The sequence below is a fragment of the Chenopodium quinoa genome, unplaced genomic scaffold, assembly GCF_001683475.1.
Source record: "Chenopodium quinoa cultivar QQ74 unplaced genomic scaffold, ASM168347v1, whole genome shotgun sequence".
Classification (NCBI taxonomy): Eukaryota; Viridiplantae; Streptophyta; class Magnoliopsida; order Caryophyllales; family Amaranthaceae; genus Chenopodium; species Chenopodium quinoa.
Window position 1 is genome coordinate 3,602,478 of NW_018745684.1, and position 138,429 is coordinate 3,740,906.

Below are 138,429 nucleotides of genomic sequence, written 5' to 3' on the forward strand. Positions count from 1 at the left end.
AGCTCAAATTGAGTAAAACTTATTTTAGCAATCATAATTTTAGATGGCCAGTTACTTGGCTGCTAAATTGCCGGAAAGATAAATCTGTAATATAATTTGAAGCATTCGTTCCATGGGACTTGTTGGATCTAAGAACGCGACTTGGACATGCTTTTAGAACAAAAAGTAAAGGTTATATTAGTTCAATTATAAAGCTAAGGGGAATATGTATAAAGAGTAGGAACACAATTTAAAAGCAGCAACAACTGTTATTAAAAAGTGTCATACCTTGATACTTACACAATTTTTAAAGTCTTACAAACTATACTAATTACTATGATTCATTATTTCACTATACATGCGTAAAATCTTTAATTCAACACATTACATTATTTGTCATCCACAGCAGGATCGAACACAGCAACACCTATATAAAAGATGAAACCACATGAATAAGAAATTCAATAACAATTTATGAAATATTGAAACAACAATTAAAAAATCTTACGTTCTTAGATGGAGGTATAAATGTATAACGGAAGATTTTGTAAAGACCAGAACGTTTATTTATGAAACAAATTAAATAGTCTTGGAAATTTAAAAGGCAATGTAGGAGTAGCTATTAAAAATGGTACTTTTAAGTGAGGCAAAACAGAGGAGAGAAAACAAAAATAATACGGAGTATGTATAGAAAGACATACAAACTTGAATATGTTAAGTGATAATTTAAATCATACTTACCCTTGATTGACTTCTACTTGATTTCTATGGGTCTAGTGTCTCTGCCTTTGTTGGTTCCTCCTTCTCCTCCTCCTTGCCCTTGTAATATTATCTTCCTTTCGTAGGATTTTCATGATCAGTATGTGAAGATGTTTGCAATACCATTCCCTATACCTTTTGATGTAAAGGATAGGCCCTACAAAGACGGTAATCCCAACCGGAAACCCAACTTCAGCACCCCTTAACATCCACTCTTGTTCGCTCTTTGAACTCCAATTTGATCCCTCTGAAGAAGTAGGTGGAGTCACTGTTGGATCTTTTGCTGTCAATGGTGGACCGTAGAGTCCTTGGTTGCCTTCATATGAAGATGCTTTGAATGTTTGAAGTTGAGGGCCTGTTGGGATCTTTCCCGACAACTTGTTGAAGGATAGGTCCAAGTACTCTAGGAAATTCAAGTTCGCAAGTTGCGCAGGTATCTTCCCACTCAAGTTATTCCAAGAGAGATCCAATGACTCAATCTGGCTCAAATTCCCAAGTGATGATGGAATATGGCCGGAGAAAGAGTTGTAAGAGAGGTTGAGAACTACAAGAGCATTCAAATTTCCCAACTCTTCTGGCAGCTCACCATGAAAAGCATTGTTGGAGAAATCAATGCTAGTGAAGATTGTTAGGATATATTGCAACTGATAGGAATTACCTTTAAAGTTGAGTGAAATTGAATTTTGATAGTATTTAGCACCACCTGAAAAAGAGGTTTGTATAAAGCTTGGTTCTGATTGCTCTTTAGTTACTCCAGCCATCATCAATGGCCAATTAAAAAGACTTTGGGCTTTCAGTTCACCGATAAAGTGATTGGAAGATACGTCCATTATTTGAAGTAATGGCCATATTGAGTGACTCTGTGGACAAACAATAGTTCCATGGAGCTTGTTGGAATGAAGGATGAGAACTTGCAAGTTAGATAAGCCGTTCAAATGACAAGGAAATGTGTCATTCAATTGATTATTTCCAAGATCCAATACTTTTAATGCTTTGCAGTGGGCAAGTGATCGAGGTATCCTTCCTTCAAGAAAATTCTCATTCAATTCGAGAGTTTCCAAGCTGCAACCTTCTCTGAATTTAGCAGGAATTTCACCATGTAATTGGTTCCCTCTCAAATTCAACGTGCTTAGTTGAGTCAGGGCGGTAAAGCAATCAGGGATTATGCCACCAAAGTTATTGTATTCGAGATTAAGAACCTCTAGATTCGTGGCATTGCATAGTGACGTAGGGATAATCCCATGAAAGTTATTTCTCGAAAATGACAGGTAGTAAGCTTTTGTTGATGATAAATGGTTGCCAATGTTAGGGTCAATGGAACTAAAATTGTTGTTGGAAAAATCCAAATATTTATCTATAAAGTAGTGTAATAACTGTTCATCGCAGTCATAGTTAGACAATGTCGAAGGTATTTCTAGTTCCTCTAAGTGGTTGAAAGAAAGGTTGAGTTGAGGAACTTGCCACATCCACCCAGGCATTGTGCCTGTGATGTGATTCATTGAAAGGTCAAGATTTTGTAATGATGTTTGATTTTTTAAAAATTTTGGGATGGTAAACAAGTTGCAAGAAGCTAGATTTAAAATGCATAGCTGAGGAAAAGAGGAGTTTTCTCCGCCACCATTGGTAGTAATTGACAATCGGTTTTTTGAAAGATCAAGATACCTGAGATTCTTGAAGCTATGTAGAATATCATTACCCAGGTCTAGTGTGCCATTGAGCCTATTTGAAGATAGATCCAGCTCGGAAAGGTTTTTTAATTCGAAAATTGAATTTGGGATTGGCCCTTCCAAATTATTGTTGCTCAAGACAAGAGAATATAGCTGGGAAGAAGCTATACTTGCAAATTCATTCAGTTGGCCACTAAATTTGTTTCCACTCAGATCGATGTATTTTAGTAATGGCAAACTGAATAAAGAGGTAGGAATACTTCCATCCAGTGAATTATATGACAAATCAAGCCATTCTAAACTGAGTAATTTATCCCACTCTGTGGCATTGATAGAACCATTTAAATTGTTGTGACTAAGATCTAAATATTCTAGATTTTTCATTGACGAAAATGATGGGATGGGACCAGAAAAGGTGTTGTTAGAGAGATCAATTATACGAAGCTTCTTGAGGTTGCTGATGGAACTTGGTATGACTCCAGAAAAGTTCGCAGATCCGAGATATAATTCCTCAAGAGACTGTAGATTGCCAATTGCTGACGGAATTTCACCTTGCAAATTATTATTGTTCAATAGCAAATTCAGACTTTTGAGGAACTGAAGATGAAACATACTACATAAGTAAGATTGACTCCCAGAGATGTCCTTGTTCGTCAGAGAAAGGCCAATGACTCGACCAGTGGAGTTGTCGCAGGTGACGCCGGTCCACTGGCAACAATCTGTGCTTTGATTCCACCCCATTGACTCCTCTAAAGTGATGGAACCAAAAGTAAGATTGTTCTTGAACTCAAGGAGTAAAGATCTTTGGTCGTCGAGACATTGACTGGAAACATACGGTGTACAACACCAAGTGCATAGCCATACAATTAAGAGAAAGAGAAAAGGCCAAGATGAAGAAATGGGTGGAATTGTTTTCATTTTGGAGAAAAACAGTGCGTGAGGTAATGGGAGTAATATTTGTGAATGAATGAAATAGTTGTTCATATATTCAACTATTTATTCAACTCGAGGTTTGCTCAATCTACCTTTCGATATATTTGCAATGTAACATAATTTAAGACCACAATTATTAAAGCCAAGACCCCGATTGACCTGCAAGCTACTACACGAACCAAGCAAGTAGCTTCCTGTGGGGTGTACCCAATTCTGTCTTTATATGTGGCTGTCACTTAGAATTAGAGATTAGAGATGAAACTTCTGCCATAATATATGCCAGTATAACTCTTTTAATGACCGAATTATTTAGGCTTGTTCAGTATAACCCATTCAGTACGCAATCCTATGCTAAGCACATTTTGAACAAGACTGAATATTTAGACTTGCTCAAAATGTGCTTTAGCATAGGATTGCGTACTGAATGGGTTGGATTAACTATACTAATGAACTTGATTTTGTCCCGTTTTAAGTTCTTATTATCCCCTTTGTTTCGTAATAATCGCAATATTTTTTTTTTCTATTGTCCGTTTTATAATACTGCAATACTTCTTTATTTATTAAGGATCAACTATTTTTTTATTGTTTTTCTATCCTACCAATCCCACTTATTATTATTATTATTATTACTATTATTATTATTATTATTATTATTATTATTATTATTATTTCTACCTACTTATAACAATAAGATACTCCGTATATACCCACTAACAATACTTTATTTATAATTCTCCCTTTAATCAACACCCTATAATTCTTCCATAAGTTTGTGCAACGGTAACCCCTAGTGTTGCAATTATTACAAAACAGAGGAAGTACTTTGGTTTCATGTTATATGAGTGAAAAAACAAGTCTTAGACTCCGTTTGTTTTGAAATAAATCAATTGCTAGCTAGTAACTTATTTACAACCATACATTCATGTACTACGCCATTGGAAAGTCCAGACCCCGATTGACCTGCAAGACACTACTCGCACCAAGTCTTCTTCTTTATGTAGCTTGTAGGATGTACCAATAATACTGTCTTTAATTTGCGGACTTTTCAACTGTACTATGATACTGTCTGTCACTCAGAATGATGAAACTTCTCGCATTGTGGCATGCAGTACAACTCTTTTAATGATTGAACATTCAAGGTTGTTCAAAATGTACGTGCTTAATTAAGCATTGAATTACGTATTGAAAGGGTCAGATTAATTAGACTAATGAATCCGAGTTTTGTTGAATACAAATTAGTGTATTAGTATTCTCTTAATTTGATGTTCCTGTTGATCTCTAAACTTTACATACACATATACTTCTAAGTGTTTATCACTTTGGTTTCATGTTATGAATGGGGAAAAAAGGTTTTGCTTAATGTCGTTAACAGCAGTTTTTCCCTATATATATTAATGTCCTGAGGGCTCCTGACATTCTAAGATAAGGCCATTAAAAATTTTACAGTATAGAACGGGACATGGTTTTGAAAACTAGTTGTGGACCCAAGTTATCGGTATTGTTTAGAAGATGATAGGTTGCGGGTGTTTGTTTTTGTTGGGGCAGTGCAGAGACTATGTGTACTACGGTTTTTACTTGTGGTGTGTATCATATACATAGGAGGTAACAAACAAAGTGGTAAAGAAAGTTCACATTAAGAAAGTGGTTTAAGATAATTATTTGATATAGAATTTAAATCTGTATAGGGACAGTGGAAATAAGGAACAGGAATATATAAGAAATATTGTATATCACAAGACAGTTCCACATGCAACTTATAGTAGTTATATTTAGAACTAATTTCACATTAAACATTAGAGGATATATAAGTAGTTAGGGTCCATTACATACTTTTGGCTTCGGGATCACCTTTGGCCAATTTCTTGTGTGAGTACGTGTTGCGTGTACTTTTCCCAAAAAAGTTACCAATATTAATTTTTGCCTTGAGGAACAAGCAAAATCAATGTATTTATATAGTCTAAGTTACTTAGTTTTGTTATATGGATATTTAAATATCTTCTGAAAATGATGAGAAATAATAATATATCATCTTCTTATTCATTTGTTCCTAAGATCTGGATTCCTGATCCGGAGCAGAGTAAATTGCAAAGGGTGTTTAGTTTCATTAGTTATATGGGTGAGGTTTCTCAACAAATGTTTACATATCTGCAGGTGCTGAAGAAAGATGTTAATCAAGAAACTGAGCTGAAATTGGAAGGATAGTGTAGTGGTATAAAAAGTAGGGATGGAACAATGAATCTTCGAGAAAATGATATTATTATTATTGACTTGGATGCAGAGGATTCTGATCAAACTTATATTGGTGGAAGTGCTGAATTTGATGATAGTAATTTAGTTGAAGTTGTTCCAAGGATAATATGGTCAACAAAATTTGTACCAGTTCGAGATGGACATGAAGCCAACACATAATTTGATGCTGTTGTTAATGGCACTTATTATAATCTCAATAATGTTAATCTATATGGATAGAGTCACATAGTAGTGGTGTATTGGGAATAGATATGTGTGTACTAAAGCTTGTTGAACTTTAGTGATGAAGCTAGGCTGTAGTTATAGTTTTCTAGATTTGTACCTTTCATCTATATATATATTTTTTGCTATTATAAAGTTAAGTGATATTAAAAATAAGGTATTTCTATGTTGAGTCTAAAGGAATTGTATGCAATTTAGATAGGTTATAGGTAGGGGATAGTTACAAGATAATGTAAACTGATTTAATAGTTGAGTTTTATGTAAAACTTATTCTATAGAATTGGATCAGTTTACATTGTATAAGATGTAAGGATGTAAACTGTTATAAGTAGCAGTTTATGCAGCGTGGTACAATAAGAGTAGCATTTATATGCATAGAATAGATTGCGAAGCTTGCGAAACCAAAAATAGATTAAAGTTCTTTAATATAATTTTTACTTACTTAACTTAGATCTGTTGCACTCAACAGTTTACAAAATATATAGGACATGTTTTCCATAAGAACATGTATTATATATATTACATGTACATTGATAACCATCAAAAGGTTTACATAACCTTTAGCTAAGCTAATTATATATCCGTCCTCGTTTGAATTATGTTAACATAAAGTGTTATATAGGGAACATTGGTTGGGGTTTATGTTCCTTTACAACACTTCAAAAGATTTACATCCTACTAAGATATATAAATGTTAATATGCTTTTAGAACTTTAGTGCAGCAGAATGTCCAAAATGCAGCAACTGCATACACCATTTTTAGTAGATGTTGGAAATTATAGTGCTACAGGTAAGCAAAATGCAACAAATATATATAATATTATAGGTTCTATATATTTTCTGGCAAAAGGATTTTGTGATCTAAGTTTGTTTTAATTTTGCTTCAGGTTTTGTGATTTTAAATATCTGATGTACGTTTCTTAGTTGATGTCGGGTTATCAGCTGTGGCTATTTCTGCAAGTAACAAAAGGTTCGCAGCAGATGTATCCCTGTTGTCACTATACTCTTGCCCTTGTGTTGTAGCTTCAGTTGTTGAGCTAGAGTATCCATCAGTTGCGGAATTCTTGCTGCTTAGCTTTGTGGGAATTTCACTGACTTGTGACTTGTGAAAAGCCTCTTGAGCTCTAGTGGGTATTCATTGGAAGTAATTTCTATCTGTCCATTACCACAACAAAAATGTAAGCTTTCAAAGGCAAATTTCTTTGCATTGCATTTACCATAAATTGAGAGGACCAGTGGGCAAATGTAAAGCAATAGTTGCTGCTGGTCTATCTGCAATATACATTGTAGTATATTAGTTTCTTTTATTGCTGGAAATGAAATGCAGCTGTATCAAATTTGTCACTATTTAATAAAAAGGTATAACTGTAATACCAATGGTCTTAATAGAATGTCGAGTACGTGGCTGCCTAGGGACTTTGGTCCTATTTCAACATTAAATAAAGAGTAAATTTATATATTAGAAACTTGCATTATATTTCTTGATGCATATAACTTGATCTTTGTATTACTTTTCACTGTGAATACCTTATAGGCTGGCTTTGAGACATCATATTAATTGCTCTTCTGCGCTTGCTAGTTTGGGTCACAGCTGGTCGAATTTCAACAGGGTTAGCAGGAAAGTGTAGTCCAGTAGATGATCCTGTTTGATCTACATAATTCAAACCTTGTTATAACATAGCTAGTTTTCTTGTGGCCAAACCTATTGGTAAATAGAAATTGTTGAATCTGAACGTGATAACTACCCAAAGTATCCTTTGCTTGAGACTGTGTCTGACTGCGAGTTCTATATCTTCGACTGCAATTCAAAGTGCAATACAAACTCTATATGATTTCATAAGGTAATTTATAGTATATGGCTAGATTTGTAAACAATTAGTCTTAACCTTGAATTTTGATTCTGTCCAATTATTATATATACATTGAGTTAATATTTCAATTATTATATATTGAAGCAAAGGACATTAGCTTTAGCAATAGTATCCATATAATAAACACCTAATATTAGAATGCGACATCCCTTCTATTGCACGTTTACGTCGACTGGTATATGGCACATTCCTTGACATTGAATTAGTTTTCCACCCTAGTAATCACATTAGAAACCATCAGTTATAACAACAATGGTGGAACTAAGGGCAGTTTTGTTATCTGAGTAATGTTGTATGAATGAGCATTAATAGTAACATTTGATTGTTAGAATAGACATAGGCATAAAGCATTGATAGTAAATATGAAATGGACAATACATTAGTAGTGGAATTTGTAGAACAAAAGTACACCAAAGCATTATCTAGAATACATCCTTGTAAACGGTGTATACTGAATAATTATCAGCTAACCATTACTAAATGTAAATCAGAATTACACATTGCAATTAAACAGTAGAAACTACAATACACACAGATAGCAGAAATTGGCTGGTCAGTACAATGCTGGTAGAATTATGAAAATCTAACTCTTTTTCGGACTACAGATGGGGTATTACTTCCAATGTCAGGTGTAGATGGTGATCCCAATGGTCTCTTAGTCGCTAAATTAGCAGGAGTAACTGGAGCATCAATAGGCACAGGAGTCTGTAAATTAGCTTTAGGTGGAGTTGATGGAGCTTCTTCAATTAAGAAAGGCATCAGTCGTCCATGATGTCTCTGCCCTTTCTTTCTCTCTTCTAAGCATAAGCAGCTTTCCCTTTCAAGAGAACACAGTACACCTTTCAAATTTGCAGAGCCGTAATTTGCATCCACTATATCTAAGTTATACTGATACATGATATAGTATATTGCTTTCTTTGTAACCATTTCTTGAGACTTATTGCTATCTGAGCATAGCTCACTGAAGAAGCACTCCATTCCACTCTTGGTATGGTGACATGTGACAACAACCCAAGATATATAACCTTGACCTTCTGAGTGCATTGTTTCTACACCAGTTACAAGCACACCAGTTTTCCTAACAACTTTAACCATGAATCCCACATAATCAATAGATAAATGTATCACATCACCTACAATTTTCTTACTGCAACTTTGTTTATGATTACCAGATTCTAAAGCATTGCGTTTTAGCCTATACAATTTCCCGCAAAGTTCATACATTCTCATTCTATCCGTAGTGAAATTGCCAACACAAATATTATATTTGTTGATTAAAAAGTGCACTGCTCTTTGAGCTGCATTTTCTTGAGACTCATCAATACTGGCTGCTTTACCACCAATAAACCAGAAAATACCACGTTCACCCTCAGTCCTTACATAAACAGATGAACTACAAGTAACATGATCAACCACAAAATAAGTAGGCTTCGGGAAATCAAGACAGTCTGTGATCTGAACCAACATGGGTTGAAAAGGGATACAAATTCTTTCACAAAATGGAAATGAAGAATCCATAACCTGAAACGGTGACAGTATTATGATTTAGGAAATCAATTGTAATACTACAATCAAACCTTAGTATGTGAATACATTCAAAGACAATATTTAAATCAATCTCTAACTTAGCTAATACCACAAAATAATTCTATGGTAAACATACAAGGTTGGTTTGTTTTTTTCACATGAGCAAGCACAAATATTTGTAACAAACTAATTCTATTCTGTACATGAGGAAGTGAGGAACCACAAAAATTTGTAACTAATATTTCTACATATAAGCAGCAAGAAAGGGAAAGGTAAACGTATATCCTTTTTCGATCAAATGTTTGACATCATTAAGCACAAGCAATTGTAAGTATAGGTATATATTTTAATAGCAGATAAACTTATATTAATGTTCTGACTTTATTCTAAGATAAGGCCTTTATAAGTTTACAGTATAGAATGGGACATTATGTGTGGAAAATTCACTGGCTTTTTGACTTGGAAGTCACTTAATTAGGATGTTTCATTGAAATTTTTGGCATGGAAATTTGGGAGTACATCAATTTGAAACGATACTTACTAAAATCCATACAATAGAGAATTTTTTTTTTGTTGGTGTGCCAATACAATCAGTGAAGTAGTATCAGAAGGATTAAACTGAATTCCTTTGATTTTGATAAATGATAATGACAAATTTCTAATCTTAACAAGGTTCAGTATGGCCTGATATTGTTTCCTCAATATCTCGTATAAGGGCTGATGTAACTGGCAAACACTAGTCGTCATAGTCTCGTAAAATCGTATTTGTCCATTATTTTCAAGCTATTGTTATTTGACAAAGAAAAATGTCATAACTAATCTTTGTTAGTTTAGCAGTCACGTCTCATATAGTTGCATGTGTTCTTTATTTTCAAGCTTTAGTTTTGTGATGAAGAAAAAAAATGTCGTTAATTTTAGCATTCAAGTCATTAACTTAGTCCTTAGCTAAGTAAACATTCTTCTAGTCTGTATAAAACTAAACTCAACCAACCATATAGCTGTTACTTGGTGTAAATCTGGAGGCCTGTTAAGACTTCTCTCAGAGTAATGACTGAATCTTCGACACTTTAAGACTAAGCTATGCAACAAGCATGAAGGCTTCACAGCAGAAATGATTTTGAATTTATTAATCATAAATTAAAATAAGGGAAGTGTTTAATTCCTTCATTGATAATGATCTATTTTTTGCTCTCACAATGTTACGTATTAGGCTTTTCTGCTTTTGGCATAGTTAAACGCCTAAACGGATGGTATTATGTCTTAGCTTCAGTAAAATGCATGAGTATTTGGGTAGTCTGCAATACATGAATTGATGTCATGATATTCTGAGATATAACTTGCATGATGAGAGTTAGCTACTAGTAATTTTTTTTATTCTTCTTAAAGTTCTTCATACAAGAGATCTAAAGCTTTATTAAATTTTGTATTAATACGTACTAATATATAATTGGGTATGTTCCAATTTCCTGTTTACAAAACCTTCATTTCTTTCTTAATAAAAAATCCTTTTTTTTTTTTTACAACAATATATAATATGAGGAGGCCCCCATTCCTCATAGTGAGATACATAATTGTATCTCATAATGGCAAATTGGTAAATAAAATCAACTTTTTTAATATTTTATCATTTTTTTGTACTTTCTGACTTTTCAATAAAACCACCACCATCATCATCGTCCGGCGGCTTCTTCACCCTCCTTCACCTTTCCAGTGGCTTCTTCGTCATCCTTTCGCCTGTAAACCACCACCATTCGTCCCCTATCTTCTTCATCCCCTTTCACCTTTCCGGCGGCTTCGCCGCCTAATCAAACGAAAAACCCTAACAAAAATGGAGAAATTTGGACATGGTTAACCCTTAAGGGCAAGGTTTACCTTCCTCGAAGGTTTCTGATTGCCATTTATGGAGGTGAGAGGATGGAGGAAGAAGAAGAACGGGATGGAGGAGGAGAAGCCCAGAATCAGTTCAATTACAATATTAACCCCACTTACAAACTCAAAATGACACAAATACCCCTATGAGATACTTGTTATGTTTCTCACTATGAGAAACATGGATTTACCCTTATCCTTTCAAGTTTTGTTCACTTATCACTCATAACTTTACTTTGTATTAGTATGATTCAAAAAGCTCTCACAAAATATGATCGATTGAGACAATTCAGGGGGACAAAGAAGTATTTAACTACTCCATCTATTTAAATCATCTTTCAATCTTTATCTTCTTTATCCATCCAACCACATTAGGTAAATAGTCATTTTCTCAATTCTCATCACGTCTTCAAACTTAAGAGAAAACGTTATCTCTACTCAACTCCAATTCATTTTTGATAAAGGTAAGGACTAAGGAGAAGAGGGTCTTATCAAGCCGGAACCTTTCACAAGTCAATCTATTTCGGGTTAGAGGAATAGGCCCTTTGAGAGTGGAGGGGTAAGGGAATCTGCACCCCAAATTGTCTATCCCTCTAACCTGAATACTCCCTTCGTCCAATAAATATTTGCATGCCTTGTTAATAGAAATATACTCCTTCTGTTTGACTATCCCTTAACCTTTGACCCATTTGACCAAAACATAGACCGAAAATAATCATTTCATTTGCATTAAAATACGGATTACCTTCTCCTTGACCTTGTACTATTATCTTCCCTTCGTAGGATTTTCATGACCAATCTATGAAGATGCTTGCAGTACCATTCCCTATACCTTTTGATGTAAAAGATAGGCCCTACAAAGACAGTGATCCCAACCGAACACCCAACTTCAACACCCATTAACATCCACTCTTGTTCGCTCTTTGAACTCCAATTTGATCCCTTTAAAGTAGGTGTAGTCATTGTTGGATCTCTTGTTGTCAATGGTGGACCGTAGAGTCCTTGGTTGCCTTCATATGAAGATGCGTTGAATGATTGAAGTTGAGTGCCTGTTGGGATCTTTCCTAACAACTTGTTGAAGGAAAGGTTCAAGTAGCCGAGGAAATTCAAGTTTGCAAGTTGTGCAGGTATCTTCCCACTCAAGTTATTACAAGAGAGATCCAATGACTCAATCTGGCTCAAATTCCCAAATGATGATGGAATATGGCCCGAGGAGTTGTAAGCGAGGTTGAGAACTACAAGAGCATTCAAATTTCCCAACTCTTCCGGTAGCTCACCATGAAAAGCATTGTTGGAGAAATCAATGCTAGTGAAGATTGTTAGGATGTATTGCAACTCATAGGTAGTAAAACATTCGGGAATTGTGCCACCCAAATGATTATGTTCTAGATTAAGAAGCTCCAGATTTTTGGCACTGCATAGTGACGCAGGGATGATCCCGTGTAAGTTATTTCTTGAAAATGACATGTAGCTAGCATCTGATAGATAGTTTCCTATGTTTGGATTGAAGGAAGTGAAATTATTGTTGGAACAATCCAAATAGTAATAACTGGATTTGACAAATGGGAATTTTCCCTGAAGATTATTGGAAGAGAGGTCTATAATACCTAAATTATTTGAGAATGTCAAAGGTGGTTCTAGTTCTACTAAGTGATTGAAAGAAAGGTTGAACCTAGTAATTTTCCACATCCACTCGGGTATTGTGCCTGTGATTTGGTTCATTGAAAGGTCAAGATTTTGTAAAGATGTTTGGTTATTTAAAAATTTAGGGATGGTACGCAAGTTGCAAGAAGCCAAAAATAGGATTTGTAGCTGGGGAAAAGTGGAGTTTTCCCCGGAATCGTTTGTACCAATGGACAAGCGATTGAATGAGAGATCAAGTTCTGTCACTACTAGAAAAGAGGCCATTTTCGACGGCAAAATTCCGTCGGAAACACCCGAAATTCCGTCGCAAAACCTTGTTCCGACGGAATTTCAGTCGGAATGGGTTGTCGAAACACCCTTTGTAGGTAAAACGGCCTATTCCGTCGGAATTTCCGTCGGAACAGTTTTTTCCGTCGGAGTTTCCGACGGAAATAATTCGCCGGAAGATGTTATCCGGTACCGGAAAGTCCGTCGGATTTCAAATCCGACGGAAATTCCATCGGAAACTCCAAAAAAAAAATAAAAAAAAAACCACACACCACCCCTACCAGCCCCAACCACCCTCATCCACCCACCGCCACACCTACCCCTTACTCATCCACCCACTGCCACACCTACCCCTTACCCTTACTCGCCCACCACTACCCTTAGCCACCACCACCGAACCCTAACCCTCCTCCTTAACCCTTACCCACCACCCACACCACTGAAGCCTAACCCAGATTCACCTACCACCACTGAACCCAAACCCAGATCCTCCCTACACTTAGCCCAGATCCTCCTAACCCAGACCCACCCACGCCTCCCCACACCACCAGCTACCACCACTACTAGAAATAGGCTATTTTCCGAGGGACTATCTCCGACGGAAATTTGTGTTGTTGGAAATATCCCTCGGAAAATGGACCTTCCGACGGAAAAATCCGTAGGAATTATACCGAGGATTTTATTTCCCTCGTAATATAAAAGTTCCGAGGGAATATTGCGTCAGAAAATCGGTTCCAACGGAATATTCCGTCGGAACATTTAAATTCCGAGAGAATAATTTCCGTCGGAAGATTTACCGAATTTAAATTAAAAAAAAACATGGATTTATAATTAAATAAAAAAAGAAAAAGAAACAAAACAAAACCTAAATCTAAATACACGGACCTTTCATTTCCCAGCCCCTCTTCTTCTTCTTTCTCCTCTCTCCTCTCTCCTCTCTTCTTCTCTAGCTTTCTCTCTCCTCTCTTCTTCTGCTACCACCACCATCTACAACCCACCACCGAAACCACCATTCCCCACCCTCCCCAACCAACACCGAAACCCACCACCCACACACACCACCGAAACCCACCTAAATTCACCACCCATACCCAGCACCGAAACCCACCCATTAAACATCAAAAAAATTCGAAAAAAAACAACCCAAAAAACATCAAGTATCTAACAACAAATTAATGAAAAAAAAACTGAAAAAAACAACAAAAAAAAACCGAAAATACAACAAATTAATTAAAAAAAAAAAAACAAAAGATACATACCTTAATTCGACCACACAAAACCTTGTAATTGGGTTTACGAGGCCAAATTTGACCATGAAAACTCTAGATCTAGAGTTTTCATGGTTGAATTTGACTTGAAAACCTTGATCGCACTTCAACCCTCCGAATTCGCCCATACACAAACTAAAAAGAAAAAAAAAACGAAACAGAAACGAATAAGAAAAAAAATGAAACAGATTGAAAGGGAAAAGGACGAAGGAGGAAGAAGAAATAAAGAAGAAGAGGAAAAAAAAGAAAAAAGAGAATGAGGAGCAGGAGTAAGAAAAAGAAAAAAAAAAGAACATGAAATGAAGGGGGAGAGGAAAGAAGAGGCGACCAGGAGGAGAGAGAAAGAGAAGAGAGGAAAGATGGAGAAAGAAAGAAGAAGAAAAGGGGCGGACTACTAGTAAACGGGGGTAACTCGTTTCAGGGTTAGGTTTTTTGTTTTTTGTTTTTTTATTTTTTTATTTAATTCCGTCGGAAATGGTTCAAAATCCGTCGGAAATTTCCTACGGATTTAAATTCCGTCGGAAAGTATTTATTTTCCAACGGATTTTCCCTCGGAATCTAAATATTATCCGAGGGAATTAAATTCCGTCGGAATTTTCCGACGGAAATCCATATCCGTCGGAAAGTTCCGACGGAATGTAAATCCATCGAAAATTTCGTTCTTTCCGACGGATTTTGGTGTCTGTCGGAACACATCCGTCGGAAATGGACCTTTTTCTAGTAGTGTGTGAGGCTTTTAAATCTTTGTAGAAAATCAGCTACGTCTAGCGTGCCATTGAGCCTGTTTAAAGACATACACAAACATTGGAGCTCTCTTAATTGGAAAAATGACTTTGGGATTGGCCCTTTCAAGTCAATATAACTAATTTGGGAAGAGGCTATGCTTGCAAATTCATTCAGTTGCCCACTGAATTTGTTTTTATACAAATCGATCAACTGAAGTGATGGCAAACTGAATAATGAGGTAGAAATACTTCCATCAAGTGAATATATCACAAGTTAAGCTCTTCTAAACTTAGTAACTTATCCCAATCTGTGGCATTGATTGAACCATTCAAATTGTTGAACCTAAGATTATGGATCTTAGATACTTGATGGATGAAAATGATGGAATGGGACCAGAAAATTGGTTATAGGAGAGATCAATTCTAAGGAGCCTCTTGAGGTTGTTCAAGGAGCTTGGTACAATTCCGGAAAATTGGTTTCGAGAGAGATCAATTGCACGAAGCCTTTTAAGGTTGCTGATGGAACTTGGCAGGGTTCCAGAAAAGTTTGTAGAAGAAAGGCGTAACTCCTCAAGAGACCTATTCTTGTAAAAGACTGGCAAATTCCCTTGCAACTTTTCATTACCTGATAAGTCAAGGGTTCTTAGTGTGGGTACTTGAAAAATTTTACTAGGGATTATCCCATATAGGCCACATACACTTAGCCATAAATCCTGGTACTCATCCACCCATATTGTCATTATCATCGAGCATAATTATAGAAAGATGGTGGAGATTTGAAAGGGACTTATGGATTTCACTGCTCAACTCACATCCGGACATGCTCAAGATTTGAAGGCGAGGGAGCGATGACGATAATGCCTTGCACCATTTATCCCCTATGGCTGAATTAATGACATAATCAAGATAGAGTTCCTTAATATTAGTCAGGTTTCGAATGATTGTTGCAAAATTTGGCTTCTGCATGTATAAAGGTGCATTTTCTCCCCCTGAATTTGAAATATCAAGGAAAACTAATTTAACAAGGTTTGATATTGCAATAGGTACCTGTCCGCTGAAGCCTACCCATGACAAGTTAAGGTAAGTGAGGCTAGACAGTGTGCCAATTCTTGATGGAATTTCACCTTGCAAATCATTGTTGCTTGCTAAATTCAAGCTTTGGAGGAACTGAAGATGAAACAAACTACTTGAATCGTCAATGCCGCCAATGATATCTTTGCTACTCAAATCAAGCCCAATAACTCGACCACTGGAGTTGTTGCATGTGACACCGCTCCAGTGGCAGCAATCGGTGCTTTGATTCTACCCCTCAAGCTTGTCACAAGCATTGGGAGCAAATGCAAGATTATTCTTTAACTCGAGCAATAAAGACTTTTGATTGTGGAGACATTGGCTAGAGACAAAAGGCATACAACTCCAAGTGCGTAGCCATACAATCAAGATCAAGAGAAAAGGGCCAAGAAGAAGAAATGAGTGGGATTGTTTTCATTTTGGAGATAAGCTAGAGTGAAGCAGTACGTGAGGTTCTAGGAGTAATGTTTATGAATGAATGTAACCGTTGTTGATATTCAACTATTTATACAACTCAAGGTTTTCTCAATCACCAAGTATAAGCTAGTACCTATGTTAGCAAATAAGCAATTAAACGAAAGATACTTATATGTTGATGCGTGAACCAAAGATGACAATAGTCATGTCGTGGCGAACCACTGACCTAAATGACAATTTCGCGCTACCTCCCGGTGCAGTAGACAAGAAGCGGTGGCCCTCCAGGATAAGCACGGCGCCGGAGTTTATGTACACTCACAAACCCAACTGGAATTCAGAATACTTGCCTAGAAAATAGAAAATTAAGAATACGTGTTTATGATTATTTTAGAGAGAAGAGATGACTCTATTTCTGCATTTTTATTCGAAAAAACAGGAGGAGGTTTATATAGAGCAACAGAGAGCAACTGCCAACAAGAAAAGAGGAAGAAACGGCCACATAATTAAGGCTAAAGCTGGGCACGGGCCGGGCTGGCACGCAGGCCGCCCGGCACGCCACGCTTCTCGGCACGGCACGTCACAGCCCGGGGTGGTGGCCCAGCACGGCACGGTGGCCCGTTGGCGTGCCATGGGTCGTGCCACGGACAAGGGCTGAACTTTTCGGCATGGCACAGCACGAGCCCGCCCCTTGGCCCGCCGTGCCAGCCCGCCGGCACGCTAATTATATATATATTTATAATATATAAATATAAATATATATATTTATATATAAATATATAAATTATATATTAATATATTTATATATATTTAATAAATATAATATAAGTTATAAGTTATAAAGATAATAATTTTATAAATTATAAATTATAAAATTATAACTTATAAGTTATAATTATAATTTTATAAATTATATACATTATAATATAAGTTATAATTTTATAACTTATTAACCATTAACAAAAAATAAATAAAATAATAAAAAAAATAAAAAATTGAAAATTGCCAAGCCCGCCAGGCCAGCACGAAGGCCGGCACGGCACGAGCCCGCAGGCACGAGGGCCGTGCCAGGCCGTGGGCTGGCCTGTGAAATTGGCCGGCACGGCACGGCACAATAATCTGGGCACGCCGGTGACCGTGGCCCGCCAGGCACGGCCCGCGGCGGCCCAGCACGGCACAATGTCCAGGTTTAATTAAGGCCGAAACAGTCAGCCGAAATCAAGGAAACGGTTAGCTGGAATTAATGACAAAACAGTTGCCCATTATACTCCGTAATCAAAGGACGGATGGATTAATTAAGAATCCCAACAGTAAAAAACGGCTAGAATAATTAAGGAATATTCTAATAACCAAATAAGGGAAATAAAATTTCTCCAAAAAAACAAAAGCGGCCACACTTCCACACCTAAGTAGGTGAATCCCATCAAGAAATTTAGATTATTTTAAACCAGACATAGCAATACAAGGTTGCTTTGCACAATTTACAAAACACAACTCCACCCCTTAGTGGCGCAGACATAACTGTTTGAAGTTTAACTCATTGTCAAACTCCAATAACTCATAGAAACTTGCAATAGTGCAAACTCTAATCTTTTGTACTTTTCAAGTACCTATGCAAACTCCTCAAACCGATCTAATGATCATTGCTCGAGTGAAGAGTAAACCTATTTAATCTATTTACATAATAGGCAATGTTAGATTAAGCATAGTTCCTAAGAAACATATCATTACCAAATGGACACAAATGCTCACATATGATCAAGACCATTCAAAAACTTTATTTGGTAGCTAAGACTCATCCAAATCACAAGTTTTAGCCTTAAAGGCTTCGTTCCAACAAAAATCCTTAGAAGAAATATCAAACATTACAATCCCTAGGAAAGGATTGTAAGTTTCTACACATAGTTAGACATAAACTATGACTCATCCACAATGAATTCTCCCAAGGTAAACAAAGACGTATGCATGACAATTCACCGATTTAAAGCTTTTACTCTATAGACATAGAGACACCAAAACAACCTTTTAAGGCAAACTCAAAAAACGTCTTTAGCCCAATTAGCCACTCTCATGCTTCAACATTAAACAATAGAAAAAACTAACAATAAAAAAATCTACCATTAACCAAATAAGAAAGAAAGATCGGGCACCCCCACATTTCCAATGTGCATATCTAATCACTTGAAACATAGTGGTAACACATATGCTCAAAGATAATTTATTCAATAAAGGATCAATAACATCAATTAGGATATGCTCAAGATAAATTGCTCCAAGATTTCGCATATAATGTCATGAACTAAATGTAAATACTAAGCAAAAACTGAGCCAAGACTTTTAGTCCAAAACTAATTCTTTATAACTTCCCCCACATTGGACAACAAAGTCCGATTTAAAACCTTTAGCAATACACCTAAAACCAACATTTTCAATGAATGAAATGTTTGGACATAACAACTCCCTCCAAAATTCATATGGGGTTTTAATAACATAAATTTCTTATAAAGAAAACACATAAGTTTACAAAACCTGAACCCCCACATGAAAGCATAAGGTTCAAATACCAAAACACAGTCTAATACTTGGTTAGAAAAAGTAAGTATCCTTTACTAAGTCAAACAACTTAGGTGTAGTATATAAGATTAATTAAACACTTGAGTCAAATTTGAATCATTGAATTAAATACAAAAGATAATAATTCCATAACACTTCAAAATATTAATTCCCATGCCACCATATGAAATTCAGGCATTTAAAAATTACTCATGCTTTATTCGTTAAGAAATATAACACAATAAAAAGTCATAGGTGGTAACAACAAACCATCATAGAATAATGGAAAAAATTGTAGTCTAATTCCCAAAATACTTTACTCGAAAATTCTCCAAAGATAAAGTCATAACTCTCCTTAAGAAAAAGTATCACACAATTTCCTTTCAAAAGTTCAACAAATTGAGAATTGTAAATTCTACACAAAATACCGAAAAAGATGTGAAGAAATCAATTGAGTTTATAAACAAAACTTCTCAATACAAGACTTGTATTTCAACATTTAAGTAATTGATATAATATATCTCAACTTCACAACCAACACATACATAGATCATGATAAAAGAAATACTTGCTCAATAACATGTTAAAAAACATTGTTCAAAGCGTACTCCCACCAAAAAGATATATAAAAGTTATCTTCAAGGCCAATCTCAATTCTCAAAATGTAGAACCAAAAATTAGAGGTAACTAAACAATGTCATACTCACAAAATATCGACTGTATAACTCTTACTTTCTAATAATCATTCAACAAATATCTAATTGACAAATACAACATCCAACATTCCTTTGTCAAATTCACAAAAACGTATATTTGTTAAGACTAATAGGATTAAGCCACAAGCAAACCAAAATTAATAAAAGGCTTGATTTAGAATGAACCTCCCTTGAATTGAATCAAGTAATGTGAGTGCTCTATTGAAATGCCCAATTGTCCTCATTATACACTCAATAGGCATCATATAAACCATTTCGGACTTAAAAATCAAGAGAGAGCATGCCCAAATAAAATCATATTTACAGCAGTCCCTACACTAATATACAGCAGTACCAATCATACCAAATCACCCAAAAGCTACCTTAAACATGACACTAAGCTGAGCCCATCAGAGTATACACTCTAAAAAATAGGTCAAGATAGGCACAAGATTAGGCATAAAAATTAGGCAACACATCACTTAAGTTCACTCATTCAGCATTACATATGGTGTGTTTTGAGCCTCAAAACCATGTATAAACTCATTAAAACTAGCATACAAATATCACACAACATGAAGCGTTTGATAAAAACCAAATTTGGGCAGAAAACATGGATTAAAATAACAAATTCATGTACTACATCACACAAATTTATAACAATTAAATTAATGAAATTATCATCATTAGTCTAACTACATACGCAACAACATGAAATTGTTCCAAATAAAAGAACGCATCTTCATTAATATGTCCATTTTTTAATGAAGAAAATCCAATTCGACATATGAAGATCAAACATTTGGAACCAAGAATCGTATTTTAGGTTGTTAGCAAATAAGCAATTAAACAAAAGATACTTATTTGTTGATGCGTGAACCAAAGATGACAATAGCCGTGTCGTGGCGAACCACTGACCTAAAAGACGATTAATCTCAACAGTCTAAAACGGCTAACTAGAATAATTAAGGAATATTCTAATAAACAAAGAAGGGAAATAAAATTTCTCCAAAAAGACAAAAACTAGCATACAAATATCACACAACATGAAACGTTTGATAACAATAAAATTTGGGCAGAAAACATGGATTAAAATCACAAATTCATGTACTACATCCTAGGTTGCACCGATACGGAAACGGACACGGAAAAACGGCAATCCCAAAATAGGGTACACGGGTACGGAAAATAACAAGACAAATAATACATCAAAAAAACGAGATTTTGACAACCTATTCAACAAAACACTAAATAATTAACCTTAAAACAAGTCATTTACCGTAGCTAAATAATATTCTCCTAATTCACATACAATAATGTGCTACGAAATGTGTTTTGAAGGCGCTCGTATTATAACTCTTACCTTTTTCTCTCATACTTTACCTTAACTTTCTAATTAAAAAAGTTAAAAAAGATGAGGTGGCATATCAAAATGCAAACCGGATCGTATCATAGTAGGATACGATTCGTCTCAAAGTGTCTAAATATATTAAAAAAATCGGATGCAGTTTTTATGTGTGTCCGCCATGTGTTGAACGAGTGTCAGTGTCCGACACGGTATCAAACACGGATACGGCTGTTGGACGAAGTGTCCGTGCATCCTAGACTACATCACACAAATTTATAACAATTAAATTAATGAAATTATCATCATTAGTCTAACTACATACGCAACAACATGAAATTGTTGTTGGGAATTTAGAGTGTGGTAGAAGAGAGCCCTCTCCTTGGAATGGAGAGGCCGTGGCTGGAAGCCACGATAAGCCGCGCCCGCGGACTTATGAGCCGCGCCCGCGGCATGGGCGCGGCCAGGCATCTCCAGTAAGTTTGGCGAAATCTGTGATTTCCTTGTCCGCGCCTACGGGCTGAAATGCCGCGCCCACGGGGCCATGAGGAGCGCCTGCTCCTAAAAGTAGGAGCTCCCGCTCCTCTGGTGGAGCGCCCGCTCATCCTGATGGAGCGCCCGCTCCTACTGGCAGTTGCGGTTTCGTTTAATCTTTTAATTGCGAAATTAAAAGAAGAACGGATGATGCTTTTGCTCTCTCTGTAATTCCTCTCCAAGTTTTTCACTTTTCTTCACAATTTCACCAAGAAACTTGCAATCTCTTCTTGAAATACTCTATCAATTAAGTTTATTTTGAGAATTTGATCATCTTGCTACAAATCTTAGTGCAAAGATTGTAGTGTTGTCTATTGTATCTCAACGTGACTTTCCGGTTCAACCCAAGCACCGTGGTGGGGGAAATAATCACTTTAGGAAAGTGTTTACATGCCTTAGACAAGTATCCGGTATTGAAGACTCACGTGGTCCATAGTATTCTCATGTTCTTGGTGATTTCATTGGCTTGGAGTAGAGGCAAGTTTTAATATCTTTCACATTAGAGTTTTCCTTGTAATTTTCTGATTACTTTGATATTTTGGTGCTTGGATTGTAATACTTTAACTAATATTGATTATTGTATAATTTATTGAATTATACTTTACTTAGGTTTTGTTCCACCAATTTTAAGTAATTCTTGTTTTGTTGAATTGCTAAAAACCTAACAATTGTTCCAAATAAAAGAACGCATCTTCATTAATATGTCCATTTTTTAATGAAGAAAATCCAATTCGACATATGAAGGTCAAACATTTGGAACCAAGTTTCGTCTTTTAGGTTGTTAGCAAATAAGCAATTAAACGAAAGATACTTATCTGTTGATGTGTGAACCAAAGATGACAATAGTTGTGTCGTGGCGAACCACTGACCTAAAAGACGATTAATCCCAACAGTAAAAAACGGCTAGAATAATTAAGGAATATTCTAATAAATAAACAAATAAGGGAAATAAAATATCTCCAAAAAGACAAAATGGACCCATGCCCACGCATCGCATTCCCCAAGACCCAAGAGGCCTAACCCAACCCTGCCCAGCTTGACGCGCACGTGTGTGTGTGGTACAACACCCAACTCCAAGACACTCAACTAAATAGTACTAACATACTACAATATATAAACAAGGAAAAAACCTCTCCCTCCACTAATATGGGATTTTTCCCTTTCATCTCTCTCTCTTGTTTTCTTCCAACACTCTTGTTTTATCAAGAAATTCCAACAACCTTCATATAACGACTACCTTTCAATAAATAATGCAACGTAACCAAGACGATTGAATTTGGTTGCATGGAGTTATGCACATGGTAATTTCTGCTAACTACTCCGTAGTATTGACTGGCACATTGAGACAAAGCTAGTATTTCTTCCATTCATAAGCTAAGACCCCAGTTAGATTATTTGAATTGATAGTGACAAAATCGGTAAGATATTGTCAAATTGAAGAATTTCATCATGAGGTCGGCCATTATAAGGTTAAAGTGGAAAATGTGCACTTATTTTTCTGGAAAAATGACTAACTTTTTGACTTGGAACTTTAAATTGAAAGTCATTAGTTTTAAATTGATGTTTCATTGCAATTATAGGAATGGAATTTCGTAATTATAGTAAGTATTAAGTGTTTACACGTGGTAATTGATCAGTGTTCTTATAGATATATATCCATTATAATGTCCTAGTGCGGTAGTGCTACACTTATTTATAGCTATGATGTCATGTTATGTTTTCATTTATGATGTCATGTTATGATTTTTTTTTTTTGGTGCAATCCACATTGCATTTTTGTATGTAATCACAACTGACTTTAGTTACGTAGTTCATCAAGGAACTGTATTTAGCTAGATTCAAACATCTATAGCAGGTTTTTTCTTTGCTTACATTATAATATGTGGTACTTCTTGTAGCCTTCCACTACTGATGACCCTGACGAGCTTTTTCTTTGCTTACATTGCTTCTTACATTGCTGTAGCTTTCTACTATCCATCTTAACACTGCCTCTACTGATCGTGCTATGTGATAAAATCCACATGCTCATTGTAACTTTCTCTAATATTTAATGCCTAAATGTATTGATTTATTATAATCATGCAGGAAAATAACAGGAGTGAGCTTGCTAGACTCACTACTAGACATAGGCCGAATTCCGACGGACCATTTCCGACGGACATGTTTTTCCGTCAGAGTATAAATCCGACGGATTATTTCGTTGTAAATTACAATTTCCGACGAAATATAAATCCGTCGGAAAATAGTTTTTTTTTAAAAATACCCAATTACACAAACCCTAGGTTGCTAAATATCTCCTCTTTCTCTCTCATCTTCTCATTCTCTTCTTCCGCCTCTTTCTTCTTCTGTTTCTCTCTCCTCTACTCCTTTCTCTAATCCTCTCTTCTCTCTCTTGTTCTCTTTCCTCTTCTCCTCGCCTCTTTCTTCTTCTGTTTCTCTCTCCTCTACTCCTCTTCTCTGATCCACTATTCTCTCTTCAGTTTCTCTTTCCTCTTCTCCTTTTCTCTTCTCTCTCCTGTTCTCTTTCCTCTTCTCTCTTTCTTCTTCTTCTCGGATTCTCTCTCCTCTACTCCTCTTCTCCGGTTCCACCGTCGCGAGCCAACAACCACTGTCGCGAGCCAACTATGGCGCAACAACAACAAAGCCAACAACCACTGTCGCGAGCCAACAACCACCGTCAAGAGTGTAGATCTAGTTAATTTTTATTTGTATGTAATTGTTATGTTAAGTTTATAAATTTTATTGTATATTTATAAATTTCTTTTAATTTTCGTTGGTTAATTATCGTTTTTTTAAAAAACATTTAATGAAATTCTGATTAAGATGTAGATCTACTGGTTTTGATTGTTTTGTGTGGTATTTTTTTTATTATGTTTTGTTAATTTTTGTATTTTTGGGGTTTATTTCCGATTTTTTGGGCTTTTCGTTTTTTGGGTTAATTTTCCTTTTTTTTGGGTTAATTTCGGTTTGTAGGGTTTATTTTTGGAATGGTGGTGGTGTGTAGTGGTGTCGGTGGTGGTGGGGTGGGGGTTGGTGTGAGTTTGGTGCTGGGTATGTTAATGATTGGGGTGGTTTCGGTTTGGTATGGGTGGGGTTTTGGTTAGGTTGTTGGGTCTGTTAGTGGTGGGTGAATTTCGATGTTGGTGGTGTTTTGGTGATAAGGGTTGGGATTTGGTTTAGGTGGGGGTTTTGGTGGGTGGTAAGGTGGGGTCTGGTGGGTTAGGGTTAGGTGGGTTAAGGTGGTGGGGCTGGTGGGTTACGGTGGTGGGCTTGGTGGGTTAAGGTAGTGGGTTAGGGTGTTTTTTTTTTCAGCGGTTTCCAACGGATTGAGTCCGCCGGAAATTTCCGACGGACTTTTTCGGTGCCGGAAAACCTCTTCCGACGACTGAATTCCGTTGGAAAAGTGTTTCCGACGGAAAAGATCATTTTTCCTACAAAACGTTTTCCGACAACCAGTTCCGACGGAAATTCCGTCAGAAACACCTTTTCCGACGGAAAATAGGGTGTTTTCGACGGATTTTTCCGTCGAAAATGAACTGTTTTCTAGTAGTGACTGGATAAGGAAAGGCATGCAGACTATTTGAGCATGTTGAAGGGCTTTGATGTAAATCAGGTGCATTCTCTAGTCCCTTTAGTAAACTGTTATGTTGTATATAGTCCTTTTAATAACTTAATCGTTGCTAGTTAGTTGATGCTTTTGGGATTTGCATCTTGATGTTTATAGGCCAGCCTTAAGGTGGATTGGAGAAACCCTTTCTCATCTTATAGGATCTGATGTAGTGGTTTAAGTAATGTTTTAAGCAATCGTTTTGTGAAGTGATGAAGTTCCTCCTGTCCTACGTAATTAATTTGTTGCATAATAAGATCGACATTGTATGTTTAATGCCGGTGAAATATATTGCTTTTGTAGGCTGGGTTTGCATAAAAGATGGCTAGTGTATGGGAGAAGGTTGCGGATGAAACTAAAAGCTATGGAAATGGTGTTAGTTGACTTGTAAATGTTGTAAAAGTTTTGCTTTGTTGTTTTGTAGTCTAATTAATGTACAATTGGGAATAATATGTTCCATTCAGATCTTTGTTGTTGAAGGTTTGTGCATAGCTAACACCATTTGGAAAGAGGTCTTTGATATCTAATTCATAAAATTCAGCTTACATCGAATTTTGCCTGTGTTTCTTAGGCTGTATCTGTTTCAACAACCCTAGACAAAAGAATAGCAGATCCTACTAACACTCTCCTATACACTTTGATATACAACATATGAATTATATCCTACTAACACTCTCCTATAATATCCACTTTGATATACAACATATGAATTATATCCTACCCCTAAACTATGTCCTTCAAAATATATCTCAAATATGGTTGCAAAAACGATTTTTTCACCGTGTACCATCGAGATTTCACAACATTCACCACGAATTTTTTTTTAAAACAAATATATGAACGAGATGCCCTTATTTTTTTATAAGTTGTAAATATAATTTAATTTTTTTATCCAATCAATTTTGGATATTACATACAAAGTAGATGATATATTATCAGCTTATTCTCTCAATCTAATATTTTAGACGTCATAATTATTTTAATAATTAAAAAAAAAATCTTTTTTCATCCAATTAAATATTTTTAATAATGACTAATTATTATCTATATACCTAATCTAGTATTTTTCATCCTACATACCACGCTAATTGTACCATGCCAGGTAAGACTTGAAGCTAATTATTCACTTTCTAGCTAAGCTAGTAAGTTAGTTTGTACCCCAATGACCAGGTACTAGCTTAGCTTCCTATGTTAGATGAGCACCACTTTCTCAATTAGCTAGTAAGCGAATTTGAAAATTGCAACAAGTTTCTACCTACAACTATTAGAGATGCTTTAAGACATATTAGTTCAATATGCAAGACAACAAATAACAAGATGTTTCATAAGCCACTACAACACTAACAAATTAAAAAGGAAAAAAAAACCTGTAATGAACAATTACATATCAAAATTAGCTACATACTTAAAGTATATAAATAGCTATTATTGGCCTTGATACTAAATGTGTGGAATAATGGTCGGCCAAAGCTCCATGACAAAAGAGTCGGCTGTAAAAGATTGACCATGACAAAAGAGTGGGCCTTGGTTAGGTTCAACGTGAATTTTACTTTGGGAGGGAATTTGTAGTGATCCAAGCTAGCTCAAATTGAGTAAAACTTATTTTAGCAATCATAATTTTAGATGGCCAGTTACTTGGCTGCTAAATTGCCGGAAAGATAAATCCGTAATATTATTTGAAGCATTCGTTCCATGGGACTTGTTGGATCTAAGAACGCGACTTGGACATGCTTTTAGAAAGCTAAGGGGAATATATATAAAGCAGTAAGAACACAATTCTACTGATTATAAAGTGTCATACCTTGATACTTATACAATTCTTAAAGTCTTACAAACTATACTAATTACTATGATTCTTTATTTCACCATACATGCGTAAAATCTTTAGTTCAATACATTACATATCTGGTATCCACAGCAGTATCCGACACAGCAACACCTATATAAAAGATGAAACCACATGAATACGAAATTCAATAACAATTTATGAAATATTGAAATAATAATTAAAAAATCTTACGCTCTTTGATGGAGGTATAAATCTATAATGGAAGATTTTTTAAAGACCAGAACGTTTATTTATGAAACAAATTAAATTAAATGGAGTCTTGGAAATTTAAAAGGCAATGTAGGAGTAGCTATTAAAAATGGTACTTTTAAGTGAGGCAAAACAGAGGAGAGAAAACAAAAATAATACGGAGTATGTATAGAAAGACATACAAACTTGAATATGTTAAGTGATAATTTAAATCATACTTACCCTTGATTGACTTCTACTTGATTTCTATGGGTCTAGTGTCTCTGCCTTTGTTGGTTCCTCCTTCTCCTCCTCCTTGCCCTTGTAATATTATCTTCCTTTCGTAGGATTTTCATGATCAGTATGTGAAGATGTTTGCAATACCATTCCCTATACCTTTTGATGTAAAGGATAGGCCCTACAAAGACGGTAATCCCAACCGGAAACCCAACTTCAGCACCCCTTAACATCCACTCTTGTTCGCTCTTTGAACTCCAATTTGATCCCTCTGAAGAAGTAGGTGGAGTCACTGTTGGATCTTTTGCTGTCAATGGTGGACCGTAGAGTCCTTGGTTGCCTTCATATGAAGATGCTTTGAATGTTTGAAGTTGAGGGCCTGTTGGGATCTTTCCCGACAACTTGTTGAAGGATAGGTCCAAGTACTCTAGGAAATTCAAGTTCGCAAGTTGCGCAGGTATCTTCCCACTCAAGTTATTCCAAGAGAGATCCAATGACTCAATCTGGCTCAAATTCCCAAGTGATGATGGAATATGGCCGGAGAAAGAGTTGTAAGAGAGGTTGAGAACTACAAGAGCATTCAAATTTCCCAACTCTTCTGGCAGCTCACCATGAAAAGCATTGTTGGAGAAATCAATGCTAGTGAAGATTGTTAGGATATATTGCAACTGATAGGAATTACCTTTAAAGTTGAGTGAAATTGAATTTTGATAGTATTTAGCACCACCTGAAAAAGAGGTTTGTATAAAGCTTGGTTCTGATTGCTCTTTAGTTACTCCAGCCATCATCAATGGCCAATTAAAAAGACTTTGGGCTTTCAGTTCACCGATAAAGTGATTGGAAGATACGTCCATTATTTGAAGTAATGGCCATATTGAGTGACTCTGTGGACAAACAATAGTTCCATGGAGCTTGTTGGAATGAAGGATGAGAACTTGCAAGTTAGATAAGCCGTTCAAATGACAAGGAAATGTGTCATTCAATTGATTATTTCCAAGATCCAATACTTTTAATGCTTTGCAGTGGGCAAGTGATCGAGGTATCCTTCCTTCAAGAAAATTCTCATTCAATTCGAGAGTTTCCAAGCTGCAACCTTCTCTGAATTTAGCAGGAATTTCACCATGTAATTGGTTCCCTCTCAAATTCAACGTGCTTAGTTGAGTCAGGGCGGTAAAGCAATCAGGGATTATGCCACCAAAGTTATTGTATTCGAGATTAAGAACCTCTAGATTCGTGGCATTGCATAGTGACGTAGGGATAATCCCATGAAAGTTATTTCTCGAAAATGACAGGTAGTAAGCTTTTGTTGATGATAAATGGTTGCCAATGTTAGGGTCAATGGAACTAAAATTGTTGTTGGAAAAATCAAGTTATTGTATCTAAGATCAAGATACCTGAGATTCTTGAAGCTATGTAGAATATCGTTACCCAGATCTAGCGTGCCATTGAGCCTATTTGAAGATAGTTCCAGCACGGAAAGGTTTTTTAATTGGAAAATTGAATTTGGGATTGGCCCTTCCAAATTATTGTTGCTCAAGTCAAGAACATCTACCTGGGAAGAAGCTATGTTTGCAAATTCATTCAGTTGGCCACTAAATTTGTTTCCACTCAGATCGATGTATGATATTAATGGCAAACTGAATAAAGAGGTAGGAATACTTCCATCCAGTAAATTATATGACAAATCAAGCTCTTTTAAACTGAGTAATTTATCCCACTCTGTGGCATTGGTAGAACCATTTAAATTGTTGTGAGTAAGACTTAACTGTTCTAGATTTTTCATTGACGAAAATGATGGGATGGGACCAGAAAAGTGGTTCTTAGAGAGGTAAATTGAACGAAGCTTCTTGAGGTTGCTGATGGAACTTGGTATGACTCCAGAAAAGTGGTTCTTAGAGAGGTAAATTGAACGAAGCTTCTTGAGGTTGCTGATGGAACTTGGTATGACTCCAGAAAAGTGGTTCTTAGTGAGGTAAATTGAACGAAGCTTCTTGAGGTTGCTGATGGAACTTGGTATGACTCCAGAAAAGTTCGCATATTGGAGATTTAATTCCTCAAGAGACTGTAGATTGCCAATTGCTGACAAAATTTCACCTTGCAAATTATGGTTATATTGCAAATTCAGACTTTTGAGGAACTGAAGATGAAACAAACTACACGAGTTGTTGATGCTGCCAGTGATTTTCGTGTTCATCACAGCAAGGCCAATGACTCGGCCAGTGGAGTGGTCGCAGGTGATGCCGCTCCACTGGCAACAATCTGTGCTTTGATTCCACCCCATTGACTCCTCTAAAGTGATGGAACCAAAAGTAAGATTGTTCTTGAACTGAAGGAGTAAAGATCTTTGGTCGTCGAGACATTGACTGGAAACATACGGTGTACAGCACCAAGTGCATAGCCATACAATTACGAGAAAGAGAAAAGGCCAAGATGAAGAAATGGGTGGAATAGTTTTCATTTTGGAGAAAAACAGCGCGTGAGGTAATGGGAGTTATATTTGTGAATGAATGAATGAATGAAATAATTGTTCATATATTCAACTATTTATTCAACTCAAGGTTTGCTCAATCTACCTTTCGATATAATTGCAACGTAACATAATTTAAGACCACACATTATTAAAGCCAAGACCCCGATTGACCTGCAAGCTACTACACGAACCAAGCAAGTCAGCTTCCTGTGGGGTTGTCTTTATATGTGGCTGTCACTTAGAATTAGAGATTAGAGATGACTGAATATTCTTTATTGTAGCTTGTAGGATGTACCAATAATACTGTCTTTAATTTGTGGACTTTTCAACTGTACTATGATACTGTCTGTCACTCAGAATGATGAAACTTCTGGCATTGTGGCATGCAGTACTACTCTTTTAGTGACTGAATATTCAAGATTGTTCAAAATGTACGTACTTAATTAAGCATTGAATTACGTATTGAAAGGGTCAGATTAATTACTAGACTAATGAATCCGAGTTTGTTAAATACAAATTAGTGTATTAGTATTCTCTTAATTTGATGTTCCTGATGATCTCTCGAAACTTTACATACATATATACTTCTAAGTGTTTATCACTTTGGTTTCATGTTATGAATGGAAAAAAAAAGGTTTTGCTTACTGTCGTTAACAGCAGTTTTTCCTTATATTAATGTCCTGAGTCTCCTGACATTCTAAGATAAGGCCATTAAAAATTTTACAGTATAGAACGGGACATGTTTTTGAAAACTAGTTGTGGACTCGCGAGCGTTGTGCGCGGTTCCCAAGTCATCGGTATTGCTTAGAAGATGTTGGGGCAGTGCAGAGACGATGTGTACTATGGTTTTTACTTGTGGTGTGTATCATATACATAGGAGGTAACAAACAAAGTGGTAAAGAAAGTTCAAACAGATGAGGTAATTAAGATAATTATTTGAAAGGTTCTTGGAGAGAATTATATAGCAATCTTGAAAATGCAGGTGACTGGAAATTGGATGAGACTTATGCAGAAGATAGTTTGCTTGGTGCTTTCAAATTTTAGCTAAAGTAAATGGTTGGAATTTATGGAAATCTTAGACTACTTATAATGGAGTAGAGATATGTACAGGTTGAGCTTTGAAGCTTAATGATTTTGTAAACAGATTCCTTGTTTGTCAAAACTCTTATAAACTTTACAGAGAAAGCTATTGTATAAAGGTCTTATTAATGTAGAAAACATGTTGGATTGAGGTTGAACTTGATTTTAAAAAATGTTGTGAAGTCTGAGTACTGAATATAATATGCAAGCATCAATATAAGATGGCAGAGCTGAAATGAGGATGCCATGATTGCATTATGAAGTTTCTATATATTCAGAAAATCTAGCATGATAAGCTTTTGAAACTTAAAGCAATAACTTCCTAGAGCACTTCCCGGGTATATGAGGGATGGTACATCAGTACATGTTTATTGGAAGGGTGAAAGACAGACTGAGAAAGTGTAAGGTGGAAACTGATGCAGAATTTGGTTATCCTGATCACAATGAGGATTTCAGTCATCACAAATTGGAAAAGGTAGCAGCAAAAATTGTTAGACATAAGTTAATAATGCTTGGCTAGCTGAGTTGATTTCAGTCATCACAAATTGGTAGTTAGGGTCCATTACATACTTTTGGCTTCGGGATCACCTTTGGCCAATTTCTTGTGTGAGTACGTGTTGCGTGTACTTTTCCCAAAAAAGTTACCAATATTAATTTTTGCCTTGAGGAACAAGCAAAATCAATGTATTTATATAGTCTAAGTTACTTAGTTTTGTTATATGGATATTTAAATATCTTCTTGAAAATGATGAGAAATAATAATATATCATCTTCTTATTCATTTGTTCCTAAGATCTGGATTCCTGATCCGGAGCAGAGTAAATTGAAAAGGGTGTTTAGTTCATTAGTTATATGGGTGAGCTTTCTCAACAAATGTTTACATATCTGCAGGCGTTGAAGAAAGATGTTAATCAAGAAACTGAGCTGAAATTGGAAGGATAGTGTAGTGGTATAAAAAATAGGGATGGAACAATGAACCTTCGAGAAAATGATATTATTATTATTGACTTGGATGCAGAGGATTCCGATCAAACTTATATTGGTGGAAGTGCTGAACTTGATGATAGTAATTTAGTTGAAGTTGTTCCAAGGATAATATGGTCAACAAAATTTGTACCAGAATAATTTGATGCCAACACATAATTTGATGCGCTGAATGTCGAAAATGCAGCAAACACCATTTTTAGTAGATTTTGGAAATTATAGTGCTACAGGTAAGCAAAATGCAACAACTATATATCATATTATAGGTTCTATATATTTTCTGGCAAAAGGATTTTGTGATCTAAGTTTGTTTTAATTTTGCTTCAGGTTCTGTGATTTTAAATTTATGATGTACCTTTCTTAGTTGATGTCGGGTTATCAGCTGTGGCTAATTCTGCAAGTAACAAAAGGTTCGCAGCAGATGTATCCCTGTTGTCACTATACTCTTGCCCTTGTAGCTTCAGTTGTTGAGCTAGTGTATCCATCAGTTGCGGAATTCTTGCTGCTTAGCTTTGTGGGAATTTCACTGAGTATTTGTACCTGTGGTTTCGTGAGGGCTGTGCGCTTTCGCTTATGCATTGACCAATGAGGAAATGGTGCTTTGACAGAGCACATGTCAGTATCTTCAGTTGTTGGTGCTACAATATTGACATTTGGTGTATCTTTAGTGCTATTTTCCCTTTGTTCCTTTTGCAATTGGCCAGTTATAGTTTCAGAAACACACTTGCTTTCAATCATTAAAGAGTCAGATTGAAGAGCACTTATGGATGCTGTAAGGATTAAAGTGTTCAACTAACTTGCAATCAACCCACAATAGCAATGAACAAACAAGCATAACAATCAAGAACAACTTTGAAGGAATTAAAGCAAGTAAAAGGAAGACAATGTTACCGTGGGAAAACCCGAGAACCGGGAGAAAAAACCCACCCTTGCACTATGGAGTAATATTGATGATGAATGAACTCAAGAATTACAAGCATGAATTGTATAGAATTCAAATGCTCCTCACAAACCCTCTCAAAACATCTCTATGTGTTTAAATGTTTGTGAAATCTCAACAAAGAGGCTTAGAAAAGGTATATATAGTCTAGGTAGAAAATACAATCCAACGGCTAAGATTAAAGCAAATCGCACAAGCCGAAAACGAAGCGACGAAATAGGGAGCAGGGAGGTTCGGCCGAACCTACCCAGAGTTCGGTCGAACCTGGGGTGGTTCGGTCGAACCTCCTTGGGTTTGGTCACTCCTCCTCTAGAAATGTAAACTGGTGCACCTACTGACTTAAAACCGGGTTCGACCGAACTTTTCACAAGTTTGGTCGAACCTTAACAATAAGGCAGCTTCTATGCAATCTCCTTATGTCTCCATGTATTTATCTATCTCCACACTAATCCTAACAATCTCCCACTTGGAGATAGGATCAAACATGCACCATAGACTACCACATACACACTCCTTCCTCAAGAACACTTAATACATTCATCAAAACAATTTCACCATAGCACAACACTCCTTCAAATTAATGATGGAGTCCAATTGATGTCCTACACAACCTCAATTTGTCACTAGAAACAGCTTTAGTGAGCATATCCGCCGGATTCTTTGAACCAGCAATCTTCCTCAAACACATCGTGCCATCCTTCACCAAACTCCTAGTATAGTGATAACGCCTCTTGATGTGTTTAGTGCGATAATGAAACATAGGATTCTTAGCCAATTGAACCGCACTTTGGCTATCACTATACAACGCACAAACATCTTGTTTCATGCCCATTTCTTCAAGGAAACCCTTCAACCATTCCATCTCCTTTCCCGCTTCCGACATAGCCACATACTCGGCTTCCGTCGTAGACATAGAGACACACTTTTGGAGCTTGCTCATCCAACTAATGGCCGTACCACCAATAGTATACACATACCCCGAAGTGCTTTTGCTTGAATCATAACATCCTCCAAAATCGGCATCAACAAAACCTTCCAAAACAACTCCATTTCTCCTAAAGAAAAGAGCCATACTTGAAGTACCCAACAAATACCTCAATAGCCACTTCACGGCTTCCCAATGTCTCTCACCCGGATTTGACATGAACCTACTCACAACTCCCACTGCGTGAGCAATGTCGGGCCTCGTGCAAATCATAGCATACATCATGCTACCAACGGCCGAAGCATAAGGAACAATGGCCATTTTGTCCTTCTCTTCCCTTGTCTTTGGGCAATCCTCCTTAGTCAACTTGAGCTCACTTGAAAGAGGTGAGCTTCGAGACTTTGCATCAATCATGTTAAATCTTTTAAGCACCTTCTTGACATACTCCTCTTGAGATAACTTCAACACACCCGTTGAGCTATCCCTAGAAATTCTCATGCCAAGTATTTGCTTGGCCTCACCCAAGTTTTTCATCTCAAATCTTCTTGACAACTTCTTTTTCAAGTCATTGACAATTTCCATACTAGTTCCCGCAATCAACATATCATCAACATACAAAACAAGTAGATATAGCCATTGTCATACCTTTGAAAGTAGCAACAATGGTCACCTTCCGCTCTCACGAAACCATTGCCTAGCATGAAATTGTCAAACTTCTTGTACCATTGTCTAGGAGCTTGTTTCAACCCATATAGACTCCGTTTAAGCTTGCACACCAAGTTCTCTTGACCCGGAACTTGAAACCCTTCCGGTTTCTTCATGTAGATTTCCTCCTCCAAATCACCGTGTAAAAACGCGGTTTTTACATCCATTTGCTCAAGAAATAAGTCCTCCGAAACCACTATAGCCAACAAGATCCTTATAGTGGTTAGCTTCACAACCGGAGCAAAGATCTCATGATAATCAATGCCCTCCTTTTGTGAAAAACCTTTCACCACAAGTCTTGCCTTGTACCGAATTGTACCATCCGGTTCTTCTTTCTTTCGAAAGATCCACTTGCACAAAAGTGCTCTCTTGCCCTTAGGCAACTCAACCAGCACCCAAGTGTTGTTTTTCTCCAATGAAGACATCTCATCTTCCATTGCTTGCTCCCACTTCAACGAGTCACCCATGCCCATTGCCTCTTTATAACATTCCGGCTCACCGGAATCCGTCAACAACAAATAATGCAAGGATGGAGAATATCGGTGTGGTGGCTTGATTGGTCTTGATGATCTCCTCACCGTTGGTGGTGTAGATGGCTCTCCATGAACCACAACGGGCTCACCCATAACTACTCGCTCATCCGTTTCCAAGTGATCATCATCATCCGAATCACTTGAATCCGAATCCACCGGAACATGAGCACCATGTTGAGGAGATGCTTGTTGAATTTGCACCTCAACTTCTACCTGTTCAACTTCCTTATCACTTCTAACCTTACCATCTAGCTCAACAAATTCCCGCTCATCTTCAATTGATTCTTTCTCAACGGATTTCCCACCAAAGTTGTCTTTGTACAAAGAGCTCTCATCAAAAGTGATGTCACAATGCCTAACAATCTTTCGATTCTTAGGATCCCACAATCTATAACCATATTTCTCACATCCATACCCGATGAAGTAACATTTGATGGCTTTTGGGTCTAGCTTGTCTCTCTTTTCGGATTGCAAATAGGCCACACAACCAAAGGTCTTCAAGTGAGTGTAGGACACCTCCTTACCACTCCACTCCTCCTCCGGTATCTTGAATTCCAAAGGTACCGAAGGTCCACGGTTTATCAAGTAAGCCGCGGTACTAACGGCATCCGCCCAAAAACACTTTGGGAGGCCCGCAAACAACCTCATACACCTTGCCCTCTCCAGTAAAGTCCTATTCATCCGCTCCTCTACCCCGTTTTGGCGAGGTTTACCGGGAATGGTCCTCTCCAAAACAATGCCATGCTCCTTACAAATGTTTTTGTAAGCTTCCAACTCATACTCTCCTCCATTGTCGGACTTGATTGCCTTAATCTTCTTTCCCGAAACATTTTCAACCTCCGCCTTCCAAGTCTTGAACTTCTCATTCACTTCCGACTTGTGCTTCATGAAATATACCCATACTTTCCGGGTTGAATCATCAATGAAAGTGACAAAATAGTGAGAACCACCAAGGGACTTGATGGGGTATGGGCCCCAAACATCCGTGTGCACAAGTTCTAGCTTCTCCTTCTTCAAGGACCGTTTGGTTTTTGTGAAAGACACCTTCTTTTGTTTCCCAAAGACACATGTCTCACAAAATTTCATGTCGATTGATTTCAACCCCGACAACTTACCCTTTGAAGCTAGCAATTTCATCCCTTTCTCACTCATGTGACCAAGCCGAGTATGCCAAAGCTTAGTCTCATCATTTGCGGTTGTAGCAATCATGCTTTTACACCCTAAGGTAGTGTAAAATGTGCCGGTCTTCGTGCCCCGAGCCACCACCATATCTCCCTTTGACACCTTCCAAGTACCTTCACCAAACATGGTTCTATAACCGCTTGAGTCTAGTTGACCCACCGAAATCAAATTTTTCCTTAGCTTAGGTATGTACCTAACATCTTCAAGTTTCCATGAGCTCCCACTTGAGGTCTTGATCATGACATCTCCCTTCCCCAAAATTTCCAACGGTTCATCATCCGCAAGGTACACCTTTCCAAACTTGCCACTCTTGAAGTTTTGGAAAATCTCCTTACATGGAGAAGAATGAAATGAAGCTCCCGAATCAAGGATCCAAGACTCAATGGGACTATCAACACTCAAGATCAATGCATCACCGATTTCATCGCTTGATGCCAAGCTAACCGATGAACTAGCATCATCGTGGTTCTTGTGGTTTGAACCACCCTTCTTCTTGGGATTAGGACATTCCCTCTTAGTATGCCCTTTCACACCACAACCCCAACACACAATGTTCACCTTCCCTTTCGACTTACTCCTCCCTCTAGACTTCGATCTTCCTCTTTGAGCACCTCTTTGTTGTCTTCCACGTCCCCTACCTTCACTAGAATAAGCACCACCCGATGACTCACCCGAGTTCTTCCTTCTCAAGCTCTCACTCAAGATTAAGTCCCTCACATCATCACACTTCAACTTCGACTTTCCGGAAGAGTTGCTAATGGCGGCTACAACGGTATCCCAACTTCTAGGCAACGATGACAACAAGATCAAGGCCCTCACTTCATCATCAAACTTAATCTCAACCGAAGCTAGTTGAGAGATTATTGAATTGAATTCATTTATATGTTCGGGGGCGGAACCACTATCATTCATCTCAATTTCAAACAAACGACGCATCAAGAACACCTTGCTCATAGCCGATGGCTTCTCATACATATTGGACAATGCTTTGATCACACCAACCGTCGTTGTCACATCTTTGACATTGTAAGCAACACTCTTAGCCAATGTCAATCTAATCACTCCAAGGGCTTGTCTATCCAATACTTTCCACTCCTCTTCCTTCATACCCGATGGTTTACTAGTAAGGGGCAAATATAGGTTCTTTTGATACAAATAGTCCTCTATTTGCATCTTCCAAAACCCAAAATCCTTCCCATCAAACTTCTCAATTCTCAACTTGCCTTCTTCCATTGCAAATCAAACACACAAAGTTCACAATAGGTTTTCAACAACAAAGAATGCAACTTGACACCCAAGACTCAAACTTTGAACACCTAAAGTTCCAAACTTTGAAACTCAATCACAATTGCAAGTTTAACACAAACCCTAAATCATCAAAACACCAAAGATTCAACCTTGGCTCTGATACCAATTGTAAGGATTAAAGTGTTCAACTAACTTGCAATCAACCCACAATAGCAATGAACAAACAAGCATAACAATCAAGAACAACTTTGAAGGAATTAAAGCAAGTAAAAGGAAGACAATGTTACCGTGGGAAAACCCGAGAACCGGGAGAAAAAACCCACCCTTGCACTATGGAGTAATATTGATGATGAATGAACTCAAGAATTACAAGCATGAATTGTATAGAATTCAAATGCTCCTCACAAACCCTCTCAAAACATCTCTATGTGTTTAAATGTTTGTGAAATCTCAACAAAGAGGCTTAGAAAAGGTATATATAGTCTAGGTAGAAAATACAATCCAACGGCTAAGATTAAAGCAAATCGCACAAGCCGAAAACGAAGCGACGAAATAGGGAGCAGGGAGGTTCGGCCGAACCTACCCAGAGTTCGGTCGAACCTGGGGTGGTTCGGTCGAACCTCCTTGGGTTTGGTCACTCCTCCTCTAGAAATGTAAACTGGTGCACCTACTGACTTAAAACCGGGTTCGACCGAACTTTTCACAAGTTTGGTCGAACCTTAACAATAAGGCAGCTTCTATGCAATCTCCTTATGTCTCCATGTATTTATCTATCTCCACACTAATCCTAACAGATGCGGCTGAAATTATTTCATAGGTTACATTCTTTGGCACCTTCACTTTATGCACTGGATTTGGCTCACTGTTGATGGCAACTTCTTGTAAAGACCATTGCAATATGTTGCTGGCAGTCAGAATTGGTGCAGGTGTAACTTTGAATGAAATCATCTTTAAACTAAGCTGCTGCTCGACAGTTTTGAAACTTTGTAACAGCCCCTGTAATATTTTATGTATATAAGTAAATTAGTGTATATACATAATATAGTAGGTCGAAAAATTGTTATCGAAGGCAGATGTGCAAATTTATTTAGAATAACAAATGTAAAGTGATTTTATAAAATAGAAGACTTACATATTTTTTCATAGTATGTATTTCATCAGCATTCATTTGCAATATTTTTTTAGCTTCATTATTCAGGGCTGTTAGTGATATACTACCAGTAATGTCCACAACAACAAAAACAAAAGCAGCTCTGCATCAATTGTTGTAATAGGCAGTCAAAATAAGAATTATGCTCAGCTGTATTGAAGTGCTAAGATCAGGAGCTTTTTCCCCTTCAAATATTCAATTGTGACAGGTGTCGAACTTGAAGGGTTATGTCCTGTCTGTCTAAAAGCATCTGGGTGTAAAGCTTTGCCCTGGATCATTGAATTTGCATAAGTATATGTGCTATAATTGAAATTCTTTCTAGCAGGCTGTAGGAAAAGAAAGTATTTGTACCATTCACGCAAAACATTTGCTCTATCACCATCTGGATTGTAAATTATCTTTGAAAATATTCCAGTCGATAATGAGAATCCTATTATAAACAAAATAGAGTGATTAAATATATGATAATTTACATTGTAGATTGATATTATGGACATATGAAGCATTTTCTTCATAGAATAGATGTTTTGGTTTATATAATTCTGACCTTTAAGATTTGTTGGCTTACTGATGTGAATCCAACAACAATGAATTTCTCAGCCCACACACTCAACTCATGACATGCACTTCCAGCAAGATGATTCCACACATTCACAATTACAGGCTGTGTTTTACTGGAAACATAGTATATATTCAAATTAGTAAATGTGTTAAATTATTGAATTCTACATTGATTTCAATAATGATCATTATGAGATAGTGCTTACGTTTAATCTGTTATAATGACTTCCCTAACATAGTCTTGCTGACCATAAAATGAGTCCACCAGTCGAGGCTCTTCATCTACAAACAGGACAATTCCTAACACATCTAGAAACAGTAGTCAAATGTTAGTCCTAATTTATTTGGAATTAGTGCTGAATTGATACCTGTATTTATGTAATATACCATGTGTGGAGTCTTCACGGACATTTTGTGTGAATCCGTTTATTGGTTGCAGTTCTGTATAAAATCATATGAGAATGATAGGCAGATTATATTATAATGCTAGTGAAATAGTACTGTAGCATACCACATATTTCATACCACATAAAATCATATGAGAATGATGGTAACTTCAAAATGCCTAGGCAGGGGTTTGATAGGAGCATTCCATATTTCATAGTGCTCACCACATCCGAACTGCGGTCCAATAATTTGTACTTCATCTTCAAATAAACGACCATGTATTATAGATCCCTATTTGACAAAAATAAGATTATATTGCTCAGAAAATTTATATGTTACTTTGATTTAAGATGTTCATAGTACACAACTATTCTAAACATAATGGAGTATGTATATAAACTAAAATTTAAACTTTGGTTTTTTGTTTGCTATATAAAATAATATTTTTCTTTAAAGTAGATAGTGTTTGATAGGCCAAGAGAATATAAATTGTTTTTTACCTAAGTTCAAATTGTAAAGTACGGATTTTTTCTTAACCTGTGTTTACTATAGATAACAAGATTGTGTGTCAAGTCATTAGCAAAAGTAAAGTGTTCATGTTTTCATAGTCAAATAGGAGTATTCATATTATATTATGAATATGATATGAGTTTGATGACTTTGATAATTTTATATTTGTACTTTTATATAATCAAATATTGCTGACTTTAGAAGTATATATTGACCCAAAAATGGCAAAAAAATATACAACATTCATACAGCAAGTGAATGTATCTATATTTATAGGACAAGATTATCTATAGAATTTTAAATATGATTATATTATAATATGTTAAATAAAGATATGGTGTAGCTTCTTTCAATGTTTCTTGTTTCAGTGGTCAACCAAGATGATTTTGATGGTAGATGTGCATATATTAAAAGTAAAGTTTTACAGTTTGATTTGACTTTTGATGCAAGTATAATAGTACGAAAGACCATACTTTCACTGTCTAAGTATGTGAGTTAGTGGGAAGGTGATCCAAAAATATAGATTATGCTTAGGTGGATTTACCTTATTTAGCCGTCCTAAGTCATTTACCTTATGCTTTTTTTGATTTGTTCTTTTTAAAAATTAAAGTGGTGTTATATTTTTTTTTTTTTTTCTAGAAGATATACATAGTGATTTTCTGTTGATATAGTAGGAATTCGATATGATTTTGTTGTAATGTTAAATTATGTGGTAGATAAATTTTTGTAATTTTAAAAATTTAGGTTCATAAGGTGGAAAACAAAAGAAAACCCAATATAATTATATTTGGGTATGTATGTCATATAAGCTAAAGTAATAATTGAAATAGATATATTGTTAACATTTTTTGACATTTAACAACAATTCATTGATTGATAAATTTCTTTTCACAAAAAAAGAATCATAAGGGCAAATGATGTAAATCAATTTGTAGATTTTAGATTATCGGAAGTAAGTGATGACCGTGTAAATTTTGATGGTCTTTATATCTTAAGTGCCTAAAATGATATTTGACTATTGATAAAAACAAAGATATTAAGTTAGAATTTTGTATACGGTTTGATGATGGAGACGAAGCTCAGAAGGCGCTTTAATATATAAATAAGAGTATATTTGTATATATACACATAAAGTACGTTCTAAATAGATAAGTTCTCCCTAGGTACAATTTAGGTAATTCTATATCCTCTGCTATTTTAATCTGTGCGTACTCTATCCTTGTGCAATTTAGTGAATAAAAGTACAATTTCTATAAATTATGGCTATGAATTGAATTTTAAGAATTGAAAAGACATAATGTATTAAGAGTAGTTAATAGACATCTTTTTAAAACACTTTACCCATAATTCATATCAAAAATCAAAATTATTTCAAAACTTGATAATTTAATTTTGAGAAACTTAAACTATATAATAATGAGTTATACTAAGTGGCAAGCTATGTACAAGTTTGTTAAGTATTGACAGGGATACATCCATGTATTTTGAATATATTATCATTGAAAATTTCCAAAGCAACAACAAATTAGCATATTCACATGTAATGCTACATTATTTTAATATAGATAAAGTGCCCTTTTTTTTTGGGGGGGGCTAGATATAGATTTAGATAAAAACTTTCATTCAATATTACATAAGTTGATTGTCACTCCTTAAATAACTATGGCTACTGTTATCTATACATAATAATTTAGCTTATATATTCTAGTAACTTGAAGCAAAAGATTTATGATTGTACGTAAGTTCTAAACACAGCAGCCTTGAACATGATTAAAATGGCAATACATATATATGCTAATACACCATTTATGTAGGTTCCTTCTTGAAGCTAAGGCTCCACCTTGATGATATTTTTATTTAAGTTTATGATGGAAGTCAAAACATATGTAATACGGTATTATATTGTATTGGACTGTACAAATTGGTATATTTTATTAAGCCCACAATACATAATTAATATCTTGAAGTCCATTATTAATTTGGCAGGATTTTTTAAGCCTACTTTGATGGCTTGTTTATCTTGGTATATTCTGTTGGTATTTAAATCATTATCTTTAACAAATCTGTGTTGCAGAAGTTTGAATATTTATCTATAACAGATTTATCTTTGATAATGATAAGATAAATATCTCTAACAAATTTGTTTTGCAGACTCCTTAAAATAAGGGATAATGATGATTTTATTATTTGAATATTTGAATATGTTTTTATCTTAACAACTTCTGTTTTTCAGATTCAAATATATTTGTTTTTATTCCTTGAAGATAGGATGGAATTCTTGCTGCTTTGAACGTTGGTTTTTGAAGCTTCAAAAATAGCACAAGTGGAATTGTTCAAATAATGTTGAAGAGTAACAACGACTAGCTTCAAAATTCAAATTCAAGTTCCAGCTCTACAACTCTATAAATGTTCAAGTGTGCTGAAGAAAGAACAACGACAAGAACAACAACTCACAAGTATTCTCAACCTTCGTACGCTACAGCAAGAGTTGTCAAATATTTTCTCTCTAAGTTCTTTAATACCTTATTGTGTGATTAGATTGAGAGAAAAGAAAAGGGAATCTAAGAGTGGAAAAAAAATATATCAAAAGAGTGATATACTTAGAGTAAATTTATAATACTCAAAGTATAGTAAAAGTGAGATGGTTAACTTTTATTTCTAGGATTTGAGTGTCTAAGGTGTAGCTGGGGTGCTACGGAGAAAAGATAGTGAGATCTTCTAGTAAGCTTTAGAACTCTAAAGGAGGAAATAAAAGTGGTTAAAATCCTACGGGTTGAACAACCCTAGGCGGAGACGTAGGCCTCTGTGCTGAACTTCGTAACAATTCTCTGTGTCTTTACTATTCATTCTTGCATTTACCTTTACGTTGCTCAAACTTATCACTAGCTGATCCAACAGAACGTTTCTAACATTTTGATTAGCAATTGGTTTTATTCTATAAACTGTTTTCAAAGTCTTGAATTTAAAACTGAGATTAGTTTATTCCGCCTTGAAACTAATCTTAAAACCTTGAAATATTTGTTTTGCGAAAATTGCCCATACTCTATTCAACCCCCCTTCTAGAGTATTATTATGTTCATTCCATTACCATTGTGATCCTTTCACTTCTTTATAAAGAAAACCATACATACCAAAATGGGTAGCCAAAGTTTCTAGAATTATATTGATTGGTTTTTCATGCAAAAGTGTGAGATAGTCTGTTTCCAAAATGAACTAATTGAATTCTTGCACTATCTTCTAGTCTTCAAACACTAGTGCTCTTACTCAATCAATGTTGTAGGAGAGGCTTGCTTGACAATATTTTCTTTAATTACAGAGATGCTAGCAGTTGTTACAATGATCTTGGTATTCAATCTGGGAGTTATCTTTTTTTTTTTTTCCTGGATCCGTTACTTCCTCTCCTGCAACCAAAGCATTTAGTGATCATTTTTTGCGTAGTGTTTTTGTTGCACTGCCCTCTATAGGCTTCATTAACTGTGCTTCTTGTTTAACAGAAACAGCTTGTATCTTAACAGTGTCAGAAGCTGGTGTGCCTTGATAAGAAGTTGAATCAATATGACGTACACCTTGTGTTTCAACAAAGTTATGAGGAACACTTGGAATAGTTTTCTTTGTAACACTGTGTTTTTGCCATTTGTTCTTCAATACAGCTTCTCTTTTGTGGTGCTCAAGATAAGTCTGTGTTGAAATCAGTTTGAGAAATATTGTCCTCTAAATTCTGTAGCTCTTCATTTGTAACACTTGAATCTGAAATTTAGTTGTGTTTTAGATTGGGTAGTTCAATTTATTAATAATAAGCAAGATTTTTTGGCAAAGATATAAATTACCTGGCGTAATGATATCATCAGTATCATCTTGTAAAACTGAGTCTGAATTGGCAAGCTGTTTATTTTCATATACTTAATCAAAAGATGAAGGGAAATCAGTTTTGTGTTCATAAGTTTGCTTGGTGATGACACCTTGTTTCTTTTTGTCTACTTCTATGCCTTTTAAACACCATTGAAGAATATTGTTTCTTGAAAGAGCTGTTGTTGGGCCAACTTGGACAAGAACATGATTGTTACAAATGTTCTCCTGGATCGATTCAAAAAGCTGGATATCTTCCTGTGCAAGGAGTGAAAGTAAGAATCATATGAGTTAACAATGATTCAAAAGACTTTGAGTAATATATAATGTGTTGGCAAAATAATAATTAATATAAATAAAAGGCTTACAGAGTGTTTCATTAAGTAAATTTCTTGTGCTGATTTGCCAAAAAGTTTTTCTGTATCAGCAGTAAAGGTAGTGAAAGCCATTGTGCCTGAATCATCCATGGCTTCTGATAGGACGTCGTCAACCTATCAAGAAATAAGACCTAACTCGATCCTACTCAACTAGTAGCAAGGGCAAGAAAGGGTCGAACCCATGAGAGGCGTTGAATCAACCACCAAATGTTATTGTTTAAACAAGCTAGATTAAGTCGGGGGTTTTAAGTTGGTATTACGTCACACTATTCTAATTCAAATCAACTAATTCTAAGAGGTGATTAACAATATTAAGAAGGCCTAGGGCATGGGTTACACCACTCAACTTCATCACGGACCACAAGTAGCATGCATAGAAATGGTGATTTAGGGGATAAATTAGGGGAAGTTATCAAATGCACCCAACTACTCTCTCAAGCTAGAGGGATTACTTGACATCAAAACCATAACCTACTCTCGTGATTATGGGCAAGAAACAAGTGTTAAAACATCCTCACGATAACATGCAAATTCCCTTGACTAGAAATTCCTATTCTCATGGCAAATCAAGTCAATCAAGCATAAGGGAGCTTCCTCAAGTTCATCTCTCGATCCTTCGTTGAGGAAGCTAGATAAATAATTCAAGCAATGGCGAATTACAAGAATTAACAATGAAACCTCTTAAGCTCAACTAATTAACACCCCACAATTAACAAATTAGTACATGCAACAAGTGTTGGTGATTACATTGAGGGTTCACCCAAACCCTAGAAATTAGACTACTCACAATCCATGGAAGTTAAAGCAATTAAAGATTTCAAGGAATTCATGAACAAATTAAAACTAAGAATTAAGTAAAATCTAACAATTAAACATGCAAAGAACAACCAAACAATTAATAAAAAGCAAGAACTAAAGATAGAAGAGAGAAAGAAAGAGTAAGAAAAATTACTAGAAGCTTCAATAATTGACTAACAATGGTGGAACTTGTCTTCTACAATGATTGGATTGGAAAACCTTCAAAACAAGAACTAAAATCTATGCTAATTTGAGGATTTTTGTGTTTCAAACTAAGAGGAGTATGAAAATCTGGAAAAATTGGGAACCCCCCTAAAATGGTCCAAAGGGGCTATTTATATTACCCCCTAAAATAAGAGGACGGTGAAAACAAGAAACGGGTAAACTGTAGGTCTGCACGGACGTGCTGAAGTTGGCACGTCCGTGCAGACCAAGGCAGAAACTCAGTTTAAGACGACCTGCTGCAGCACGGGCGTGCACCTTTGGCACGTCCGTGCTGCATCATCTGCACGGACGTGCAATATTTGGCACGTCCGTGCAGGCCTTGGCAGAAAGATGGCTTCAGGTCTGCACTCCTGCACGGACGTGCAACATCTTGCACGGCCGTGCTGCCTCATAATCACGGAAGCACGTCCGTGCTGCATCATCTGCACGGACGTGCAATATTTGGCACGTCCGTGCAGGCCTTGGCAGAAAGATGGCTTCAGGTCTGCACTCCTGCACGGACGTGCAACATCTTGCACGGCCGTGCAGGGTCTTCTGGGCCCTTTTCTTCGTGTTTTCTTCTACGATGCTCTTGTACTTGGATTCTTTCCATCATTTCCTTGCTTCTAACCTCGGTTTGGTAACCATGGGCTTCATTTGGTCGTCTTTGGACCTAAAATCTCAACAAAAATACTAACAACCCGTGAAGCATAAGATACACAAAAATTGCATAATAATAGGGTAAAAGTGAACCAAAACACAAATTTGTTCAGGTAAACTAGGTTCAAATACGCCCTAAAACCGCATAAAATAGCAAGTTATCAGCTTCAAATTTGAAAGTAACTCTGGAACCACAACATAAAGAAATACTATTACTGCTATATGATTGAGCCTTTTTATTAACGAAATTTGCATTCATTATATGATTTACCAGTATGCGGAAACATTATCCTTTTTTTTTTTTTTTGCAGTGAGCACAGTTGAATTGCGTCAATACAGGAATATCTATGCGTTTCCCACAATTTAAACATCCTATGTAACCAATAACATCTTTCAAATCAGAATGAGGTATAGTTACTTGTAACCAATGGCATTCTTCCTGTAATACATTAGATGCCTGAAGTATAAATTGATTAAATGTTAATGATCTTGTGGGAATAGATAGTGATAACAGAATTTTAGAGCATGTAACAGAATGTTTTATTTTTTTGGTTCTCAGATTTTGAATGTTGATATGTGTTTCATGAGTGTGTGGATATCACACTTGCAACACTTTTGCTTGTCTATCTACCAATTGTTGATTATGAAACTTTGCCCTATGCACAAAGCATTATTAGTACTTGGTATAGCTGAGATATAGAAAGTAATAGGTGTTATATTACAGTAGTATAGTTACCATTCATGAAGAATATCAGCTTTCTCTCCTTTTGGATGATGAATAATTTCAGTTGACATACCAGTAGCTAAAGAGAAACCTTTAAATAACCTTGTTAATTAGTTCTTACATACATTTTAAAGTAATATGTTCTTTAATGTATTTGTGTATTATGATTTTGCTATATAAATTTTAAATACCTTTATGGAAATATGGCCTTAATGCAGTAAAACCTGTGACATCAAAAGTTCTAGCACAGGTGCTTAGAGCAGTACAGTCTATATCAGCCAAATAACTTAATCGTTGCTAGTTAGTTTATGCTTTTGGGATTTGCATCTTGATGTTTATAGGCCAGCCTTAAGGTGGATAAAAGAAACCATGTCTCATCTTATAGGATCTGATGTAGTGGTTTAAGTAATGTTTTAAGCAATCGTTTTGTGATGTGATGAAGTTCCTCTTGTCCTACGTAATTACTTTGTTGCATAATAAGATCGACATTGTATGTTTAATGCCGGTGAAATATATTGCTTTTGTAGGCTGGGTTTGCATAAAAGATGGCTAGTGTATGGGAAAAGGTTGCGGATGAAACTAAAAGCTATGGAAATGGTGTTAGTTGAATTGTAAATGTTGTAAAAGTTTTGCTTTGTTGTTTTGTAGTCTAATTAATGTGCAATTGGGAATAATATGTTCCATTCAGATCTTTGTTGTTGAAGGTTTGTGCATAGCTAACACCATTTGGAAAGAGGTCTTTGATATCTAATTCATTAAATTCAGCTTACATCGAATTTGCCTGTGTTTCTTAGGTTGTATCTGTTTCAACAACCCTACACAAAAGAATAGCAAATCCTACTAACACTCTCCTTTACACTTTGATATACAACATATGAATTATATCCTACTAACACTCTCCTATAATATCCACTTTGATATCGGAGTACAACATATGAATTATATCCTACCCCTAAACTATATCCTTCAAAATATCTCTCAAATATGGTTGCAAAAACGATTTTTTCACTGTGTACCATCGAGATTTCACAACATTCACCACGATTTTTTTTTTTAGAAAAATGTATGAACGAGATGCCCTTATTTTTTTATAAGTTGTAAATCTAATTTAATATATTTAATCCAATCAATTTTGGATATTACATACGGAGTAGATGATATATTATCAGCTTATTCTCTCAATCTAATATTTTAGACGTCACAATTATTTTAATAATTAGGGTATTTTCATTTTTACCACCTTCAAATAATGACTTTGTCGAATTTACCACCTCCAAAAAAAAAAACATTTACTTTACCACCTCATAAAAAAATTAAACATCAGTTTTACCACCTCATCTGAGCTCAGGTGACGGAAAACGCTTGTGGGGCCCAGCATAACGGCTAGTTTTTGATTTTTTCCCAAATTTCTCTCGATTTCCCTTTTATTTAAACCTAGTTCTTCATTAGTACACCAAATTCTTGCAGATTGGAGATTAATTTTTGCGATTTTCTTCACAAATCAGTATTTTTGGGCAACCTTAACAATCCCAAACCCTCTAATTATCAAACAATCAATTGAACTCCTCGACAACAAGCATCAAAAAGGTAAGCCATTGTCGTTAATTCTCTAGCAATTTTCGTGATTTCTGTTGTAATTTTTTGGCAATTCGTTGCGTGATTATGTTGCATTTGCTAAGAGTAATTGAAATTGGGCGTTTTGTGAGGTCAATTAAACCCCAATTTCAATTAAAATACTTAGGGTTCATGTAAGATTAAATTAGATTGGGGTTTTTGTTATGTGAATTGGCTACTGAAATTAGGGTTATATTATGGTGATTGTGTTCAAATACAATTAATTTCATTCTTGTTCTTACTGAATTTCAGAAGGGAATGTCTTCAGTTAGCATGTCACCCTCAAAGGAGAAAAAATGCCAATGTGGAGTTCCAATGTCTAGGCTGACTGCTTGGACTAGGGAGAACCCAGGACGCAAGTTTAGGACCTGCAAATTCTATGATCCTGTGACTGAGTCAAGGGGGTTTAAAGCTTTTGAGTGGGTGGATCAACCAGATGGAACACCTTGGCAAACAGAGGTGATTAACAACTTGCTGCTGGACAAGAAACTAATGAAGGGAGAGCTGAATGACATGAAGAGGGAAGTTGATGATGTTAGTGGACAAAGGAGGTGCTTGCTCAATGAGATTGACAGCTTGAAGATGAAATGCAAAGCTCTTAGCTCAGACAGGAAGAAGATGATCAAGGAAGTGCATGGCAGCAATGCAACAACAAAGAAAATGCTCACAGTACATGCTATTGTTGTGTTTTGTTGTTTTGGTTTGGTACTGGCTATGTATTTTAGATCTTAGGTTCATTTAGGAATTCTTATAAACAAAAAAAATCCCCAACTTATGTTTTGTTTTGTTGAATTATTATGTGTGGATGTTGGGATGACATTTCTTGTACTACTTTTAACAAAATCAATGAGAAATGGAACTTTTTGGTAGAAACATATCACATTTCGTATTAGTACTTGCAACACAATGTTTTTAATTGTTTTACATTGGCTGAGACAAAAGTTAAGGCACCTTTGTGCAAAATCATTGTTCAACTACCAAATAAACTTGGTTGTCTATTACAAAATACTAATGAGTAGACCTAGGGTCACATTTTATTGAGATCCTTGTCCTTCTTGCTTGTCATTACATGAAGCTTGGACCTGGTCTGTATTTTGACTTTGGGAGGAGTAGTTGTTGGCACTCTTGTGGGCTGACTCAGGCTCCTGTTGCTCCTGGTAACAGGCTGAGTTGGAAAAGGCTCTGTTCTTGTTGCAGGCTGGCTTGACACAGCAGTTGCAGGTGCAGCATTACTTGACCCAGCCTGTGCTGTTATTGGAGGCTGATATTGTGGCAACTTCAGTGCAGCCTGCAATCACAGTATGACAAGACTCAGAAACAAAGCCACTAAATACACTCAAGTCACAAAATACACAAAATACTTGTCTTGCTGCTTTCTCTTCACTTTTCTTTCTCTGTTCCTTAAGCCAAGGAGTCTGCATCTGTGGCCTCCCACCCTTTGGATTTGTTGCAGGTGGGTTAGGCTGTTCTGGTGCTGCTTCAGCCTTGCATGTTTTGGCAAAGTGGCCAAACCCACCACAGTTCTTGCATTGTTTCTTCACCTTTGGCTTCTTGCCCTCAGGTGCTGCAGAAGTGCCCTCCCCTGGTTCAAGCTTTCTCTTTTTTGCCTTAGGTCTTCCTGGATGCACTTTCAGCATAGGTGGCAAAGGCTGTCTGAGCTTGACCTTTTCCCAATTCTTAGGGCCAGGCATTGGCTGTATTGGGTTCTCATATGCAGCCAAGTATGTCACCCTATAGTAATGTGGGTGCACATACAACTCAGGATCATCCCTTTTGTCCATTATGCAAGCAAATGCATGGACACAAGGTATTCCTGTCTCTGGCATCTCTAATCACTGCATTAAATGTCTCACACATGTTGTTTAACAACATGTTAGACTTGCAGTTTGTAGAGAAAGCATGCCTTGACCAGTGCTGGGGGTCAATGTTTGACAACCACTGGTATGCTTCTTCATCCAAAAAATTGATACTTTCCATAGCAACTTCAAACTCAAACTGATACAACCACACACATGACAACCATTCAACACAACATAGACACATGGCATACAGTTTTCACAAAATAGAAAGACATGCAAATATGTGCAAAACTAAATGTTCCTAACATACATTATAGTTCACCATAAAACTGACATAAAAGAACCTAAATAGAAGCTTACCAGAGTGCTTGCCGTAGCAGCAGCCCAGAACAATTCCTTGAAAGTTGCACCATGAAATTTCAGTTTGAAATTTGACCAAATATGCCTCACACAAAATCTGAGCTCAGCTTTGGGGGCCACATCTGCAAATGCTTCTATGAGACCCTACACACAAGGCAAAACTAACAAGTTAGTGTACAGAAAATTCAAATAAAGCAAAGTAATTTAAACACAAACACAACCCACTTACTTTATGTCTGTCAGACATAAAAGTCAAGCCATCTCCTTGGTCATACACACAAAGTGCCTTGAGCAAGCTCTCCAGAAACCAGCACCAGCTGTCCTAAGTGCAGCTAAGCACACAAACATCCTCATAAAAATTGGTCTTTCAATTTGATTAATATCATCCACCACCACATTACACTCACTCCCTGGGTTCCATTTCAGCAGTGCCTTCCCATAGTCCCAAACCTTTGAGTATTGCTCCGATGAAGAGCCATATATTATAAGCTTTGCCCTGCTTCTAGCCAACCAAGCCTTGGAGTATGTAATTTTGATCCCCAAGTCATTCAAGGCCCTGTCCTGAATCTGTTTAATCTTCCATCTGGGGTTGCCCCTGAACTCCTCCAAGTACCTGTCAGCAAGGAACTCTGCTGTCACCTTGTTGTTCATTTTACTCCTAACACACCTATGCTTCAGCCTTAGTGTCTTAATTTGCCAAGCCTCTGATTTCACAAGCCTTGTTGCATAAAACTTGAACCTACACCTAACACCCTTACTACATGTACACTTCACTATCCTACAACTGTTCTTGTTATACACACACTTGCATTTCCTTTTGCAATATGTTGTTAGCCTCTTTGAATCATTGTGAAGAAGGTAATACTCATACCTATTTTCAATTGCATGTTGTCTCAAAGCTTTTCTCATTGTTTGCACATCACTGAACCTTTGACCAACTACAATTTTGATAGCCCTTTCAAAGTCTGTCTCAGGGTTAAACCAAGTAACACTACCCTGATCATCATCTGAATCACCTTCCACACTCTTTAGCTCATCAGAATCACAATTTGCCTCCTCTTCAATCCTCACTTCAATTTTCTGTAGATTTCTTTCTATGTCAAACCCTGTGTCCTCATCATCACTTTGATCCCCTCCTTCAGTAACTCCCCTCAAACTGCCTTTCACCTCACTGTTAATATGGTCTAATTTTTTCTTCAACCACTGTTCATCATCATCAGAGTATAAGTCCTCCTCTCCCTCATCAACTTCTAACTCAAAATCACTCAACTCAGAATCAGAAGACTCTGTATCACCATCCTCATCACTAAACACATCACTTTCATCCCTTAAGCTCCTCACTCTTTCTTTTATTTTTCTCACTAAATTAGCAAAATTTCCAGTCCCATCCCCAACCTTAGCCTTACCCTTATCTGCAGCAGTGAGTTTACCCTTCCCTTTATGTGTATTAGCATTCACTTTCTCTGCCCTAGGAAGCCTCTCCTCAGCCTCTCTGTCATGTATAACAATGTCTTTTAACCTAGGGCTTCTCCTAAATGGCTCTTCTTCAGTGGGCTTACTAAGTTCTGGGCTGGGTTTATATACTTTAGGCCCACCAAACCTCTTTTTCAGTTCCTTCCTTTGTGCAGGGGTTAGCTCATTCCCAGCTATACATTTGAAGGGTGTTTTGTTAGTTCCTTCAATTGGCTCATGACTGGTAACATACATCTCACATGCCCCCTCTTTGTTCACAGACTCTAGGAAACCATTCACCTCACCATCAACAAGCTCCCTTTTACCATTCACCCAAGACTTGCCCTTTTGTTTATACCAGCAACTAAACCCCCTAGGAACCTTCACATTCACATACACAAACCCATGTATAGCTGCTTGCCTCAAAAAGTGTACATCTATCTTATTTTTTTCCACTTTTCTCATCCAATAAACCCACCCACCATCCCAAGTTAACACCCTTCTATTTTTACCAGCTAAAGAAGGTATAAAGGCACCCCCTACTATAATTTTTAAGTCCACTGTGTCCATTCTGTAACAACACCAACAAAAGCACACACAACAATAACCAATTTCAGTAATTACAGTAAACAACAACAACCAATTCACCAATTACAGCAAGTAAAAGCAATTCACATTGACTATGCACTAAATTAACAGTAAACAAGTAAATCTAATTAACTAATTATTTAACAAATGCACACTCTAATTCAGTCAAAGATTCGCATAATTAGGGTTTATAATACTTTAATTCACAGATTCCCAAAAAAGGCATACTTTACCCCAATTGACAACCATAAATCCAACGAAATGTACTAATAAAGGGTTTAAAGTACCTCTTGTAGTCAGGAATCTCGATTTCTGTCAGCAAATTACCAAGCTTTTGGTCCCCTCATACTGTGGAAGATGACAAGAGAAGCTGATGTGTTGCAATTTTGTGGTTCCAGCTCGATTTCAACCACCCAAATTGATCTAGGGTTTCAGTTTTTACAGAGAGAAAGAGAAAAATCAAAGGAGAGAGAAGCAGTTACAGTGAGAATCAAGAAAAATCAAAGGAGAGAGAGACGAAAATTGATGAGGAAGTGAGAAATTTGGTGAGACATTGATTATGGAAGGTGGAAGGTGAGAAAAGGAGGAGACAGAGGGAAATCGATTTTAAAAGAATTAAATTGGAGGGAAGTGACAGTTAACTGGGCCCCACAAGCGTTTTCTGTCACCTGAGCTCAGATGAGGTGGTAAAACTGATGTTTAATTTTTTTATGAGGTGGTAAAGTAAATGTTTTTTTTTGGAGGTGGTAAATTCGACAAAGTCATTATTTGAAGGTGGTAAAAATGAAAATACCCTAATAATTAAAAAAAATCTTTTTCATCCAATTAAATATTTTTAATAATGACTAATTATTATCTATATACCTAATCTAGTTTTGAAGCCAACTCCTACATAGCACGCTAATTGTGCCATGCCATGTAAGGCTTCAAGCCAATTATTCACTTTCTAGCTAAGCTAGTAAGTTAGTTTGTACCCCAATGATCAGGTACTAGCTTAGCTTCCTATGTTAGATGAGCACCACTTTCTCAATAAGCTTTTATTCCAATGGTCAAGCAATTTGAAAATTGCAACAAGTTCCTACCTACAACTATTAGAGATGCTTTAAGACATATTAGTTCAATATCCTAGACAATGCAACAAATAACAAGATGGTTCCCCTTGGGTCAAACCAGGATCCTTGAATAAATAGTCGGGGTTTAAAACGCCATAAAATGATTATGAGAGAACAAGAATGACTAGTGTATTCGTACTTTGCAAATACTGTATAAAGGGAACTCGATCAACAAACGATTATTGGGGTAGAAAAGCTCGTCTTTTTTGTGCCTTTTAAGTTTTAAGCTCAATCTCCAACACAATGAACTCAACCTTATGAGGAAAATTGGGGTCCAAGGAATAGCACATGAACCCGACATAGCCAACTTTGAAACTCATACGATAAGTCAACGGAGGAATTTTACACCATTGCCTTGTAAGGGGATTACATGCGTAATAATCACTAAGGGGACGACGTAATAAGCCATGAGAATTCCTCACAATTCCTTGAGTTTAAACGGAAGGAAATTAAATGAAAAATCCAAGAATTTACCGCTTGGATCAGAAATCGGAAATTGATCAACATTATAAGTGTTTTGATCAGATGAATAAAATACATGTGGCATTGGTAGAGAACCGTATAATCCTGACGCCGAAGCCGTATCAAAATATAATGTACAAGTTGAATAATATTAGGATTTGAAGCCGTATCCAAAACATGAATTTTACTTTGGGATGCAATTTAAAGACCTTTCGCCAAAAATTGTGGATTCAATGGCCACTTGTAAAAAATGGGGTCACCCAAATAAGGAAAGCTAGATATTATATATAGAGCATCCAAAGTGAGTAAGACTTATTTTAGCAATCATAACTTTAGATGGCCAGTTACTTGGCTGCTAAATTGCCGGAAAGATAAATCCGTAATATAATTTGAAGCATTTGTTCCATGGGACTTGTTGGATCTAAGAACGCGACTTGGACATGCTTTTAGAACAATAAGTAAAGGTTATATTAGTTCAATTATAAAGCTAAGGGGAATATGACTTGGACTTGGATAATGTTTTTTTTTATGTAATACGACGTTCTTTTTCAAATTTGTATTATGTTCTTTTATTTAAAGTTAATGTTTCTGATAATGTTCTTTTTGATGTAATACGATGTTCTTCTATTGGATTATTGCTACTGGTTTATCTACTTGGAAATTTAGCTTACTATTGAATTGTGATATTGACAATTTCAGCGTGTCCGTTAATTGTTATCATGTATATCATAGAGGCTTGGTTTTTAAAGGGGGAGGGGAGAAGGTGGGGGTGGTAAAAAGAACACCCTTTTTTTTTTTTTTTTTTTTTTTTTTACAAGAGCAAATGTATTCTTCAAATCACACACGTTAAAGTCTTAAAGAACATAATTAAAAAAAAAAAACTCATTACCTTAAAGAACATACGAGCATCTTTCAAAAAAAAAAAGAGCCATATTCAAAGAACATACGAGTCAAATTAAAAGAACATATTTTTAGAACATATTTTGTACTATTGAAACCCAAAAAACATGTTTAATTCACATGTTAAAGAGCATAAGTATAGAAGAACATATTATTAAAAATATATAGGTATGTTCTTTGTCAAACACTAACATGTTCTTTTTCAAACACTAGCATGTTCTTTTTCAAAAACTAGTATGTTCATTTTTTTTCCATGTTCTTTAAAATATGCCTAATGTTCTTTCCGGGTGCACTATACTATTTTTAGTATAAAGGCCTTTACATATTATCCAAAAATAAAACAGGAACAATATTTTAAATTTCCAAAATAGGAAAACAGGAACTATATTATGAGACGGAGGGAGTACAATATAACTCTCACAAATAAAGAACTCACTAGGGAGTATTAAAAAGGAATAATGGAATTATACAAGGAGGAAATATGAAGAAGGAAGTTGGTTTAGTAGGAAGGGTTTTATGTAGTATAGTAATATATTTGGAATGATCAAGGTTTTTTTGTGGATGTATCAAAAATAATCAAACTCCAACTATTTATAGTTGTTGGAGTAGGTGGTATTATGGCTGTGGAGTGATGATATTTTAGGAGAGTTTTCTAGATTTTGCTTGAATGTTGCAAGTTGACTATATTCTAGAAGAATGAAGAGTATTGTTTGAGTGTGTCAGAACTACTCGATGTCAAAACTGCCTTTTTATATGGAGATCTTGAAGAAGAAATTTATATGAAGCAACCCGAAAGATTTGTTCACTTTCTAGCTAAGCTAGTAAGTTAGTTTGTATCCCCAATGATTAGGTACTAGCTTAGCTTCCTATGTTAGATGATGAGCACCACTTTCTCAATTAGCTTTTAGTCCAATGGTCAAGCGAATTTGAAGATTGCAGCAAGTTCCTACCTACAATTATTAGAGATTCTTTAAGACATATTATTTCAATATCCAAGACAACAAATAACAAGATGTTTCATAAGCCACTACAACACTAACAAATTAAAAACAAAAAAAAACCTGTTATGAACAATTACATATCAAAATTAGCTACATACTTAAAGTATATAAATAGCTACATTGTTGGCCTTGATACTAAATGTGTGGAATAATGGTCGGCCAAAGCTCCATGACAAAAGAGTCGGCTGTAAAAGATTGACCATGACAAAAGAGTGGGCCTTAGTTAGGTTCAACGTGAATTTTACTTTGGGATGCAATTTAAAGACCTTTCGCCAAAAATTGTGGATTCAATGGCCACTTGTAAAAAATGGGGTCACCCAAATAAGGAAAGATAGATATTATATATTGCGCATCCAGTACGTAAGGAGCAAGGAGGAATGGTCTTGCCGTATGAATTTGTTGTTGTATATTCGGATCTTCATATATGTCATGTGTAAGTTCAAGCAGGGGAGGGAATTTGTAGTGATCCAAGCTAGCTCAAATTGAGTAAAACTTATTTTAGCAATCATAATTTTAGATGGCCAGTTACTTGGCTGCTAAATTGCCGGAAAGATAAATCTGTAATATAATTTGAAGCATTCGTTCCATGGGACTTGTTGGATCTAAGAACGCGACTTGGACATGCTTTTAGAACAAAAAGTAAAGGTTATATTAGTTCAATTATAAAGCTAAGGGGAATATGTATAAAGAGTAGGAACACAATTCTACTGATTATAAAAAGTGTCATACCTTGATACTTATACAATTCTTAAAGTCTTACAAACTATACTAATTACTATGATTCATTATTTCACCATACATGCGTAAAATCTTTAGTTCAACACATTACATATTTGTCATCCACAGCAGGATCAGACACAGCAACACCTATATAATAGATGAAACCACATGAATAAGAAATTCAATAACAATTTATGAAATATTGAAACAATAATTAAAAAATCTTACGTTATTTGATGGAGGTATAAATGTATAACGGAAGATTTTGTAAAGACCAGAACGTTTATTTATGAAACAAATTAAATAGTCTTGGAAATTTAAAAGGCAATGTAGGAGTAGCTATTAAAATTGGTACTTTTAAGTGAGGCAAAACAGAGGAGAGAAAACAAAAATAGTACGGAGTATGTATAGAAAGACATACAAACTTGAATAATACTTACCTTGATGGACTTCTACTTGATTTCTATGGGTCTAGTGTCTCTGCCTTTGTTGGTTCCTCCTTCTCCTCCTCCTTGCCCTTGTAATATTATCTTCCTTTCGTAGGATTTTCATGATCAGTATGTGAAGATGTTTGCAGTACCATTCCCTATACCTTTTTATGTAAAGGATAGGCCCTACAAAGACGTTGATCCCAACCGGAAACCCAACTTCAGCACCCCTTAACATCCACTCTTGTTCGCTCTTTGAACTCCAATTTGATCCCTTTGAAGAAGTAGGTGGAGTCACTATTGGATCTTTTGCTGTCAATGGTGGACCGTAGAGTCCTTGGTTGCCTTCATATGAAGATGCTTTGAATGTTTGAAGTTGAGGGCCTGTTGGGATCTTTCCCGACAACTTGTTGAAGGATAGGTCCAAGTACTCTAGGAAATTCAAGTTCGCAAGTTGCGCAGGTATCTTCCCACTCAAGTTATTCCAAGAGAGATCCAATGACTCAATCTGGCTCCAATTCCCAAATGATGATGGAATATGGCCGGAGAAAGAGTTGTAAGAGAGGTTGAGAACTACAAGAGCATTCAAATTTCCCATCTCTTCTGGCAGCTCTCCATGAAAAGCATTGTTGGATAAATCCATGCTAGTGAAGATTGTTAGGATATATTGCAACTGATAGAAATTACCTTTAAAGACGAGTGAAATTGAATTTTGATAGTACTCATAAGAGGTTTGTAAAAAGCCTGGTTTTGATTTCTCTTTAGTTACTCCAGCCATCATCAATGTCCAATTAAAAAGACTTTGGGCTTTCAGTTCACCGATAAAGTGATTGGAAGATACGTCCATTATTTGAAGTAATGGCCATATTGAGTGACTTTGTGGACAAACAATAGTTCCATGGAGCTTGTTGGAATGAAGGATGAGAACTTGCAAGTTAGATGAGTTGTTCAAATGACAAGGAAATGTGTCATTCAATTGATTATTTCCAAGATCCAATACTTTTAATGCTTTGCAGTGGGCAAGTGATCGAGGTATCCTTCCTTCAAGAAAATTCTCATTCAATTCGAGAGATTCCAAGCTGCAACCTTCTTTGAATTTAGCAGGGATTTCACCATGTAATTGGTTCCCTCTCAAATTCAACACGCTGAGTTGAGTCAGGGCGGTAAAGCAATCAGGGATTATGCCACCAAAGTGATTGTATTCGAGATTAAGAATATCTAGATTCGTGGCATTGCATAGTGATGTAGGGATACTCCCATGTAAGTTATTTCTCGAAAATGACAGGTATAAAGCTTCTGTTGATGATAAAAGGTTGCCAATGTTAGGGTCAATGGAACTAAAATTGTTGTTGGAAAAATCCAAATATTTATCTATAAAGAGGTAGGAATACTTCCATCCAGTGAATTATCTGACAAAACAAGCTGTTCTAAACTGAGTAATTTATCCCACTCTGTGGCATTGATAGAACCATTTAAATTGTTGTGACTAAGATCTAAATATTCTAGATTTTTCATTGACGAAAATGATGGGATGGGACCAGAAAAGGTGTTGTTAGAGAGATCAATTATACGAAGCTTCTTGAGGTTGCTGATGGAACTTGGTATGACTCCAGAAAAGTTCGCAGATTATTATTGTTCAATAGCAAATTCAGACTTTTGAGGAACTGAAGATGAAACATACTACATAAGTAAGATTGACTCCCAGAGATGTCCTTGTTCGTCAGAGAAAGGCCAATGACTCGACCAGTGGAGTTGTCGCAGGTGACGCCGGTCCACTGGCAACAATCTGTGCTTTGATTCCACCCCATTGACTCCTCTAAAGTCATGGAACCAAAAGTAAGATTGTTCTTGAACTCAAGGAGTAAAGATCTTTGGTCGTCGATACATTGACTGGAAACATACGGTGTACAACACCAAGTGCATAGCCATACAATTAAAAGAAAGAGAAAAGGCCAAGATGAAGAAATGAGTGGAATTGTTTTCATTTTGGAGAAAAACAGTGCGTGAGGTAATGGGAGTAATATTTGTGAATGAATGAAATAGTTGTTCATATATTCAACTATTTATTCAACTCGAGGTTTGCTCAATCTACCTTTCGATATATTTGCAATGTAACATAATTTAAGACCACAATTATTAAAGCCAAGACCCCGATTGACCTGCAAGCTACTACACGAACCAAGCAAGTAGCTTCCTGTGGGGTGTACCCAATTCTGTCTTTATATGTGGCTGTCACTTAGAATTAGAGATTAGACTTGTTCAGTATAACCCATTCAGTACGCAATCCTATGCTAAGCACATTTTGAACAAGACTGAATATTTAGACTTGTTCAAAATGTGCTTTAGCATAGGATTGCGTACTGAATGGGTTGGATTAACTATACTAATGAACTTGATTTTGTCCCGTTTTAAGTTCTTATTATCCCCTTTGTTTCATAATAATCGCAATATTTTTTTTTCTATTGTCCGTTTTATAATACTGCAATACTTCTTTATTTATTAAGGATCAACTATTTTTTTATTGTTTTTCTATCCTACCAATCCCACTTATTATTATTATTATTATTATTATTATTATTATTATTATTATTACTATTATTATTATTATTATTTCTACCTACTTATAACAATAAGATACTCCGTATATACCCACTAACAATACTTTATTTATAATTCTCCCTTTAATCAACACCCTATAAGTCTTCCATAAGTTTGTGCAACGGTAACCCCTAGTGTTGCAATTATTACAAAACAGAGGAAGTACTTTGGTTTCATGTTATATGAGTGAAAAAACAAGTTTTAGATAGACTCCGTTTGTTTTGAAATAAATCAATTGCTTGCTAGTAACTTATTTACGACCATACATTCATGCACTACGCCATTGGAAAGTCCAGACCCCGATTGACCTGCAAGACACTTCTCGCACCAAGTCTTCTTCGTTATGTAGCTTGTAGGATGTACCAATAATACTGTCTTCAATTTGTGGACTTTTCAACTGTACTATGATACTGTTTGTCACTCAGAATGATGAAACTTCTGGCATTGTTTCATGCAGTACAACTCTTTTAATGACTGAATATTCAAGGTTGTTCAAAATGTACGTTCTTAATTAAGCATTGAATTACGTATTGAAAGGGCCAGATTAATTAGACTAATGAATCCGAGTTTGTTAAATACAAATTAGTGTATTAGTATTCTCTTAATTTGATGTTCTTGTTGATCTCTCGAAACTTTACATACACATCTACTTCTATTTCGGTCAGGAAACAATGGACCTTCAGCAGGTCCTTTCGTTTGAATGGAGATGGAGCTCAACCTGAGATACGTCCGGATTGAGGGTTTCCTGCACAACAAAGACACATAAACTAGCCTCGGGGGTGGTTGCCGAGGAAGGCCCCTCCGATGCTAAAGTCAGTGCTCTTGAGAGAATAAGTTATGCAAGAGAAGTAAATGCTTGAGGCTGATTGTGAATGAATGTTGATTTGGCCAAGTTGTGGCTTTTATACCTTTTCTCAAGGAGGGTGATTGGGTCCTTGAAGGAAAAATGGATTGACCATGATGACTGGGCTTGACTGGACCTTAGCATGCACTTGGAGAGTTGAACCTTGCTTTTGGGCTTTGTGATTGAATCATTTGGGTGACTCAATTGAGCTTGACTAAATTGGACCCAAACAATTTGCCCCCCCCCCCAGACTCGATTCGAATGTAATACGGGTTGGGTTTTGATTTGGTTAATGAAAGGAACAAATGATTACAATTTGAATTTGATGGAATTTGGGCAGTTTTAACGGCTGGAACCGTCATTAAGGAGAATAACTAGGGAGTTGAGAAGTTTAACGAGTGGTTAATCTTGGAAAACGTGCGAAGGTCGTGTTTTAGAAGAATTTAGTGGGATTTTTGGCGGTTTTAACTCCTAAACTTCCCAATTTCAGAAGCAAGTGTTTAAGCGCCTTTTCCACCATTTGCTAATCACTTCATTGCAAACACAAACCCTAGAGTTCGCGATTTTCTCTTCCAACCCTAGATTTTCTCTACTCCTAATTTCTGCAATTTTGAACTTTGACCCAGAATTTGTGGCCCCGTACTTCAAGATCGGCAGATTCCGAGCTAGACAAAGGTAATCTCTTCCAAAATTTCTTCGGATTTCTTTAATTTCTTGAGTCTTTCAGTTTTGTTCAATCTTTCCCGGAAAAATGGTTCGAGATCGAGATTTGGGCAAAAAGCCTGTGGCCGCGGAAGAGGGAGAGGCAGACGTGCCCCAAGTACCCCCGTTGGGCACTCGGCGTAATCAGCCACTTGGGCGGATGCCGCCTCTCAGCCGTAGCGCTTCATTTCCCAGGTGAGATGAGAGAGAACCGACTAGAAATTCTCCTATTCCAACTGTCCCCCTGTCTTCCGTGTCGTACAAGGAGTGGGAAGAGCCTACCACCTCTGCAAGTGGCTCTAAGCATGGGCCTCGGCATTTGACTGAAAGCGCCGAAGAATGGTACAATCCAACTGAGAACTCGGGGATTGCGACTGCCGCTCCGTACAGTTGGTGGATTGTAGAGAACCGTCGACACCGGTTCACTGAGCAAATTGAGATTTTCTATGGCATCAGTGAGAAGGATGGGTACTGGTGCCAGATGCCGGTGGCTGAAGACAGGATTCACAGACCCCCACCTGGTTATATTAGGGTATACTCTAGGCAGCTTCAATCGGGGCTGAGGTTCCCTCTTCATCCTTTCGTGACCCAGGTGCTGAATGGGTATAATATTTCTTTGTGCCAATTGACCCCAATCAGCATCCGGAGGGTCATGAAATTTTTGTGGGTTTCCCTTTTTTATGGGTTTGAACCCAGTATTCATGTATTCCGAAAGCTGCACAACCTGGTGTCGAATAAACAATCGGATGGGCCTCATGTCCCTGGATGGTGGAGAATTGAATCTCGAAGAGGGATTCTGACCACCTGGCCGAATGACACCTCTGATAAAGACGGGAGGGGTCAATGGATTTGGGTTAGGGCTCCGTCTGAAGAGGAGCATCCGAATCATTATGGGGGGCCGAGACATTTGAGAAGGCATGATAAAAAAATGTTTGTGATCGGTCCCGATGAGTTCTCAGCTGAAGAAATGGAGCTGCTGAAACTCTTCGGTAAAGAGAGCTCGGGGAGAAAGGGTCGAGAACAATACATACCAGCAACTTGGCTCCCCTGCTATCACTATATCTTCCGAGAGAGGATATTAGCTGTTGTCGGCCTCAGCCGATAATACCAAGATGGTGAGAACTTCGGCTGGGGCCGAAAGCTTGTACTTGTATTTTTTCTTCTTTTCTTTTTTTTTTTTACATTTGCATAACCTCTTTTCTTGTGATTTTCAGTGCTGCATGAAGGAAATTGCGGTTTGGACTACAGATGTTTGGGGATTAACGCTAAAAGGCAGGTGACGAAGAATAGTCCTCCCATCACCCCTCCTTCAGAAAGGGCTCCCTCTCTACGCATGTCCCAGCTTGACATAGTCAAGCCAGCCAAATATTCCAAGCAGAAGCCTTGGTATTTGAAGCGGGACCCATTTTTCCTCTTGGGTCCTGAAGAGCAGTCTGTCGATGCTGCTGCTGTTGTGAGGTCCGGAGTTTCTGTTACTAACCCCGCCTCCAACGCTAACCCTGCTGCCTCTGAGTCTGAGGATGAGGCCATTTCTAAAGACGAAGACGAGGATCTGCTGAAGACCTCGGTAAGTACAAGTTCATCTTCAGCCTTGTATTTTTCAATTCGCAAATTTTTTAAGTGCTGGACTTCGGCTGAGCTATCTTTAGCTTAAGTGTTTTTTACTTGTGACTTTTGTCGTATGTTGGGTTTCAGCCCTTTTATTATTTTTTCTTCTGATGATACTAGTGATGTACTCCTTACCCCCTTTACTTCTTCTGCTGTAGGTACGAAGAAGAAGGAGAAGAGTGCGCAAGGGATTCAGAAAAAGACTCTTCTTCTTCAGACGACGAGGACGAAGACATGGCAAGGAAGAGAAAGACAAGGGTTGTGGTAAACCCAGGTCAGTTTCCTCTAGAAGGGGCGTCTCCTTCGCCTAAGAGGTCTCGGCTGGGTGAGGACCAAGCCAAAATAGTCAGAGAGAAAACCCCTGTTCCTCCTCCTACCGAGACTCAAGATGAGGAGGTTCAGCAGAAGACTCCCTCTACTCCGCCTCGTCCATCCCAGCATTCGGCAGGTCCTTTCGCCGAAGAAGTTCAAAGGCAGACTGATGCCTTCATCACTCGTGCCAAGGCCGACGACGTTCTGATACTTGACGTGAGGCCGGATGGCTTCAGAGAGGCTGATGATTTCGTTGAGGAGCCTCCGTAAGTTGACGTTCTGTCAGCCTCTGCTGCAAATTCTTTCAGGACCTTTCGGTATGCTGACATGGGGTTTGAATCTGCTCTGCTCGTGATTGTCCCTGATGCTATGAGGGACAGTTTGATGGAAAGCCGAAATTCGGCACTTGATTATTTTGGCGACTTGTCCAGTCTCTCTGAGCTGGAAAGGGCCAAGGTTTGGGCAACCCGGGCTGCTGCTGGAGCGTCTGAACCGTTTGTTAGGGTGTCGGACCCCATTGCTGAGAGTTTCAAGTTGTTGATGCAGGTAACTTGCCCAAACTGATTTGTTCAATTTGAAGGGTTTTGCTTTTTCTAGTTTGATTCTCATATTCCTGTGTTCGAATTATCCCAACTCATTTATTTTGGCTGACTTAATTTTTCCAACATGTAGTCCGTTCAAAACCATGTGGTTACTGCTGATTTGAACGAAGAGTTGAGAAATAAAGTTGAGGTGGCTGAACATCAAGCTCAAATGGCTAAGCTGAGAAGGAAGCAAGCTGAGGATGTGGCTTCGGATAGCAACTCTCGGATGGGCCAAATGGCGGAGAGTTTCCGCATTTTTTTTCGAGAGCTTGAGTAGTCCATCTTCCCTCATATTGATCAGGGCGAAGTGCTGATTCGCTCTTACGGAGCCGAAGACATTCCGGGCTTAAAGGCTTGGATTGAGCAAAGGTTCCAACAAGAGGCGGCTGCCCAAGAGCAATTAGCTAAAGAGCTGAACGAAAGAGCCGCTCTCGCCCAGAAAGAGGCCGAGTAGAAGCAAGCTGATTTGGAAGCAGAGGTCAAACCGTCTCAATGACCAGGTCTCGGCTAGAGACCTTATTTTGACGAAGGTTCATGGCTTGCTTCAAGTTGAGAGGGGCGCTGTTGCCGAGGCTAGAGTTGATTTGGAGGGTGCAAGGGAGCTGCTAAAAACCCGGATTTACACCCAAGAACAATACAACGAAGGCTTTGAGAATGGGTTTAAGGTTGCTCGCCGCCTTGTGTTTCATGCCGAGCCGAACATCAATTGGGATCAAGCTGAAGAATGATCCATGGACCTTAACCACCCCAACATGCGGCACCCTCACCCTAATGAGCTTGCTTGCCTTGCTCGGCTAGCCGAGAAGGGGGCCTTGGAAGAAGACAATGCTGAAACTTCTGAGGCTTCTGATGCTGCTACAGCGAACGCCGATGCATAGGAACTCGGGCAGCCGTCTGCAGAATCTTGCGGATGTACGTGCTCTTGAACGCTGAATTGCCGATCTGCTCTTTTGCCTTTTTTGTTTCAGCTTGCCATTTGTACAAAAAACTCTATTTAGTTTTTGCTTGTTTGTACTTAGTTCGACAGCTGTGTTTCCGCTTGTGGGCGGCTGCCAATTTAGAGTTTTCTTCAAATTTTGTTTTTCAAACTTTTGTTTGCTATGACTGGAACTATCCTAAGTGTGGATTCTCGGCTTGGGGGCTCCTTTTTTATGAATGACTAAGTGATTTCTCTTAGTTTTCCTCTATTTTCACCTGATTGCTTTATCCTTGCCTTTTGATTGCTCATTTTGAATTCTTCAACGTTTTGACAAGTACGCAACTTCGGCTTTAAGAAACACTTGGCTGAAAATTTTCCTTGGCTTGCTCATTTTATCCGAATTTGCTTGAAATTTTTCCGAGTACTGAGCTTCGGCTTGGAGCTTGATGGGTGAGTACCTCTTACCCCCCCAGAATTCTAGAGATGAGTTCTTCAGAGTTCTGAGCCGAAGGTTTTGCCTTAGCAAATTTTTTGCCTTTGTAACATAACAGTTTCAACATTTATGCTCGTTTTCTATTTTTTTTTCTTGTCTGGTTTTAATTCATCAGAGGGAACAACTATCCAAGACATGATGTCGGGGCAATGATCATCCGAAGGCATCATTATGCAATACTTCGGAGGTGCAATTATCACCCAGAATTGACTCGCCGAAGGACAGGGCATCATTATGCAATGCTTCGGAATTTTTTATCAATTCTTATACTTGGCTACGCCTTGGGTTTGTTTATGACCTATTTGTCGACAGCAACAAATCCGTCCAAAGTACAATGCATCATTATGCAATACTTTGAGGTTCTATTTGTTACCCTCATTTCGGCAGATTCTCCGGCTTGCCAAAGTACAGTGCATCATTATTATGCAATACTTCGGGCAGCGCCGGGTGTAAACCTTGAATTTTCAAAAAAACCATGAAGACAGAAAACATGAAAGCATAATAGGATTCAGATGAACACTGGCTCAAAGGCCTTTCATTAATTAGAGAAAATGTACTTACATAGATTGTTCTCCCATAATAGGCTTTTACACATGGTATTTCCTAAGTACATCAGCATTCCAATGGTTTTTCAGCTCAGTTCCATCTAACCGAAGTCGATAAGTTCCCAATTGGAGCTCATCATAGGGCCCCTCCCAGTTCGCCGAAAGTTTTCCATGGATGCGACCTTCTTGGTCAGCGGCAGTATTCCGAAGAACAAGGTCCCCAACTTTGAGAAGCCTTGCTTGGACTCTTCGGTTATAGAACTTGCTGATTATTTGTTTGTATGCTGTCATTCTGTCTCTGGCCGAATCTCGGACTTCGTCTAGGAAATCAATGGACTCTTTCATGAGATGCTCATTTTCTTCGGCCGAGAATTGGTGAACTCGAAGACTTTCTGAGCCAATTTCCATTAGCAAAACAGCTTTGGATCCATACACCAATTCAAAAGGTGAATGTCCCGTGGCCTCTTTCTCGGTTGTCCAAAGTGACCATAGAGTTCCGGGAAGTTCCTCTATCCGCTTGGACTTTTGATCTTCAACTCTCTTTTTGAGAGCGTTGAGTATTTTCTTATTTGCGGCTTCGGCTTGGCCATTACTTTGAGGATGACAGACTGCCGAATATGCCAATTTTATTCCGAACTGATCATTATACCGCCTCAGCGGCAGGTTGTCGAATTGCCTTCCATGATCAAAGACAAACACCTTCGGGATGCCAAAGCGAGTGATGATGTTTTGCCAGATAAATTTACTGACTGTCTGCTCAGTTATGTTCAAAGCTGCTTCGACTTCAATCCTTTTGCTGAAATAGTCAATGCCAACTATCAGCCATTTTTTCTGATAGGGGGCTTCAGGAAAGGGCCCAGAATATCTAATCTCATTGAGCAAAGGGAAAAGGATTTAGGATTGACTAAAGGTCTCGCGATGGCCGATGGATGACTGGTGCGAACTTTTGGCATTTCTCACACTTTCTCACCAGCTCCTTAGCGTCAAGGATCATGGTTGGCTAATAGTACCCCGCCTGTTTCGGGGTTTTTTGATGTGTCCTGCGGGAGAGTTACAATTCCAAGAATGCCCTTCGACGCCTGTGCCTGCAAAATCACGAAGTCTCCTGTGGGTAGGAGCTCCGCCTCCGACGATCAAGTTAGTAAAGATACGGGAGGTAGAATGCAAGAAATATTGAAGTTACTTCTCGCGTAATGGGAGAATTCCGCAATTAATATTGCTCGGGGTAGGTGTTTGTCTTTTTGAGGAGTATTCAATGTAAGCAATGAATGTTCCGACCCGTATTAATGAGGGTCCTTCCACTATTTATAGTGGGGAAGGGATGGTTCCCCTTGTAGGGTTTAGAGGACACGTGTCAGCAGAGGATTGGAGCCCTGCTGACCAATGGTTGGATGCCACGTGTCACTAGGCCATTGGGCCACGTGTTTAGGGTATTTTTACCCCAAACACCTCCCTTAGCGCCTTATGGGATAGGGTCCTTCCCCCTATGTGGTTCCCGCAGATGCCGAGGTGAGTTTCCCGAAGGATGTAATTTGCATCTGTTGGGCCCACACATTTCAGCAGTGGGGCTGAGAAGGACTTCTTCAGAAGTTCCCCATTATAGACGATGAACCTTGAACCAATTCTTTTCAACTTCGAAGTAAGGATTCTGTCTTCGAGGAGTTCTCGTTGGAGCTTGTAAGCAAGGATGGGGTCCATCCAGCTCGGCTCGCTCGCGGCACAAAGAACCTCGGGCTCTTGGTCGATGCTTCTTTGTCGACGCACTTCCACATATACGGACTAATTCATCTCAGTGAGAGATGAACTTGCAAGTTTGGAGAGTGCATCGGCTTGAGCGTTTTGACCCCTTGGGATCAACTCAATTTCAAGGGTTCTCAACTTCGCTATGACTGTTTTGATCTTGGCGAGGTAGGAGATCATTGAGGGCTCTTTAGCCTCATATTTGCCTCGGATCTGATTCGCGACGAGCTGAGAGTCCGTTTTTAAACATACATGTTTGGCTTCCAGCGCTATGCACAATTCTAGGCCAGCAATTGCTGCCTCGTATTTAGCTTCGTTGTTGGAAGCTTTGAATGAAAATTTGAGTGCATACTCGAAGGTTTTGCCTTCGGGAGAGGTAATGACTACCCCCGCCCCCAAACCATTCACGGTTGCTGAGCCATTCGTGAAAACGGTCCAAACCTTTTTTTCCTCGTCGAGCGTCTCCTGATAAGAGCACTCGGCTAGGAAGTCTGCCAAGGCTTGGGCTTGATAACTGCCCTCGGCTAGTAACTTATGCTTAACTTAGTGAGCTCGAAAGCCCACTTCGTCAATCTGCCAGATTTTTCAACCTTGGCGAGGACTTTTTCCAACGATTGATCAGTTAAGACCACTATTTGATGAGAGTCAAAATAGAGCCTTAATTTCCGAGCTGCTACCACCACTTCATATGCAACTTTTTCGAGCAAGGGGTAACGAGTCTAGGCATCTGTCAAAGTGTGGCTGACAAAATAGATCGGCTGTTGGATTTTTTCTTCTTCTCTAAGCAGCACCGCACTGATCGTGGCTGGACTAACTGCCACGTATAAGTACAAAGTCTCTCCTTCGGCTGGTCTTGCCAGCGTTGGGAGATGAGCTAAGTGCTCTCGGAGTTGCTGAAAGGCTGTTTTCTACTCCTCATCCCATATGAGCTCTTTTGATTTTGGGAGTTTGAGCGCTTTGAAGAAGGGTAACCCTTTGTCCGAGGCCCTTGAGATGAACCTGGACAAGGTAGCCATTCTCCCAATAAGACGCTGAACATCCCTCTTTGTCCTCGGCTCAAGAAGGCTTGTACTTTGGCAGGATTGGCATCAATCCCCCTTTTGCTGACCATGAAGCCGAGGAACTTTCCCGACTTCACGCCGAAGACACACTTCTTCGGATTCAGCTTCATCTGATGCTTTCTCAGAGTGGCAAATGTTTCAGCTAGGTCTGCAACATGGCTTTTAGCCTCTTTGCTTTTGACGATAGAGTCATCAACATAGACCTCCATGTTGCGGCCTTTTTGCTCGGCGAACACTTGATCCACCAATCTCTGATATGTTGCTCCGGCATTTTTCAAGCCGAAGGGCATCATCTTGTAGTTGTAAACCCCGGCACTTGTAACGAATGTCGTTTTTGCTCTGTCAATGGGGTGCATGAAGATCTTATGGTACCCAGAAAATGCGTCCATGAAACTAAGCATAGCATGTCCTCTTGTCGAATCGACTAGCAGATCGATTCTCGGCAAGGGATAAAATTCCTTCGGACACGCCTTATTTAGGTCCGTGAAGTCAACGCACATTCTCCAGGTGTCATTTGCCTTTTGAACCATCATCACATTAGCCACTCATTCCGGATACTGGCAAGGTTCGATGAACCCTGCATCTAAAAGTTTTTTGACTTCGGCTGCGATGTCTTGGTTCTTTTGTGCGGAGTAATTCCGCTTCTTTTTCTTAACGGGCCGACATGTGGGGTCGACGTTAAGCTTGTGAGAGATGAGGTTCGGATCAATCCCGGGCATGTCTGCTGCCGAGAAAGCGAACACATCTCGGTTGTCCCGAAGGAGTTCGATTAGCTCAACTCGGAAGCTCGGATCGAGCCCTTGTCTGATGTTGACACATTTTTCGGTATCTCCTTCGGTCAACGGTATTGATTCTGTCCGATCATCTAGCTCCATTGATTTGGTGCCAGATTCTTCAAACTCAAGCCTGCTGTCAATATCAGTCAACCTTCTTGGCTTTGGCTGCCCTTCAGCTAAATCTTTCGGCCCAGCCGAAGAGTTAGCCCTTTCGATCCCCAAAGATGTTCTTTTTGCTGGGGACCCCTGAGCCGAAGCACTTAAGCCCTTAGGCCTTTTAGTACCTCGATCTTTTTCTTTTTCTTTTTCTTTTTCCTCCTCATCATCCTTGTCGTCGCGGCGACTTTTAGATGGTTTGAGGTGATTGTATTTTCGAGCCTCCTTTTGTCTGCCCAAGATTTTTTCGGAGTGTCCTTTGTCTAAAACGTAGATCATGGCTTGATGGTACGTCGAGACAACTCCTTGAACATCGTGAATGAGGGTCCTCCCCATAATCACGTTGTATACCGACGGGACATCAACGACCAAGAATTCGGCCATGATGCATCGTTTTGTCCGGTCTCGGCCTAGGCTAATGGGAAGGAGAATCTTCCCATCTGGATATGAAGAAGAGCCGTTGAACCCAGTTACCGGGTAGGGAACTGGAGTTAGGTGCCTGCTCTCCAACTTCAGCTGATCGAATGCCCTTCGGGAAAAGGATATCCACCCCGCTGCCACCGTCCACGAGTGTTTGATAGACATTGTGGTTTGCTATTCCCGTCATGATTACCAACGGGTCATCATGGGGGTACACCACCCCCGTGCAGTATTCGGTTGTGAACATCATGTTCGGCACCGGACACTGTGGTTTTCGGAATTCACCGTTGTGTATTTGATGGGTCAAGCCCCTCAAATTGCGCTTCAGTGCATTCCGAGAGATCCCTCTAGAAATGGTGAGAATGTTGGGGTTTCCCCCCTTATTCGGCTTGTCCCTTTTCTGGAGATAATCTAGGTCTTGCCGAGAGTCTCTCTCGGCTTTCCTTTCTACGCGGCGCTCCGCGACGTATTTTTTCAAGTATCCTTTTTGGACCAGCTCTTCAATCTGGTACTTCAGCTGAAGGCAATCTTCGTTGCGATGCCCACTAGATTCGTGGAATTCGCATCATTGATCCTTCCCCTTCTTCTGGTGCCATGAAGGAGGTGGCTTCGGTTTCTTGAACCTTCTCTCATCCTTGGTCGTACTAAAGATTTTAGCACATGGTAAGGTGAGAGAGGTGTAAGATTCAAACCTCCCTGTGTAGGGGGCCTTGTCCTTTCTTGGCTCGGCGGCCGACGGAGGTTCTGAGGCTTTCGCCTTCCCTTTCCTCGACCCCGGAACTTCGGCTAGCTGGCCTCTTAGATTCACAGTCCCTGATTGAGACTGCAACTTTGCCTTGTTCCATTCCTCGGCTCGGATGAATTTATCTGAAGCATCGAGGGCTTCTTCTAAGGTCTACGGTGGATGCATGACCATGAAGTCCAGAAATTTTCCAGCTCGAAGGTTGTTCTGCAGTGCAAATACGACCAGGCCTTGGTCTAGACTTGTGATTCTAGACGACTCATTGCTGAAACGAGTCAGATAATCTCGAAGACTTTCATCTTTCGACTGCTCCAAGCTCATCAGCTCTGCGGTTGTTTTCTCTCAACGATTGGCCGTAGAGAATTTACTCTTGAACTTATTGGAGAGATCGTTCCAACCCATTATAGAGCCTTCCTTGACCCCCTTGGTGATCCATGATTGGGCAACACCTTTGAGAGTCGTAGGGAAATATTTACACCAGGTAGCTTCGAACATGGGGTTAAGGTACATATGCCCCTCGTAAGAGGCGATTTGGTCCTTTGGATCTGAAGTACCGTTGTAAGTGATGTGTGCCGGAATTTTGACCGTCGGCACGTGTTCCTCCAATATTCACCTCTAGAAAGGTGAACGGGTGTGAACCATCACGGCCTTCCCCTTCTTCCTGGCCGAAGGAACTTCACTTCTCCCTCTTAGAGAGGTGGAAGTGAGGGGTGTCCCTTCGCGTGACATTTCGGGGCGAGAGCCTTCGGGATAAGTGAGACGGTTGTGAATGCCCTTCTCCCTTTTACCCAAGCACTCGTAAATGCTTTGGCGAGAAGCATTGTGGCTGTTCAGGAAGTCCTTGGAGTTCTGAACTTGGGAATTTCCGAAGTGACTAGAGTCCCTTTTTTGTTCCCATTCTGCCCTGGCCAAGTCTTCAGCCCTTTTGTTTCCTTCCCCCTTGGAGGATGGAATTTGTCCTTCCCCTTCCGGAGCCAATTTTCTGTTATGGCTCTTTGACTTCAGCGGGGGTGAAGGAGGAGTATCATGCACGGATGGGAGGCGCCCACCCAAGGCTTTCATGAACCCTTGCAGACAACAACTGCCCTCGCCACTTCTTCCGTAGAAGGGACAGTAGGAAGAGTTGATTTCGGATACGAGAGAGAATGCATGCTCATTGGAGGGCTCTCCTCACGAGCTCGACTCCCTTTCGGCGAGTTCACAGCTTGGTGAACCTGTCGGGAGGGAGATTCCTCGTACGGATTTTCTCTTCTCAGAGAATTAGAGGCAGATGGTTCAGGCGACGTCGAGGGTGACCGGTAGGTCCTCGTCGTGATTATGCCCATCTTTCTAGCTTTTTTGGAGTTTTTACCGTTCTTAGTCATTCTTGTGTTGGCTAAGGCTGGTATGACATTTTTGACTTAGATTTTTTGTAAGATTCCCCACAGACGACGCCAAATTGTTTTGGTCAAGAAATAATGGACCTTCAGCAGGTCCTTTCGTTTGAATGGAGATGGAGCTCATCCCGAGATACATCCGGATTAAGGGTTTCCTGCACAACAAAGACACATAAACTAGCCTCGGGGGTGGTTGCCGAGGAAGGCCCCTCCGATGCTAAAGTCAGTGCTCTTGGGAGAATAAGTTATGCAAGAGAAGTAAATGCTTGAGGTTGATTGTGAATGAATGTAGATTTGGCCAAGTTGTGGCTTTTATACCTTTTCTCAAGGAGGATGATTGGGCCCTTGAAGGCAAAATGGATTGACCATAATGACTGGGCTTGACTAGACCTTAGCATGCACTTGGAGAGTTGAACCTTTCTTTTGGGCTTTGTGATTGAATCATTTGGGCCGGCCCAATTGAGGTTGACTAAATTGGACCCAAACAACTTCTAAGTGTTTATCACTTTGGTTTCATGTTATGAATGGAACAAAAAGGTTTTGCTTAATGTCGTTTACAACAGTATTTCCTTATATTAATGTCCTAAGTCTCCTGACATTCTAAGATAAGGCCATTAAAAATTTTACAGTATAGAACGGGACATGTTTTTGAAAACTAGTTGTGGACCCGCACGCGTTGTGCGCGGTTCCCAAGTTATCGGTACTGCTTAGAAGATGATAGGTTGCGGGTGTTTGTTTTTGTTGGGGCAGTGCAGAGACTATGTGTACTATGGTTTTCACTTGTGGTGTGTATCATATACATAGGAGGTAACAAACAAAGTGGTAAAGAAAGTTCAAACAGATGAGGTAATTAAGATAATTATTTGAAAGGTTCTTGGAGAGAATTATATAGCAATCTTGAAAAGCAGGTGACTGGAAATTGGATGAGACTTATGCAGAAGATAGTTTGTTTGGTGCTTTCAAATTTTAGCTAAAGTAAATGGTTGGAATTTATGGAAATCTTAGACTACTTATAATGGAGTAGAGTTATGTACAGGTTGAGCTTTGAAGCTTAATGATTTTGTAAACAGATCAGTTTACCACCTTGTTTGTCAAAACTCTTATAAACTTTACAGAGAAAGCTATTGCATAAAGGTCTTATTAATGTAGAAAACATGTTGGATTGAGGTTAAACTTGATTTTAAAAAAATGTTGTGAAGTCTGAGTATTCAATAATGTTGGACAGTAATATGCAAGCATCAATATAAGATGGCAGAGCTGAAATGAGGATGCCATGATTGCATTATGAAGTTTCTATTTATTCAGAAAATCTAGCATGATTGGAATTTATTAATCAAAGTCATTTATGAATCAAACCTTTTACTCATCAATTATAAGCAAAGAAAATCAAAGGAATTTAGTCATCAATTATAAGTAAAGAGTGAAAATCAAAAGGGGCTGGAAAAGCAAAGCAAAAGACAGAAATAAAGAAGACAAAAAAGGATATCAACAAAGGGGAAAAGGCAAAATAGTTAAAGGGCAAAAAGGGACAAAGGGGAGAAGGCAAAGTAGTTAAAGGGCATTTTGCATATTTATAGAAAGGGTTTTGGATTTACCGGCTTTTTGACTTGGAAGTCATTACTGTAGTTGTAGTCTTGTAGATGCACCTATCTTTTCAGGATGTTTCAAAGAAATTTCTGGTAGTTTTTGCTAGCTAGAAAATTATTTACGACCACACGTTCATGTACTAAGCCATGAAAAGCCCAAACCCCGGTTGACCTGCAAGCCACTACTCGCACCAAGTCTTCTATTGGAAGTACCAATAATACTTTCTTTAATTTGAGGACTTTTCAACTGTACTGTCTGTCATTCACAATGGATGAAATTTCTAATCTCTGGATATTGAGACTTGTTCAAAATGTGCTTAAGCATTGGCATGGATTATGCATTACAACTTGGAAGGGTAGGGTTAATTATACTAATAAACTCGACTTTATTTCACGAGTAGTGCATTACAGTAGTGTTCATTTAATTTGATGTTCATCACAATGTCAATTTCTCGAAAATTATACTTCTAAGTTCTTATTACTTTAATTGGTTTCATGCTATGAGTGGAAAAAGAAAGGTTATGCTTAATTTCGTTAACAGTAGTTTCTTATAATAATGTCCTTACTTTATTCTAAGATAAGGCCTTTATAAGTTTACAGTATAGAATGGGACATTATGTGTGGAAAATTCACTAGGTTTTTGAAACGATATGGGAGTACATTAATTTGAAACGATACTTACTAAAATCCATACAATAGAGATTTTTTTTTTCTGTTGGTGTGCCAATACAATCAGTGAAGTAGTATCAGAAGGATTAAACTGAATTCCTTTGATTTTGATAAATGATAATGACAAATTTCTAATCTTAACAAGGTTCAGTATGGCCTGATATTGTTTCCTCAATATCTCGTATAAGGGCTGATGTAACTGGCAAACACTAGTCCTCATAGTCTTGTAAAATCGTATTTGTCCTTTATTTTCAAGCTATTGTTATGTGACTGAGAAAAATGTCATAACTAATCTTTGTTAGTTTAGCAGTCAAGTCTCATATAGTCGCATGTGTTCTTTATTTTCAAGCTATAGTATTAGTTATGTGATTTAGCATTCAAGTCATTAACTTAGTCCTTAGCTAAGTAAACATTCTTGTAGTCTGTATAAAACTAAGCTCAACCAACCATGCATATAGCTGTTACTTGGTGTAAATCTGGAGGCCTGTTAAGACTTCTCTCAGAGTTATAACTGAATCTTTGACACTTTAAGATTGTGCTGTGCAATAAGCATGAAGGCTTCACAGCAGAAATACATCTATGTAAAAAACTTAAAATGCGAATGATTTCGTGTTATGATCAGTACTTTGTATCCTTATTAATCATAAATAAAAATAAGGGAAGTGTTTAATTCCTTCATTGATAATGATCTATTTTTTGTTCTCACAGTGTTATGTATTAGGCTTTTCTGCTTTTGGCATAGTTAAACGCCTAAACGGATGGTATTATGTCTTAGCTTCAGTAAAATGCATGAGTATTTGGGTAGTCTGCAATACATGAATTGATGTCATGATATTTTGAGATATAACTTGCATGATTAGAGTTAGCTACTAGTAATTTTTTTTATTCTTCTTAAAGTTCTTCATACAAGAGATCTAAAGCTTTGTTAAAATTTGTATTATTACGTATTAATATGTTATTGGGTATGTTCCAATTTCCTGTTTACCAAACCTTCATTTCTTTCTTAATATAAAATCCTTTTTTTTTTTTTTTACAACAATATATAAAATCCTTTCAAGTTTTGTTCACTTATCACTCATAACTTTACTTTGTATTAATATGATTCAAAAAGCTCTAACAAAATATGATCAAATGAGACAATTCAGTGGGACAAAGAAGTATTTAACTACTCCATCTATTTAAATTATCTTTCAATCTTTATCTTCTTTATCCATCCAACCACATTAAGTAAGTAAATAGTCATTTTCTCAATTCTCATCACGTCTTCAAACTTAAGAGCAAACGTTACCTTTACTTAACTCCAATTCATTTTTTATAAAGGTAAGGACTAAGGAGAAGAGGGCCTTATCAAGTCGGAACCTTTCACAAGTCAATCCATTTCGGATTAGAAGTATAGGCCCTTTGAGAGTGGAGGGGTACGTAAGGGAGTTGAATCTGCATCCCAAAGTGCCTATCCCTCTAACCTGAATTCTCCCTTTGTCCAATAAATATTTGCATGCCTTGTTAGTAGAAATATACTCCCTTTGTCCGGCTATCCCTTAACCTTTGATCCATTTGGCCAAAATATAGACCGAAAATGATCATTTCATTTGCATTAAAACACTGAGTACCTTCTAATTTGAAAAAAAAATTGTGCAAAGTTAACTTCTCCATGTAAATTTTGTTTTTCCATGTACTTTTATTACTTTCTCTATTTACTTTTTGCAACCCCAAGTGAATTTAATTTTCAATATACTTTTACTACTTTATCTTTTATTTTCTTATATCATTTGAAATTTGTTCAGAAGGGTCAAACATTAAGTAACAAAGGAAGTATTATATTTACATGATCTTTAAATTTCTTGCCAATATAGTTAATCGAGAGTTTGAGACTAATATGATAATTCATTCACATGGCCATGTTTTGTGTATGTACTTAATGAATAATATTGGTCAATGTTTACATAATTTATTATAGGACGGAGGGAATATTGTAACTATTTAATCAATTTATTTCTTTCAAGTACCCTTCTAGTTTTTTGCAATGTCAAGTGACACTTGTACTCCGGTTAGCATTAAACACACAATAGTTATTTCGTACGCTTTTTTAGGTGTCCCAAATTGACTTTTGTACCATTTACATAAACCAATGGCCGTTATACACACAAGCTGTGAGACACACACAAATTTCGTCTGCAATATAAGAAATCTATATACATGTCTCAATTCTCCTTTTTTCCTAAATATTATCTACCTTATTCAAATAAAAAAAAAATATTAGTGGATTTATAAATTGGCGAAGTCAGGTTAATAGTAGGATATGTTTTTTTTTTAAATGGTAGTTATATTTTTTAACTAATGGTAGTTTTTTTAAAAGAAAATAATAGATAAAAGGGGTATTTTGAGATTGTAAAATTTATCACCCAAAAACCCCCTTTCACTTTATTTATTACTATAAATAATTAAAAACAAAAGTGTAGATACTTGTTACTTTGTTAGAATTGTTTCAATTTCTAAACTTTTACTCCCTTCGTTTTTAAATACTTGCTCAATTTCTCCATGTGAGGAGTTTTAGGAGAAATTACATGGAGAAATTGAAAAAAGTAATAAAATATGGAGGTAGTGGCCTAATGGGGTAGATGGAATTGAAAGAATAAAAAAAATTATAAAAAACAAAAGTAGTGAAGAGAATTAGAGAAGAGAGAATATCAAATTAATAAAATATGATTAGGTTGTTTTATAGCAAAAACTTCCAACAACCTACATATGACGACTACCTTTCAATAAATAATGCAACGTAACCAAGACGATTGAATTTGGTTGCATGGAGTAATGCACATGCTAATTTCTGCTAACTAGTATTGACTGGCACATTAGACTAGACAAAACTAGTATTTCTTCCATTCATAGTGACAAAATCGGTAAGATATTGTCAAATTGAAGAATTTCATCATGAGGTCGGCCATTATAAGGTTAAAGTGGAAAATGTGCACTTATTTTTCTGGAAAAATGTATAACTTTTTGACTTGGAACTTTAAATTGAAAGTCATTAGTTTTAAATTGATGTTTCATTGCAATTATAGGAATGGAATTTCGTAATTATAGTAAGTATTAAGTGTTTACACGTGGTAATTGATCAGTGTTCTTATAGATATATATCCATTATAATGTATTAATGAATTCAGCAAAAAAAAACCAACATAACCAAATATATGTATTAATGAATTCAGGAAAAAAAAAAACCAAAAACAGTTGAAGTTTATACCTGATGCTCATCTGACACAATCACAGTTCCAGAACCATCACCAAGCTGAAGACTTTTGCTGAGGTTATTCAGAAACCACTCCCAGGAAGTATTATTTTCACCCTCCACCACTGCCCAAGCAATTGGGTACATCTGATCATTCCCATCTCTGCCTACAGCAGACATCAACTGTCCCCCTAGGAATGTCTTCAAAAAGCAAGCATCAACACATATAATTTTTCTGCAACCCTCCATCCAACCTTTTTGCAATCCCTCAAAACAGACATACAACCTCTGAAAAATCTGTGGTGGCTTATTCTTGTCCATGTATGTGACTAAGTCCAACTGTGTGTTTGGACTGGACCTTTTCAAGGCTTCAAGATACCTGCCAACCTTCCCATAATGCTCTCTCATGGAGCCATGAAGCTTTTTGTGAGCATGCCACTTCACCTTGTAAGCAAACTCTTTCCTAATGATAACCCTGTAAGCTCTCCTAACTGTTTCAATGATCTCTTTAGCTGGCCAATGAGGCCTAGCCTTAAACACATCAAGTAGTTGTTCTGCCAACCATGACCCTTTCAGCTGCTTGTTTTTCTCCATAGTTATGATGCAACTATGGTTTGACACTACTGTTTTAACTACAAAGGAACCTCTCCAGGAGTCCCAAGAGGCATACAACCTAAAAGGACACCCTTCACTGCACCTCACACCAATTCTTTGTTGCCTTCTTTTATTTGCTGTCACAATAGTTAGATTTCTACCTTGAAAAATTGCAAACTTAGCAACAGCTTGCTTGAAGTCCTCCCTAGTTGCAAATCTATGCCCAACTTTCCACTGAAACTGAGTAAAGTCAGTCTCAAGCCCTACAAGCAGACCTCTCCTGCTCTTTCTTTCCCCAATTGTCTCCTCTTCATCACTTCCCCTAGGTGTGTGAATTTCTTCATCAGATTCTTCATATTCAGAGTTGTTACCAGCCTGTTTTCCACCATCCCCAGCTTGTTTACTAGTTTCCCCAACCTGTATACTACTCTCACCCCCTTTGTTCCCCTCCTGTTGTGCAGCTAAATTACCCTTAGCAGCTTGAACTTGTAGTGATTGTGCCAATTCTACTACACTACAATTGAAACCTTTCACTCTTTCCCTTGCCTTCCTTTGCTCATCATCACTACTATCAGCATCAAAATCCTCTGGCTCCTTCAACTCTGCAATGTCACTAACATCATCATCTTCCCCATCTAAATCAAAGTTAGCTTGATAAATCTCATAATCACCTAGCCAATCCTCTTCCTCATACTCATTTCTGAGATTAACCTCATCCTCATACTCATCTGCATCAGACTCACCCTCCAAATCATCTTCTAACACATAATCTTTATCATCATCATCTTCATCACTTCCTAAACCATACAGTAACTCATCTATGGCAATGGGGCTATTAGGTCTGTCTTCCTCCCAATCATAGTCCCCTGGCACTTCACATCTAATGAATTCAGAATGAGGCTCTAATGTGTTTTCTGTTTGAGTTGGGGTTGCTGTTGTTTGACTAGGGTTTTCTGGTAATGAAATGGAGGTACTAGATCTAGGAAATGGTTGAAGTTGTTTGTTTGTTGTTAGAGTGGGGACCACTTCTACTGCTTTTCCTTTAGACTTTTTCAACACATGCAGCTTCTCTGAAACTGCACTAGATGCCTGACTCAAAATGCCAGCTCTCTTAGATATCAATTTTTTGGGCCTATTGGGCTCATGTTCTGTGGCAACAATGGCTGAAGTGGGCTGGGTTGTGGTATTGGATCCAGTCTGGGATTGTTTAACAAATTCAGGCTGAACATCATCAACAACTACATACAATTCTACTGTTCTGTTCTCCACCATTACCCTACCCAATTCTCTGAATTCATCATCAGTAAATGCAGACTGTAACCCACCCCTCAAGTCAAGTGCAGGATTTAAGTAATAAAGTTTGAAATTTCCAGAATAATTACCACATTTAGCAACTAATTCCTTCATATAAAACCAACACAACTCATCAACATCAACATCAAAAGTTCTGAACTTCCCTCCCAAATAAACCCAGTAACCATTACTGTCAAATTTAAACTTCCCACCATGATATATTTTCAAACATGCAAGACCCATTACAATACGCAAACAGTCTCAATAACTACTTAAATTACTCTTCACTATGTTAATCGAAGCTATCTTCGTTTAATTGCTTTAATTCGCAAATTTAAGAAAGCTAGGGTTTGTCGAAAATTTACCTCTAATTAGCCCACCTTGAATTGCTGTGCTAAGGACCTTAATTTCCTTCAATCAATGAACAATTGCAGTCCTTTCGATGAAGATAAGTTTCTGAAAGTTAATTTTTTTTTTTTAATTGTTACTTTGTTTCATAAAAATGGCGAAACTAATGTTTTTTTGGGGGGGAAACCGTTGGAGAAGAAAGACTTTAGGGAGGGAAATAGAATAGGTTTACCGGTTTAAGGGGTAACCTGTAAAAAGGATCGTTAATGGAAGATAGGGGGAATAGGTGGGATTGTTTCTGGATTTTAGAAAGGTGGGATTGTTTGTGGAAGACCACCTAAAGGTGGGATTATTAGTTTACAATTTTCCTTTTATATATTGTTGTAAAAAAAAAAAAAGGATTTTATATGAAGAAAGAAATGAAGGTTTTGTAAACAGGAAATTGGAACATACCCAATTATATATTAATACGTAATAATACAAATTTTAATAAAGCTTTAGATCTCTTGTATGAAGAACTTTAAGAAGAATAAAAAAATTACTAGTAGCTAACTCTCATCATGCAAGTTATATCTCAGAATATCATGACATCAATTCATGTATTGCAGACTACCCAAATACTCATGCATTTTACTGAAGCTAAGACATAATACCATCTGTTTAGGCGTTTAACTATGCCAAAAGCAGAAAAGCCTAATACATAACACTGTGAGAACAAAAAATAGATCATTATCAATGAAGGAATTAAACACTTCCCTTATTTTTATTTATGATTAATAAGGATACAAAGTACTGATCATAGCACGAAATCATTCGCATTTTTAGTTTTTTACATAGATGTACTACCAATCTTACATGCCCGAAATTTCAATGAAAATTCAAAATCATTTCTGCTGTGAAGCCTTCATGCTTGTTGCATAGCTTAGTCTTAAAGTGTCGAAGATTCAGTCATTACTCTGAGAGAAGTCTTAACAGGCCTCCAGATTTACACCAAGTAACAGCTATATGGTTGGTTGAGTTTAGTTTTATACAGACTAGAAGAATGTTTACTTAGCTAAGGACTAAGTTAATGACTTGAATGCTAAAATTAATGACTTAGTTGGCTCAGTTTGGTTTAGCTTATTTGTATAACTTACTACCTCGTTTGTTCTCTTTTATATGTTTATCTTGTAGGAGGCCTACCAAAAGAGGGTGGAGGCGGCTAGCACTCAAAGGACTCAGAAGAGTCCGAATGAGCTGTACTGGGAGACAGCGGGTGGTCGGAACAAAAAAGGACGTGTGAAGGGACTAGGCGAAAGTGCTGACATGTACTATGGCAGCCAGATAGGTCGCCGACTTTCCACCTCTTCCATGCAGTACACGCCCTCCTTTGTTTCTCAGATGCAGGATCAGATGGAATCCAAGGTCCAGGCTCTTCGGGAACAAATGGAAGCCGACATGGAAGCCCGAGTTCAAGCCCAAGTTCAAGCCCAAGTACGAGCCCAAATGGAAGAAATGGAGAAGAGGCTGGAAGAAAGGATGATGGGTCGTTACGCCAATGACCCATGTTCCAACGTGCGACCTCCATTTCGAGATCCCAGGGACGACGACCCGGGTTTTGGTGGAGCTGGCCAGGGCTCTCGCGCTGTTGTATAGCATTGATGAACTTAGTGTTTGTTAGTTCTAATTTTAGATTAACTTAGTGTTTATTGTAAACATTGGAATTAGTATATATATATATATATATATATATATATATATATGTATATATATATATATATATATATATATATATATATATATATATATATATATATATATATATATATATATATATATAGATAGATAGATACTAATTCCAATGTTTACAATAAACACTAAGTTAATCTAAAATTAGAACTAACAAACACTAAGTTCATCAATGCTATACAACAGCGCGAGAGCCCTGGCCAGCTCCACCAAAACCCGGGTCGTCGTCCCTGGGATCTCGAAATGGAGGTCGCACATTGGAACATGGGTCATTGGCGTAACGACCCATCATCCTTTCTTCCAGCCTCTTCTCCATTTCTTCCATTTGGGCTCGTACTTGGGCTTGAACTTGGGCTTGAACTCGGGCTTCCATGTCGGCTTCCATTTGTTCCCGAAGAGCCTGGACCTTGGATTCCATCTGATCCTGCATCTGAGAAACAAAGGAGGGCGTGTACTGCATGGAAGAGGTGGAAAGTCGGCGACCTATCTGGCTGCCATAGTACATGTCAGCACTTTCTCCTAGTCCCTTCACACGTCCTTTTTTGTTCCGACCACCCGCTGTCTCCCAGTACAGCTCATTCGGACTCTTCTGAGTCCTTTGAGTGCTAGCCGCCTCCACCCTCTTTTGGTAGGCCTCCTACAAGATAAACATATAAAAGAGAACAAACGAGGTAGTAAGTTATACAAATAAGCTAAACCAAACTGAGCCAACTAAGTCATTAATTTTAGCATTCAAGTCATTAACTTAGTCCTTAGCTAAGTAAACATTCTTCTAGTCTGTATAAAACTAAACTCAACCAACCATATAGCTGTTACTTGGTGTAAATCTGGAGGCCTGTTAAGACTTCTCTCAGAGTAATGACTGAATCTTCGACACTTTAAGACTAAGCTATGCAACAAGCATGAAGGCTTCACAGCAGAAATGATTTTGAATTTTCATTGAAATTTCGGGCATGTAAGATTGGTAGTACATCTATGTAAAAAACTAAAAATGCGAATGATTTCGTGCTATGATCAGTACTTTGTATCCTTATTAATCATAAATAAAAATAAGGGAAGTGTTTAATTCCTTCATTGATAATGATCTATTTTTTGTTCTCACAGTGTTATGTATTAGGCTTTTCTGCTTTTGGCATAGTTAAACGCCTAAACAGATGGTATTATGTCTTAGCTTCAGTAAAATGCATGAGTATTTGGGTAGTCTGCAATACATGAATTGATGTCATGATATTCTGAGATATAACTTGCATGATGAGAGTTAGCTACTAGTAATTTTTTTATTCTTCTTAAAGTTCTTCATACAAGAGATCTAAAGCTTTATTAAAATTTGTATTATTACGTATTAATATATAATTGGGTATGTTCCAATTTCCTGTTTACAAAACCTTCATTTCTTTCTTCATATAAAATCCTTTTTTTTTTTTTTTTACAACAATATATAAAAGGAAAATTGTAAACTAATAATCCCACCTTTAGGTGGTCTTCCACAAACAATCCCACCTTTCTAAAATCCAGAAACAATCCCACCTATTCCCCCTATCTTCCATTAACGATCCTTTTTACAGGTTACCCCTTAAACCGGTAAACCTATTCTATTTCCCTCCCTAAAGTCTTTCTTCTCCAACGGTTTCCCCCCAAAAAAAACATTAGTTTCGCCATTTTTATGAAACAAAGTAACAATTAAAAAAAAAAAAAATTAACTTTCAGAAACTTATCTTCATCGAAAGGACTGCAATTGTTCATTGATTGAAGGAAATTAAGGTCCTTAGCACAGCAATTCAAGGTGGGCTAATTAGAGGTAAATTTTCGACAAACCCTAGCTTTCTTAAATTTGCGAATTAAAGCAATTAAACGAAGATAGCTTCGATTAACATAGTGAAGAGTAATTTAAGTAGTTATTGAGACTGTTTGCGTATTGTAATGGGTCTTGCATGTTTGAAAATATATCATGGTGGGAAGTTTAAATTTGACAGTAATGGTTACTGGGTTTATTTGGGAGGGAAGTTCAGAACTTTTGATGTTGATGTTGATGAGTTGTGTTGGTTTTATATGAAGGAATTAGTTGCTAAATGTGGTAATTATTCTGGAAATTTCAAACTTTATTACTTAAATCCTGCACTTGACTTGAGGGGTGGGTTACAGTCTGCATTTACTGATGATGAATTCAGAGAATTGGGTAGGGTAATGGTGGAGAACAGAACAGTAGAATTGTATGTAGTTGTTGATGATGTTCAGCCTGAATTTGTTAAACAATCCCAGACTGGATCCAATACCACAACCCAGCCCACTTCAGCCATTGTTGCCACAGAACATGAGCCCAATAGGCCCAAAAAATTGATATCTAAGAGAGCTGGCATTTTGAGTCAGGCATCTAGTGCAGTTTCAGAGAAGCTGCATGTGTTGAAAAAGTCTAAAGGAAAAGCAGTAGAAGTGGTCCCCACTCTAACAACAAACAAACAACTTCAACCATTTCCTAGATCTAGTACCTCCATTTCATTACCAGAAAACCCTAGTCAAACAACAGCAACCCCAACTCAAACAGAAAACACATTAGAGCCTCATTCTGAATTCATTAGATGTGAAGTGCCAGGGGACTATGATTGGGAGGAAGACAGACCTAATAGCCCCATTGCCATAGATGAGTTACTGTATGGTTTAGGAAGTGATGAAGATGATGATGATAAAGATTATGTGTTAGAAGATGATTTGGAGGGTGAGTCTGATGCAGATGAGTATGAGGATGAGGTTAATCTCAGAAATGAGTATGAGGAAGAGGATTGGCTAGGTGATTATGAGATTTATCAAGCTAACTTTGATTTAGATGGGGAAGATGATGATGTTAGTGACATTGCAGAGTTGAAGGAGCCAGAGGATTTTGATGCTGATAGTAGTGATGATGAGCAAAGGAAGGCAAGGGAAAGAGTGAAAGGTTTCAATTGTAGTGTAGTAGAATTGGCACAATCACTACAAGTTCAAGCTGCTAAGGGTAATTTAGCTGCACAACAGGAGGGGAACAAAGGGGGTGAGAGTAGTATACAGGTTGGGGAAACTAGTAAACAAGCTGGGGATGGTGGAAAACAGGCTGGTAACAACTCTGAATATGAAGAATCTGATGAAGAAATTCACACACCTAGGGGAAGTGATGAAGAGGAGACAATTGGGGAAAGAAAGAGCAGGAGAGGTCTGCTTGTAGGGCTTGAGACTGACTTTACTCAGTTTCAGTGGAAAGTTGGGCATAGATTTGCAACTAGGGAGGACTTCAAGCAAGCTGTTGCTAAGTTTGCAATTTTTCAAGGTAGAAATCTAACTATTGTGACAGCAAATAAAAGAAGGCAACAAAGAATTGGTGTGAGGTGCAGTGAAGGGTGTCCTTTTAGGTTGTATGCCTCTTGGGACTCCTGGAGAGGTTCCTTTGTAGTTAAAACAGTAGTGTCAAACCATAGTTGCATCATAACTATGGAGAAAAACAAGCAGCTGAAAGGGTCATGGTTGGCAGAACAACTACTTGATGTGTTTAAGGCTAGGCCTCATTGGCCAGCTAAAGAGATCATTGAAACAGTTAGGAGAGCTTACAGGGTTATCATTAGGAAAGAGTTTGCTTACAAGGTGAAGTGGCATGCTCACAAAAAGCTTCATGGCTCCATGAGAGAGCATTATGGGAAGGTTGGCAGGTATCTTGAAGCCTTGAAAAGGTCCAGTCCAAACACACAGTTGGACTTAGTCACATACATGGACAAGAATAAGCCACCACAGATTTTTCAGAGGTTGTATGTCTGTTTTGAGGGATTGCAAAAAGGTTGGATGGAGGGTTGCAGAAAAATTATATGTGTTGATGCTTGCTTTTTGAAGACATTCCTAGGGGGACAGTTGATGTCTGCTGTAGGCAGAGATGGGAATGATCAGATGTACCCAATTGCTTGGGCAGTGGTGGAGGGTGAAAATAATACTTCCTGGGAGTGGTTTCTGAATAACCTCAGCAAAAGTCTTCAGCTTGGTGATGGTTCTGGAACTGTGATTGTGTCAGATGAGCATCAGGTATAAACTTCAACTGTTTTTGGTTTTTTTTTTTTTCCTGAATTCATTAATACATATATTTGGTTATGTTGGTTTTTTTTTTGCTGAATTCATTAATACATATTGCTTTACTAGGCCATTCTAAGAGGGGTTAGTGTGACACTCCCTCAAGCTGAGCACAGACATTGTGCAAGACATATTTTTTCAAATTGGCACAAGAATTTCAGAGGTGATGAAATGAAATTGATGTTTTGGAGCTGTGCAAAGTCATATAGTGAAGCTGACTATAGAGATGCACTTAATAAGTTGGAGACAACTAATGCTGCAGCTGCTGCAGGCTTCAAAAGTTACAACCCAAATGTCTTCTGCAGGGCATTTTTGAAAACTGATGTGAAGGCAGATGCCATCACATCTAACATGGCTGAGACATTTAATGGGTATATCATTAATGCTAGGGCAAAACATTTGCTTTATATGTTGGAGGATATAAGGGCAGCTTTAATGAGGAGGTTGGTGATTAAGAGGCAGGAAATGGAAAAATGGAAGAGTGTTTTATGTCCAAGGATTCAGAAGAAGCTAGAATCAGAGAAAGAGGAAGCTGCTAATTGTGAGGTCATTCCTTCTTCACAGAGTGTGTTTCAAGTGAGCCATATCTTGGACACTATGTTTGTGGACCTAGAAAAAAGAACTTGCACATGCAGAAAATGGGACATGTGTGGGATCCCATGTTGCCATGCAGTGGCTGCAATTTTTTTCTGTCATAAGAAGGCAGAAGATTATGTTGATGAGTGTTATAAGAATGAGATGTACTTGAAAGCATATGAGAATTCAATCCCTCCAATTGAAGGTGAAAGGCATTGGCCTCAATCAGAGTTGAGTATGGATCCACCCCCCATCAAAGTAGGACCAGGAAGGCCAAGGAAGAATAGAAGAAAGGATCCATTTGAGGACCCTAAAAAGCCAGGAAAGTTGACCAAACATGGCATGGAAATGACATGCTCTGTGTGTCAACAAAAGGGCCATAATAAGATAAGGTGCCCCATCAGAGGAACTACTCTGCCACAAGCCCCACAAACCCCAGATGAGCCTCCAGCAAAGAGAGCAAGGGGTAGGCCAAGGAAAGAGGCTGCAGCTTCCCAACCTATGCACCCATGCTCTTCTACTCATCTAACAGCAACAGCTGAACCTTCAAGAATAGGAAGGGGAGGTAGAGTGATCAGCAGGGGAGGCAACTCAGCTGGAAGGGGAACTGGCAGAGCTAGGGGAAGGGATGCTCCAACTAGTAAGGGTGGGAGAACTGGTAGGGGAGGGGAAGCTTCAGGCAGTATGGGAAGAGGTGTTACCACAACAACAGGAGGTAACAGAGGTGGTAGAGGAACAAGGGGTGGTAGAGGATCAAGGGGTGGAAGAGGCAGAGGAAGAAATCAGGTCCCCCAAGGTTTTGGTGTTTATTTGACATCAGATGGCTCTACATTCACTAATGTATGACAGTAACTTATTGACTATTTTATTACAAAGCCTATTTATGTGGAAACAAAACTAACTCCTTTTTTTTTTTTTTTTTTCAATGCAGCCACCAGGAAGTACAGGACCTCAAGATGTTTCAGCATACACCACTACTTTCTCCTACAACTTCAGTCAGGGTTCCTCAAATTAGAACAACATGTAATAAGGATGTATTAGTTAGTTAAGATCAATGACATTCCTAAGTTTATGCAATTCAAACCTATGTTTATGTATCTTCATTTGAACAGAGTTTGTCTTGTATTTTGAAGAATTTCATGTTATGCTATATATGCTCTCTGTTTGTGCAATTTTTTCATAGTATATATGATGTATTAAAGTGTTTAAAACAGTGGCTGCAACAACAATTAAATTGCAAGAATTTCAGCAACAACAATTTAACCAAGCAACATAAGTCATATATTCATTGAAATTGCCATGGTTACAAAAGTCAGTGAAGGTCAGCACCTACACTACAGTCAAGCCCTACTTTCTTCTTTAAGTCAAGCCTAGCATACTGAATACCATCCTAGCATGCCAATTAAGCAAAAAAACCAAACACTTTCACATCTGAAAACTACCCAAAATACAGATGTCCCAACCAACCCACAACCCACTTATACTACACCTTCACAGCAACCCCAAAAAACTACCTTAACCCCATCATCAACACACCCTATTTCATCAACAGCACAAGGGTGAAAAATGCCCAAGAGAAGACCAGAGTAAGCATTAGCCTTTTGTCAGTGTTGTTTTCCTTGAGTTCAAACATTGTTTCAGTCGTTGCAATGCCCATTTCCTCCACCTCTTCAACGAGCTTCTCTTTCTTTGCCTTGAGCCTCTTCACTTTATCCTTCATCATGTCCATTTCAGACTCAAGCTCACAAATTCTGGTCTCCTTCTCCATAACCAAATGCTGCAGATCACGAACATCATCCACCTCATCAGCCCACTTGAAAAAGCCACAAGTCCTCTGCTCCTACAAATCACCCAAATTAGGCTATTACAGCAATAACAAAGCAAATAAATAAAAAAAACAACAATTTGGTGCGCAAATACTTACAGGCCAGTATGAGCACCCAAAAAACCGCTTCCCCTTTGTTGGACCATCGTAGCGCACTGTCCTCAGTGGTGCAATTTCATTGTGGTAGCAAACCACCTGAGAAGACGAGGTTTGCTTCGACCTCGACCTTGAAGAGGAGCCAATTGAATTATGACTTGCCATTGATAGCGAAATGGAAAAAAAAAAATAAAAGAAAGCTTTGAGTACAAGAGAAGAGATGAGATGAAGAAAGATGAAAAAATTAATTGATGGGGGGGGGGTAATTTATAAAATTCTCAGAGAAGAACAGGGGAGAAGGCATTAATGGTGTATAAGCTTTTTAACGGTTGGAAATTAAATTAGAAGAAACCGGTTGTTCTAAGCAATCTAATTTTTTAACCGGTTTCAACAGGTGAAGGATCGTTAATGGAAGATAGGGGGAATAGGTGGGATTGTTTCTGGATTTTAGAAAGGTGGGATTGTTTGTGGAAGACCACCTAAAGGTGGGATTATTAGTTTACAATTTTCCTATATAAAATCCTTTCAAGTTTTGTTCACTTATCACTCATAACTTTACTTTGTATTAATATAATTCAAAAAGCTCTCACAAAATATGATCGAATGAGACAATTCAGCGGGACAAAGAAGTATTTAACTACTCCATCTATTTAAATCATCTTTCAATCTTTATCTTCTTTATCCATCCAACCACATTAAGTAAGTAAATAATCATTTTCTCAATTCTCATCACGTCTTCAAACTTAAGAGCAAACGTTATCTCTACTACTTAACTCCAACTCATTTTTTATAAAGGTAAGGACTAAGGAGAAGAGGGTCTTATCAAGTCGGAACCTTTCACAAGTCAATCCATTTCGGGTTAGAGGAATAGGCCCTTGAGAGTGGAGGGGTAAGGGAATCTGCACCCCCAAAGTGCCTATCCCTGTAACCTGAATACTCCCTTCGTCCAATAAATATTTGCATGCCTTGTTAATAGAAAAATACTCCCTTTGTCCGACTATCCCTTAACCTTTGACCCATTTGGCCAAAATATAGACCGAAAATGATCATTTCATTTGCATTAAAATACGGAGTACCTTCTAATTTGAAAAAAAAAAATTGTGCAAAGTTAGCTTCTCCATGTAAATTTTGCTTTTCCATATACTTTTATTACTTTCTCTATTTACTTTTTGCAACCCTAGGTAAATTTATTTTTTCAATGTACTTTTACTACTTTATCTTTTATTTTCTTATATCATTTAAAATTTGTTCAAAAGGGTCAAACATTAAGTGACGAAGGAAGTATAATATTTACATGATCTTTAAGTTCCCTGCCAATATAGTTAATTGAGAGTTTGAGACGAATATAATAATTCATCCACATGACCATGTTTTGTGTATGTACTTAATGAATAAAATTGGTCAATGTTTACATAATTTATTATAAGACGGAGGGAATATTGTTACTATTTAATAGATTTATTTCTTTCATCAAGTACCCTTTTAGTTTTTTGCAATGTCAAGTGTCAACACTATACTCCAGTTAGCATTAAACGCACAATAGTTATAGCTGTGAGACACACGCAAATTTCATCTGCAATATAATAAATCTATATGCATGGCTCAATTCTCCTTTTTTTTCCTAAAATATTATCTACCTTATTCAAATATAAAAATAAAATATTAGTGGATTTATAAATTGATGAAGTCAGGTTAATAGTAGGATATGATTTTCCTAAAAAAACAGTAGGTTTTTTTTCTTCTTCTTTTTTTTTTTTTTTTTTTTTTTTTTTTTTTTTTTTCTAAATGGTAGTTATATTTTTTTTAACTAATGATAGGTTATTTTTTTTATTTTTTTATTTTTTAATTTTTTTTATAGAAAATTAAAGATAAAAGGGGTATTTTGAGAGTGTAAAATTTATCACCCAAAACCCCCATTCAGTTTATTTATTACTATAGATAATTAAAAACAAAAGTGTAGATACTTGTTACTTTGTTAGAATTGTTTCAATTTCTAAACTTTTACTCCTTCCGTTTTTAAATACTTGCTCCATTTCTCCATGCGCAGAGTTTTAGGATAATTTGGAAAAAGTAATAAAATATGGAGGTAGTGGGGTAGGTGGAAGAATAAAAAAATTGTAAAAAGCAAAATTAGTGGAGAAAATTAGAGGAGAGAGAATATGAAATTAATAAAATATGATTTATGTTGGGTTCACTAGGTAAGAGAAATAAATTAAATATTGTAAAAACTTTTCAAATAAAAAAATAGAATAAATATCTAAAAACGGCCGAAAAAGAAAAGAAGAGCAATGATTTAAAAACGAAGGGAGTACTTCATAATTTATTATACTTGATGATGAATTACTATCACTAATCAAATTTTTACATTGACATATACGAAGTACTTCGTATAATATACTCAAATAAAACGGAGTCCATTTACGGAGTATATACAAGTCAATTGGTCAACAACCGTCATACTCAGGTACTCCCCATAATGTAGAACGGTGGTAAAACTAAGGGCTAACCGCATACAAGAATTCCAGAACAAGCGTTACAAGCCGAGTGTATTTTCCCGCCAAAAGGGCCACACTACATAAAAACCCTTTTTTTCCTCTCAAAATTTCATTTTCTTTTCAAAACCCTTGAAATCCCCAATTTCTAGGGTTCGTAATCGCTAGTTCAATTCCAGCACTGAAGAAATGGAAGATTCTGATAATTTAAACACTCAACCTCACCGTTCAATCACCGCCGGCACAATTCGCCGAATTAAACTGGAGAATTTCATGTGCCACAGCAATTTAGAGATCGAATTCGGTGATTTTGTGAACTTTATCACCGGACAAAATGGCAGTAAGTCTCTTTCTCACCTCAATTTTCAATTCTAGTTCGTTAATTTTTGCCCTAATTTGAGGAGAATTTTGATTATGTGATTTTTTTTGGTGCAAAACGAAAATTTTGTATGATTTGTAGGTGGAAAAAGTGCGATTTTAACTGCATTATGTGTTGCTTTCGGGTCTCGAGCTAAGGCCACTAATCGAGCTTCAACTTTGAAAGATTTTATTAAGACTGGTTGCAGGTTTACTTTCTTTCTTTTTTCTTCTCTTTATGTATAATTTCAATTGGATGCTACAATGTGTTAAGTTTAGAAATTGTATGTGTATGTGATCAAGTTTACGGCAACCTTAAGCGCGGTTATTGTCTTTCGGGCAGCTATGCTTTGGTGCAGGTGGTACTAAAGAATGAAGGAATGGATGCCTTTAAAGTAGAATCTTATCGTGAATGCATAATTATTGAGCGCAGGATCACTGAATCATCTAGTACACTTGTCCTAAAGGATCACCAAGGTTCGTACTTAAGCTTCATTAAGTCTTCTGAAGGAATTATCTTATGAGTAATATTGATAAGTGAACCACACGTATATCCGAAATCAGTAGTAGTGAAGTGTGGGGCGGGGATGGGAGCAAGTTATAGCATGTATTTATCAATATATTACATCATCAATATATTATATTGCATTTCGCATGCCAATTGCCATGATATTTTGAACTAGGTTGGTCAGTTGGCGTGCCTTATGTTTCACATAGAAACTATGGAGTACTTTACAGCCAAAGGGGCTTAAAGTTCTTGCTTTACTAGATCATCAGTCTTTATGTTGCTCCTGTTTGTGGCTGTGTCTCATACGTTTTACTCCTCATAGTTCTTTAAATTATATTTTAAAACTATAGTGAGTTATATGTATATGATGATCAACAAGCACAAACAACTTTACTTTTTGTTTTTGCTCGAGGAACGATTTATAATATTATTTTTTATTCAAGATAAGTTTTTTTAACATCCTTTTAAAATTGTACTGTTATTGCTATTAACCTTGCTGATACTTACATTTTCATTGTTGTGGACAGGCAGGAGGGTTTCTAACAAGAAGGAAGAGCTTCGGGAACTTGTGGAACATTTTAACGTGAGTTTGTTCTTTCTTATGTCACCTGTAATATTGGTATATAATGAACTGCAAAATATTTGTAATTTGTTTTAATTTTTACAGATAGATGTTGAGAATCCATGTGTAATTATGACTCAAGACAAAAGTAGGGAATTTTTACAGTCCGGAAGTGCGAAAGACAAGTTCAAGGTAAGAGCATACATCGAGAAGTTAATTGTTGGGGTTCAGTTTTTGTTCTAAGGTGTTTGTGGATAATGATATGCCATTTATATCTGCTTTATCTTGTTTGTGGCCAATGGTTGCTTGTGTTTCTAATTAATCATTTACTTGGAAAGTATAGTTGTCAAGGGCCTTCATTTATACTCGAACAATTTTCTAGTTTTTTTTCAAGGCAACTCTTCTTCAGCAAGTTGATGATCTATTGAAAGCAATTGAACAAGCTCTGGAAACTGCTGATGAGTTAGTCCAAGAATTGGAGAGATCCATTGAGCCTGTTGTCAGGGAACTCAATGAATTGCAAGCAAAGATTAAAAACACTGAGCGTGTTGAAGAATTATCAGATAGAGTAAAACTAATGAAGTATAAGCTGGCTTGGTCTTGGGTCTATGATGTAGACAAGGAATTATTGAAGCAAAGGGCACTAGTTGAAAAACGGAAATTGCTAATTCCTACCTGCCAAGCAGAAATTGATCAAAGACTTGTAAGTCTAAGTCACATCTTTCTTTTATTTCATGATAATTAAATTATTGGTCTTAGCTGTGATTTCAAATGACATATTCTGAATAAAGTGTCCTTTACTTTAATTGTGAAAAAATGGTCATACTAAGTTATTTGACTTTGTTGTTTCCAAATTAATATCAATCAATGAGTTGTACTGACTATTAGCTGAAATTTCCACAAATACATGAGATCAACAGATAACTTACACGGATATCATAATTTATAAGCTCCTACCTGGTAGTGGCCTAAAAGTCACAAAGCAAGGAACAGTTAAACATGTTATTCAAACAGTACTGGATTAATTTGAAATTCCTAATTTTGACTATGAAACATTATTAAAACTGGTTGAAGAACTTTTTATATTTTCCCTGGAAAGCAAACCATTATATGTCAACTACATGGACAACATATGATGGAGCTGTTTTCATTGTAAACTAGTAATGCCATGAAAGTGTTTAGGCATGGGCATGTTTTCCAGCTTGCTGATTAGGTTTGGAGTGTTTTCCTCTATTTGGTTTATTTGAAAACTACGTGTGAGACCTCAATAAGTGAAAAGTACTTAAATTGATTGTCTTCAATTTGCTAATGTTTGTACCTTTTTTTTTGTTTGTTTTTTTTTTGTTTTTTTTTTGTTTGTTTTTAATTTTGTTTTAATGTGGATTTATTTGAAGTCAAAATGACATTAAAAAGATGGGATTGAAGAAAGCAGTTGAGCTTGATGGCATTCCTATTGAAGTTTGGAGATATTTGAGAAATAGAGGAATTGAATGGTTGACAACATTTTTCAACAAAATTTGAGGAAGTAATAAGACACATTTAAAGTGGAGGAAAAAAATACTTTAATACATTTGTATAAGAAAGCAGGCGATGTCCAAGATTGTGCCAACTATCAAGGGATCAAACAATTAAGTCATACTATGAAACTTAGGGAACGAGTGATTGCAAAATGGATAGGGAAAATTATCTCGGAATACCAATTTGACTTAATGCTTGGAAGATTGAATATGGAGGCAATCCGTCTTATGAAACAGTTAATATAGATTTTTCGGGATAAGAAGGATTAATATTTGATTTTTTATTGATTTAGAGAAGGCCTAAGATAAGGTACCAAGGGAGATACTTTGGTGGGCCTTAACTAGAAAAGGCATTTCGTGGTAATATATTGACATCATTAAGGACATGTACTAGGGAGCTAGCGTAAGTGTGTTACAATTGGAGTTCATCAAGGTTCTACATTTAGGCCTTTTCAATTTGTCATAGTCATGGATTAATTGACGAGTTCAATTCAAGATGATATACCATGGTGCATGATGTTTGCATGATATTGTGTTAATTGATGAGACGAAAGAAGACGTGGAAAGTTGGTTCGAATTGTGGAAAAGACTTGCCACTCTCTTAAAACTTAAATTTTGTTTGTATACTATTATTTATTTCTCATTTTACACACTTTTTTTCCTTATCTTTATTCAATCAAGTGGTTCCTTAGGACGATTTATGTTAGTGAACCCAACATTTTGGGACTAGGGATTTGTTGTTGTTTGTCTATGATCTTTGTTCACTTGCTGAAGAGAAATAGATGACATATGTCTGTTACCTACAGTTAAATACTTGAGACAACTATTGCAGGAGAAGATTGAAGACTTGAAAAAAAGCTATACAGATATGAAAATTCGTCATGAGCGATTGGCGCAAAAAACATCAGAGGTGAATAGATTGCAGGATGAGTTGAAGGATAATCTATCCATGGTATGTAATTTCTTCCTACTTGTACATAAATAGGAGAGTGTTCTGTCAAGACAGCTTTGGGGTTTCAATCAAGGGAGTAATGAGTACAAATTATCTTGAACCAATGAGTAAATGGCTTTTTTTTTTGCAAAGCATTAACACAAGAGAAGAGCTTTGGTCACTGAAATGGTTGGTAGACCTTAAGAGATAATTTATGCTTTGTAATTGTGATTTTTTTTTTCTTCACAATTAATTAGTCTCCTACTACCAGACTTGGAGAAGCCTTGTTTGGTCGATTCAGGGTTTCAGTTTTTTATCTTTGTTTTTAATTTTGTATTTTTTATAAAACCGTTTATCACCTTTGCTCGATATTATCTAAAGGTAGGGAATTATTTATGAAGATGCGAAGGAATGAAGTTGTATCATTAGCTTTTTTTTACATATAGATTAATGCTTGTGGCACTACTGACTAGACTTTAGAGCTGTCTTCCTTAGCATATATACAGTAGAATTCATCATCCTTAACAAAATTTAAACATGGTCTAGGATCCAGGGTGGGTGCTTGTGGTCTTAAGAATTAAGTCACATCAATTAAGTTTTAATAATGTTACGACTGGAGCTTTGTAGTTTGAAGACTTTTTAATATTTTCCATAGGGATATTTTTTTTTATTATTTTAATCCAGTGTTATCTGAACAGTCTTGTACTTCAGACTATTATTATGGCTACATATCCTGAGTATGTAATTGTAGATTAAGTAGTAGACGTGCATCTTAGGGTTTACAGTTGTAGTTTTTACTCCTTTTCTACTATATCACCCACTTTATTTTTTGAGGTCAAATTACGACTGTTGGCATTTCTTATAATCAGTATTAAAAATACAAATCTTGTCAAAGGTGAATATAGCAGTGTGTATCATGCTGGGCATCATGGATTGCTTCCCCTTACTCACACACACACCGTAAATCAATGGTCAATTTTTTGATTTGAAAAGCAAAGTGAGGAAAGGGCTTTTTTGGGAACATGACCATCTATTTTGAGGGAATATTATCTATGTCTCTCCATCTTGTTTCAGATTTGTTTTCTGTTTCCACTAGTTATGCCAGTTGAATATGCTAACATTTGATTGGATTGTCTGTATGCTAATTGGTGAATCTTTAGGCAGCGAAATCTAGGATGGAATTAATGCATGAATACGATCAAAAAATCTCTGATGTCCAGAAGATGACGAAGCGTGTGGAGTCCCTAGAGCAGCAAGTTCAAAATATACAAGAGCAAAATATGCGTAACACTCAGGTACTTGATCTATATCCAGATACTCCTATATGAATTATTTATTTATTTTTTTTTATTTTTTTTTTGGTATATTACAACTTCTGTTTATGAAAGTTCTTCACAGTTTTGGTTTTAGGGTGTTCTTGAAAGTTTTTTTTACACTTTTTCTTTATTTTGTTTTTGGCAAACTTCATGTACTACCTTACCCATTACTCCACAATATTTACGCCTTTCCACTCACCATCTCTTACCTTTTCATCCTTTTTTTTACACTACCCACCTTATACACTCTCTTGCTTTTATCCTTATTTTTCTTATGCTTATTCACTGCATCAACACACTCTATCTCCAATTGCCTTAAGTTGTGCGTCAACAATATCACTAAAAAAACTTTTGGGAATGTAGGTAATATGTATATGTCATCAGACTGATTTCACTGTATATCCTAAATTGTATTTAAATATCTTGATTCCTCAGGAGTCTGCTGAAACAAATGGGTTCGTCTCACTGTATAAAAGTTTTTATTGTTGGATAAAAATAAAAGTCAATATCTTAGAAGCAAAATGCTTTTTCTTAAAGAACCAGCTGCTTGTTTGATTCCTGTGAAACCAGTTACCACTTACTACACATTGGCAACCTATTTCATTTTTCTTTGTATCTACTATTGTTAAGTCAGTAATTATATTATTCATATTATAAGCAATATAAGAATGACTTGTACTACCTGGAAATAATAAATTGGTATATTATTGTTGCTGTATTTGTAATTGTAACTTAAATAATATTAATGTTATTATTATTGTAAATCATACTTTATAACACTAGGTCAGTAGCAATATGATACTCCCTTGATTCTTTTTTGTTCTTTTACCTTTTTTTTTCCTCATCGTCTCTAGGGTGAACATTGACCGGTTTTCTCTTATTATGTATTAGTTTGAACATCAAGAAAATGCTTAGTACATCTTAGAATATGGGGTGCAACCTTTTAGACTTTAAAGGTCAAATTTTTTTGAAGTTGGCCTTGGTAAAATAATGGGAATTTGAATCTGGATTAATAGGGTCATTAAATAAAAGGGTATCGCTTTATGCAGCCTGCATATAAGCATTAATTTTTTTTTTCTTTCTAAAATGGTATTAATATGAGACTTTTGACATAAGATGCTTAGAATAGATTGGTTTAATTAGTGCTTAGTTATTCTCAACCTGTCCTTTATACTGCCTCCGTTCCTCCGTTCCTGAAAATTCGACTCACTTACTATTCACGTGGTCAAAATAAAATAACTTTGACCACATGTTATGATTTATACAATAGATTTAAATTAGCATGAGGGATCTTATTAGATTCCCCTTATCATAAATTTTTCAAATATCAACTTTTTATATTTTTCAGTTATACATAGCCGAAGATATTCTTGGTCAAAGATGTTCATTGGAGACCGCGCAAATGCAAAGTGAGTCGAACTTTCAGGAACGGAGGGAGTAGTATTTATCATTTTACTAATTTTAATTTAATAAATGCTCTTAGTTACAAACTTCAGCTCTATATACTACACATTATACCATTTACTAACCCATAATCGCCAGAATTTAAATTATACCTTAAAACAGTTATGGTTGGACTTCTTATGAAGTTACTAAACTTATTTTATGCACATGTTCATATATAATTAGTAATGCAGCTTTCTACAATTTACTACTCCCTCCGCCCGGGATTATCTGCAACAAAGGAGTAAAATACGGACTCCTAGGCAAAACTTCTTAAACAAGATTATTGAAAAGTAAGAAGAGAGAGAAGGGATAATTAAACTAAACTAAAATAAAACACACAATTAATGAATGGAGAACAACCACCCCACGAACCACCAACACCCAACCCACGAACCACCGCACCACCCCACGAACCACCGAAACCACCACCAAAACTCACCACCCCACAAACCAAACCCACGAAACCCACCACGAAACCACCGAAACCACCACCAAAACCCACCACCCCACAAACCAAACCCACAAAACCCCCCCAAACCACCACCAAAACCCACCACCCCACAAACCAAACCCACGAAACCCCCCAAAACCACCACCAAAACCCACCACCCCACAAACCAAACCCACAAAACCCACCATGAAACCCCCCGAAACCACTACCAAACCCACGAAACCCACCACCAAAGCCACGAAACCCAGATTTGGGGATTGCGCGACCACGAATTGCGGTGGTGCTGGTGCTCTGGGCTCGTCTGGTGGTAGGGGCGGCGAAGGTGGCTGGGGTAAGGTGGTGGATTAGTTGGTAAGTCCATGTAATTAACAAATTGTAAACAAAGTTAAAAATTTTAAGTAAGGGTGAAGTTGACATTTTACTGGTAAAAATTTACCAAAAGAGGAAATAAAAAAAATTGTTGCAAATAATAGAGAGCACCTATTTTTAGTAAATGTTGCAGATAATAGCTGGCGGAGGGAGTATAATTATTCTCTAAAATAAATAATACTATAATCACCAATTACCCACTTATGGGATTAAGGCTTTGATTGATTGATAATCACCAATTAGTATATCATAATATATTGGGGCATTAACATTTTGATCGGTGATGACTTACGGAGTACTTATGTTTGGGTTTGGGCCTTTGGCATACTTCACACTTGTAATATGCGTAGCAGCAGTTGCTGTGGGTTAGTGCCTTCAATGACTTGCATTCACTGACTATTGCTTGAAGATTTGGATGTTCTATGTTGAACTGTAATGAACAAATCTTCACTATGCCAATCGTGTGTTTTTTAATATTCTTTTCTTAACTTTCTCGTTAGGTTTAGATCACTTTTTTTGACCCCGCCTCAATAGTTGCCTTTTTGAAACTTATTATTCCCATGTAGGCAAATAAAAACCAACTTTGATGGTAGGTGATTTCTGTCATTGATGGTGATTGGAAATACTAGTTGCATAAAGGCTTTATCATTACAAGGTTTACAACTATTGATGGCATGGTATATTGGCATATTGCCAAAGATACATGGTTCTTTGCCGTGCTTGCTTGCTAGCTAAACTGCAGAATATAGAGGGATGTGCTGTGACTTAGATTAGTAATGTGATATGAGCTTTATTTTTATTAGTGTTATTTATTTATTTATTTATTTTATCTGCCTCAGGCTGAAGAATCTAGGGTTCAGGAGAAACTGAAAGAACTCCAAGATGAAGTAAAGTCTGCTAATGCATTGTTGACGAGGTTGCTTTTCTGGCTCCTCTGCTTGGTATTTATTTGTTTATACCAATAATTAGCTTTATTTTGTTTCAATTCCTTTTATTCTGTACTATAACACTCTTTATGCTGATTGTATGAAAATAATGAGATTAACGCGTTACATGATTCACTTTCCTTGATGAATATACGGTGATGGGCATTTATTTATATAGCACATCTAGAAAGATTAGTCCTAATGTATCTTAAACTTAATGAAAATTATGCATGTACATTCTTTGTGTGACAAAAGGAGTATATGCTGAGTTACATTATTTAAATTTGGCTGTGGATTATGGTTTAGGCTGAAGGAAGATGAGACAGCTTTGTCAGAAAGTTTGGATGCAAGAACTGAAGATATAAGAAAGATAAGGGAACAGGTTATATTGTTCTTTTGGATCAAATTTATAAAACTTATGCGCCTTCATTTTTTTTTAATATAGTTCCTTTTTGCTTTTTTTTTTTTATTTTTTATTTTTATTTTGTATTATCAAATAGAACAGACTTAATGTCATTATTACCAATAATTTTCAAGTTGAAGTGTTGAAGATTCAAGAATTGGATGAATTAAAGAGTGGGGAAAGGCTTATTTTGGGTTTGTCAGAAATTTTCAGCTGAATCGGAGGATTTTAGTTAAGGAAGAGTTTACCCTTGTAAGACCACGCACAATTTTTCAAAATTGATCGTTTGAAAGCGTAGGGGTGTTCTGTCAAATTTTAGGGGTATTTGGTGAAAAAATTGTAGAATTGTTTTACTAAAATAAATATAGCAGAGCTTCTTTATCTCTCTTAGGCCTTCAAATATATGAGGTCTTGTGCTGTTCTAATATGCAATCTCAAAGATAATGTGGAAATAAAGTTGGGTTAGAATTCAAAGTGGTTGAATAAGCAGGGGAAAAAAACAAAAACAAAAACAAAAAATAGTGCCTGAATGAAGTATATATATGGCCCTTAAATTTTGCTGGAATTCTGTAGAAGATGTGTTAATAATCATTTGTTGTAATATGCAAAGGAATATAGGTTTCTTCGGAGGACTCCTGCTTTTTTGGATGATGCACATGTCCTTGGTGCTTTTTATGATGGTTTTTTTTATTTTTTATTTTTTTTATTTTTTCGTCTAAGATATAATCTGTTAAGTGGAGGTTCTTGGTTACATATAGTAACTTTTTTCTTTGTTGCTAGGTTGATGAACATGAACGAAAGCTGCGTGATTTCAATTCCCAAATTTATGAGCTTCGGCAAAATCAAACTAATAAGGTTATTAAGATAAATCCAGCTATATATTCTACCTTGTTCTTTGCTTTAAATGGGTAGCTTTCAGGCGTATATCTTGTAAGTTATATTAAGATGAATAGATGACTAGATGATTTACTGGAGAGTAATGTAGTTTGATTTTCATCCATGCTTATTTGGATGCCTAATTAAAAGCTTCTCTATGTATATGCTATCTTTGTTCCAGGTTACTGCTTTCGGTGGTGAAAAGGTGATTCAGCTTCTGCGCATAATAGAGTCACGCTGTAATGACTTTCAAAGTCCACCCATTGGTCCTATTGGTGTCCATCTGGTAAGAAAAACATAACAATGCCTAATTCCTTGACTCTGCCCATTCTATACATCTTTTTAATTTTTTGTTTTGAATTTTTTTTACTCGTATCTTCTTTTTGAAAATATTGGAGTCAAATAGACAACACTCGTTTAACACTTGATGATGTATAAGCAAGTTCTACTCTTGAATATATAATTTAATATGTGCAAAGCTGAGTCACTAGGGTATTGACGGAGTTGTAATGGCAACGGTAAATGTGATGGTCTTAATTCTTCTGGTGTTTTGTCCCTTTCAATTCTAACAGTCAGCAATGGCAAACTGCTAGCATAATATGGCTCAATAACAGGTGTAATCGTTCAAGGCTTTCTGATTTAATGCGGTAGGTAGCCATTTTGGTCAAGGCTGGGCTAATGACAATATCTCTGCAAGGTTTTTTATTGATTTATTTTGAAGAGCGAGCGGGTAGGGGTGGAGAGATTCACTGTGTATTGTGCAGCATTACCCTCTAATCTATATTCAGTGTTGTTATGTTGTCAGGCTTGGAAGTCACAGACTGACAGACATCAGTGGCAATCCATTCTTTACCTTCAGTGGTTCCTTGGCTTTGGTTGCCTCTGTACTTCAAAACCAATCTGGTTTGATGTGTTATTGGTGTTTTGAGGCTTCATATGCTATCAATATTACTGTATATCATGCAGTTGTTCATTTAACTATATTTCTCCAATGATTATATAAGTCGAAATAAAAAGGGTGGAACTATATCCAGGGGATTTTATCCTCTTAGTCAAATCAATAATGGTTTGTTCTGCAGAAATTGACTCAAGGCGATCTATGGGCTTGTGCTGTTGAAAATGCAATTGGAAAGTTACTAAATGCTTTCATTGTGACAAACATCAAAGATTCACATCTACTGAGGAAATGTGCCCGACAAGTGCACTATGATCACCTTCAAATCATCATATATGATTTTTCACATCCCAGGTAGCTCTAAATTCCTAAATTTTCAAGACAGCGTCCTTTCATATGGTTGGAGTTGATAGACTCAAGCTTATCATATAGGTACAACCTTCCAGACTACCAACTTCCTCAAACAAGACACCCTACTACCCTTTCTGTTTTACACTCAGACAAAGCGACAGTTGTAAATGTGTTGGTGGATAAGGTAATTTGAATGTTCACAAGTACTCTCTAGCATTTTACCTGGATTTTTTTAAATCTCCTTTTTCTAGAGTTCTTTTTATAGTGATTGATGGATGTCAGGAAAGGACAATATGATGAAAAAAAAATGCAAATAGTGATACCTGGAGTTGGCTCTACCTTTAAAAAAAAAATAAAATTCTCTGTTCTCTTCCTTGTGGGTTGTTGGGGTTTGATGGATGTCAGGAAAGGACAATATGATGAAAAAATGCAAATATTGATTCCTGGAGTTGGCTCTACCTAAAAAAATCTATGTTCTCTTCCTTATTGTAAGTGAGATTTTTATAAAATAATTTGGCCTAGGTAAAAAGAAAAATGGACAAAATTAATTAAGAAGTGTAAACTACAAAAATCAAGAGAGGGTGCATTATTATTTGTACAACAACGATTCTGATCTAGTGGTCTTCTTATATGTTTTTATCTTTTTTGTTTCAGGGTGGTGCAGAGAGGCAAGTTCTTGTTAAGGACTATGACATGGGCAAAACTGTTGCTTTTGAAGAAAGGGTTTCAAACTTGAAGGAGGTTTTCACTTCTGATGGCTATAAAATGTGAGACTAACAATCTCCTTTCTAAGCTGTAATTGGTATGATTGAAATTAAGCGATGATATACTAGGCCATCGGTGATAATGTCATGTACCCTTCTATGAGTCTTTGGAGGTTCAATGCTGACTTTTGTTATTTTGACTCTTCATTTTGTCTTCCACGGCCATATTGCACAAATGACACTTCGAGAAGGGTATGGTATCCTTACTCGACACTTCAATGCTCATCTAGACACTTCTACTATCTTAAACCACATAATCATAGAATCAATGTTTAATTGGAAGTAAAAATAATGAAGAATAGGTGTGATATATACTCACAAATATGCTTCAGATAAGCATTTTAATTAAAATATTAATCATTTCAACCTAAAATTTGTGAATTATTTGCACATGATTCTTTTAGTATTTCTTTCTTGCCTTTCTTATTGTTATGCAGTACCTGCTAAACCTTCTCTAGGGAATTGAAATAGTTCTGAAATTGTTCATTAGATAACTTTAAGTACATGAGTTACAAAGAGTGCTAATCTTCTAGTTGATTAATACTCAATTCAGATTATACTTAATACCTCACTTGTCCACCTGGGTTGGGGTGGAAGGGCAAGCGAAAACAGTGCTTTCAACATAAATTAAGAGGAGGCGAGGAGGACAAGATGAACAGATGCTATTTGTTGCGAATTCTAATTATTTCCCTCTGAATGGCTATTGCACTGTAGTTTTGATATATTATGATTTTTTTCATTTCACGAGTTTAGGTTTTCTCGTGGGTCAGTCCAAACCATTCTTCCTCCAAATAAAAGAAATAGAGCTGGACGGCTTTGTAGTTCATATGATGATCAAATTAAGGACCTTGAAAAAGATGCATTGTACATGAATGAACAATCTCAAAAAGCCCGCCAATTGAAAAGAGTTGCGGAGGAGGAAGTACACGATCTTCAAGAAAAGTTGCAAGATATCAAGGTAATATTTTTTTAATCCTTGATTATCATCTTCTAGAAAAGTTGTCAGGCTGTTAGCATGCATGGTGGATTTGTGTCTAGATCCCATGCAATGTGTTAAACAATTTTTTGCTTGAGTGCTATTCTGAAAATTTGACAACCAAATATTCATATTTTGCATATGGCTTAAGTAATTGTATAATTATTGAGGCTCCTTAAACCTTATGTAGATGCTACATATGCTTACTATCATTGTAACTTGTAAATACTCTTTAATTATGGAGGGTGGAGAACTTGGTTAGACGCACCAGTGTGCCTTGGGTCTAGATACAGGGAGCTAGGCTTTTTTTGTCGTGGTATGAAATTTATTTTTAAAGCCCTTAAAATTAGATAAAAATGACACGGGTTAGACCAAAATAATACAAAAAGTGACAGGCTGCCAGCTGAAAAGTAACTCTCTGGCCATTCGTAGACTGTAATAAGAGAAGAGTTGGAAAAAAGCCAAAGCCTCTTCATCGAGAAACTAAAAAGTTAAGGCTAGAGAATAGCAAAAAATCTGTAAATAAACTTAAGAGGTTTGTGGCACTGCATATTAGTAAGAAGTCTCCAGTGTAAAGCAATAAAAGGTAGATAATGGGATGGGAGAGAAAACAGAGACGAAGATAGATTGGCTATTCTTAAAAGGCATGGCCAGCAACTGTCACTTAAGGCAAATACGTCCTGGAAGTCAAGAAGAAGGGTCTCTAGAGATCTCTTTCACAAGTAATATAACCACGACCATCAATTTATTTGTTTTGGAGAAGCATTTTAATCTACTACCTCACTCGCAATTTAATGTATTTGCTTAAACTCTCTCAATATATGTTTCCAATTGAAGTAATTTTATAGCCATGATAATACCATTAGTGAATAAATTATGAAAATTATTGATACAGGAAATCTCTAACTTAGTAATTTGCATATTGCTAAAACTCATAAGCAAAAGTCTAGAAGTAGAAACATTTTGGTAAAGTAGAAGTATAAAAACATTGAGGGTCTATGGTAGGTTATTTTTGGAAATGAGTAATGCTAAGAAATACAAATAAAACGCTGGAGGAATAAGTTTGAGGATTGGGAATGTTACAGATTTTAATGTATGATGTACCTTGTTACATTTGCACTAGCTAAAAAGAACCCATTTGATCAAGCTCTTGTTCTACCTAGAGAATAGTTTGTAATGTTTAACATATCATCTTATTGTCGATTAAATTCCAACAGCATGATCATACATTTTATTTGCTTTTTTTTTAACTGTCAAACAGATTATCAGAATGAGATGGTTTGTACTTTTGGGAAAGTTTTTCATTAAATTAAATGTCTTGCTCTACTGTGGTGTAGATTTCATTTTGTTGCGAAGTAGCACAATAATTTATGTGCCTTCAACCTTAAGGAGCTAAGCTTTGACCTTCAATTATGATTTATGTGGGACTGTGTGTCTTTAGAAGTTTATTAGTTAGTGCTAATTTACTGAGTTGAACTATAGAAGTCAGCAGCTAAATTACGTGAAAAGATTTGGCTTTCTGGATGTTTTACATTCGCAGACTTTTTTAGTATATGGATGCTGTTAGTGTCTGAGATTTTACCCTCTATTTTCTTTATAAATGATTTAGAGGAGACGTATATCAGCGGAGCGGAATTTTTCTCAAAAGACGTTTGCTGTTGATAATTTCAAGCGCGCACATGCAGCTGAAGCTAGTGGACATAATATGTCTACTGTGGATGAGCTTTGTGAAGAAATTATGGTTTATTAGCCACTCTTGCTTTTATCTGATGACTGCAAAAACTCTATTGATTGTCGTATGGTATTCTTGTATGTAGATTTGTCTAATTGTCTTCATATTTAATAGAGAACCCAAGCTGTAAAACAAGAAAAGGAAACCATGCTTGCCAAAGTCCAAGTGCAGATGAATGAAGTACAAGATAAAGTCAGAGAACTGAAAGCATCTCTAGGGAACTTGCTTGGTATGGTGATGACTGATGATGTTGAGCTCATGATGGCTAATGCTGTTCACTGATGTCTGTCCTTTCTATTTGTTTGTATCTTGTTGACAATTGCAGAATCTGCAAAGGAGGACTTCAATGCTCTTGATAAAGCTGTTCAAGAATATGAAGCGATTGCCAAGGATCTAGAAGAGTTAGAGAGGGTTGGTCTCTTATTCTTTTCCCTTCTTTTATGTAGGTAATATGCGAGTTTTGGCCGTGCTTGTGTGTGGCTTGGGCAGTGGACTATCTATCTACTCTTTGCTTCTTATAAGGAACTTGAAGTTAATTTATATTGTTACTTTCATTGTCATTTATATCTATCTTTACCTTTCTGTTTTGAAAAAAATAGTCAAAAGCAACCTTAAAAAGGTACATTTCATCAAACTATCTAATAATCAAAGTCGTGGGAATTTACCTTTTAAAGCACTTATTGTGGCAAAGAAGGTACCGCTTGATTCCCTTTTTCCTCCCTCCTTTTTACCAATTCATCTTCCTTTGTATCTTGATTATTTAGTTTAAGATTTATATAGAGTATAGATTGCAATTTATATCAATTGAAAACCTAATGCAGCCTTTTGATTTGCTTCCTCTTTCCACTTTTCCACTTTCTTATACTCTTTTGGTCCATCTTTTTCTTCTCCACAAACTTGGGTGTATCCGTGAATGTATTGTGCGACTGAATTGATGGAGTGTTTGGTGGTGATTGAGTAGCGAAGGGGAAGGGCTACAAGGTGGTATTGGTGGCTATTTTTGCCGAAAGAAATGGTGGTAGACTGGAGGAGAGGGAAGCAAAGTATGAGGAATATTAGGAGGGAGGAAGCATGGGATAGACTGATGATTTTGTTAATCATAAATGAATTGTACATAAAAAAGTGTTTCTCTTACAAGTTACAACCATTTCCAACTCAAAGTTATGCAAATTTAATTGAAGTTTTTTTTTTAAATGAACATGATCCTTCAACAATATTTGAGCTATTGCCAAAGTTTCTTTGAATTTATTCGAAGAATCAATTTGGTTATCATTGTGTGAGATGAACAAAAAAATTTGGAAAAAAGACAAATGAAAATTAATCAAATGAGGTAGGGTAAATGAAGGAAAAAGGCAAGGAGAAAACCGGAATCCAGCAAGTGGTATATTTTCCCAAAAGGCCACAACAATATCATTTAGGTGGTTTTGACTAAGTCTATTATTCTGTATAAGGATTTTTCTATTCAGCTCTTAGACTTTTATGTTTTAGTTGACCTTTAAAGTGGGAACTGGATATAGTACATTGTGCTTTTTCAGGATTTTTGCTGCATCAATGAATGTTGGGGATGCCATCATGTGTTGAAGACGATTTTGATTTGCTTGTTGTTTATGTTGGGATCATCATCTCAGTGTCTTTTATCATTTGGGATTATGTGATACGTTTCTCTTGTAAGGTTAAGATCTTATGATCCTCCAAAATGTGGAATGTTGGACAATTGGAAAGTCATGGAACTTGTGATTGTGATTTTGTGACTGCATATTGGTATTGATTATTAAAATATGAAAAGGGTTTACAGAGAAAGTGTCTATGCTTTGGTTTCTACTAATGTGCAGTTAGTTATACTTTGAGCCTAATGTGCTAATGTCCTCCATCTTCTGCCAATTTGTCCACCTGTAGTCATAGGCTTTGCTTTGGTATAGAAAGCTAAACTTTAATGGATTGCCTGCTTATGTATATCAAACCTTAAATCTGGTCGGTATTAGGAAAGAGAATACTATTTTCTTTTGGGTCTGGTTCAGATCTAATTGGAAATCCAATTTACATTCAGGTGCTGTCCAACAAGGAAGCCTGTCTAAAAATGTGATGTATATTATTGTTACTCGAAATGCATTTTAAATCTTGTTAAATTAAATACTCTCCATTCCCGAAATTTTGACTCGCTTTTGGCACTCTTATTTCTAAAAATGCATGAAAAAACGAGTGGGTTGAAGAAAAGTTTAATAAATAATGAGAGATGGAGTAAAAAGGTGGGTGTGAGAAGGTGGTTAAAGTACGGGAGAGTATGTAAAAAGGTGTAAATAGTGTGGCCGTGTGGGGTAGGAGGGGTAAGATAGTAAAAGGGATTTTCCAAAAAAAAAACCATTTTACTTAGACTCAGGTACCCATGTACATGCCAAGTGTCCGATTCAACTATTTTGTAAAATAAAGTGTCTAAGTATCCTACTCTTGTCCGAGTGTCGAGCGTCCGACAAGGGTACTTGAGGTGAAGTGAAGAGTATTAGTAACGTAGGGTGTTAAGTAGAACTGAGCTGAAACTTTTTGAAATGACGTTTAATAGAAAGTGAGTTGAACTTTCAGGAATAGAGGGAAATCTTAATTTTGCGGGATGTTGTAGAATGGTATTAAAGCATGTTAAATGTTTCTTGTTGTACCAAAACCAGTTGCAGCCTTGCTGTGGGGAGAGAGCACTAAAAACACTGAGCAGATAGGATACCATATGTTTTGAATTGCAAATGCATCTTTTTTGACTAATATATCATTATTTTTGCTTCCACAAGAGAAACATATATATGTGTCAAATAAATTATGCGATGCTTTTCTCTTGTGAATTATTAATTGTGTGTTCTCTGCATAGCTGGGGTATGATTAGCAGGATCACCAAAGCAAATAGTGCTGGGAAATTTAAATTATTAAAATACTGTTTATTTGTTTAGGATATCTGTTTCTGTACTGAATCTGATTTTTTGTGTCTAGTTCACTAGCCCGACCTTAAGCTTGAGGCCTTAGTCTCAAGGATGGAAAAGATTTGGGTAGGATGAATAACCCAAAATCAACTACTACCCTTGTTTTTGAAAGTTCTTAACTAAAAGAGTTTTCATCTGTTTCTTATGGTGCTTAGTACTTTCACCTTATTCTATTTTTGGCAAAACCCTTTAATATCTTACCCTTCTATCCATTTTTTTTTAACCTTGTATATTTGTACGGGAATCATCAAAATTTTCTTGAAGTTTACTGCTATGTAATTGGTTTTGGGACTTGGGGGTTGAGTGACTATTTTGGCTACCCTTAGTGCAATTCTCTAGAGCTTTTCTTGGACTGTCTCTTATGTTCTACCCGTATGCTATTGGAGGTGACTTGTCTTTACCAATTGAGTGTGATATTCAGACATTAGCCCACCACAGTTGCATATGTTATTTTCAAGCTGTTTCAAGAATCTCTTTCTACAATAAAGATGACAAATCTTTGTTGTTTAGAAGTCAAGTCACCAATGTTTTGAATCTGTGCTGTTGTCAGCTCCCATTGGCTTCTTTTATCTTCTTATAGCTTATATATTAATTAGGTAGTGTTCTTCTGTTCACTCATGACTACCTTTGTGGTTTTCTCAGGAGAAAAGGCATTATGAAAAACTTCAAGCTGAGAAGATTTTACCTGAAATTAAAGAAGCAGAAGCAAAGTATCAGCAGCTTGAACAGAAGCGCAAGGTATACTCTTACTGATGCAGACTGATTCCAACATCAAGTTGATGCTTATGCTAGCTAGATATGTCAGTATTCCTTATTTCCGAAACTGAGAGTAATGGACATTCAGTGAGATTTCCAGCAATAAGGAAATTTTGATTTTAGTGCTATCAGTTGGTGTTGTGCACTATGTGCAGTGTTGAATAGGTCATGGGAAAAGATTATTAGTAGACATTGACTAGTAAAAAATCTGGAGAAGACTCCTAGGTGCGTCACAGGCATCTATAGAACTACCTTTTTATTTGGATATCTTGCAATAGTTATTAAACCAGGCATACAAATCCACAAGTCACAAGGGATTTGTGATATTAAACCACAATGATTGATATTAAACCAGGCATGCAAATCCAGAAGTTGCTGATATGTGGACGTGTTTGTGAGCCTCTATGTGGGAGTCGATTAGCTACCAGTTTCATGCCCCAAATACATGTGGCAATTATGTGAATTTTATCTGGACGTGTTTGTGAGCCTCTATGCGTGTCTGTAATGCTGTGCCTTCATTGGATACTCACTTCAATTAATTTTCTTTTTTCTTATTGCTTTGGAATTTTGGATTGTTATTGTAGGAAAAAATTTACAAGTCTAGTATTTAATATCTTTTGAACTGTTAAGTGGTCAAACAATTTGTTAAATTACTCTGCTGAAGCTTGGCCTCAGCAGGGTTTGAAGCTGAGCGCATTTTCAAACTGTCTAGCCCAATGAGTTGGGTCAGGTGGAACTATCTTCATCTTTCTAATAGATGTATGTTTTAGAGATCTAGGTTTTTGTAATACAAATGTATGTTGTAGTGATGAACTAAAACGTTTCATATTATTCAAAAAATGATTTGCAGGATAGTTATGAGAAAGCCTCCTACATGTGCCCAGAGGATAAGGTTAAAGCTATGGGAGGCTGTGAAGACACCCCAGAGCAGCTCAGTGCTCACCTGAAACGAATGATTGAAAAACTCGAGCAAGCAAGGGATATGTAAGGATGGAATTTTCTTTTTATGAAAGTTTCTGCAACTGGTTCTGAAATGTAATGGTGCAATATTTGCAGATATACGGAATCCATTGATGACCTACGCAAATTGTATGAGAAGAAGCAGAGTAAGATTTTGACAAAGCAAAAGACTTATGAAAACTTCCGAAAGCAGTTACAGGTAATATGTATACCAAGTCCCTTAAAGTGGGATAGATGTGCCACCCGGTTTGTTTTATATTTTGAGTTAGATATATTTATGCTATGCATAAATGCGTTTATACCTAGATAAACCACTAAAGCCACATGCTCCCTTTCCCTTTCAAATATCTTTTTTTTCAAGAACATCTTGCATAATCCCTTATTCAAGATATATTGTTGTTTCTTTCACATGCTCCCTGATCTGATCCCGTTCTTTTTTCTGGTTTCACTATTTAAAAAACCTGCCTAGTACGGGCCTGTATCTGGTTGCCTGGTAATAAACAAGGTTTATGCGGTTTGATTAATGAGGGTAATGGTCTGTTGCCTAGAGAAATGAAATCACCTTTGAATGTATAATAGTATGAGTTGAGGGACCCCCTCCCCTCTTTCTCTTTCATCTTTGTGCCCTGGTTTAGGTGAATGGGTTGCTACCTCTACTGAACTCGGAAAACAAGCCACATTGGGTTCACAACATTCTTTATATGATCATATCATCATAATACAAGTTGTTTTAGCTTATCAAGTTAATTGTATTACTTTTAGGATAGTTAAATTAAAATCATCATAATACAAGTTGTTTTAGCTTATCAAGTTAATTGTATTACTTTTAGGATAGTTAAATTAAACTTGAGAGTTGCTTCAATGATGTGTTAGTGCTTTGATGCTCTCAAAGTTGTTGGAATCGAGATTCAAATTTAGATTGATAGAGTTTGTTTAGAATTTGGTCATGTTTAGTTCACCTTATTTTTACTTATTTCGGAAAAAATAAGTGATGACACACTTTATCGTTTTATGTGCGGTTTTTTTTCTATATATCTTTAATTTCGTAATGGAAAAAAATTATGAAAACTGCATATTAATATAATACACATTATTATGAATCTAACAAGACATCACTTGATATATTTTTTTCTTTATAGATTATCATGCACATAAAGTCAAAGTTTGGTCAAATCAGTCAATTGGATCATATAAGCAAAATAAGGTGAACTAAACAAGCCCTTCGATCATATTCCCTCCATTTTTTTCTAAGTATTGAACTTTAATACTTCCTCCGCCCACAATTATGTGCAACAAAGGGGTATTATTTGTGAGATATAAAATATTCCTTTGTTGCACATAATTGTGGGCGGAGGAAGTATATAAGATGTAAGTGGGGCTAGTTGGGGTATTAAAAAACCAAGAAAAAAGATAGTGGAGGTAACAATTTGAAATGTGTGAGGGGGAAGAAATAATGGAAAATTAGTAGTGAGTTTGGGAGGGGACTATGATCATTAGTGGAGAGAGATATAATACATAATGTAGTAATTTGCTAAAAAGGTAGTGTAAAACTTAAAAATAATGGCGGGAATTGGTAAGTGTAACACTAAAAAAAATTGAGGAAATAAGATTGAGTTGTACAATTGTAAGATTCTACATATTTGCTAATAAATATGATATTATTACTAAATTTGTAAGATTGTACATAATTGATAGACATATGATACCATTGTAAATCCTTTATTTTTTTCATGGTTGTTATGCTTTAACTATAAATGTTTGCCGATGCAAAATTTTGATTAATAATATCTAAAAGGAAAAATTGTCATGATTAATCCCAACTTTGCCTCATCCGCCAATATTAATCCCAACTTTGGATTATTTTTTATTAATTCGAACTTTATACTCCTTCCGCTCATAACACTCCCAAGTGACCGGTGATTAGTGACCGGTGATTAATGACCTGTTGTGTAGGTAATTCTTTTTGTTTGAAGTTTAATACTCCCTCCGTCCCATAATACTTGACACAGTTTCCATTTTCTTCGGTCTCATAATACTTGACACGTTACTAAATATGGAATGAGACCACTAATAAAAAATATATTTTCCCACTTTCTCTCTCCTCACCTACCCCACTCCCACCCCACTTGTTTTCTTGTAACATCAAAATACAAAAGAGAATCTTTTATACAATAAACAAATGTTTTAAATAGATCTACTTGTAGTTTTCTTAAACTGCGTGTCCACCCCAACGTCCTAACTATTACGAGACGGAAGAAGTGTACACATGTTAGCATGTGATAGGTAAAAAAAAAAAGATAAAAATCAATAATTAAAAAAAACAAAAACCATTAACCCAGCCACCCATAGCCAGCCCGCTGCCACCCATGGCCAGCCCAACCCCCTTGAGCGTCGGCTGCTGCCCAGACCCCCTTCCCCTCCCCCGGTGCCGGTGCTGCCCTGACCACCCTCCCCTTTCCCCTTAAAACCTCCCGTAACCCCTCCCCTTCCCCTCTAAAAGCATCCCAACTCAACAGCCACCAGCCCCCCAATTACCACCACAACAGTCCAGCTGGAGATTCCCTCACCACTACAACAGCCCCACATCTCAAACGCCTACCACCGCAACTCCGCACTTCACGCACTCAACACAGCCCGCAACTCCGCCAACAACAGCAGCAAATCAGCCACCGCACCGCAACAACCACCAGCCCAATTTCGCCCACCAACACCACTCCCTTTATCATAGCAGCTGTCGGAGATCGAAGGTTAGGGTTAGGGTTTGGGATTTTGTGGTGATCGAAGGGAAAAGGGGAGGGTGGTTGGGGTAGCGCTGGCACCGGGGGAGGGGAAGGAGTCTGGACGGTGACCGACGCTCCAGGGGGGAAGGGGGTTGGGCTGGCCATGGGTGGTTTTGTTTATTTATTTTTATTTTTGATTTTTTATTTATTTTTTTTAAGCCAATCATACGTTGGCACGTGTCTTGTAACTTGTAATATTAGGCTGGTTGACCGGTTGCGAGTGTTTTTAGCGGACGGGGTATAAAGTTCGGATTAATAAAAAATAATCTAAAGTTGGGACTAATATTGGCGGATGAGTCAAAGTTGGGATTAATCATGGCAATTTTTTCCTATCTTTAATTACCTTTTTATAAAAATTATAAGAAGATGGTATTTTGCATATATACATTTAAGACAAATTCAAAAACACATTACGTCATATATCTGTTTGTATGTTTTAGTAAAAAATATGGTCAAAGTAAGGCATGTGAAATATTGTACATTTGTTCAATATCAAAGTGGAGCAGAAAAACAAAGGGAGTAATACTTGTTCATCTATAAAGTGTAAATTATTGCAAAATAATCATTTGACTTATCAAGCTATTAAAAAATACTTCATCCGTTCCCAAAAGTTTCTATTACTGTTATTGTTTGCGATCTTTGAACACATATTTAGGCAATTGGAGAGAGTTCGAATGTGTTGAGAGGGTGTTAAACAAAGGTGGATCAGAGAGGAAGAGGGAGAGAAAGTGTAAAAAAGGTGGGAAAAGCGAGTGAATGGAAAGGTGTTGACATTATGGGGTAAGGGCGGAAAGTAGTAACAGGAGTTTGCCAAAATAAGAATAAAACAATAGTTTAAAGAACTTTGAGATCAAACATAATTGAAAGTGTAAAGATTTTTGAAGAACGGAGGTTGTATATACTATATACTAAAATTGCTTAGATTGATAGGATTTCATAAATTCAAATATTGTGATTGATTAGTTTTTTTTTTTTTTTTAGTCGTACATGGGATATAAACAATAATATAAGAATGATTTTATCATTGTAGAACTGGATTGTAGTATCATAAAAAAATCTTATAAAGATGTTGACACTAAAAATGTTTTTGGTAGAATTGTAAGATCCTACAATTTTAAGATTCTAAATAGAATCGGGATTGGTTGCGTACTTTGTAACTGTAAAATGATAAGAATGAATGATTTGAGACCCAATTTAAAAATAATGGATGTGCCATTAGATTTGTTTGATCATTTTAGAGATGTGATAATCGTTAGCAAACATGTGCGTTGTTTTTTAGATGATAAAATAGTTTTATGCTGCTCAGTTTTTTAACTGATGCTCACTTACAAGATTTTACCGATGAAAATGTAGAATTGTAGACAGGTTCAGCAATTACTTGCAAACAATTCACTTTTTCAATAGTGGGCCAATCAGGTCCCTAACAGGCCTAGTAAAGCCTTCAGGGCCTCCAACTCTTTACCTTGGTGGAGTGGATTGAGTGGTCCCATGCTTGATATGCTACTGGTGCTACCTTTATTACATTTCAGCTATAGAGCGATCCTCATTGGGCCCACAACACTTTGATTTCACCTTGTTACAAGTTGTGTTAGCTTACATGAAGCATTGAAGCTACCCTTGTTACTACAGTGGAGCTAGTTGAAAGCATCAATGTCTTCCAGCTGATTATGCCATAGACCCATTAGTTATAATGGCAAATGTTATTCCAAGTGTTTATCTTCTTTAGTGTGTTCTTTCTGTACAAATATACTGTCTAGCATACACTGCCCTTCAAGATATTGTTGATCTCTGGCTTTTTTACTCTTGATTGAAACATAGATACTGTTAATTCTGCTGCGCAGGATGCTCAAAGAGCTTTGGAATCACGAAAAATCAAGTTTAATCAGAATGCTTCTTATATGATGCGCCAAATGACATGGAAGTGAGAACTTTGCAATCTGTTTGCCCATTTTCTTGATCCTCGAATAATAATCCCCTGTTATTTCTTTTTGTAAACTATCCAATATGCTTCCGCTGTTTGTTGACCTTTTTTTTTGGTGTGGAGGTACCAGTTTTAATAGCAATCTGGGAAAGAAAGGGATAAGTGGTCAGATAACTGTGGACTCTGAAAGGAAGACTCTTTCTCTTGAGGTGATTATATATGTTAATCTTTACATTTTTTTTAAATTAATTTGATTTGACCCTGGGATAAGAATTTCATGTTCTTCATTTGACTAATTGATAGGTTAAGATGCCACAGGATGCATCTAGAACTACTGTTCAGGATACCAGAGGACTTTCAGGTTCATCATTATTACTGATCAAATTTTGACCTGGATTGTTAATTCTGTTCTTTCTTCACAAGTTCTTTATCAAATTCCCCTGATATCCTACTCCTTAATGTATAAGCTTTTGAATATGGAATCTTTGTTACTCTGCGACCATGGAAGCTGGACCAACTCAAGTCCTGTAAATGCTAGAATAGTTATGGTATCATGGAGATAGATGTAGGTGAAAATTGTATCAAGGATCTAACGAACCTTGTCAAGATTCTATGTAATTTTCCATGTTTGTTAATGCTTTTAACTAGTGTGTGCTCAAACAGGCGGGGAACGTTCTTTCTCGACGTTGTGTTTTGCATTGGCTCTCCATCAGATGACTGAATCCCCTTTTCGAGCTATGGATGAATTTGATGTGTTTATGGTACTAGAAGCTTGTGGAGCTAATGCCTTTTCACTTTGGTGCTTCTAATGGCATATATTTTCTTACATTTTTTTAACCTGCCTATTCAGGATGCAGTTAGCCGGAAAATCAGTCTGGACACCTTGGTTGATTTTGCGTTAGCACATGGGTCACAGTGGATGTTCATCACCCCTCATGATATCAGGTACCTACAGTTGAGTTACACTCTATGCTATTATTGTATAAAATGTTATCTTTTTGTTGTCTTCACGTATACAACATAATACATGACATGGAAATCTTCAAATGAAAAAATTGCGCATTTTGGTATATGATGGATCTGGATCTGGATCAAAGACATGCACTCTGTAGGGATTATATTTAATGGACAAGAAATTTCAGCTATTTTAATAAAAACAAATGTGCAAATGATAATTGGTCAATGTGTGTACTCCAACCGCTTGTAAGCTTTGTTAGGCTTTCTTCCTATTAAAATATAAGTAAAGAGTTCTTCGTAGTTTTTAGTATGGCAGCAACATATAATAATTTTAAATTTCACCAAAAATGTAGGTATTTGATTAATTGGACTGGGAAGGGTGTTTCTATTACGTTTTGTTGGACTTTTTGGATATAGATTCTCAAGGTTTTTTGCCCGATTTTGTATTTGAATAAAATACATTTTGATGAAAAGTTTGTGTGTAGTTTCTTAAACTGTTCGTTGCCAACTTGCCCCTCCGTAGTCTTACTGACTTACAAGGATGTTTTATTTCTTCTCAAAAACTTTTAAGTAATTGCCTAGAATTTTCAGCAGGCCAAAATATTCAGTGGGATTCTCACTGCTTGTGAGTTTGGTCGGCTGTGCGGGAACTAAATCTCGGACATTATTAACAGTTTAGTTATGTCACATTAGGGGATGACATCTCCAAGGCCAGACTAGGACAGTGTTGGGCTGTTTAAAATAGGCTAGATAAGTAGAGGAGCAATCCGAACTTTATTTGGTTGTAACTTGTAAGTAGGCGCAGTTTGTTTGGTTTGGAACTCAACATTGTAGACAATCAATTTAGCGCCAATAGCTGTGACCTTTGGTGGTAGCAGGGAAAGAATTGTCAGAAACCAGCACTCCCATAAGTCCTTCCCCAGTTTCCCACCCTGATTGTTTGCACTCGGCTAGTTGAATACTTGAATTATTTGAAGAAGGGTGTAGGCTATATGTTTTACAACGAGGATAATTGAGCTGTTTATAACCTTTAAAGAATTGTAATTGCATGAATTTGTATTAATTTCTTTGCAGTATGGTGAAGCAAGATGAGAGAGTTAAGAAGCAGCAGATGGCAGCTCCTCGTTCTTAATCTCAGCAAGCCTGGATGTTGCAGTTTTGTACATAGTTTTGATTTTTGCTGATCCAAATGTTTATTCCTGATCATTTCGTGTGGTGCTTCCATCTTCATGAAGTTAACCTTCAATCTCATTGTAAGTAGGAATTTTTTGGGATTCAACTAGTCTCCGTTTTGCCTTGCTATCCTAGCTCTTCACTCGTGTTGCTGTGGATGCGAGTCCCAACTTTTGTATCTGTATCTTATTTATCCGACATATTTGAAATTTAATGAATTCTTGAAACAATTAATTTCATAGTTTATCTATGAATTTGATTCTGGCATTCCTATATACTATATTATATATGGTCATATTAATGGCTGTAATCAACTCTACATTCACATGAAAACCTTTGATAAGTCTCACAAGCTTTAAACGATGATTATGAGACAAATTTCTTCTTTTTCCGTGTCCCAACCTTAATTGGTGTGCTAAAAATCAGTCATGGAAATTTTGTGCATTCATTTGTGAGAACATACTTGTGTTCATCTTGAAAATTTCTTTCTTACATTTGTACTTTGTATTTTAGATTGAATATCCAACGCTAAGAAGTGTATACTCCCTTTTATTTTTGACAAATTAATTTTATTGCATGGTACTACTTAATACGTACTAAGGTTATTTTTTTGCTCATGTATCAGATCTTTTGAACATATAAGTAAAAAAAAAAAAATGTATTTGTAAGGTATCATTGATTATACATTGAAGATACTTAGAAATCTGAAGTAATAAATATACGAAAATATATGCTCATTAAACCATAATATCATAAGATTACTTTACAATATGTAAATCTTTTAGTTGTCTTGTTCTAAATTTTTTATTTAAAAATGTAGTGGGTGGTGGATTTATCTCTTGGCTACTAATACTATCTTCAAACCAAAGCAACTTTTAATGATAGAACATCTTAAGCAATGATTATGTATGGACCACATCATTTACCATACTTTTGTTGTGATCTCAAATTCTCTTAGCCCACAAAGATCCTCTTGTTAATAATAATTTCAATTGTGTAACATGGAATACCACTACTAATTTTACTTAGTTAAAGTTTTAGGTGATGTTAATTAATTTATTTACTCGTAAACCTTTTTTTTTTCACTGCCTAAAGGAGCTGTAACTATCAATTAAACTTTTGCTTTTAGTGGAATGACATTCATGTTTTATCCATTAATATCAATTTAACTTTGGTAAATGAAGCTATCTGGAGGTTGGAAGTGCATTCCATGAGAGAACGAACGTAGACAAACTTTATCTTTTTATTCCTTTATCCCTGGTGCATAGCGAACCACGAAAGGTATGGTAGTGATGTATACGAGATTTGTACACTTTAGGCATTAATCTCCAATATCTTAACCAATTAACCTAGATAACATTCTCATATTTTTCTTATTACTTCATAACTCATTAGTTTGAAAGGATGTTTTTTTTAAATATGTATATATACGGAGTAACTCATAAGTAATACAGAGTAACATATTAACAATATGAATTTTAGCCTTTTTTCGCCAAAGAGAATGTAATTAGGAAAATTATAAACTGAAGAGTCATATGATTGTTCAATCATCATGTTGCGTGCATGACAATAATCGATTTGGTCCAGCCCGATTAAAATACTACTACTACGGAGGAGGATTTCCATGAATGCATGCAATGAAAAGAATTGTGATACTATTGTATCAAGAATGGTTACATCCGTTGTGAAAAATCAATAACTATATACTAAAAGACACACCAGCAATGACACGTGTCGATTTCTGGTGTGTTCTTAATATATATTTTTAATAATTAATTACTAAATTTTATTTAAGGAAATTATTTTTTTTTAAAAAGTTTGATTTTATCAACTCTATAGATGAGCAATAATAATTGCCATTTTTATGTTGATACTCAATTAATTATGGAATAATAAGGAAATATATAATTTTTTTCAAGAAGATGTATTCTTGGTGGAATAAATTTTAAGAATATGATCTTGATCAAATATTCCATGTTACTTCAATTTTGTTCAAGATATTAAACAATTTTTATATTTTATGCTATAAATAAATTAATTTGTCAAAAGTATTTAAAATAACGTACCGTGCATGGCACGGAACCTAACCTAGTAAATAAATAAATAAATGGTTACACTTAAAATTATCGTCATTTTATTGGGGTCAAGTCACGACTTCTTTTTTAGGGTCAAATGTTTAACTTTATAACAAAATAACCAGATGTCTTCGAAGAGACTAACAAAATAATTTGAAAAGGTTAAATTTATAGGAAAATTAGAAAGAAAGAAGAACAAAGGTTAAGTGGGATCAATTGATCTCACATTCTGTAAGTGTATTTATGTATATGTGTTAAAAGTAAATATCTTGTTAGTGACGTGTGTGTAAGTCTTTGAAGGTATTAGTGGTTCTTAAAAAAAGGATTTTAATTAATCCATGCATAAACGTATATGTAAGAAGTGAAAATAAATAGCTTAAGGTAAACGTTCAACTTCAATACCGTCAACTAAAATAATAGATTTATACATTTTCTAAGGACAAAAACTCAAATCCAATAATTAATTTGTTAAATCAATAAAAGTGATTTCCTCCAAAAAAATCAACAAGGTTAACCACTTGATGGTACATGGAGAAATTGAAAATCTTGACTTATTGAGAAAACCTCACATGCTGCCATCACTCCCCTTCAAAAATGTCATAATTTTGTTCTCCACTTTCGAGTTTACAATTTTAGGAGAGAGAAGAAAAGGATGTCGTCGTAGACTCAATCAAATTGTGTTTAAGTCAAAATGACTAGCTATCTACCCATCTTATAACAGCCTAAGGCATGCTTTGGTATTATACAGCAGCCTTCATAAAACAAACATTGTTGACGTGGGTCCTAGAATTCTCTTTATGCCAACACAATTTGCACAATTAGTATTAGTATAACGTAGAGTTGTCAATTCGAATTATCGGATTTAATTACTACTGTTGTATTTATTTTCTTATGTTTTTTCAAAATTTTCCTCATGCTTATTACTTTTGATTGGCCCATGCATTTACTTTATACTGTATTTTTTAATGTTACAAAGTATCTTCTTAACTTATTTGATAATCACTCTTTAATTACTTTTTTGCATTAGTAGTCGGTACCAATAGAAAATAAACCTGCATCTTAGTTAGGTTCTGGTCTTTTGGCAACTTTACAATTTAGTATCTTGCTTCTTCCTTTACTAATGAATATGAATTAGAATTTTTATGTAAACATTAGAGTTGTTACACGAATTTCATTATAAACAACCAATGTTTTAGGTGTAATACCACTATATATAAATTAAACAATCAACATCAAGAAAGGTGTGATAGATCAATTAAGATTTCCCGGCACCTAAATGAGACCCTAGAATACCTGATTGGTGATCAGAATCATCTCTTATAACAACGATATATAGACTAAAATTAAGCATGTTTCCAATTTTATAAGAACAATTTCATATCCAATATAATTAGGTATCGAGGTGTTTACCATGCTTTCCAAAGAGATTTTCTAAGGTTTATTAGTGGCCAGAACCATCTAATTCATGTCTTGGCCCATCTTTACCTCCCGTAACAGATAATTTTTATGCCTTAAGTCATCTGCATTTGCTATGTCGTGCTTGCTATACTCTGCCTTATGTGAAAATGCTCCTAAGACAAGTCAGGGCGCTACCCCTCTATGTCTATATATAGATGTTTTCTAAGGATCGAGTGTTTTCACGCCTTGTTCCATCCTTTGGCTAGTTGTCCATACCTTGAGTCTTAGCTACAACAGTGCAATTCCTGTGCCTAAATCCTTGCCCCCCGGCCTTGATGTACTGGATAATTTTTTGCCTACTTTCCATGACTTTCATACTTAATAACTTTTTTTAAAACTTCCTTAGCTTAATTATGCAAAATGTATTACACACTTTTTTGTATTCAAAGAAAATACTGTCTTTACTTTATTTTTAGAAAAGACATTTTGTTTTTAATATGAATTCGTAGGTAGAATGTTGTGTTGGACTATATGTACATTTATATTGATACATTACATGTAACATGTTACACTAAAGACATAAGTTCTATTCCTAACATATAGCGTGTGCATTATGTGAAGCGTCAGCGTGCACAAAATGAATGTAAACACACTCGCACACCACCTAGATGGTTACATGCAGCACATGGATCATGAAAACTAGTGTTTCCGCAATTACATCTTCAATTCGAACAAAAGGTATAAGTTGAACAAAATTACTCAAGGAAGTTTTTCACCAAAAAGAAGAAAATAATCCGAATTAGGCAAATCGGAGCTTCGATCACGCGTAGGAGTGGGGACAAACATTAATGTGCAATTGCTTTGGGGCCCTTTTATTTACACGCGAGAAAATCAGAAAATAAACAAGCACGTGCGACACACACATGCTAGCCTTGTAGGAAGATAGGTAAGAAATTCATGATCTTATAAAAAAGAAAAAAAGAATTAAAAAAAAAAAAAAACATAATGTTAAGAGTGATGGGAATGAAGGAGACAAAGTGATGTTCTCTCTACAATAATATTATAATGTGGACCTCACATCATCTTCTTGGCTTTTTGGGGAGTTCCTCTACAAAATTCAGCTTCTACCATGTTTTTCTTTTTCAAGATGCCTACCTAGCTTATCTATGTATAGTATATAGTCTTCCTTTTTTGCCCTTGACATTTTGATTGTGCTCCTATGAGTTTAGGGACAATATGGTAATTTCCATCTTTAGGTTGTTGTTGACTCCATATTGAAGGATATCAAGTATGAACAATGCATAATGTTTTAGACTACTAGCATGTAATAAGAAGCATGACTAAGCTAATGCTTAATTGACCTAAGTTTATTTTCTTTTAGAGAGAGAGTTGTCGTTACCGTGAAAGAGGTAATGTTGTAAACAATGATATATTCAGTAAACATTGTCGATTACACATACGTTTGAGTATGTTTGCTTGATGTTTCATATACTAATTTTTAGACCATGCAATTATTAAATCACTACTAGAAGCCAGGAAGGGCAAGAACATATAGTATGTCTTGGCAAATATAAACCTGAGATTGTAATGATATAGAATGCAAATGTGATATTGAACCTGTATTTTTCAGATATATATTTACTTTATGTCTTTATAATTTTATTTTTTTGTAAATTTGCTTGTCCATTTTCTTTGCGTTGTTACTAATGTCTCATTATTGGCTTAATGCTAACCTATCCTATTCTTTCAATGTGGTTATGTTACTTGTGTAGCACTTGTTGGATAAAAAGGAAGCAACCATGCATGCACAAATGCATAATTCCTTAATGATTCATGTTAGCCGCATGCCCACATCCATCATTTTGGTTTATGATCTTGTAGACTTGCATGGTGGTACATTTTCATATTGTCATGTACGAAGTATAAGTACTTATTTTTATATTCATTTTCATTCAAATTTTTTAGACTCTTTATAGTATAATGTAAGATATAACAAGGGACTCTCTTATATGTTAAAGTATCAACCACTGACGTATTATTTATAACATTTTAAGTTTTTGCACGCTCATATTATTGTGCAAATTAGCTGTAAGGCCCACGGAATTTTAGACTTGGCCAATTGGCCACAACTCATGGCACCAAAAGTTCCACAAAGAATTGGCCATCATTATGCTTTATTTTATACATCACAAAGTAAATATATAATTGTCACATGTATGATTAATTGTTGTCTTAGAATATATTTATTTGTTACACTGTCATTTTCTGCAACAAATTAGAAGTATTAATTTAAGACAATACTCTGCTTGGAAATTAAAGTATAAATCATGAAGTATATAACCTGAAGATGATGATTGTTTTGTCTTTAACTAAGAACAACAATAATGATTAAAATTGGTAATTGCTCATCATGACAAATGTAAATTAACCTTTTACTCAAAGTCAAAACATAGATAATAGCAAAAGTTACCATATTTAACGTATGAAAATATACAGTAATTTAATTTACCTAATTAGCTGAATAATTAGTACACCTTCTAGGGTCATAATCTCAAAATTTTAACCTGAGGTGGGGATAGGAGACAAAAAGGGCATCTTGTTAATTTTGAATTTCTGGCGCCATCTAATCATGGTTTATTAAACTAATTAGCAATATAAAATAAGCTTAAGATAATTAACGATGTAAAGTTAGGTAGTCTAGAGAATGACATGTATAATCCTTGTCCAAAGTATTTTCACCTCGTTTGGTATTGTACTAATGATTGATTTATTGGGAAGATTGTTATTTTTTCATTAAATGATGCAAGAGATTTAAGTTAGTGTGTTTTCCTTAACAAAAAGGAAAAGTTTCAAGTTTAATTAGGTATAATCAAGATTTAATCATTAAGTCGAATCGGGTGTAAGCCCCAGGTGAAATCAAGGCTCATTAATTGCAATTGGGTGCAATCTTTATGAAAGACGCCTCATAATCCTTCATTTTCGGATTTGAAAAATTCGTAAATTCTCTAAAATTGAAGGTTATACACAATTTCAAATTGTCTATTTAAAGTGAACTTGGTTATAATTTATTTAAGATGAGGAAAAAAAACATTAGGAATGGACTATAAATGGCCTAGATCAAAATCAACTAATGTATATATAAGTGATACTCCATATTGTTTGGGCCTATTCCATTGTACTAAGCCCAATGACCTGAAATGACAAAAATACCCCTCCATGATCCAGCCCATCATTAGACATAGTAAAGTACGGATTTGCCCTTAATCTGTCCACTCAAATACAAATTTGCCACCTGAAAAGTACATGTATAAATAGCTCATCATTCATTAATGAGTGGGCTTTTTCCTTAATTCTCTCTCTACTTTCTCTCTCTAAACAATCTCTCTCTACTTTCTCTCTCTAGAAAGTACACTCGCTGACTTAAGCATCGGAGGGGCTTTTGCGGGTCACACCTCTAGGGCAGCTAACCTTCTCTGTTTTGCCGGTCGAGCTCTCGGACATACCTGTGCAAGACGGAGCTCTCAGGATATACTTTGCTAGGTGGAGCCGAAGGACATATGGATAATACTTGGACTTAGTCTCTAGGACATCTTGATATCATTCCCTAACATTCCGAGGAGTACTCTGTTTCCAAAAACATATATTACAACAATTAATCACCAAATACAACCCACCATAAACAAAATATGTTTTAAGCATTTTATACTTGTATATTCTTTCGGGATTATGAACTTTTTAAAAAAAAAATATATACGAAGTACATATATAGTTGGGATTAGAGACTAAGGGAGATGATTTGTTTTGACATAAATTTAGAGAAGATATTCCAATTTCCTTAAATAGTAATAATCCCTAAATCCAATGGAATCATTTCCTAATGTATTGTTCTGACAAATCCTAAAGTGATTACTATTTATATAATATGATCCATTTATTAAAATAACATTGATCAATTTTCATCTCATTTTTTTAGTGGTGTGCCAAAAGAAAAAAAGAAAAGAAAAAAGAAAAGATAAATACTTAAAAGAGAAGCAGAGGAATCATGGGTGGGAACTTGAAATTTGCTTTCTCGGATCCTGCGTGAAACAATTGTCACTATAACATTAACACATACCCATCAATATTGATGGCCAAAGATAAAGGAAGCTACGGAATGATGAAAAAGGAGAAAAAGATAAAGAAAATCCTTTCTTTTTTTTTTTTTTTTTTTGGTAAAAATATGTAAAGAAAATCCAATGATAATAAAACAGTATTGAAGCAAAGCAGACAAAACTACAATAACTTTCAAGATAGATACAAGTGAGAAGCAAAACCACAGAACAAATAGGATGAAATTTTACTTAATACATCCCAAGATTTCAGTAGAGTATCACTATCTAAGAGCTTTCAATTCTAATGTTTGGCCAAGATTGTTATGTTAGGGAGTATGGGGTGTGGACAATTCTACTATGGAGTACGTGACATTATTTTGACATGTTATGAATATGATAATGAAATTTATACGTAGTAATTAAAAACATGTTATTAAATTATAGGACCACCGACCACCTTAGTAATCCGACCTATTGTATATAAACCCTTATTAGTAGTCAGTAGGTTAAGTTCTCATTGGCATCTGCTAGTCTCTTTGCCTATCATGATTCAATATATGTGATCTGGTACATATTACATTATACTCCGTACATAGCTAGACAGCTTTAGGTAACACTTCATTGTACGTGTTTATATCCGTTTGACATACATGAACATACTATACTATACAATTTTAGATAACATTGTAACATAAGAATTATGCATTCTAATAGTAGATGTTCTCAACACCTCCTCATGAACCACCAAAAAAAGAAACACTTTCTCCATTGATTGATATGATATCACCCATGCCAATCAAAAAAACAAGAATAGTTTTGAAATAGTAGTGAAATTCAACCTCACTATTCAAAATAATAGGTAGGTGGTGATGGTTGTTAATAGAAAGAAAGAAGAATGAAGAAAAAAAATACAAAATCATCTTATTTCTTTTTTGGTTATCTTTTTGTCAATCTATATCACTCTCTTCTCCTACTCTCAGTCCCACTCAAACCAAAAACTCATGATGAAACACCCTCTGCACCCTGCACTCCAAAAAAGCACCATTTCTTCTCTTACTAGATTTTCTACTATTACTCATTTTTCTTCTACTATTTCTCATCATCATAATTATCTTCATTTCCTTTCTTCCCTTAAATTTACCCTCTTTCACTTCTCTTCTTCCACACTTAGATTTTTCATCACTCAAAAACCATGAAATTCCCTTCTCCTCTGTTTTCTTCTGTTTTTATCTGCTTTTTCCTCACCATTTTTCCATTACTAATTCAATCAGAAACACCCACATTTCAAAAATCACAAATCCCAATTCAAGTTCTTTCTCTTCTATCCATTAAATCTTCACTCAAAGACCCTCAAGATTCCCTAAAAAGTTGGGATCCTACCCCAATTTTATCAAATTCTTCCCCTGTTTCTCCCCATCATTCCCCTGTTTGGTGTTCTTGGTCAGGAATCAAATGTGCACTTAATTCCTCCTTAATCATCTCTTTGGACCTCTCTTCGCGTAATCTCTCCGGCGATATCCCACCGGATATCCGCCATTTATACTCCCTTAAAACTCTCAATTTAAGCAAGAATTCATTTGAGGGTAATTTCCCCACCTCAATTTTTGAATTATCAGAGCTTAGAACCCTTGATATTAACCATAACAACTATAACTCAACCTTTCCTCAAGGACTTTCTAAGCTCAAACTCCTTAGACATTTCAATGGTTATAGCAACAGCTTCATCGGCCCTTTACCACTTGACCTCCCCGACATCCAGTACCTCGAGTACCTTAACCTCGGAGGCAGCTACTTTTCGGGCGGTATTCCGGCAGAGTATGGCAGTATTCCTAGCCTAAACTTCCTTGATTTAGCAGGAAACAGCCTAAATGGTACAATACCACCTGAACTTGGTTCTTTGAGTCAACTTGAACATCTTGAAATGGGGTATAACAATTTTGAAGGGTCTTTACCAATTGAGTTGGGTATGTTATCCAACTTACAATACTTAGACATCTCAAATTGTAGCTTATCTGGGAGTATACCCCAAGAAATTGGGAACTTAACAAACTTAACTGCATTGTTGTTGTTTTCCAACGACTTTTCGGGTGTGATCCCATCTAGCTTATCCAACTTGAAGGGACTACAATGGCTTGATTTATCCGGTAACCGGCTTTCGGGTTCGATTCCTGAGTGGATTTCAGAGCTTAAGGAGCTGAATGTACTAAGTTTGTTAAGCAATGAGCTAAGTGGGGAAATTCCACAAGGTGTTGGTGAGCTTCCAATGCTCGAGTTTCTTCTTCTTTGGAATAATGACCTTAATGGGTCGTTGCCTTCTAGTCTTGGTACCAATGGAAAGTTGGTTAAACTCGACGTTTCCTCGAACCGCCTCACCGGGGTTTTGCCGGAGCAATTGTGCTCTAATAACACCTTGGAGAAGCTTATTTTGTTCAACAATCTATTCACTGGTGAGTTGCCAACATCACTTGTGAATTGCACTTCATTAGTCAGGGTAAGAATTCAAAATAACTTGTTTAATGGAAGTATCCCAACTGGGTTTGGACACTTGCCTAATCTTGTTTTTATGGATGTTAGTCAAAATAATTTAAGCGGGAACATTCCCAATGATCTTGGGATTGCACCCAAATTGATGAATTTGAATGTTTCAGAGAATTTTTTTAGTGGGGAATTACCAAATGGGATTTGGGGTAGTCCTAGTTTGCAGATTTTCTCAGCTTCTTTTTGTGGGATTTCTGGGAATATCCCAGATTTTAAGGGGTGCAAAAGTTTGTACCAAATTGAGATGGAAGGGAACAATTTAAAGGGTACAATCCCTTGGAATATAGGGCACTGTGAGAAGTTGATTTCCTTAAATTTGAGGAAAAATATGTTGACAGGAATTATTCCTTGGGAAATTTCTACTCTTCCTTCTATTAATATTGTTGATCTTTCTTATAATAATCTTAGTGGGAGTATTCCTTCTAATTTTGATAATTGTAGAACTTTGGAGACTTTTAACGTGTCATTTAATCTTTTGACGGGGTCTATACCATCTTCGGGGTCGATTTTTCCTAATTTGAATGCATCATCGTTTATGGGTAATGAGGGGTTGTGTGGTAATTTGATTGGGAAGCCGTGCTTGTCGGGTTCTCCAGTGGCCGGAGCATCGGATATGGAGGATAAGAAGCCTAAGAAGACGGCGGGGGCTATTGTTTGGATCATGGCCGCGGCATTTGGGGTTGGACTGTTTGTGTTGATTGCCGGTAGTAGGTGTTTTCATGCTAATTATAGCCGTAAAATATCCGAGGGTAAGGAGATTGGTCCGTGGAAGTTGACCGCCTTTCAACGATTGAACTTCACCGCGGATAATGTGTTGGAGTGCTTGGCAATGAGTGATAAGATCATCGGAATGGGGGCTACCGGGACAGTGTATAGGGCGGAGATGCCTAGTGGTGAGATCATAGCAATCAAGAAGTTGTGGGGGAAGCAGAAGGAGACGTTGAGGAGGCGAAGAGGGGTGCTCGCCGAGGTGGAGGTGCTAGGCAATGTAAGGCATAGGAACATTGTAAGGTTGTTAGGGTGTTGTTGTAATAGGGAAGGCACATTGTTGCTCTATGAGTACATGCCTAATGGGAGTTTAGATGATTTGTTGCATGGCAAGGTCAAAGGAGAAAATCTAATAGCAGATTGGCTTACTAGGTACAAGATTGCCCTCGGCGTGGCTCAAGGCATATGCTATCTGCACCACGATTGCGACCCAGTTATTGTTCATCGCGATCTTAAACCTAGTAACATCCTTCTAGACGCCGAAATGGAGGCAAGGGTAGCCGATTTTGGGGTGGCCAAGCTCATACAAAGCGACGAGTCTATGTCCGTCATTGCTGGATCTTACGGTTACATTGCACCCGGTACAGCTCTTCTCCTTCACTCTTAACACTTAAATCTGTTACAAAGACATCATTAATTAATTAAATTAACTGACAAACTTATCTGAAATTCGAAGTTGAAAAATTCAATCATGCATGTGGTCCAAAGTGATACAGTGTGTCAGTGTATGTATAACATACAACAAGTATGCAATTTATTCAAACATTTGGAAGCATGCTTCTTTTTGTACAATTTGGTGACAGACGAAAATTAAATCTACCCATAAAATTGGAAATTTGGAATACTATTTAAACTATGTGTGACGTTGATTCATCAAAGAAATAAAGTTATAGAGCAAACAACAAAAATTCCTTATTGTCATTTGTCAGTGAACTGACTCAGCAACTCGGTAACTCAGTGTTATTTAGTGGCATACTACAATCTTACACTGTAGTGGCTCTTTCAACTGTTACGCGTGATGTTGCTTTTTCTTGCTTTTTTCTTTCAAAATCATTTAAATTTGGACCTACTCACCAATTTGTCAAACACTTAGTTTGTAATAATCTTTGGTGCAATATATTGCATTGACTCATTTAGTCATTTTTAGCACCTTTTAATTAGTTAATTTGTTATTTTCATGGTTAAGGTTAATAATATGAAAAAACAAAAAAAAACAAAAAAAAAAGTTGTCTTCTTGTTTGTATTCACTTAAGTACTAAACCCCACTAATTACTTAGGTGAATTCAATTAACCTTAAGTAAAAGCTAAGTTTAGTAATCTTCATGTTTTCAAACTTTTTTTTTTGTTTGTACTAAAGTGTTGTTTGTTTTGGTTGATGCAGAGTATGCTTATACCTTACAAGTCGATGAAAAGAGTGACATTTATAGTTACGGGGTGGTACTATTGGAGATATTGAGCGGAAAAAGATCAGTACACCCGGAATTTGGTGAAGGAAATAGTGTTGTAGATTGGGTGCGTACCAAAATTAAGGCGAAAAATGGGATCAATGATATCCTAGACAAAAATGCAGGGGCGTCGTGTGCATCAGTAAGAGAGGAGATGATGCTTGTACTTAGAGTCGCGTTACTTTGTACAAGTCGTAACCCCGCTGATAGGCCATCCATGAGGGATGTTATATCAATGTTGCAAGAAGCCAAGCCTAAGAGAAAATCTCCTAGTCTAGGAAGAGGTGATAGTGGTGATCATGTAATTGAAATTGGTGGTTGTGTTGATGTTCATGACAATGTTGGTGCACCTCCTTTAGGTGAAAAGAAGTAAAGTAATTATGTTAATATTAGTACTAATCTTTTTCTAATTTTTTTTTTTTTTCAATTTCTGATTCAAATTGTGGGGGGAGGTATAGAAATAGTTTTTATGAAGTGATTTTTGATGGAAATTTGAGGCAATGATTTTGTTCTAGTACTAATTATAACAAAGTATTGTTTGATGTGGCCAACTTGTGCTTTTTTAGAGGTGATAATTATATTGCAGATTTATTCAAAAAGCAAATATAAATCCATTCATTACTATTGTAGCTAGAATTAGTCAAAAGAAATTATGAAGTTAGCTTAAAAAGGGCATTTCCTTTCGGTTTGAGAATTATCAAGTGCATACAGTATCTCTAATTTTCTAGAAGATGATAAGTACACTCTAGATTTCTAGCTGTGGATGTCAATCCATCATCCCCCACCAGGCCGAGCACTGAATCTGAACCTCGATGGTGCAGTGCTCGGATGCTGGCTCTTGGATAGGCTTTGGTGTTCAGCTTGCTTATAAACGTAGCAAGACTCGAGTATTCCTATAAGTACTTGGAGTATAAGAACATTTCTTCTACTATAAAAGAAGTTAATGAGCCGGCTCATATTATGCACTAGCTCAATCCTGTATGTATATATAGAATTTTGATATAATTCTTTCAAAAATTGGCCTTTGAAAGACCTGTCATCATACAAAAATTTTAGCCTCACCACTTTTGGGGGCTATTGTAGATATAGATATAGCATGCAAGAACAATATAATCAATTGATCTATAACAATAAATTAAGAGACATTTAACATGGAAAAAATTAAAGCTGTCTCCTTGTTTTTGAAGGATCTCATAAGGTGCTGTTTACAATTCCTCTGGCTTTCCTCTGGCTCCTTGTTTTCTTGTAAGAGATGTACCACCAAGCTTTTTTCATGAGCCTGTTCACACAATAAATTACATTAGACTATTACGGAGTAAGTACGTGCTTATTAACATAGTACGGACTACAAAGTACTTATATATACTCGTACTACATACAAATAATAACACATTGATGTTGTACTGTTTTACAATTAGTACGGTTTGATTACAAGATTGCTTATATCTGAACCTCTTTAACCATGCTACCAGCGAAAATTGAATCCAAGCTAAGACCATACCTCTAGTGACATAACTGATGCAATTTCCTTCTCCAAATCTTGAAAGCATTCCACGTTTTGATTGACAGTATACACAAGCTCCCTTAACATATTGCTTGCCTTTTCACTCTGCATTCATGCAAGCACAACCCAAACAAAATTAAATTAAAAAATTTGAACCAAAACAGTATTTTGAGGTGATTAATTATTAGATAAAAATCAACCTGATTTTGAAGGTCTATGATGGTGTCTTCAATATTTTCTATAACTTCCAAAGCTAATTTCATGGCATCATATACAGAAACTATATCAGCCTGCATACAAAAAGCCAACTTATTTTAAATTAGCAATCAAAATAGTATTTTTCATAATTGTTGCAGTATTACATTACTTGATTGTTATTTTAAATTTAAAATTCATCTTTGATCGATCCTCTCAAATTGAATTACGTGATAGAGGATATACGCAGTTTTCTTAGCATTCCAGGGTTAAGAAAAATGAAACGCACCGTTGCACCATCAACTAATGGAAGTTTAGTAGAGTAAGCAGAGAGCTTCCTGGTAACTCTACCAACAGCTTCACAATTTTTTTTCTCCAGTTTTTCCCACTCATTGAGAAGCTCAAGTTGTGGGCATAATATTTCAAGAAACTTTACTTTTTGCTTTAGTCTTTCCACTTTCATCCTCTTTTCAGCAATTGCATATCTCATTTTGTATAGTTTCAACCATACACCAAACACTCTCTCCTGTCAAATATCATGTAGACACAACCTTAGCATAACATTTAAAATTTCAAACTAATATTATTTTAGTATTGAGGATTCAGTTTCATTTTATGTCTCATCTTGTGTCTGAACTCGTCTCTTTTTTACTCATAACATATATGGCAATTCATGATCACCACCACCCTTTCACTTTTTCTTTTAATTTAATTTTTTTCCTTATTGATCACTCATTTCTTTTTATTGTTTTCCCTTACTTTATTTTTTCTATTTGTTTGTTACAAGTTGTCTTTCTTTTGTAAATGTAAGATACTTCGTATTTGATTTTGATAATAACTAAGAATAAGGCTACAAGTTAAGAAAAGGGTTATAAACTTTAACTATCACAAAGAACTTTCTATACCTCTTTTTAGAAGATGGTGTGATGAAATTAGTTGGAAATCCCTGTAATGCAATCACATAGCATTAATTAGTTTGTTAACTTGTATTTTTCTTGGATCAAAATCTTAACTAAGCAAGTAAGCATACATTATTGAATTAGAGGGCAAAGCCCAAAAAGGGACTAATTTTGGCAACAATTTACTTATGTTAGTTGGTCAAGTTATATAATGGGTGGGTCATAGACAACCATATTTAGTAGCCAATTTTCATGACAGCCCGAACCTACCACCTGCCCATGAATCAACCCATCTCGTTGTTTCATGGGCCGGTCCTAACTTCCACCCCCAACCTGGCCTACCTTGTGAATCGGCCAACTGGTCATCATTACGGACTTAGATTATGTCTTTTATCTACTGATCGAGTTTTTGGTTATGTGATATGTTGAGCCCTCTACTAAATTTCCCTTACGTTCAATCGTTCTCATATGTAACAGATAGATTTTGACATATGAGCAATGTCAATCATACATAAATGAAGGTGTAAGGGAGGGAAAACCAACTGACCTCTGCTTTTCGCCTAACGGTTGCCATAGCAGCCTCAGCCTTAGCGTTGGCAAATCTCCATTGAAGCAGCCTACTATGCATAATCTTGTATTGGTGAAATTCTTCCTCTTGAGCTGATGATACCTTCTTCTGCTTATTGAAGTACTTCAGAACCCCACTTACAGTTTTCACCTTAGGTGACTCTGGTGCCAAGGGCGGGGCGGACAATGGCCGGCCTGGAGACAGGGCCCATGCAGAGGGAGATTTGATCAAGGACCTTCCTACTGCCTTCGATATCGTGTTATGAGAATTCGACCTAAATAGCCTAGCCAAATTACTCTGGTTTGCATTGTTGTGATCTTCCTTTGAATCCTTGCTATCCAAGCTTAGTCTCCTTCGTGGACTGCCTATGACTTTGGATATAGGAATATTGTTGTAGCTTTCCTCGTCTTTCTCCTCTTTAGTGGCGCTTCTAGTCTTGATTATTGACCTTGACCGATGAACTGATTGTCTAGGGGATGAGGTGGCAGACCTTGAGGCACGGACCTCAGGAAGAGAAACAGATGAAACCCGGTTTGTGGAACGATATGGGGATGTCCCATGAGACTCTGAAGGGGAAGCAGTTGATGCACCACTACTGCTACGACTCAAGCGTGGTGAGCGAGGAATACCAGCAGATTGGGGACGACGTGCTTTGGAGTTGGGGGTCATGGGTGTACTAGTTTCCATATCGGGATCGCTTTGTTTACAGATAATTGCCATATTGTTAAAAATAGGAAGACATTTTATGAGATTCAATGATACCAAGAAACCATAGTGGTGGGAGTGTCGCACAGTTACATCACTTACATGCAAATAAGAGTTGCGGGCACGTTGAGGCATATAATAAATAAGACGGCCTAGTCCATAAGCTTAATATGTCACTTTCATCACTTGTGTCAAGAAAACCACCAAGACAAAATTGTCTATTTATAAGTTTTAAATACAGCTAGAGGTTAAGCTGTCACGCTTAGCCGGCAAGATGACTAATTCCTTCTTATGATTGGGAAAGTTTTCAAAAAGAAGAGAAAACTATCAAGAAACTGCCTAGAAATTCAGTTGAAAAGGGCAGAAGATCAAACAAACAAACATGTTCGGTAAACAAGACCAGTATGCAGATAGCCATGTAACAAACCTTAAAAACAGTGACTCATGCAAGCAAATAATCAACTGATGGCACAGAAGGGCATATACGACACGTGTAGCTGGCCTGTTGGAAAAAGATGAAAGTTAAGGTAAAGATAAGAGTGGTTGAAATCCATAATCACATGAGCAAATAATAATGTTACTGCAATAACTAACAACAATATTTCTTGATAGGGTTTGCACAGGGGGCTAACCATGAAAACATTCTAGTTCTCAAGTACAGTTTAAAAGTGAATGAAGCTGATATTACAAACAAAAGCCTCAAAGTCATATTTCATTGCACTCCCAACTTTTAACCACTACAAGGCAAATCATCTACCATGAGCCCTCAGCACCAGCAGTGGGATTCTTGAATGCAGCGTATTCCCAATATGTCTTCAATGAGTAAGGTGGAGAGATTGTCACACCACCTTCTTCGGTGATCTTTGCAATCTGATATTTTTCAAAGTAATATTTAGTACAAGACATACTCTTCAAATGCTTAAAAGACAGCAGAGGATATTTGATAAAGTAGTGAATCATAAACATTTTGGACTTCAGTATTAAACAGAAAACTTCTAATCGTCCAAGACATAAACATAGCATTTTGGGAAAGATGATAAATCCACACTATCATATTCCACGCATCCATCTGAGTATGCCAAAAGGTCACTGCATTGACCATATATATATATATATATATATATATATATATATAGCATGGTCTCCCTTAGAGCTGTCTCATTTTAAAAAATGCATTTTCATGATTCATGTTAAAACAATTAACAAAAAAGCTTAAACAATCCAAAGGCACAGTTCAAATCATTCTTTCCCTATAAATTTGAATTCTTTTATCTTCCCTACCCAAAATCATAGAGGCAAGGAGAAAAAGTACAAGGTGAACCACTTCACATTCAAACACTTCAAACAAGTAAAATGGCTCCCAATCCTTTTGCCAAACCTCGACTAAAATAGGCATCATAAAATAGCACAAGTCCCATATTTCAGGGTTCTTAAAGTCTCACTAATCTTTAGCAATGTGCTCTAATATTACAATACTATGTGTGCATAGAGACCAGTTATCTCAGACATCTCCAAGTATAATGCAACCTTAGGAAAGAAGCATTAAAAAAAAAAAAAAAAAAAAAAAAAATAAACAAGGACAAATAAACAAAACATGCTGCATATTCCTGAATTGAAACAGTAATTCATCCTAAAACTCATATGGAATATTTATAAGTGGAGATCAATGAGTGCATGAATAAATAATGAGTCTTTAACAACTCAAAGGATTTGCATAAGCTACCAAAATGGTGTATATTTTCAGTTTCAGTATAAAGAAGAGAAAATTTTGTATATGGCTAGAGAAGCATGTCATCAATACTAAATCATGACAAAGATGAACAGACCTGAAGCTTGTTGACTGCAGATCGATCACGGTATAGTAGGACGCGCATGCACTTCTCCAGTAGCCTAACACCATCTTCAAAACTCAAGTCCTCCTTCCATTCATCTCGCAGAATTGGCACCGCAAGGTGATTACCAAATCCAGTGGCGACATGATTGTCTTGATAGTGTACACCAATCATATTGACCTGCACAACATGCATAAAAAAATGTCAAAGTTCAAAATCTCCACCCAAAAAAAATAAAAATTAACTTCAGTTGCAAAACATACTAACAGCAATCATCCGTGCATGAAGCTGAAGATAAAAAAAACTCACCGTTCCAAGGTACTTCTGTCCATTCTTAACTCCACCAAGGACAAGAGAGTTCCAAAGTGGATTAAACTTGTTACGCCTATTATACATAACACGAGTCAGGTAGTTGTGCACCTCTTTAGGTCCAAGGGAGTTTCCATCATCCCACATGTTGTCATACAGACTGCAAACATCAAGGTTAAAAAGAAGCAGTTACGAGTCAGGAAAGCAAAAACAAGTAAGGCAGATCAATGATGGAAAAAACATAAAGAGGTTGCTATTGTATTTTCGATATAACTATTGTGGGCTTCAAGAGTAAAAAATTACAGCCATTTTGGCTCTTGCTACTTGATGGCAGCATGTTTCAGCACAAAATTAAATGCACTTATTGAACAAAAGAAATGCCAACAGGATTATAACTTACATGAGATCATCAAGGTAATGCAGAAGCTCCTGAAAGTCACTTATTTCTCCACTGGCACCAAGAAGCGAGTGCTTCCCAATACCTTTCAATCTCTCCACACTCTTGTAACGCAATGTGGATCCATAGGAACCTGTCATACATGTCAATACTTTGGTTAATTGAATGATAAAAGATAACCGCTTTTACACATAACAAGAAGACCCCTGATATTGTGTTTAATTTACAAATAAAAATATCTAGCAGAACAACCTCAACAAGATCAGCACATAAATCCAAAATCCAAGACTTTAGTACCTTAATAATTGATTGAAGATGTTCTCATCCCCTATAATCATATAACTTTTTTAACGAATAGCAAAAGAAGACTTGTGGAAATTATTTGGTGGAGAACTCGAGAAATTCCAAAAATAGGCGATAAAACTTGATTCAACAACGGGGAGAAAAATAAAACATGTACTCATGAAGGCCAGGATGAGCTCAATATTTTCTATAAAATCAGAAATGATGATAGCACAATTATGAGGACTTAAATTAAGAACATGGAACCATAACACAATAATACAAAATTATAACAAAAAAAGACTTCAGTTCCTTTGTCAAATACTACAACAACCGAAGATAATCAAGGACAGCCGATCAGAGGAAAAAAAAATTTATCAAAAAGAAAATACTTAAACTGCAGACAAAAACCTCAGTTCTCACTTTAATTTTTACATTTCTATCTTGGATACATTTTCAGAGCTTAGCCTAACCATCATATTTTTCTGACCTCCAGGTTGAAGGAGAATCATTCATGACCTAAGCTTAGCACAACTATCAAGGTGAACAGAATCTCACACTTTTCAATCATAAATAAAATTAATTATTAAAAAAAACCCATAACTAAAAGCACTTTGACATCCAACTGTCACTGACATGTCAATAATTTCACCAGCTTGCCTTTTTCCTAGCCTCTAATGTCACACATAAATTCAATTAACTCCCTGCTGTAAACAACCACTGCTTTCTATATTCCAGTCATTAAATCTTTGAGCCCCATAACCTTAACAAGTAGCCACGATTAAGATGGAAGGAATGTACAATAACTAATACACACACACAAACTCCTTAAAAGTATTTTATTGGCAAGTTGAGGATGACAAAACTCACTCCGGAAAGAGCTTGTTAAATAGACAAAGGAGGGATGCTACAGGGATGGAAATATGGCATACCACACACCAAACATTATTGGTACACTAAAAAGGAGCATCAGAGCTAAAAAGAGATCTAGCATTCTAGCCAGAAAATTCTATAAAACCATGAAAGAGGCAGAAGCAGAAATCTAGAAAGTAATCACCAACAAGAACTAGAACTTTTGAAAGTATACTACTAGATTTGAAATACTCATGGACAAATGAGGAAGACATGCTGAGACTCAAAAATCATCATAGATGAAATGAAAAGAATCTTTAACCATTTCTTAGTTCCGAAACCCAATATGCTCAGTTACAACTTCACTGGAGTCCACAAACAGTCAGATTGATGACAAAGGCATTGTAAGTTATACCCATGTATCTGGAAAAGATGACACGATACTAGAGCATACATAGCCAGGTAAGTATTATAAGTTTAACCCAAAAATTAAGAATATAACTAATGTCCAACCATTGGACATAGTAAAATGAGTGGTTACCTCAGTCCTCACTTCTTTTATGCTATTGGGGAGTGAGACAGGCTAAAAATTGGTACCTCAAACACATTTCTTGTATGTAATTATCCCAAAAGACTAAAAAGCATAGCTCCAAAACCTAAAACTTTAGGGGTGACTTTATACAGTCATTTTTTTTTTTTTCTTTGGGGTTCAAAGAGCCACAATGGGCGGGGGTGAGAATCGATTCCAGAATCTCATAGAACTGGGAGGGAAGCTCTAACCACTTGAGCTATCCCTCACTCTCACTCTATATAGTCTATATAACAACCAAGAAAATTAAAGGGCAGTTGCCCAATATTATATGAGACATTTTGTCCACTTAAGTTGTGCAAACAGAAAGGTCCAACAGACGGAAGTCGTTAGCGGCTATAAGCTAAAAGCTAAGTAGATAGCAAAATCAAAAGGGTTGCATCTCAATAGATAGATTCTCCATAATAACCACCACCTAATATGAATCATACAAATTGTAGGATCAAAAGAGTTATTCTGAATGTACTTCAGATTAACCCTAACTTCCTTATCATTCAATAAGATCAATTTCCAAAAAGAAAACACCTTTTCATCCCCTACCAAGTTCCATATCGAAACCATCTAACCCTCGTAGCGAAACACGAAAAATAACATTTTCACAACACTCTCGTACCAAACCCCAAAAGCCCAAACACAAGTATACATTACTCACTGAAATATATAATGGGAAGCAGTAAAGAATCGCAAAAACAACATGACAAAAAACCAGACCTCCCATATCAGCAGCAATGAGAATTCCATCCTTATACTTGATTCCGATAACTGATGTCCCAGTCACATAAGGATACCTGTTTCATACAAATCAAACAATCAAATTCCATTCCCAATTAACTAATTAATTAACGTCTAATTTCAAACAATTCTCTAAAAAATGAACTGTAATTACAAACAATCAAAAATTAATACCCACAACATATTTTAAGAAATCTAGCTTTTCCAAAACCCTAATCGACGGAATCTGAGAAATGACCCAAAAATTGAAAAATTGAAATAGAGTGAAATGAACCCTTATTGCATTGAAATTGAAAGTAGAAGAGAGATAAAAAGGGCATACTGAGTTCGCTGAATGTCGTCGACGAGTAGAGAGCTGGTGTTTTTGGGATCCATTGAAGTAAGATTGTTGTGTTTCTCTCTCTTGATTTTGGTTTCTCTCTTTAATCAGCTTTCTTGCGTATTCTTTTTCCACAAGAAATCGGAAATTAGCATACTCTGCTTTTATAAAAGTACCAAGTTTATGTCCGACATAAAACATGTACACTAAAAATATATTAAGGGGTAAGGTGGGTATTTTAACTTGAGTAAACATGGGGTATTTTTGGCAATTCCAATGTTTTGCTTTTCTTGTGGGAGTATTGGCTTTTAATCGAGCAAGCCCTGGTTAACAGAGGTGAAAGTAATATGGATTAAATTCACAAATTGAACTAAATCGAATTGAATTAACAATTTGGATTGGTTTTTTTAACATTTCGGTTTGGATTGGTTTGGGATTTAAAAAAAAAATTTGGATTGTGGATCGGTTTTGGTTT

General features: G+C 36.5%; 9 protein-coding genes and 2 long non-coding RNA genes across 12 annotated transcripts; 5 read left to right on the plus strand and 6 right to left on the minus strand.

The window, feature by feature from the left end:
* Window positions 1-241: 241 nt before the first annotated feature.
* Window positions 242-30,127, minus strand: LOC110718251 (receptor-like protein 12). Of its 2 annotated transcripts, XM_021897087.1 has the most exons (4): window positions 29,464-30,127; window positions 29,261-29,391; window positions 721-2,884; window positions 242-406 (listed from the first exon to the last, which is right to left on the minus strand). In XM_021897087.1, exons 1-3 carry the CDS (start codon window positions 29,910-29,912, stop codon window positions 753-755), a joined length of 2,712 nt encoding a protein of 903 aa, XP_021752779.1. In that variant the 5' UTR covers window positions 29,913-30,127; the 3' UTR covers window positions 242-406; window positions 721-752. The 2 variants fall into 2 exon arrangements, with proteins under 2 accessions (XP_021752779.1, XP_021752777.1); XM_021897085.1 differs by having other exon boundaries at window positions 243-406; window positions 29,261-30,126.
* On the minus strand, window positions 8,057-14,464 carry LOC110718253. The gene is made up of 2 exons (XM_021897089.1): window positions 14,248-14,464; window positions 8,057-9,202 (listed from the first exon to the last, which is right to left on the minus strand). Exon 2 carries the CDS (start codon window positions 9,197-9,199, stop codon window positions 8,255-8,257), a length of 945 nt encoding a protein of 314 aa, XP_021752781.1. The 5' UTR covers window positions 9,200-9,202; window positions 14,248-14,464; the 3' UTR covers window positions 8,057-8,254.
* LOC110718252 (receptor-like protein 12) lies at window positions 10,251-13,963 on the minus strand. Its single transcript, XM_021897088.1, has one exon. The coding sequence runs from the start codon at window positions 12,983-12,985 to the stop codon at window positions 11,819-11,821; it is 1,167 nt and encodes a 388-aa protein (XP_021752780.1). The 5' UTR covers window positions 12,986-13,963; the 3' UTR covers window positions 10,251-11,818.
* On the plus strand, window positions 14,476-16,581 carry LOC110718257. The gene is made up of 2 exons (XR_002510880.1): window positions 14,476-15,955; window positions 16,025-16,581. It is a non-coding gene; the product is annotated as an uncharacterized LOC110718257 (long non-coding RNA).
* LOC110718256 lies at window positions 24,308-25,752 on the plus strand. Its single transcript, XR_002510879.1, has 2 exons — window positions 24,308-25,206; window positions 25,504-25,752. It is a non-coding gene; the product is annotated as an uncharacterized LOC110718256 (long non-coding RNA).
* Window positions 26,983-28,559, minus strand: LOC110718254 (receptor-like protein 12). Its single transcript, XM_021897090.1, has 2 exons — window positions 27,461-28,559; window positions 26,983-27,139 (listed from the first exon to the last, which is right to left on the minus strand). Exon 1 carries the CDS (start codon window positions 28,306-28,308, stop codon window positions 27,493-27,495), a length of 816 nt encoding a protein of 271 aa, XP_021752782.1. The 5' UTR covers window positions 28,309-28,559; the 3' UTR covers window positions 26,983-27,139; window positions 27,461-27,492.
* An 18,067-nt stretch (window positions 30,128-48,194) lies between the features above and the next one.
* On the plus strand, window positions 48,195-49,114 carry LOC110718255. The gene is made up of 2 exons (XM_021897091.1): window positions 48,195-48,325; window positions 48,605-49,114. The coding sequence occupies exon 2, from the start codon at window positions 48,611-48,613 to the stop codon at window positions 49,082-49,084; it is 474 nt and encodes a 157-aa protein (XP_021752783.1). The 5' UTR covers window positions 48,195-48,325; window positions 48,605-48,610; the 3' UTR covers window positions 49,085-49,114.
* Window positions 49,115-90,603: 41,489 nt separating this feature from the next.
* Window positions 90,604-116,723, plus strand: LOC110718212 (structural maintenance of chromosomes protein 6B-like). The gene is made up of 28 exons (XM_021897021.1): window positions 90,604-90,906; window positions 91,027-91,132; window positions 91,267-91,400; window positions 91,959-92,014; window positions 92,099-92,185; window positions 92,376-92,696; window positions 94,343-94,462; window positions 95,602-95,736; window positions 98,863-98,939; window positions 99,256-99,331; window positions 100,133-100,207; window positions 100,410-100,514; window positions 101,308-101,477; window positions 101,556-101,658; window positions 102,129-102,241; window positions 102,992-103,196; window positions 104,824-104,955; window positions 105,061-105,175; window positions 105,272-105,357; window positions 108,552-108,647; window positions 109,516-109,649; window positions 109,722-109,824; window positions 114,247-114,326; window positions 114,457-114,535; window positions 114,630-114,687; window positions 114,990-115,087; window positions 115,177-115,271; window positions 116,358-116,723. Exons 1-28 carry the CDS (start codon window positions 90,756-90,758, stop codon window positions 116,413-116,415), a joined length of 3,168 nt encoding a protein of 1,055 aa, XP_021752713.1. The 5' UTR covers window positions 90,604-90,755; the 3' UTR covers window positions 116,416-116,723.
* An 8,104-nt stretch (window positions 116,724-124,827) lies between these two features.
* Window positions 124,828-129,320, plus strand: LOC110717884 (leucine-rich repeat receptor-like protein kinase TDR). The gene is made up of 2 exons (XM_021896668.1): window positions 124,828-127,907; window positions 128,708-129,320. The coding sequence occupies exons 1-2, from the start codon at window positions 125,213-125,215 to the stop codon at window positions 129,142-129,144; spliced, it is 3,132 nt and encodes a 1,043-aa protein (XP_021752360.1). The 5' UTR covers window positions 124,828-125,212; the 3' UTR covers window positions 129,145-129,320.
* Window positions 129,182-133,069, minus strand: LOC110717885 (QWRF motif-containing protein 7-like). Its single transcript, XM_021896669.1, has 5 exons — window positions 131,917-133,069; window positions 130,760-130,996; window positions 130,476-130,565; window positions 130,273-130,380; window positions 129,182-130,050 (listed from the first exon to the last, which is right to left on the minus strand). Exons 1-5 carry the CDS (start codon window positions 132,775-132,777, stop codon window positions 129,907-129,909), a joined length of 1,440 nt encoding a protein of 479 aa, XP_021752361.1. The 5' UTR covers window positions 132,778-133,069; the 3' UTR covers window positions 129,182-129,906.
* A 134-nt stretch (window positions 133,070-133,203) lies between these two features.
* LOC110717886 (proteasome subunit beta type-4-like) lies at window positions 133,204-138,118 on the minus strand. The gene is made up of 6 exons (XM_021896670.1): window positions 137,958-138,118; window positions 137,615-137,691; window positions 135,184-135,313; window positions 134,784-134,943; window positions 134,469-134,654; window positions 133,204-133,512 (listed from the first exon to the last, which is right to left on the minus strand). Exons 1-6 carry the CDS (start codon window positions 138,008-138,010, stop codon window positions 133,396-133,398), a joined length of 723 nt encoding a protein of 240 aa, XP_021752362.1. The 5' UTR covers window positions 138,011-138,118; the 3' UTR covers window positions 133,204-133,395.
* Between the last annotated feature and the right edge of the window lie 311 nt (window positions 138,119-138,429).

Bases quoted from the DNA above. Each gene is read 5' to 3' on its own strand.
- LOC110718253 (XM_021897089.1), bottom strand. From the start codon at position 9,199: ATGGATTCTTCATTTCCATTTTGTGAAAGAATTTGTATCCCTTTTCAA.
- LOC110718252 (XM_021897088.1), bottom strand. From the start codon at position 12,985: ATGGCCTCTTTTCTAGTAGTGACAGAACTTGATCTCTCATTCAATCGC.
- LOC110718254 (XM_021897090.1), bottom strand. From the start codon at position 28,308: ATGGACGTATCTTCCAATCACTTTATCGGTGAACTGAAAGCCCAAAGT.
- LOC110718251 (XM_021897085.1), bottom strand. From the start codon at position 29,912: ATGAAAACTATTCCACCCATTTCTTCATCTTGGCCTTTTCTCTTTCTC. The intron at 2,885-29,260 runs GTCCCATCCCAT...CGAACTTTTCTG, and splicing joins CTCTAAGAACCACTTTTCTG to GAGTCATACCAAGTTCCATC.
- LOC110718255 (XM_021897091.1), top strand. From the start codon at position 48,611: ATGTCTTCAGTTAGCATGTCACCCTCAAAGGAGAAAAAATGCCAATGT.
- LOC110718212 (XM_021897021.1), top strand. From the start codon at position 90,756: ATGGAAGATTCTGATAATTTAAACACTCAACCTCACCGTTCAATCACC. The intron at 92,186-92,375 runs GTAAGAGCATAC...ACAATTTTCTAG, and splicing joins GTGCGAAAGACAAGTTCAAG to TTTTTTTTCAAGGCAACTCT. The intron at 115,272-116,357 runs GTACCTACAGTT...ATTTCTTTGCAG, and splicing joins ATCACCCCTCATGATATCAG to TATGGTGAAGCAAGATGAGA.
- LOC110717884 (XM_021896668.1), top strand. From the start codon at position 125,213: ATGAAATTCCCTTCTCCTCTGTTTTCTTCTGTTTTTATCTGCTTTTTC. The intron at 127,908-128,707 runs GTACAGCTCTTC...TGGTTGATGCAG, and splicing joins TTACGGTTACATTGCACCCG to AGTATGCTTATACCTTACAA.
- LOC110717885 (XM_021896669.1), bottom strand. From the start codon at position 132,777: ATGCCTCAACGTGCCCGCAACTCTTATTTGCATGTAAGTGATGTAACT. The intron at 130,381-130,475 runs GTTGATTTTTAT...GCATGAATGCAG, and splicing joins TCATAGACCTTCAAAATCAG to AGTGAAAAGGCAAGCAATAT. The intron at 130,051-130,272 runs GTATGGTCTTAG...TTGTGTGAACAG, and splicing joins CATCAGTTATGTCACTAGAG to GCTCATGAAAAAAGCTTGGT.
- LOC110717886 (XM_021896670.1), bottom strand. From the start codon at position 138,010: ATGGATCCCAAAAACACCAGCTCTCTACTCGTCGACGACATTCAGCGA. The intron at 137,692-137,957 runs GTATGCCCTTTT...TGTATGAAACAG, and splicing joins GACGACATTCAGCGAACTCA to GTATCCTTATGTGACTGGGA. The intron at 134,655-134,783 runs GTGAGTTTTTTT...CATGTTGTGCAG, and splicing joins GACAGAAGTACCTTGGAACG to GTCAATATGATTGGTGTACA.